Source organism: Vulpes lagopus, chromosome X, assembly GCF_018345385.1.
Source record: "Vulpes lagopus strain Blue_001 chromosome X, ASM1834538v1, whole genome shotgun sequence".
NCBI lineage: Eukaryota > Metazoa > Chordata > Mammalia > Carnivora > Canidae > Vulpes > Vulpes lagopus.
Genome location: NC_054848.1, coordinates 32,467,511 through 32,589,406, shown reverse-complemented (window position 1 = coordinate 32,589,406; position 121,896 = coordinate 32,467,511). Strand labels below are relative to the sequence as shown.

The 121,896-nt window shown below is 40.5% G+C and overlaps 1 protein-coding gene across 1 annotated transcript; it reads right to left on the bottom strand.

Annotated features, from left to right (window-relative positions):
- Window positions 1–2,523: 2,523 nt before the first annotated feature.
- Window positions 2,524–98,601, bottom strand: LANCL3 (LanC like 3). The gene is made up of 5 exons (XM_041741312.1): window positions 97,909–98,601; window positions 22,235–22,358; window positions 18,787–18,984; window positions 11,810–12,017; window positions 2,524–4,764 (listed from the first exon to the last, which is right to left on the bottom strand). The coding sequence occupies exons 1-5, from the start codon at window positions 98,479–98,481 to the stop codon at window positions 4,605–4,607; spliced, it is 1,263 nt and encodes a 420-aa protein (XP_041597246.1). The 5' UTR covers window positions 98,482–98,601; the 3' UTR covers window positions 2,524–4,604.
- Between the last annotated feature and the right edge of the window lie 23,295 nt (window positions 98,602–121,896).

The window sequence follows — 121,896 nt, the reverse complement described above, 5'->3', positions numbered from 1 at the left end:
TGTCACCTGACAACACAATGGGCCCAACTCCTGCTGTGGCTGACCTTGGGGTCAGCGCTTCTGTCCAGAGGGGAGTCTGGCCTTATTAAGCCTAGAGCTATTAGCTATGAACTAGCATGGATGGAAGAGATAAGGAGAAATCCTGCCCTCCCAGGCAAAAGGAGGTCACATGATTAAGCACACAGGAAAAAAAATAAACATCAGAATGTACTATTTAAAGACCAAAGGGAGTACAAGAAGTTGCTGAATCATGGGGAGGTTGGTAGGGGTGGGGGTGGAGATCAGAAGACCCAGGAAGCAATAAAACCCACAAGTAAGATGAGGGGTTCTTAGCAGCATGAAAAGTGCATGGGCAACTCACACTTAGATGCTGAGCTCCAGAAAGCTTTTCCCACCTGCCCCATTGGCTGCCTTTTCATTTGCTTTCCTGGCCAAGTTTATGACAAAAGAACATGGCCTTGGCAAATCTGAGGCTGGTCATTGAGATATTAATTTGGGACAGTGTTGAATAAACAACCCAGATCCCCCAAGGAAGGCCTTATATGTAATCGAGAACGTATTTCTATTGCTGCATGTCACACAGTTCTGAGGCCTGAATTCTACTGCAGACCAAACTCAACCAAATATACTTTATTTCCCAGTTCATTTTTGCCCTGCAGAGCTAGCCTGCCAGCTCCTTTTCTCACATTACTGGCACTATAAATCCTTTGTTTGCAGCAAGCAAAATAAATATTTGCATGAAAAGGAGCTCCGAGCCAAACCAGCCTATTCCTATTTATTAAGCCCCAGAACCTTCTGAGGCCCAAATACTATAGCCAGGATTGGTTCTAGAATATAAAAAACACACACTTCATTTTTGCCCATCTAGTGATCCAGACCCCAAACACTGCATCCACATAGGGAGATTCCACTTGGCTGAAATGCTTATTTGAGGTCAAACTTGAGCAGTTTTCTATGCACATAGTAGATACTTAAAATACAGGTTCCCTTTAAAACATATAAAGGACCTGCATATGACAAAACTCTCTTCTACCCATTGACAACCCTCATGACAATCCTGTGAGGTGGAGCGGGCTCTTTGTATCACTAATGTTTTTCCTTTTATTCATGTGTTTCCTGATCATGGTTATAAATCACAAGCTTACATTAGTTGCACTGAAATTATTGAGATTTACTCTCTATGGAAAAGGAAACAATTTGAGTACTACCTTGATTAAAATCTTAGTGTGTCAAAGAAAGTTAAAGTTCTGTATTGCCATGGAAGAATGCCAACTTAAAATGAACCAACAAAATGATTCAAATTATCAGAAAGTAAATACTATTATTTTAATCATGTAATCGGTTACTTGAAGAACCACAGGGGTGTATATGCTGAAAACTCTGTCAAATCTCAGTTATTAGGATACAGATGGAGAGAAAAGTATGTGTGGAAGAGAAGGTATGTAATTGTGTTCATGAAACAAATTTGCCGAATTGTAATATTCTCCAAAACTTCCCATTCTTAAAGTATATTGCAGACTCCCCATTGTGGAGAGATTCTTTCAATCTAACCACAATTTCCCTTGGGGTTTATAAGTGTTCATGCACACATAGTAACTAACATTAGAGTTATACTAGTGGTAGTGAAAATGCCCTTGTGGCTGTCACGGGGCAACCTGCCTAAGCATCTACTCCATAAAGGATGGTACTGCTTAGCAGGGAACAAATTGGTTAATTAGATAGGAAGTGACATGCCATGCTTTATACAGTAATATGTAGGGGTCTTTTCCCCACTTCTTGGAAAAACAAGATAGAAGAGGATCTTCCTAAAGCTACAATTCTACTCTTTCAGGAAAATGGAAACTTACAACATGTTGACATGCTAAACAAGCTTACCCTTGTTTCCAATTTACCAAGGTATCAGTTCATAAAGACACACTCAAGCATGGCCTTTGCTTGGATTCGACACAGGAAAAGGTTGCCTTTTCATAAGGGTCAGCACAATGTCATAGTTACCCTACTAGACCTTAAAAGGGTGGGCGAGCATGAATGAGTCCAGTCGTTCTGAAGTTCTTAGAAATAAAACTGTTATGTTAAACTAGATTATCACTTCTTAGTGCTCTAGGTTTTAGGTTTCCAGAATGAATGGTGGAAGGATCAACAAACAAACAGAAGGTACCTTCCAGGGGTACTTTTGTTCACTGCTGTACCTGGATTCTAGTCTAGAATACTAAGTAAATGTACTTGTAAAATGAAACCCTGGATTTGAATCTTCATTCTGCCCCTTCCTAGCTGTGAGACTTTGGAACAATTTATGTAAGTCACCTTGAAGGGTTGTTGGATGATGAAAAAAAGCATGTATTCCATAAAGCCCTGTATATTGGATGCTTATTACCTTCAGCCTATAGAGGCCAAAGGAAATGAATCTAAAACCAGATGCTGGGATCCCTGGGTGGCGCAGCGGTTTGGCGCCTGCCTTTGGCCCAGGGCGCGATCCTGGAGACCCGGGATCGAATCCCACATCGGGCTCCCGGTGCATGGAGCCTGCTTCTCCCTCCGCCTGTGTCTCTGCCTCTCTCTCTCTCTCTCTGTGACTATCATAAAAAAAAAAAAAAAAAAAAAGTTAAAACCAGATGCTGAAAAGCAGGGACCACTGTCATTTCAAAAGAAGACTACTCCATAGAAGGCATTTCGCCTTAAGGCTTTCTGAGAAGGCCTAGACTATTCATGGAAGAACTTTTAGAACCCAACTTTGGGAGTCATCCGAAACCTTTTATGTGGTGTTACTCCAACCTGAGTATTTTCAAAGATGAACAACTGAGGCCAAGTGTATATATTTATATATGAGGATGTGAAAATGAAACAATAAACAAAAAAGGTGCATGCTTTTCAAAATCATTTTGTCCTAGCTTGTTCTGATGAGTGCAAACATAAAGTAAAAAAATATACAAAGGTACTTCTTACCTTTTTCAGCCACAGATTCTTTGAGAATCTTATGAATGCTACAGAACCTCTTCCCAGAGAAATGAGTGTGCATACATGCACACACATGCCAGGTCACACACAGACACACACACATTTTAGGCAACAGAGTATTCCCAACTCCTCCCAGTTTATCTATAAATCAAGAAGTTAGGAACTACGAACTTAATAAGTGTTTGGGTTTACATGGAGATAGATGTAGATGTAGAATATATATGTATATATATGTATATATTCTACATCTATCACATATATACAAATATTTAATGACGATTTCAATAATTCATATATCTTGTATGGTACGCAAGTCCCTCTTCACTCTGATATATGAAATTGCCAGTGACCCCTTTATATGTTTACAACAGGGTAGAATTTAATATGGCAACTTGGCTCAGTGGGTATTGTAGAGAGTTTCTAGTGGAACCTGTGTCTTGGAGTGTAAGGTGAGCAGCCAAGGAGTTCACTCATCTCTTAATCTAACAGCATAAACTTTACCAATGTTCTTTTCACTATCACCAGGTCCCTTACTCAGCCAGGGGCTGCCTGTCCCAGGGGACACAGTGTTCCATCAAAGGCAGAAACAACATATCTTTGTAGTAGCTACCCTGATCTTTGAGATGAATGATTTTTACCATGAGTGTATTTTATAGTTCATCTAATAGCTCCATTGGGATTACATAAGCATTTCAAAATAAATTAACAATAGAGAATACATAGCTCACACTTCAAATTGAGAAAAACATTGGACAGCAATACTTGCTACAGTATTTGCTAGCCTATGAATTTTACTTTTCTAACTGAGCTTTAGGAAAGAAAAAGGAGCCAGGAAAAGAGATGTAAGGCCTAAAGAAATTCAGAATTTCAGGATTTCAACTAAGTTATGATATGTTTTGGAGCGCCTGGCTGACTCAGCAGGTAGAGTGTATGGCTGTTGATCTTGGGGTTGTGAGTTTGAGCCGCATGTTGGGCGTAGAGATTACTTAAAAATGAAAATTGTTTAAAAAAAAGGTTATGATATGTTTCCTTTAAAGTGCCCAGGGTAATGATAAAATAGAGATCCATTATGCAAATTTCTCCATTCAGTAAAAACCATAAATTTCAATAAGTAAAGACAGAGGACAACCAAGAGTTTCCTTTTTTGTCCTTTCAGCAACCTGACATTTCATCCCTCCCAGCAATTTTCAGATGGGCAATCACTTTAGTTTTTGACTGTGTTTATTTCTGAATTTAGGGGTGGAGGGCACCCACAGATGGTCAGATTCTCTTTCCAGTTGCAAGGGTACTGGCATTTTATCAACAGAGTCCACATTTCAGTTTTGTTTTATATGCCATAACTGAAAAACGTATTATTTCTCTTTCCCTTTTTCCTCTGAGCTCTAGTTTCACAATAATTCCCTGAAATTTTAAATCTCTCTGGTTTTTGGAAGAGTTGTGGTGTCTTTATTCTGCAGGTTCTCAAACTGTTCTCCCTGAAGTCTGGTATCATGTTGCCTTCCTGCCTTCTCCCTCCCTTCCTTCCTTCGGGCGGCAATGTTAAGGCTCATGGTTGTGATACCATTGAATGTGGCTTATGTGGAAACTGCCTCGGGTAGGCTCGGGAAATCTCAGGGACTTTGCAGGGCCACAGTGGGAGAGGGAACCTTCTAGACAAAGACACTGAAGAGAGGGAATTCGGCTTGATTGGGCTGCAGCAGATCGATCAGAAAGCACACCGTCCCGGAGAAGCCTTCATACAAGCTGTATATACTTTCAAGGACTCGAGAACCGGCCTTGAATTCCTCTGTAAATAAAAACTCAGCAAACCTAAGAAGAAAAAGAAAAAAAAATATGAGCAGTTTTAACATGACTCTTTCCATATTATTGGCCTAGAATTGCTTATTTCTCCTCTCTGCTAAGTTAAAGTTCTAACACCAATTTCTTTGCAAAACTGTACAATATTTTAAGAAAGCCTTTTTCTCTGTTAAAAGGAGGATCTGTTACATAATTGTGTATGTTTCACAACAAATTATGTTGACAAGCAAGTTCAACTATTGTCAGAGTTTGCAAAGCAGTTTGGTATTTTCTGTGGCTTTCATTCCTTCTGTCTGATAATTAAAACTAAAAAGAGACAGATAAATAACCATATTTTTATTTATTTTGAATAGAAGCAAGCTGATGTATGACTGTTCCTTTAGAAGAGTAAATATGCTGTTTCTGCAGCCATATCATTTCTGAGCTAGGTTTCATTTATATGTGACAGAGAGCAGAGACTGTGAAAATAAATGGGCAAGATTTTATACAATCTGTGCTTTGGGCAAACAAAGGAATAAGATGAATGGGAAAAGGCAAACAGCATTTTATAATCATGACATCAAATAGCAAATTCAGCTACAAGATAGATTATTTTTAGGACATCTGCCTTAAAAATAAATCACTAGTCTCTGGATTCTCTAAAGATCCTTTTTCTTCTACCTGTATTTGCCACAAATCCTATTCAAATTATTTATAATGAGTAACATTTGTAGTAGTTTACAGCTTTGAAAGTGCTGTGACCTGTGTTATCTCTTTACGAACCTCCTCTATTACTTTCTGTCAAAAACACAAATAATCACCAATTCAGAAGCTGGAACTCACAGGTTGGTAAGGCCTGAGAGCTGATACTGCCATAAATTTAGATTATTGGTACTATGTGTGTGTGTGGGAGGGGTCCTATGAAGAGTAATTACTTATTTGATCTTTTTAGGGCTCTTGGAATTATCAATAGTAGCTTAAAATAAGTCAGCAGGAAACATATTGCAATTCTGTTCAGCACCATTTTTCTATCAACTGTTTTCCTGAATATTTCAATGGAGTTCAAAATTTTAAACAGTAGAATGATGATGCCCCTTAAGAGTTAATTCAAAACTTTTAATTATGCAATGAAACTTCAAAGTATAGCTTCAAGGAGACAGAACCTTTACAGTACCATGGATCACTTCACAGTCTGGACTTCTTCCAGAAAAAAAGTCTTCAAATATAGAAAATAAAATACACAGGATTCCCAAGGAAATTAATTATATCAAGGCACAGCAAAAGTTTTCAAACCAAATTTATGAAGTAATAATATATGGATTTTGTATTAACACATTAAAGAACAAGAAGATATAATGGGTCTAATAACTGCAGACATTTCTAAGTAGTGATGAGAGTCAAATATATTTCATAACATCTATAACAAGAGTCGTATCTATGACTTCTACTGGCGAGAGTCACAGCTACTGCTAATTCTCCTGTGGCTTATTACTTATGTTCCAAATTGGAGGTAATGCTCCATCTCAGTTTGAGATAATACTTTTCTCAAGTAAATTCACAAACCCTAGATTAAGAAGCCCTGGTAGAGCAGAAAGAGGAAGGAATCTGGAGCTGAGATACCCAACTCTGATAATTTCATGTTAGATGACCTTTGGCAAATTTCTTAATCTGATTTTAAAATGGTGAAGTTGCAAAATTGGGTCAGATTACCTGTAAAGATTAAAGATACCATATATTAGGCTCTGAGCATATGGCAAGCATTTGATATAGGGCAAATATCATTTTTCACATAAACATAGTGAAAATGTTTGTAAAACAGAGACTACCATTCCACGATACTTTAAAAGAAACCCACAGTTAATTTTGCTTTCTCCTCTGGACCTTTCTTTCCCCCTAATCTTTGACTTATTTAGCACATTACTGAAATTATAGTCTATATAATATTTAGTATCCTCCATTTTTTGCCTAAAAATAAAATAAACATTTTTGTGCTTTTCAAAATGATTTCTAAATAAATATATAGCAATTTATAAGAGTACCAGCGATGTATGAGAGTAGCGGTTTCATTGTGTTCTGACCCATATAGTGTGTTAGCACATTAAAGTAAAAATGATTGCTCCCAAAATCTATCCAGTGATGTCAATTTCAAACTAACAAATTCATTCTTCTAAAAACTTCTGTCAAAATGGAAGTCAGATGGTAATTCTAGAGCTAAAAAGAGTACAGATACTGAGGACATTACGTATCAAAACCTATTGATTATGACAAAAATTGAACTCCGGAAAATTCATTCATCTGAGAATTTTATTATTATTATTACTATTATTATTATTATTATAAGAATGTGTAAGATATTCTAATGAAACATTTTTTAACTGTAGGAAATAACAAAAGAAAGGAAAACTAGAAAATCAAAATAAAGGCAGAAAGTTATGAATTAATAAGCAAAAGAAACACAAAAAGAATCAATAAACAAAGCCAAAAGCTAGTTCCTTGAAAGAATGACATAGACAAAATTCTGGTGTCTGGCCAAAAAGGAAAAAAAAAGCATTAGGAAAGTAAAAGGGCATATAATCACAGACATGGGAAATTTAGAATACCATGGAACTATACTGTTAAAGCTTTACATCAAACATTTGAAAATCCATATGAACTAAATGCTTTTATAGAACATATTCACTACCAAAATTAATTCAAGAAGAGGTAGAAACCCTGAATAATTAATGATGGAAGAAACTGAAAGCATTATCAACTATTTTTCTGCAACTATAATTTTCAACCGATGACCAAGTAATGTTTATTACAGGAAGGTACATATTGTTTGACATTACTGTTTTAGGACCCATCAAAATTAGGGAAGATTCCCCAGTTTGGGCCATAGCATAGTTAACTTTGAATTACAATGAAGTGGAAATTTCAGTACACTAAGGCAATGAAATGCAATGCCCCCGAAATATTCAGATATTAGCTGCACGTTTTCAGGCTCTACCTGGAAGTGAAAAATGGAAGCTGCCTGAAGGGCCCTGGACTCCAGAACCTCATAGATAAGACTCTGTAAACTAGGACTGGTCTGCCAAAAAAATATAGTGGTTGTTCTGGCACTTTTTACTAGGCTTTCTAGGGCATGACAATCTCTGATGAAACCTGTTACGAAGGTGGTATCGCATTAGTCTAAATAGAATCCAAAATGACTTTCCTTTGTAGAGAAATGTAGATTTGGGAAGTAAAGGGTCAGGCTGCAGCCAAACAGATTAGGGAGCCATGAATCAAACTACATTAACAGAATTCCTGAACAGTGAAGCTTCAAACGGAGGATGGGCATATGTTAAGTGTTTTTCCTTCAGTGCCTATGGGCAAATATCATAAAGGGTCTTTATGTTTCTTAACACTGAATATTAGCTAAACTGGCTTGGGAAGACTTTTCTGAGAAAATAGCTTTAGAGTGAAGGTCTGAATGAAGTCAGAGGGCTGGGAGATATATATAGAAAGTGAGCATTACAGATAGGGGGATACCAAAATTTCAAAGACTGTGAGGTAGGTTGTACCTGGCACCTTAAAAGAATCAAAAGGAAGCCATTGTGGTAGAAAGAACTAGGTGGAAAAGAGTAGAGGATGATCTCAGAGGTAATGGTAGGCAAGATCCTATAGCGCCTTTTGTTCAGAGGACAGACCTTGGCTTTTACTCTGAGTCATACGGGAAGCCACTGGATTATCTTGAACAGAGGAGTGTCATAATCCGACATGATACACAGCGTAAAAAGCACATTTCAAAGGTCAGGGTGAAGCAAAGAAGTATTCCAATAAAATCAGCATTACTATGGCTCATAATAACGGACATTTTTATGGAGATTCTGAACCAAGCAAGGAGGGAGAGGGGGAGGGAGAGAATATAAAAGAGGAAGGAAGTAACAAAATTATAATTATTTGCAAACATATGTGTCTATTTAGAAAATCCAATGGACTCTAATGAAAATCTAATAGAGACAGTAACAGAGTTCAGAAGGGTAGCCAGATATATCATTATAGCTATCAAAATTGTTTATAAGATACAATGCAGATGTATATGAAAGAAGTGCATGTTAGATTGCTAAAATGCAATAATATGCACATCTTAAAAAGCTTTCATAAATACCAGTAATAAATGGCCTGAAAATATAGTGCAGATTCTACTCACAAACCTGGAAACATAAAATGCCTAGGAATAAAATTAACGAGAAACATGCAAGACCTTCTTTGTAAGATCAAAACCTTACCAAATGACATTTCTGAAAACTTAAATAAAGGGAAAATATATCATGTTCCTGTATAGAAAAACAACATTCTAGGGATGTTAATGCTCACTAAACTATAAATTTATTGAAATTCCAATCAAATTGCTGCAGGATTTTTTTAAATCTGAAAGTTGATTCTAAAATATAATTGGAAAGATAAATAAGAGAAAATAGCTAAGAAAAACTAGAAAAAATAAATAATAAAATATGGCAAGTCCAGAAACAAACATGCATATTAATTGCTTATGATAAATTTGGCATTTCAAATCATTGGGGTAATTGGTCAATAGATACTACTGGAAAGTTTTGTTTCATCATTAAAAAACACAAAGATAGATATCCAGATAACACTGTTTTCAAAGGTTCTATTTTTTTTAAAGATTGTATTTATTTATTCACAGAGACAGGCAGAGACACAGGCAAAGGGAGAAGCAGGCTCCCTGCAGGGAGCCCCATGTGGGACTCCATCCCAGGACCCCAGGATCATGACCCGAGCCAAAGGCAGACCCTCAACCACTGAGCCACCCAGGTGCCCCTAAAAAAGTAAATTCTAGATTAGTCAAAGATTTGAAAGTTAAGATAGCTTTTAAATGGGTGAAAGAGGTATAAATTTATTTTTTTAGGTTAAAATAAAATTACAAAGGTACTAAAAGACAATGTAAATTAATATTTTTATAATCTTGGAGCGTGAAAGGTATTTTTAAGCATAACACAAAATCCAGAAATCTTGAAAGTTTGACAAGAAAAACACTTAAAACTTTGGTCTGGCGGGTAGCCTGGGTGGCTCAGGGGTTTAGCACCGCCTTCAGCCCAGGGTGTGATCCTGGAGCCTCGGGATCAAGTCCCATATCAGGCTCCCTGCGGGGAGCCTGTTTCTCCCTCTGCCTGTGTCTCTGCCTCTCTCTCTCTCTCTCTCTCTCTCTCTCTCTCTCTCATGAATAAATAAATAAAATCTTAAAAAAAAAAACACTTTGGTCTGGCAAAAGACTACCAGCTAAATTGAAGGACAAATGGCAAAGTAGGAAAATATTTACAGCATATATTGTAACAAAGAGTTACAAGTCTCAAGACAAGCACCACATTAGGATTAAAAATGGGCAAAAGATAAAGACAGGCTAGAAATACCCATGGGTCTAATGACTTCAATTCTAAAATTTCTGTGACAAGAATGCTTGCATGAGGGCATAGAAATGTATGTACTGGATATCTGGGACAATTTTTCTTGTTATTCGTAAAGACCACATAGGTATCAAGTATCCATTACTTAAAGACTAGTGAAATTAATCATGGTACATCTATAATGAATAACTATATAGCCATTTTAACAATGAGATAGATCTATACAAACTGAAATGAAGGTTGTCCCTTAAAAACTGTTCATTTAAAATTACAAGCTCTTAATGGCATGTATGATACTGTTATATATACATAATAGTAGGATCTTATTTATGTGCATGTATATATATATGTATATATACACACATAGTTATATATACACAGATATATGAACGTGCATCTATGCATAGAGAAATGTCTGGAATGACAGAACTCTAATTTTTAGTAATAATAATAATAATGAACACTTACATTGCAGTAATTATGTGTCAGACACTGTTCTAAATGATAGATGAAGACATTGTGCTAAGTGAAATAAGCCGTTAACAAAAAAAAAAAAAAAACACATACTGCATGATAATACTCATATGAGGTATCTACAATAGCCAAACTCATAGAGGCTGGGAATAGAATAGTGGTAGCCAGCCACTGGGGACAGAAGGGAAAATGGAAAGTTGTCGATCAATAGGTATAAAGTTTCAGCTATGCAAGGTGAATGAGTTCTAGAAATCTGCTGTACAACACTGTGCCTACAGTTAACAATATGGTATCATACTCTTAAAAATATGTTAAGAGGGAGACACCTGGGTGGCGCAGTCTGTTAAGCATCTGACTCTTGGTTTTGGCTCAGGTCATGATCTCGGGGTTGTGGGATCAAGCCCAACACTGGGCTCCATGCTCGTGTGGAGTCTGCTTGAGATTCTCTCTCCCTCTCCCTCTGCCCCCTCCTGCTCGTGCGCACTCTCTCTCTAAAATAAATGAGTAAATCTTTAAAGAAAACATGTAAAGAGGACAGATGTCATGTGAAACATTCTTACCAAAATAAAAGATAATCTCGAACTCCAATAAAAAATATATACAAAAAATTAATAGGAAAATTAGAATGTATGATTAATATAACAATAAGTCACACTCAACACTAAAAAAATTTAAAAATAAAAATAAAAGACAATCTCAATTATACATACCTTTGGCCCAGCAATTCTACTTCTAGGTCTTTATCTTTCAGATATACCCATACATGTGCAAAATGGTACATGTGCAAGGTTATTCATGATAGCATTATTCATAATGCAAAATACTGGCAAAAATGCACATATCCTTTTACATGGGACCTAGTAACTAAACTCTGGTTCATTCATACAATGTAAAACTATGCAACAATAAAAATGAGGAGTTGCTTATGTGCTGATTTAGGGTAATCATTAAGATAGCAAGGTGCTACACCACTTGTATAAAAAAAGAGGGATGAAACTTTATATATAGTACATTCGCTTGTATATATACACAGAGTATCTCCAAGTTAACTAAGAAACTGTGAACGCTGATCGTCACCTGAGAAGAGAACCCAATTGCTAGAGTACACAGCTGATGTATGTCTTTTTTCACTTTTCCAGCTATGTGACTCTTACCTGTTCAGAACATGAATTTGATTAACGTTTAGAAAAAAATACATGCAAAGATCAGCTGACCTTTGGGCTCGGTAGATGTATTTAGAGTTTCCTGTGAGCCGGTAGAGCAGCAGGAAAACATAGGCACTGCCAGCTACACCGTGGCAAATCCCTGGTCCTTTCTTTAGCAGACCTTTTTGCCATGTCAGTTCCCCACACCGGATACACGTGTCAAGGTACTGTGGTTTTTTGGAAACCAGATAAGCTTTGGCAAACAGATAGGCAATTCCTGTGGAAACATCAAAGACATCAGTGACCCCTGCAGAAAGAGCAACAAGTATAGAGTGATATAATCCATAATTCACAAATGGGTTAATATTTAATGGTGCATGCTGTGGTAAGCCTTATGCATATCTGGCTATTTGAAATGACTACGTGTTTATACAGTCTGCCCATTCCCCAGCGGAGGTTCCGAATTTGTAATGTTAAAGTGCTTATACCAATACACCTTTTCTTAAGGCAAAACTGGGAGTCCTTCCAGAAACAACAAGGATCCCAGAGGACATGGCCAAGATTTCTACTCCAGCTGTGAAGTGAGTCCTTCCCTACTCGATTGTTCCAAAGGAAGACATTTGCCTTCAAAACTCCTCCACAGAGGCAATCTCCATTACACAGGCAAGAACAGAAATAAGAGAAGCGACAGCTATTAATAAAAACAATTTCCCCCAAGTTCCAGGGGCTCCTATTCTGGGAGGAGATTAGTAACACAAGATCCTTCTCCTGCATTGTCTCCACCTCTCTCCTAAAGTGGGGAAGACTGGAATTTAGTAGGTATCTCAACTACCTTATTCATCAGAGTTATCTGTGCCTTTCATTATCTTTCGACCAGGCTATTTTACAACTCTGGGGGGACAGAAAGTACCTTGTGAACAACTGATAGTAATGCAAATAATTCCTATTCCTAGAAAACCACATGCTGTCTGGTAGAGGTTGGATTGATTTCCCTCAGCCTCTGTGGAAGCAGCCAGTTTTGCTTTTTTTTTTTTTTAAAGATTTTATTTATTTATTCATGAGAGACACAGATAGAGAGAGAGAGAGAGAGAGAGAGAGAGAGAGAGAGAGAGAGGCAGAGACACAGGTAGAGGGAGAAGCAGGCTCCATGCAGGGAGCCTGACATGGGACTTGATCCTGGGTCTCCAGGATCACGCACTGGGCTGAAGGCAGCGCTAAACTGCTGAGCCACCCAGGCTGCCCAGTTTTGCATTTTTTAAGCAAATCCTTGTCAGCATTCCTAATGGCCCATAAACATGTCAGCTCCTAGGATTTTCCTTTGAAACTAGTTGTAATACCTTTCTGGTTCCCTCGTTAATTAATGAGCTAAGTAAAATTGTTGACATATGTTTATTTTATATTTGTATGAGTCATGATTTTATTCTTTTAGAATTCATCCTCTAACACTTCCTATGATTAATACATAACAACAGACTCTCCTCAGCCAAGGCTTTCCAGTCAACTACTGACAATGGTTGCCTACAGCACACTGTCCTTCCGTTCTAGGAACAAAGTATCTCCTACAAGCTAAAAGATGATTTTAAAAGAATTGAACTTATTACACATTGATTCATTCATGTATCCATACATTTGTAAGTGGTCATTGATTACTGTATACATAGCCCTAGGCAGGGCTTGCTTCATGGGCACGTGACCTGTACAGTCTTCAAGGGCCTCCAGAAGGACCTCATGCTGGGTTTAATACTCTGCTGTTACCATCTTGAAATGAATGATCCATTTCTTAAAGAAGGCTGCATTTTCACCTTGTGCTGGGCCCCCCAAATGATGTAGCCAGCCCTGGCCTTGGGTTATACAAAACAGATGCTAAACAAAATTTTTGACCTTCAAGAAAGTACTGTCTAGAAAGAGAGAAAAATTTGTCCATGTGACTAATACATAATAGGACATGTAGTTCATGATGCTGTTGGAACATAAAATGAATGATGCTGTCAATAACACTAGAGGGATCAAAAAAGTGGAAGTTCCCTAAGGGAGAGAGTTGGGCGAGGCCTACAAGTAGGGCTTTCTTCAGGACTTTGTAGGATGCATAGGAAACTCTAGGCCCAACATGAGTCAGAGACAGAATTTCTAGGCATCAAGATCAATAAGGGCAAAGATTTGGAGGCAGGACAAACAATCCACATGAAGACCACAGGTATAGTGTTCTAACCAACAGGACAGGGAGATAAAAAGTTAGATTGGGTTCATGTTATGGATGGTTTTACAAGTCCAGTTAGGCAGCATAGACTGTGTTCTGTGGGCCATAGGGAACCAGTGGGAGGGATTTTGTTGTGGATTGGTTGGTTTTTATTTTTAATGGTGTGATTAGTATTATAGACACAATGTCCCACAGTGGTGTCAAGAGAGTACAATGGGGTAGCTATGAGCTGATCATGTTGGCAGAAAGATGGCAGAGAGGTTAATAAAAGGCTCAGAAGAGGGGTACCTGAGTGGTTCAGTGGTTGAGTGTCTGGCTTTGGCTCAAATCATGATCCAGGGGTCCTGGGATTGAGTCTTGCACCAGGCTCCCCAGTGGGAGCCTGCTTCTCCCTCTGCCTATGTCTCTGCCTCTCTCTGTATGTCTCTCATGAATACATAAATTAAACCTTTAAAAAAAAAGGGTTCAAAGGATTTGGTGGTTGTTTGAGTATCAACTGAGCATCTACTATATACCAGGTACAGCAATAGGTGCTAAGGTTTTAAAAAGCCTCTCCCTTCATGGTGTTTACAACCTAATGGAGGCATTAATTAGGTTACATGAGGGAAATAGAGCTGTCATGGAAGCACACAGGAAGGCTCCTGACCCACACCTAGAGGCAGGAAAGGCCTACTAGGGGGAGTGACACTATCTAGCCTGACTACCAAAGATGAGGAAGAAATAGCCAAGTGAACTGGGAGCCATTGGTGCTCTGCTGGATTGCTTTTACCTTACAGGCAGGTGCTACATCTCCCAGTTGCTATGAGTTGGCTGCTAAGAAAGCTCACGGCTCCCTCTTCTTGGGACATTTGCACTCAGCCAAGTGAGAGGAGATTTCAGCCAGTGACTGGCTGACACAGGGATCCCAAAGGTCAGCTCCGTGCCTCAAGATGGACCAACTCTGTGGTGTAATCTATGCCTCTCAGCTTCTACTCAGAAGCCAGGTGAAGCTGGCCTCCAGGGAGACACAAAAAGCCCTTTGTGTCTCAGCTCCTACTCTGTTCTGCTGACATCTCCTCCATTACCTACTTGAAGCTTTTCACTTCAGTAAAACCAAACCACCTGCAGTTCCCCTTCCTCCACTCTGGTTCCAAGCCTCTGAGTGACTTTTCTTGGCACAATCTTCCCAACTTTCTTGGCCAGGCCAACTCACCTGAGGTATTACTGCCCTCCAGGAAGCCTTTCCTAAACCTGGAGGGGCACCCGGAAGCCCTCTTCTGAGTCCTCATCATTCCCTTTACAAACCTTAGCACTTACAGGATATCATAGTAAAATTATGTTTCTGTGTCTGCCTTCCCTAGGATCGTGCAAACTACCCATGGACGGGAACTCTATCTTGCTCATTTTTGCTCCCCTAGTCTATGGCATGGTGTTTGACATGGCAAAGGCTCCACAAACATCTGCTGACTTTATAATGTCTCATTTCTCACCCCAGCACAGGCTGACACAGAAGCAGAGATGAGATGTGGAAGCAGGAAGGGGTGATATGGTCCACTTACTGTGCCAGGTCATTAGCCAAAGGCAGCTTAATAGCTATTGATCCTATGGTTCGGCCAGAGCAGAGGGTCTCTTCCTGCAGCCTGGATCACAGAACAGTACATGGAAGCGACCTTGAAAGACTTCTAAACCTGTTGTCTTCTAACCTGACCTACTGAAATCCACAATAAGGCTGCTTAATCTAAAAGAAAGGAATGTTGGATTTCTTTGCTTTTGATAAGAACCGTGTCATTTTTGTCACCGGAACACTAATTATCGTGCACCGATAAGAAACTTAAGTCAGCAACAATATATGTGTTTACCAAACACAACTGGAGGGAAAATTGTTACTTAAGAAATATGGCTTAAGAAGCTAAACCTGCGAAAGCACACAATCTAGCAGAGCCTCACAATAGCTAGACTTGGCACGCATAGTTTTAACATACTGGAGCAATCACCACGCAGTTCTCTTCTGCAGTCTGTAATTTCACTGAGGCATGCATTGTACGTTACACAACAAAGCTTAGTGACCAACGACACCTGCACCGGACAAGACCTCGTTCTCTATTCAAAGTCATATACCCAGAAGCCCTTGAGAAAGGATTTTAAAAAACAGCCACACCTGTGTTTCACACAGAGGAAAGGAAATGCACTGTCAGTGTTACCACAGTAATGATGTAACATAATGCAATCTAGAGTTTATTTTAGACACAGCATTTGTTTTAATGATTTTGTAAATGACTCTCATCCTGTATTTCAGAATCATTAAGGTTATGAAGAGGTCATATGCATCTGCCTGCTATACTTCATTGCATTTAGTGAGAAAAACTATATGCCACACTGCCTATTTCTAAATGTGGGTGCCTGCAGATCTCTTGGGACATATCCCTAGGGAAGGGCAAGGATCCACAGGATAAAGGGGATCTGTGGTGATAAAAAGACTGACTTTCATTTCTCCATCTCAACATACTCATTTCACAGATGAAGAAACAAAGCCATGAAAGGCACAAAGCAGTTTTCTCAAGGTCATTTAGTGGTTAGTGTTGGAGCTACAATTAGAACCCAAAGTTATTAACTTCGAGGCCAGAACTATTTCCACACTGCCTGAAAGATAACTACGGCTGTCTGTCACCTACAGAGGTGTGCTAAAGGACAGTCGATAGGAAGCAGATAGGGAGAGATAAGGTATCCTTGATGAAGGTCCACATTTGGATTATCTCTGGCAGGTTTTTATTCACAGAATCAGTCTGCTGCCCCAAACTATCTGCTCTGTTCACAAATCCATTCTCAAAAAATATTTTCCTCAAACAAGTGAAAATGATTTTTCTAAGTCATCTTTTTTTAGTATTTTGGGAGAGTTTACTGTTGCCGACTTGATGGTCTTTAACCTGTACTTATCAGATTTATAATCACTCTTATGCTGTATTTAGCATATCTCATATAAAAGGAAGACTAGTACCCTTGAGGTGGGAGTGCAGGTTGGCATAAATAATAGGCCCTATTTGGTTCTTTGTTCATTTGTGAATTGGTTTATTTTTGGTAGTTCAGGGACTACATGGGTTAAATGATTTTGCTCTGCAACCTATGTTTAATCTTACCAAGGTAGAGAACATGAATGAGATACGAGGACAAATAAAGTCCCCAAGGTGATAAATCCTATGTTATACTGTTATGGTACATGGTTTACAAAGACACAAGGAATGTGATGTACAAAGAGGATGGAAAAATTGCCCTGCAAGACACCCCCATTAATTAACTGACGGAGTCACTCATTTTAATGGATTATCTTCCCATCCTTTGCAAGGCTTTTACTAGCACATTGAGTCCCTTTAAAACACTCTGTATTTAACTTGGGATACCTCCAAAAATCAAGGATTCTGGGGGTGCTTGGGGGATATACAGAGACTATCAATGAAAATGATTAAAGGGAAATGGGATTTGGGAGTGCTGAGTATAACATGAAGAGCTATCATTTCCAGAGTGGTAAATAACTTGTTTTTCTCCAAAAAGTTCAAAGCAAGAAGAAATGGGCTCAAATTATCACCAGCAGGAATTAGGTTGGACACAATGCCCTGGCACTGGTACAAGCACACACAGGAGCCTTTGAAGTCCCTTCCTTAGGTAAAATGTGGCAGGCAGAGAAAATACGGCCAATGAGTTAAAATGTATGTTATTCTTCAACTCAAACTGTACCAAAGAAAAACTGAAATTGCAGCTGGATTATAGAACATTAATTAGATAAGGAGGGGAAAGGAAGTAATGAAAATCAGGTCGCAAACTAAAGAAGAATCGAATATATTTTAAAGCTCTGCTCATGGCACTGAAGCATAGCCTTGAAAATTAAATCCACTCCTAATCCAAAATTTTTGTTATTTTGGTATTTTATCTCTCTCCCCTGGCCAATCAACTGAAATTAATTGATTTATTTGAATTTAGCTTCTTTCAAATTGCTCCTTCTCAGAAGGCCTAATTAACAGTGTGATGGGATTAAAAAAAAAAGAAAGAAAGAAAGGAAGGAAAGAAATGATGGAGTCTGATAGAGTTTCTAGGCTCAATTCCAGAGAGTACACTGCAGATGTCTTCTCAGTTCTCTAGACTTTTTATTAGGTGATGATGGAAATCCTCATTTGAAGAAGAATTATGTAATAGTGCATCTCAAACCTTAATGTGCATATAAATCACGTGGGAATCTTGTTAACTGATTCTGATTCAGTGCATCTGGGGTAGGGCCTGATATTCTGCATCTCTAACCAGCTCCCATACAGCCCATGCCACTTGTCCAGGGACCATATTTTGAATTACCAGCCTCCAGACCTACATTGTTCAATGCAGCCACTGAGCACTTGCCCTGTGGCTAATCTGAACTGAGATGGGGTATTAACATAAAATATACACTGGCTTTCAAAGACTCTACTATGAAAAACATGTGAAACAGCTCAGGTTTTAAATTGGTTGCATGTTGAAATAATACTTGGGGCATGCTGGGTTATAAAAAATATATTATTAAGATTCATTTTACCTGTTTCTGTTTACATTTTTAATGGGGCTACTAAAAACTTGATTTTATATGTGGCTTATATTTTATTGGACAGTGCTAGTTTAATTTATATACAAATAGATATAGGTCATATATTTTTTAAACTACAGGATCATTTCTGAAGATCCTTTGCAGATCAAGACTTTTTTTTTTAGCTTAGACAAGTTTCATCTTGACTTTTGTATCTCATAAAGTAATGACATAAGGTGAAAAATACTCTCACTCCTCAGAAAAGACACCTCTCTTTGGCTAAGCCCAGTGAAAGGCAATGTTTTCAGATAATAATGTGGGTGAGACCTGGGGCGCCATGGCACCAGTGCACCAGCTCGTTCTCTCTCTCGATGGCCTCGCCGAGCTCAGGTGGCCAGTTGCAGTTCTGTTCCTGCTCCATGAGGAAGTCCACACTCTGCCATACCAGCTCCTGATCTGAGGGCTTGAGGTGCTCATGGTAAGAAAGAAGCATCTGGAGAATGGACGACAGGCCGTGAGCTGCTCCTATATCAACAAACAAAGCATAATTAGTTGACACGATTGGAAGGTCAGCTCATTTAATTTAGTGAAAAAACAATCATAGTATAAAAAATGAATGGCAATATTACTTGAAAGCAGACACAGAAATATGATAATAAAGTTGCCCAAGATCTAGACTTCTGGGGGACATATGTTAGAACAGGGATCAGTAAACTACGGCCTGCGGGTCAAATCTGACTCACTGCCTGTTTTTTGTAAATAGAGTTTTATTGAAATAGAGCCACATTCATTCAAGTGTTGTCTATAGCTGCTACAGCTATAGCTATAGACAGCAGCTTTTGTGCTACAATGGCTGAGCTGTATTTGTGACAAAGACCTTATAGCCCACAAAGCCTAAAATATTTATTATCTATCCCTTTATGGAAAAAAAATTAGCGACAACCCCTGTTTTAGGCAAAGATTTTTTTTGACTTTGTAATTTATCAATAGCTTTTACTGTTCTAGGTGCTGAAGATAGACGAATGAACAAACTAAATCCTTTCTTATGTAAAGCTAAACACTAATAATTGGTATTAATTCCTTAATCCTGCACAGTTAGCACTGTGTACTGGGCATTGTCTACACCTTGAGGATACACAGATGCATGTGACTTCGTTTATGCTCTTGAAGACCTCCCCATCCAGTATAGTGAGAAAGTCAGACTTGTAAATAAATAATCAGAATATGAAACGATAAATGCTATTATTGGAGATGTGTACCAGCAGCTAAAAGAGAACCAAGGAAGGAGTGCAAGAAGTGCTGGAGGTTCAAAACAGGTAGTATCATCTGAGCAGTCTTCCTAGGTGTTCCAGCATAGGGTACTACTAACAAAGGCCTGAGCCTGCTTTTGGAGAAGGAGCTAGCTTAACAAAGGTAAAAAAAAAAGTCAGCCTAGCCCTCTAGAAGTTTTCACTCATTCCTAATGAGTAGAGAAAGTTGACTGGTGGGTGGTGCTGGGGTCAAGATATTCTGAAAACTTCTTTAAACTCAACTCCATAATGGTTAAGCTTTATCTTTGCACTCAGGCCACAGAAATGGCCTTACAGTTTTATTCAGTCAAAAAGGATTCTTCTGGGGTGCCTGGGTAGCTCAGTTGACTAAGTGTCCGACTCTCGGTTTCGGCTCAGGTCGTGATCTCAGGGTCCTGAGATCAAGCCCTGAGATGGGCTCTGCATTCAGCAGGGAGTCTGCCTGAGATTTTCTCTCTCCTCTCCCACTGCCCCTCCCCCAACTCGCCCTCACTGTCTCTCTCAAATAAATAAAATCTTTTAAAAACCAATTCTTCCTAAAATTTAGTCATAACACTTGAAGTTACCTTTCTTTCACTGGATTTTAATTTGTTAGGTAAAAAAGCTTTCCAGGAAAATATTTATGCAGTAGATAGCAATCTGGTTTGTGCTATACATGCAAATGTCTAGAATGTTAATTTCTCTAAGAAGATGGAAAAAAATGAAAGGAATAGTTCTCTTAAGGAACTCTAGCTGACACTGCCCATGCCCTGCCCATCACCTCACCCACACTCACCATTCTGGTGCACCTCTCCTCCCCACCTTCTACCCAAGCATCTCTCATTCTGCTTGAGGCTTTCTCTAGCCACAGGGATATGCCCAGCCCACAGGTGCAGGACTAAAGTCCTTGGGAATTAACAGGTCTGGGAGCAGCCCTTGACCCATGAAGCAAGGAGTTGATGGATGAATATCCCAGCTACCTCACCATTTGGGTGGGGCAATTCTGAGGCATGTTCTAGATGGTCTTCAGGGTCCCCAGTGGAACCAAGCCTCAGCTATCCACAGTTGCTCACTATTACATCCTCTATTAACCTTTTTATCTACTCTCACTTCCTCATTCCTCTATCAACACTTTCTAGGACCATCTCCCAAATACACCATTTATACTCAAGTCTTTGTCTCAAGGTCTGATTCTAGAGAAATTCAGATAGGAACTTAAGGATTCCTTGAGAAATCTCTCAGAGAACTACTAGTCTATAAGCTCACTGCTGAAGTTGGGTACCTTCATTATGTACAGGCTCTTGGTAAATTTCTAGGGATCACAAAGATAAGTGAGCAAAAGCCCTCATCCTGAAGGTGCACAAAGCCTGGTGACGCGGCTGGACAGGCAAGCCACTAATTACAATGTGACATGATAAGAGCTCCAATAAAAGTATGGCAAGGTGACCTGACACTAACCAATTTTGCTTTAGGGTAAAACCTGAAAGATGTGAATGTTTCTCCAGAGAGGATTCAATAAACTCTTTTTTCCAAAAACACAAAGTTTCTCAGTAGCTCTGATGCTGTTTGATCAGTCTTGAAGTCTAGGTGTACATATTACAGATAGTTGAAGGGACTAAGGGAGGCCAGGCATTCTAGGCAAGAGGAACGGGCATAAAGATTTTGAAGACATGAGAGCACTTTGCTTGTAGGACATTATACAGGACAGAGTCAGAAAAGGGAGAGAGAGAAAGCTTGAGTTTGGAGAAGGGAGCAGGTGATCTCCAAAGGGCCTTACATGACTCATGCTTGGGAGTTTGGGGAGCCACTGAAAGATTAAAAAAGAAAGTAACTAATTATCACTTTACATGCCTCATATCACAAAAGTAGCCATTATGACTCAGTAGTCTGCTATTAATCCACAAATATTAAACACTTGAAAATGTTAGTGGCTTCATCCTTTTTCCCTCTGCAGAGACACCATTGGCAACCAGTGTGTAAACAGTTGGCCAACTTTTGGTGGAATTCAGCCAATGAACTCACCATCTAGAATAAGGATTTTAGTCTCTAGTGCAAGCAATCATTAAAATAGCTACCTTTCTGTTAGACTATGAGAACAAACATTAAATTGTGATTTGTAGCATCTATCAATATTTGTTTTTATTTTTTAAAAGATTTTATTTGAGAGCAAGGGTAAGTGAGAGAGAGAGAGACAGACAGAGGGAGGAAGAGAGAGAAACAGAGCATGAGTGGGGCAGGGGAGGGGGAGGGAGAGGCAGACTCCCCACTGAGCAGAGAGCCACCTGTGGGGCTTGATCCCAGGACCCCGGAATCATGAGACAAAAGCAAATGCTTAACCAACTGAGCCACCCAGGTGCCCCCAATATTTGTTCTTAAATGGCATTTTAAAGTGTTCATAGTCAAATGGTGATGACCTATATCATAAAACAAAACCTTCTAGTTTTTAGTCCATGAGGATCTTAGAGACTTTCTTCTTCCTGCAGGCCTTTGCCAACACTTACACTCACCCAAGTATTCAGTTCCATAGTAAGAATACATCAGGGGGAATGGTTTTCTCTTTTTCATGGCATACTGCTTCCCAGAGTCCAGAATCGCCTGGCAAATTGATTTGATCTGTGCTGGGGTCAGCACCTGAGGAAGGAAATCAAGAAGAATCAATCAAGAAGCAGCAGAAGTCAAATCAGGATCTTTTTTTCACGGACACTGGGTTTTCTCATTAAAGACCATCAGCATATTCCCCAGATCCTTTTCCTCTATGTAAATAAGCTTAGCCAGCAGTAACTTTTTAACAACCGATTCTCTCTTTGTTGTCAAGTTTATCCACCCTCTTCAGAAAATCTGCTGTGTTGATGGGAAATACACACTTTTATCACTGTAGGCTTTTCTAAAACGCAAAGCCCACTTTAGAGCGGTTATATCATTAATCCTTGTCAAAGGAACAAGAAATTGCACAGAAAAGAACAAAGACCAGGCCTAACTGATTATCCTTAACAAAGCTGTCACTCTCAGTGTGCCACGCAGGCCTGGCCCAGACAGTGGGCCTTCAGTTTGTGTCATTCAGGCTATGCCTGTAAAGCCACAGTTTTGGACAAGCTGCTGCATGGCAGGAACTCACTGTAGCCTTTGCATTCCCAGACCAAGACCAAAGTCCAGTAAGTACTAAAGCAATATCACTTTCAAAATCACAATGACTCTGAATAGAGAATGGCTAAAATGCAATGATGTGCAGCCTTTCACATTTTGCTCACTCTACCCACAGTCTGTTTTAGGACTATAGAGATGGAGATGTTCTCAAGCCTACAAAGCATTGTTGAGTTTATTAGGATTCTGCTCAGGTTCAAGAGGTTTTCAGCCCTTCCCCCCCACTCTGCCTCTGAGCAGATGAGATGCTCCCAGCTCCACTGAGCTCACTCCTCCTAGGTCACCATGACTCTTTGGGGGAGCATTTACCTCCTGGTGTGTTATGTCTCTGTCTCTCTCTACTAGACGATCAGTTATTGGAGGGCAAAGACTGTGGCATCTCACCTTCTTGGTATCCTCGGTTCCTAACACAGAACCTGACAGGGTCTTTGGGAGTAATTAAGTGCCAGGTTTTTACAGGCATGAGAAGCAGAGCTTTCCCTCTTTCCCTTCCTTCCTTAGTTATTTCTTAAGCCCCTACTGTATGGCAGAAAAGCTGTTCTAGATCCTGGAGGTATGACAAGGAACAAGACCTCTGTTCTTATAAAGCCAACCTTCCAAAAATACAGACCTGTACCAGAAAAGTACTAGTTAGAGTGACTATGGCCACTGCCCAACCCCCCATCTGCTCCTCCAAAAATCACCTGCAGTTCAGCCTCAGCCTGATTAAATGAATCTAAGATCAAGGAAAAGCCAATTGGCAGATGAATGGATAAAGAAGATGTGGTACATATATACAATGGAATATTATTCAGCCATCAGAAAGGACGAATACCCACCATTTGCTTCAACGTGGATGGAACTGGAGGGTATTATGCTGAGTGAAGTAAGTCAATCAGAGAAGGACAATCATCATATGGTTTCATTCATACGAGGAATATAAGAAATACTGAAAGGGATTATAAGGGAAAGGAGGGGAACTGAGTGGGAAAAATTAGAGAGACAAGCCATAAAAGACTCCTAACTCTGGGAAATGAACAAAGGGTTGTGGAAGGGGAGGTGGGTGGGGGTTGGGGTAACTGAGTGATAGGCACTGAGGAAGGCACTTGATGGGATGAGCACTGGGTGTTATACTATATGTTGGCAAATCGAACTTCAATAAAAACAAAGCAAAAAAAAAAAAAAGAAAGGAAAAGTCCATTGGATTTTGGTCTCTCTCCTAAGGCTCACACATCAAATCTTTCTGCCTGATACCTACCATTATACTCACCAATTACTTCTGAAATAAAGTACGAATGATTTTTTTTCTTTCCCGCCCTCCCCCCACCCCCCCTTTTCTTTTTTTCTTTCCTTGCAGGGTTTTGCTCCTCTGATTTACCCAACATGAAAAGGGCAAAATATAATACAGGTTTTGCTCTCCTCAAATCTAGCATTTAATTTGGGAAATTAATTACATAGAGAGGAGTCTGTTCATTAATTATTTCTGCCAATTAACACTTACTGGGCTATTATTCTAGTAAGGCCCTATACTCAGTATTATGGCGGAAATTCTACAAAACCCAGGACATATTTTTTCCCTACATGGAACTTACTATCCAGCACTGGAGATGAGATATAGCCAGTAGTCTACTATAGAGCAATTTAAGTTCCTGAGCCTAAGGGTGGAAAGAAACAGTAATGCAGAGTATATAACACAGACAAGGAAGCACTGTTTAGCTTCACTAAGACTTTACTATCCCATTTTCTATCTGGTTGCTCAGAAATAATGATGTCGTGGCTTGCAACTTCAATTTTCTTTCTATTAGCAATCTATCTTTGTCTGTTGGCTGTACTCCTTTCTGCCTAAAATTCCTGAAGGCTCTATCTTCCCAGGCATTTTCGCCATCATTTCAAGGCTCAAACTTGGGTCTTTCCAGAGCTGACCAGCAAATTTCTCCTAAATGATCTCCTGTCCTATATCCACTCAAACTGCTACCCCAAATTTTCATTTGCTATTAAAAACATCTTAAAAAAATAAAAACATCTTACACTGAGTCTTACTCTACTTTATAGCTTCCGTCCCCAGTCTCATATCAACCCCTCCTGACTGGCTTGCTCTCAGAAACCCACTAAGAACCTCGAACGGCATGGATTTAATAGGACTCTAACCTGGTCCCAGCCCACATTTTCCTGGCAATATATCTGGCTCTTCAACTGAACTTAGGTCCTGCCTGACAATACTGGTCTTGAATCCATATGACAGAAACAGTTTTTGTAGATAAGGTCATTGAATTTTCGGGGTATGTATTCATTTGAAGTACTAAAATTCTCCCTATCTTACTTCTATGCTACTACTTTGAAAATCAGTTTATTCTTTCCTCAGTTGAACATTTATTCATGTTCTCTCTCTCTCTCTCTTACTTCTATGATACTACTTTGAAAACAGTTTATTCTTTCCTCAGTTGAACATTTATTCATGTTCTCTCTCTCTCTCTCTGCGTGTGTGTTCATCTGCTTATTTTAAATGCAGGGGAAAAAATCAACTTAGATTACATGTGGTGCCCTCTTCCTTTCTTTCCACCCCTAATCCATGGGTAAATTATTCTATAACAAAACAATTCGCTTAGAATAGAGCACGAGTTTATAAAGTATTTCAAAACCTCCCCGGTCATGCATCATGTCTGGGTGGTTTCCTCTTATCTCTCAGAAACACTGCAAAAAAACAAAGAAAAACTGTGCTAGGTTGGCTGGATAAAGACCAGTTATGCATGCAGTTCTTTATCTCTGGGAACAGACAAGACCTACCCTTGGGTTTATTGATTGGCAAATAAAAGTGAAAACACTGCTTATCCAAAGTGTGCAAAGGAGGAATACTGAGGAAGAGTGTGCTCTTCCCCTCTCCCCCCACACCCGACCCAGCAAAGAGCACAGAAAGAAGACATGTGGCAGGAGGTGCTAGTCCTTTTCTCATCTATTTGCTTTCTCGGGCATCCCTCCATTTCTATGCCAGCACACAGGAATGAGCTTGTGAGCACACTCACTACCTCTAAGTAGATGGCTTCCGCGCTTCTGAGACACTGAGGCCTGGGAATGAGGTAGTTGGCATTTCCAGTGGGGGTGGAGAAAAGTGACTGGGGATGGCAGACAGGAGCTCCCTGTCCATCAGGCCTTTACCAAAACAAACCCAAATTCCCTCTACTATATTTGTAGCATCAAAGGCCTATGTGTGTGTGGATACCTTGAACGGATTTGGTTCTTTAAGTTAACTGTTTCCTACATTGAATTAAAATAAATTATGGTATCTCAAAAATACAAAGCAAGTCCGTGGTGGTTTGATTTAAACAGTTTCATTAGTTTAACTGATTCCCTTCACCAAGCCTCAAACAGAGGTGTCTGCGGTGAAATAGTTCCTATTGGGCTGGGCTCTGAGTTTGAAGATATGGGAGAACAGTAAAGCCCATGCTATGTTTCTTGGCCCTACCTGAGGGTTGTGTGGTAACTGAATCAGCTCCATGCCCCAGAGAGAGTTTCATTAAGGAAATGGATGAAATGAACCAAGCCACAGAAGGCTTCCTTCACCACAGTCTTCTTTCCCAGGCAAGTGTCTTGCCCACAGGCCCTCTGAAGTGGCAGTCTTTGCTAGCTATAGGTCAACCACTGCCAATGTGATTATGCAAAAGTCCAAAATGTCCTATGTGGTTGCCCATCTACACGGAATGCAGAAAGCCACTCCTGTATCACACCAAACACATATGTAGCAGAGTAGGAATCTGATATTAATTTGTGTTTTCCTCCAGCAATTTATTTGACCCCAATTCTTTGTCTACCACCATATGTGGTAGCATAGGCTTCTGCTCAAAGAAAAGAAACAAGCCATTTGACTCCCAGTGAACATCAAAATGACTTGATGCCCATCGACAATAGCTTTGAGGAAAGGGCTTTTGAGCTGGCAGAACCTGGGTACTTTTGAATTGAAAGCTGATATCATAAAGAATAGCCTTGAAGGACATAGAGTCAGGATAGAATTACAAGATGTTCAAGGTAGGAAGAGTTCACACAGAAAGGAAACCACGAGGTTGAAAATCAGCATGGAATCCCTGCTCTTCTTCCTACACTCCCTTGTGCCAAGCCTTAGGAGAGACCTGATAGTCCCTGGATGGGTTTGGGGATTTATAGGTAGTTAAGATGTGTGCCCCCTGCTCCTCCTGGAATTTGGGGAGATGGTAGCCTCAAAGATGTGTCTCTTGTCTCAGGGTCTGGGGCCAGTAAAAGAGAGAACACTGCATGGCACATCCCAGCAGAGAGCCAGTGACAATCCTGAGTTTCCCGTGAACACCATGGTGAAGCAGGAAAAAAATACCATCCCCAAAAGTAAATTTATTTTTAAAAATTCCCAGCACAAATAATTTCTTTTTTTAAGATTTATTTATTCCCGAGAGACACAGAGAAAGAGGGAGGCAGAGACATAGGCAGGGAGAGAAGCAGGCTCCATGCAGGGAGCCTGATGTGGAACTCGATTCCGGGACTCCAGGATCATGCCCTGGGCTGAAGGCAGGCGCTTAACCACTGAGCTGCCTAGGCGTCCCCAAATAATGTATTTTTTAAAAAGATTTTATTTTTATTTATGGAGGGGTGTGAGGGGGAGGAGCAGAAGGAGAGAGACAAGCAGACTCCAAGCTGAGCACAGAGCCAGATGCAGGGCTCAACCCCACTATCCTGAGATCATGACCTGAGCTGAAACCACGAGTTGGATGCTTAACTGAGCCACCAGATGCCCCCAAATAACTTCAAATTAAAAAATTAGGGAAACTTTTTTGTACGAAGTCAATATTCACAATTGGTTAGGCTGGGGTTTTTTTTCATTGGTTTTCTTTTTTACTTTTTATGCCTTTTGGGGGTTGTGGTTTGGTTGGAACCCACTAGGTTACAGAGAATAGTCAGGCCTTCAGAAAATCTCTGGAGTGGGTGGAGATTTACCTCAGGTGTTGAGAAGACAAAAACTCAGGGAAGCTCTTTTGAGGCAGAAGCAGCTTAAAGAGACATGACACGGCTAAAAGGACAGCTTTCAAGCAGGAAACAGATTTTGATGAATCAAACAATTCCTACTTTGTGCAAAGCCTGTGCAAGGCGCTTTGGGGGAAGATGTAATCTTAATAGACTAGTAATACCTGAACCATTTGAACAATGAAACATTCAACATTTAAATTTGAAAAGTCATGACCTATAGGGGTAAGGTGGAGGGAATAAACATTAGGGACCTAGCAGATGGGAGAGGGGTCAAAGCTAAGCTTTGAAGGACAAGTAGGAAGTAGATAAATAAAAGTAGCTGGGAGGGCAGGCATTTTAAACTAGGAGATAACAAGGAAAACTCTGCGTATTAGGGCGATGCCTCTCAAACTACAATGTGTAAATTACCTGGCGCTCTTGTTAAAATGCAGATTCTGAGCCAGCCAGTCTGGATGGGACCAGAGTTCTACATTTCTAACAAGCTCCCAGGTGATGCCGCTGCCACTGCTGCTGCTGGTCCAGGGAACACACCTGAAGTAGCAAGGGATTATGGGAACAGAGAGGCTGGTTGCAGCAGAGGATTTCTCCTGGGAAGGGTGAGAAATTAGACTGAATGAACTGTAGGAACTTCCCAAAGACATTCAAGGAAGTAAGAGGGAGCACCTGGCAAGAACACTGCACACCATAATTTAAATGATCAGAATACCGGGAGAAGAGAATCAGGTAACAATAGGAAATTCTCTTCCAATATGCTGTGTGTAGGAAAAATGTGTCCAAATTTGCAAACCCCAGCAGAGAGTTCTCTTAGCCAACATGGCCAGGTTTGTTATTTTCTTAATTAGTCTCCAAATGGGGCACGTGTGCTGGTGCAGAATGAGCAAGTCCCCCCCATCTGGTTTTCCTGATGTTCCCTGACCATTATTATGCTGGGTGATGAGGAATTGGGGGGGGGGGTGCTCTAGTTAATGATTATCTTTCAGTTCCTAAAAGCATTCAGCAAGGAATTTCAGTTATAAACATTTGGTCCCAGATACCATTTCAAAGTTGTTTCTTTTCCCTTCCCATATCAGGAAACACAAGCCCAGAAAACACTGGAAACCAGAAAAGAAAAACAGGTTTTACCCCATTCTTGCAGACTGACTGCTAGCTTTAAAGATTTACTGAAAGTAGCTGGTAACCTAGTCTGTACCAAGTGTCACTAGATGGTGTCATTGTTTTCCGCAAGACACTGAATGTATCAGAGCCTGAACTTATCTATGGAAAGGGGATCACAAGGACTTGCCCCACCTGCCTCCTCAGGTCTTGGTGAGACTATTTAAAAAAAAAAAAAAAAAGCCATTGCCAGTGTTTGGTTAAACACTGCAATCACCTGGAGAGCTTTTAAAAATCCTGATGCCCTGGCCACACCCAAACCAATTACATGAGACTCTCTGGGTGTGGGACCCAGGCATATCCAGTTTCTCCCTCCACTGCCCCATGAGTGGACACACATGATATGCTGGGTCAGATCAGAGGTCACTGAACCTCATCCAGTGTTTCTAACACAGGCACTAATGCACATATTGTAGGACAGTCATGGTGAGACCATAGAGCACAGCAGACAGTATATTGGAGGTCTGGGCTTGAGATCCAACTCTGCCACAGTGACCAGGGTTCAGTCATCAGAACTGAACTTTTCCTTAGCGTTTTTTTAGGAGGGGGAGGGGCAGAGGGAAAGGGAGAGAGAATCTTTAATTAACATATACTGTATTCCTAGTTTCAGAGACAGAATTTACTGATTCATCAGTTGCATATTACACCCAGTGCTCATTACAACATATGCCCTCCTTAACGGCCATCACTCAGTTATGCCATTCCCCCACCTCCCCTCCAGTAACCTTCAGTTTGTTCCCTAGCGTTAAGTCTCTTATGGTTAGCCTCCCTCTATCTGTGTCTTATTTTTCCCTCTCTTCCCCTATGATCATCTGTTGTTTCTTAAATTCCACATATGAGTGAAATCATATGGTATTTGTTTTTCTCTGACTTATTTAGCTTAGCATAATATCCTCTAGTTCCATCCACATTGTTGTAAATGGCAAGATTTCATTCTTTCCTGATGGCTGAGTGATATTCCATTGTATATATGTGTCACATCTTTATCCATTCATCTGTTGATGGACATCTGAGTTCTTTTCATAATTTGGCTATTGTGGACATTGCTGTTACAAACATTGGGGTGCATTTGAATCACTGTTTGTATCCTTTGGGTAAATACCTAGTAGTGCAATTGCTGGGTCATAAGGTAGCTCTGTTCTTAACTTTTTGAGGAAACTCCATACTGTTTTCCAGAGCAGCTACACCAGTTTGCATACCCACCAACAGTGTAAGACGGTTCTCCACTCAGGGAGAAAGAATCTAAAGCCGGCACCAGGCCCAGCATGGAGCCCAAAGTGGGGCTGGATCTTATGGCACTGAGATCATGACCTGAGCCAAAATCGAGAGTTGGACGTTTCACCAACTGAGGCACCCAAGCACCCCTCCTCATCTTTAACATGAAGAAGTTGGACTAAAATCCACCCACCAAGTCAGTACTTCCTAAATTTTAGTCTGCCTTAAAAATCACCTAGTGAGTTGGCTAAAACACAGCATCCTGGGCCTTACCCTCAGAGATTCTGACTCAGTAGCTATGGAATGGGGCCGGAGATCTTCTGTTTGTAACAAGCTCTTAGCTGGTGGGCATGCTTCTGGTCTGAGAACAACCCATTGAATAGCACTGTACTAAGTGACCTCTAAGACTCCTCAGGGCTCCAAACTATGGTTCTCTAAAGTGTTGGAGGATTCTGGCTCTTGAACAAAAGAAGGAGCATAGCATGATGCTTAAAAAAAAAAAAAAATAGGGACTTTGAGGTCAGACAGATCTAAGTTCCAGACTTGGCCTCACCACTTCTACCATGGTGGGTTTAGGCAAGTTACTTTTTAAAATATTTTTATTTATTTATTCATGAGAGACACAGAGAAAAAGAGAGAGGCAGAGACATAGGCTGAGGGAGAAGCAGGCTCCATGCAAGGAGCCTGATGTAGGACTTAATCCCAGATCCTGGGATCACGCTCTAGGCCAAAGGCAGATGCTCAACCGCTGAGCCACCCAGGCGTCCCTAGGCAAGTTACTTATACACCAGCATCCCCATGTATGAGGTTTTGCTTCCTGTGGTTTCAGTTACCCTTGGCCAACTGCAGTCCCAAAGAAGTGATCCTCCTTCTGATGAATCATCTGAAGTCAACAGTAGCCTATCGCTAAACCACCATGCCTGCATCATTCACCTCACTTCGCTCATCCATAGGCAACTTATCATCTCCCATCAGCACAAGAAGGGTAAGTACAGGACAATGTGATATTTTGAGAGAGACTGTATTCACATAACTTTTATTGTGCTATATTATAATTGTTCTATTTTATTTTTAGTTTTGTTATCCATCTCTTACTGTGCCTAATTTATGAATTAAACCTCATTACAGGGATCCCTGGGTGGCGCAGCGGTTTGGCGCCTGCCTTTGGCCCAGGGCGCGATCCTGGAGACCCAGGATCGAATCCCACGTCGGGCTCCCGGTGCATGGAGCCTGCTTCTCCCTCCGCCTGTGTCTCTGCCTCTCTCTCTCTCTCTCTGTGACTATCATAAATAAATAAAAATTTAAAAAAAAAAAAAAAAAAAACCTCATTACAGGTATGTATGTATGTATAGGAAGAAGCATAATATATATATAGGGTTCAGTACTATCCACGGTTTCAGGCATCCACTGGGGGGCTTAAAACATATGCCCTGTGGATAAGGGGGGCTGCTGTACTTTCTAAGCCTCAGTTTACTTATTTGTAAAAAGCAGCAACAGTAAGACCTACCCATCTCACTGCATTGCTATGAGGATTCCATGTAAAATACTTAGCACAATTCCTAGCATAATGCACACGCACAATACATGTAAGCTATAAGAGTTCAATTAGTGACTCAACTTCCACCATTCAGCACCATTGACCTTGGGGGTCTGCGCTCAGGATCTTTCTCATAATAACCCTGCTATTGCTCACCTCTCACCCCCACGGTCCACCCAAGGACCAGCTTGTGTCAGCCTTTCACTGTCCTGTTCCCCTCAAACCATGTTTCTTTGCTTCTGTACAACACTTCTCAAGTTTATATGGTTTCTAGACCAGTCTCTGTCACTAACTATGTAACTTTAGACCAATCATGTGTAACCCCTCTGGACCTCAGTTTCCTCTTCTGAAAAAACAAGGAGTTAAGCTGGTCTTTAATGTACCTCTCAGTAATAGTATTTTGTTATTTTGGGAGTCAAAACTTTATGACAACTATTTACAAATCCCTCTATACTTAATTTAGGCTCTAATTCTGGGACGTGGATGTGATGCTATGTTTCAGTGGTTTCATTTCTTACAGGCTAGGCCAAAGGTCCTTGGCACTGAGATCATAATGCATGTGTAACTTGTCCTCTATCCTAGGTGTTATCAAGACACATACTTTTATGTACTTTCTTCTTAAGTAGAAAGCTTCAAGAACTAGAAATTGTTTTGGCCTTTTGGCACTGGCTACTTGAATATCTGTAGTCATTGGCCTCCTGATGCCTCTAAAGTGAATGACTGGGTTACTAAAGCCAGATGCTTAATTGACATTTCACATCAGACCCTCCTCTAAGGCATGGCTAAATGAATGAGTCATTGCAGTGTTCTCAAACCGTGATTCAACAGACATTTTTCAAGTGCTTTCTGGGTGTACAATACTGTGCTAGAGAGTACAGAAATACAGAGATGAGTAGTTGAGTACAATCAGGTATATAGTAAATGCCTTTCCTATTTGGAAAGGCCAATTCTGATTACATATTTGTGATTTCCATCATCACTTAGCTACTCAGCATCCACTTTCCCCCTATTCCTTGGTAACTAGATTTCAATTTTATTAGGCTGACAATTGTGTTTAACTCTAAGTTATAAATAGTGAATAGCCTCAGCCCATAATGTCGATCCTTTTGTCTCTTGCCAGATACTCAGTTCTCAGCTTTCCTTGAAGGTAGGCTTGGCTACGTAGCCTTCCCCCTTTTGATCAATGGGGAAGTTTTCTGGGCATGGGCTTCTTAGAAAGTTTATTATTTCATGATAAATGGAAATAAAGTGGATAGACTTGGATGTTACTTGCCTTTCCTCTTTTTGGTACCTTGGATGCTTACATAAGGCCCGCAGCTATAGCAAACATTTTGCATCCTGAGGCAAAGCATGCATGGATCAAAGGCCAACATTCAAAGAATGATGGAGGAGAAAAAAAGATCCTGGGCTTTGTGGATATCATTGAGCATCTGTACCCCAACCAGGACTACCTATCTCCAGACTCTTGTTGCAAGAGAAAAATTATCCCCTTTTTAAAAGTTGCTGTTCAGGGGATCCCTGGGTGGCTTGGCAGTTTGGCACCTGCCTTTGGCCCGGGGCACGATCCTGGAGTCCCGGGATCGAGTCCCGCATCAGGCTCCCGGCATGGAGCCTGCTTCTCCCTCTGCCTGTGTCTCTGTCCACCCCCCTCTCTGTATGTCTATAATAAATAAATAAATAAATCTTTTTAAAAAGTTGCTGTTCATTGTTTTACTTACAGCTAAACTCACATCAACTTGGTAGCCATAAAGTGCCAATCTAACAGCATGGCTAGCATTCATTTCCCTGTAAGGCAGTTTTTGCCCACATGTACCTCTGTTTCCACAGAAACCCCTAGCTCTGCGGCTCTTTAAAGTGAGGCTGACTTCTTAAGTGGACAAATTCAAATGCAGTTTCCAGTTCTGGCAGCACTCACAAAGCTGTGATTGATTTTTCTTAAGTGCTGTCCTAGAGCCCAAAGACAAAGCCTGGGAAACAAAGTGGCACCTTTGCTGCCATTGCCCTGGGTGGTCTCCCTTCTCCTTCCACTTATCCTGCTCTAGGTCAAGGACAATGGACACTCTCCAGTCTGCCACCATGACAGTAGATCCTCAAATCCTCAAAGTTGATTTGGGAAGACAGAGAGGAAGCCCATGGGAGCCTCAGCAACAAGTGCTGTGAAGCAATTACCTTATTTTCCAGGAACCAGTGTCACCTCAACTTAAGTAATTATATTATGTACTGCCTACTTTGTCACTTTGAAGAGCTATTCATGAAAATGGCCGTAGGAGAATAATATCTGAACAATTTGTGACATTTTAAGGCTCAATAACTCTTTCACCTAGATACTTTTGACAGAACAAGCTGAAAGGGTTTCTTTTGCCAAGCTTTTTGGCGTGGACCTATAGGATTGATGGCTGCCCTGAAAGTCAGAAACGGGAGGGAAGGCAGAGTTTCTTTAAAATTGCTTAGATCTATTTTCTTCTTTTTTCCCCCAATATCTTAAAATACATTTTAGTAAATCTGTTCCTTGGGGCTAAAGGAACCAGTGAGATAGAGTGTGGGTTTGACCATGAGTGGTACCTTCTTGATGTGCAAAATGAAACCCAAAGCTGGTGGGGTGGGGGTAGGATGGAGTGAGTGACCATGGCTGAGAAATTCAGAATTTCTGGCTTTGTCATTATATAGCCCTGAGCAAGTGATCAAACCTCTCTGGCTTCATGGTTTTCATCTATATAACGACACTGCTGACCAAGAAACTTCCCATGACCTTTCTGGTTCATGATTTCTAGGATTTATAAGTATGTGTATACTTTCCTTCCTCCCTTCGTATTCAGTTAGGTATTATAGAGAACCCTCTGTGTAATCATGTCCAAAGTAGTTTTGTTATGTTGACATTATGTCTTCAGGTACCTGAAGGGAAAATGATTCTGGTTTACTGTTTTCTGGTTTCTATTCAGAAAGTTTCAGGCAGGGATCTTAGAGCTAGATTATAAAATTCAGATAGAATCACTTTCTGCATTAAATGATACATTGAAAAAGATTTGGTGTAAGCTGGGCATGAAGGTGTGAAGGGGGCAGCCGCCACCACCTCTGGTTAGGGATTAGGTGGCCATGAATGAACAAAAGTGTCACTGTGGCTAGTTTCAATTTTCATTTTATGCCCAAAGGAAGGAGAAGGAATAGAGAATCTTAGGAGCTGACTCTGTGGCTAAAGAGAGAAGAATGAAGTAAATCAACACCTTTAGTCTACTAGAGACAAGAAGGTCCCCAAATCCTCTTCATTAGATTTGAGCCTCCGTAAATGCCAAGTGGATTGCTGCCAAATGAATGGAGGCTCCTTCCTGGTCCTTAGCGAGGCTGGGGTAAGCAACTGGGATATATAGCTAGTACTAAGCAAAGCAGGATTTATAACCTTGTAAGTAACTAAGGTCCTTGTCTTATACAGGGTTTATTCTGTAAATATTTATTGAGCCCTCCTATGGCTCGCCAGAAGAACATCAGTGAACAAGAGAGACAAATCCCTGCCACCAGTGGAGATTATATCCTAGTCTGAATAAATTCATATTGTGCTCCGTATTTTATTACCCAATATGTCTTTGTCGGCCACTCTCCATTATTTGTTATTATTTTAATGCAGCTGTCTTCATAAAAAGTAAATCGTGTGCCTCATCTCATGTTGCCTGGGGAAAGCTTAACAGGAGATGAAATCTGTTCACAGGCACCAATGTTCAACTGAGGGTAATCACCAGAATCATGAAGATGGACATAGGAAAGACATTTTCAGCTGGCCAGCTGCTATAGTGTATAATTACATGAAAGAGTTGAAAAATCGAGGCTTCCCTCTGGACCAAGATTTACAGGAGGTGGGGTAAGACCAGACTCCTCATATTTTGTGAAAAGCCCCACTCAGGATGCTGGGATACAGGCACTGCTTTATGGGCTTTGCATTGCAAATCCAGCACTATTTAATATTGCAAATTGCACAGGTGGCTACAACAAAGAACTCGGCTTAATCTTATGTGGTTCATGTAGCTTTGCTGTATTTATACCTGGTCACAAACTAGACTTTCAATTACAAGCTTAATGCCAGGTACCCTCCCTATAAATTTGTTTCATTAGTTGCAACACAAAATACTACTGACCATTTAGCAAGTTTTGAATAAACAGAAGAATGCATCCCCACAATACTGAGAGAGCAGCCCCAAGTCTAATATGTAAAGTGGGTAGTTACGTTAAATATAGAATCAATTTTGAAGAGGTACTTACAAAATAAGGTCTCCCAATTACACTATCAAGGAACAACTCACGACAAAGTGTATCCAGGTGCATGCATATGAGATCTATATAAATATATAGATAGATTTAGAGTGAAAGATGTAGAATTTGGACTGCTGCTATACAATACATCAGTGTCCAAGGGAAATAAGTACCTAGGTCCACTTGTATAAGAATGTCCACAGCAGCTTTATTTGTTAAGAGTTTACTCATAAGCTTTATTCCTAAGACCTGGAAACATTGTAGATATCTATCAAGGGGAGAATGAATGAATCACTGTGGTATATTCCACTATGGAACAGTCCTCAACAATAAAAAGAGAATGAATCGCCTATACATGCAACAACATGGATGGATCTCATGAATATGTTGAACAGAAGAGTACTTGAAAAGGCAAAACAAATTACAGTGATACAGAGGAGTGGTTACTTCCCTGCGTCCTTTGTGGTGTGTGTGTGTGTGTGGGTGTGTGGTGGGGAAGGCAAGTGGTACTGACTGGGATAAAGGAACTTTCTGAGATGATGGAAATGTTCCTTTCCTTTTTTTCTTTTAAATATTTATTTATTCTGGAGAGACAGAGAAAGAGAGAGAGAGAGAGAGAGAGAGAGAGAGAGAGAGGCAGAGACATAGGCAGAGGCAGAGGGAGGAGCAGGTTCCATACAGGAAGCCCAACGTGGGACTTGATCCTGGGACTCCAGGATCACACCCTGAGCTGAAGGCAGGTGCTAAACCGCTGAGCCACCTGGGCTGCCCCAGAAATGTTCCTTTTCTTAATCTGGGTAGTGAGTATATGACTCATGGTGAAATCACTGAACTATATGATTTGTACACTTTGCTATATGTAAAACATGCTTTACTTTCTCAAAGCAAAATAAATCAGGGTACTGAACATCTGTCAAATGCTAGAAAAAATGGTTTCACTGCTCATTAATATATTTTGTCTGAATGTCAAGATCCTTTGGTTGTAAGACACTAACCTTACTAGCTGTCTTGAAGAAGGGCCTTCCTAAATCTTGTGTGAAGTCTGCCCCTTGTGGGCAAATGAATTCCATAATAAAGCACATTACCTCTGGGATGATGCAGCCCCAGGTCAAGACTTATGACTAATATACAGAGGCTGGATTTCATTTCCTCCTCCATTTTATAGTCAGGTGCTCTTATGCAGGGCATCACCCTGCTAATCACACAGGGCTGCCTGGTTCTCTGGAAGGAAGCTTGAGAGCTCCTGCAATCTAAATGCAGCCAAACCTATGAAGGGACTAATACTTGGGCCCGGAAATGTACTAGGCCCCAGGTAGTGTGACACTGGTCTCTGCCTCTTTCTTTCACTTTCCACAGACCCATTTTTTCTCTATGGTTGAAGGTGATCTCCTATCATACCATAACACATACCAGCTTCCAAGTTTTATGATGTTCTTCAAATTTAGCCACATTGCAGTATCATTAGAACCACTGAGACCCAATTTCAAATTCTTGAGAGAGAATCTGATTGGCTTGGCCTCAAGTCAGGTGCATTTACCTCAACTGCATCAACATGGGTACAAAAGTCCAGCCAGAGAGTGTTTTACAGAGAACTGGGGATATTTGGAGCTAACTGGACTTGCCCAGAAGGGTCTACTATGCTTGTATCAGGGACGTATTTAAGTTAAATTATTAGAAAATCTGATTTCCAGTGGCTTATTCAAATAAAAGGTTATTTTTCTCATACAACAAAGTCTGGAAGTATCAGCACTGCTGATACTATTTAGTGGTTTGTGATATCAGCCAGAATGTCACGATTCTCTCTTCCTTCCCCCAGTTGGCTCACAGGCACAAAATGGCTGTGGTAACTCCAGATACCATGTTTATATCCAAGGCACAAAGAGTAGAAAAGGACATCGCCAGTCATATCTATTCTCTCTCTTTCTTTAAAAATCAGGAAAGCAAAAGGTTTCCCAGAACTCCCAAGTGCACTTATACTGACATGTCATTAGCTAGTGCTCTTTGGCATAGCCACCTTGGAGAGGTGGAAAATCAAGTAATTATCTGAAAACACTGCTATGTCAAACAAGATTAAGGTTCTGTTAGTAAGGACGATGTGGAAAAAGGATATCTGGTAGGCAACAGACAGTGTCTGTCACCATAGTGAACTACAGGAATCCATATTCTCTGAAAAATTTATGTTAGCCTTTGTGATCATGTCTGGACACAGGTGATGGAAAGCATACTTAATTTTTTTTAATTCATTGCTTTCATCACACACTAAACCCTGTGTGTGTTCAATTTTGCACTCCACCACGCAGGATCCTTCAGCTAGGATTTGCATTCTATTTCAAAAGCTGTCATGGAGGTAATTGGTCAAGGCAGGTTTATCGGCTCCCAGACTCATTATCCAACCACTACACAAATGCCTCTTCTATACAGATAATACAGGATTATAGGAAGGATGATTAAAGGAGCTCTGTTTTCTCTAAATAATACTGCTATTTCAGAAGTGATGTCAAAGATAATTATTTCAATATATGTAAATGGATACTATTCCATTTTAAATCCATTCCTTAGTGTGAAACATGTGCAGGAGGTGAAGGGAGTGAGTGAGTTACCAACTGCAGGCAGTTTTCACCTTTAGAAAGAATGGGTGGGACTAGGTGGCTTTTAGGTATCACTCCATGCCTGAGATTATCCTTTCTAAATGGACTGCAATCACGGTCTCTCCGAATCACAGGGACATTTCCAAGAATTGAGCAGTTAGTGCTACTTTACAACCGGAGGATGTATTCTATGAGGAGAGAAAAATGCCATGGAAAAGGACAGAATGTACTCATCCACATGCTAAGTAGAGAAACTCAAATCTTCTAGCTGATTTTCACATATAAATTTGTGTTAAAAGACTATTATCACTGCTTTTTATGTTTAAATATTTATCATAAAGATATTTAATGGCAAAACTGAGGGGGATGTATTAATCCTGTGAGGCGGGATCTTGTTTAGATATTTGTTCATAGAACATATGTTCACATTACAGCACATTATTTATGTGAATCTTGTTCTTGTTTCAACACCTAACTTAAAAGTGTAAGGAAAAGTCACAAATTTTAGAGATCCATTTATAAACCAATAAGAAAAGGAGTTCTAAATGTCTGCAGGTGAAAATTATTAATTATCTGTCAGTCCTTGGGCAGGTCACTTTTGTAGTCTGGATCTCAGTTTTATCAATCTATGAAATGGGAGACATTAAAAGCCATTTCCTTGCTCAGAATTTCCAGGTTTCTCTTACTGCTAAAGAAGTTTATCCAGATCAGAGGTTGCTCTGGTGACATCAAGCCCTCACCTGTGTTGTCCTGAGTCTTACATCTCTTCCAGTAATTCTGTGAAGTTCCCCAGTATTCTGTTGGTAAAGTTCCCCCTTTAATTTATCTTTATTTTTGTAAATTTTTTAGTATAGAAGTCCAAAAGACTATATATGAGAATATTACAAACTTTCCCACAAACTCTGTACCTTAGTCACATTTTGTTGGCATTTTTTTCCCATTTGCTTTGTTTCTCTGGTTTTGGAGGGGGCATTTTAGAGTTAAGTTGCCTTTACCCCAAAGTACTTCAGAGTTTATTTCCTACAAATGAGGGAATTCTCTTATCCAACCATAGTATAATTATCAAAATCAGGAAATTGAACACTGATACAATGCTATTTTTTAATCTATAGTTCATATTTAAATTTTTCCAATAATCCCAATAATGCTCCCTAAAGATTTTTTTTTTCCTATTAGGATCCAATCCAGAATCACACTGCATTTAGCTGTCATGTCCTTTAGACTTCATTAATCTGGAACAGATCTCTCAGTCTTTGTCTTTCTTGACTTTGAGATTTTTAAAGAGTACGAGCAATTTATTTTATTGGCTATCCCTCAATTTGGATGTGTACAGTGTTCCTAATGATCCAATTTGAGTCATGCATTTGGTGCAGGAATATCCCAGAAATCATGTGATATTTCATCCCTATTGGTGCCCCTACTTTTAAAATTTAGCTACTTCCTTTACCCCAAAGATACAGATGTAGTGAAACAACAAGGCACTGCACCCCAATGTTCATAGCAGCAATGTCCACAAGAGCCAAGCTGTGGAATGAGGCACAATGTCCTTCAACAGATGAATGAATAAAGAAGATGTGAGATATATATATATATATATATACATACACACATATGCACAATGGAATACTACTCAGTCATCAGAAAGAATATGTACCATTTGCATCGACATTGATGGAACTGGTGAGTATTATACTGAGTGAAATAACCAGAGAAAGAGACAATTATCATATGGTTTCACTCATATGTGGAATATAAGAAATAGTGAAAGGGACCATAAGGGAAGGGGGGAAACTGAGTGGTGAAAAGTTAGAGAGGAAGACAAACCATGAAAGACTTCTAACTCTGGGAAACAAACAAAGGGTTGCAGCAGGGGAGGTAGGTGGGGGAATGGGGTGACTGGATGACAGGCACTAAGGAGGGCACTTGATGGGATGAGCACTGGGTGTTATATGTTGTCAATTGAATTTAAATAAAATTTAAAAAGAAAAAGGAAATTAAGCTACTTCCAGTTCAATTTCTATCATCTGAGATTTTTAAATTTTTTTTAAGATTTTAATTATATATTCATGAGAGACACAGAGAGAGAGGCAGAGACATAGGCAGAGGGAGAAGCAGGCTCCCTGCAGGGAGCCTGATGTAGGACTCGATCCCAGGACCCCGGGATCTCAACCGGAGCCAAGGCAGATGCTCAGATGCACTGAGCTGCCCAGGTGCCCCTATCATCTGAGATTTTTAAAGTTATGACTAATTTAAGGCCTTAGTTGCTGAAGACCCACAGGCTCTTTTAATAACAGTTGCAACAGTAAAGTGTGTCATCACTTAGGCCTGGCTACATCCCAGCTGGGAAATAGGAGTTTGGGCCAAAGACGACCAGTGATAAATACACTATGAAAGTCAGCTCAGTCAGGGGGAGGGTTGATGGGTAGGTCCAAGAAGTCAGCGTCCATGAGGTCAAAGTCTGCAAGCACCAATCAACAAGGATAGTAAGCGCTGACTGCAGGGCAGGGGTTGTGGGCTCCCTGCCCAGCTTTATAGAGCTAATGGGTGGAGCTGGCCCTGGGCCCATGGGTGTTAGTCACAGACCTCAGCGGAGTGCAGGAGTAAGGTGTTTCTGGCTATGGCAGATTCTGCGGTGCCAGCACTATCTCACATACCACAGGGTTGGCGATTTCCCCTCACTCTAGACCAGTGCTTCTCCGATCTTAATGTGTATAAGAATTCCCTGGAAGTCTTGTGCAAGTGCAGAGCCAGATTCAGTAGTCTCAGGTAAAGCCTGATATTTTGCATTTTTCACCAATCGGTCCACATGTGATGCCAGACCACACTTTGGGTTTCAAAGCCGTAGGAGAACACTGTTTGGGGCTATCGCGGCAATGGATGTGCCCACACTCCCTCACATACTTTGGAGTTGGCATTCACTGTAAAATTCCTCTCTATACCATCATCTAGAAGCTTCTTCTAATCAGCCAATTCAAAACTCACTGAATACCCTAGTAAGTCATTTAAATCCAAAAAGCGACAACAAAAAGATAAAGAGGTGACAAAGGCAAAGGAGACATATTTATCACACTGCCTAGCCAGAAACAAAGTGAAAATCTGTACACATTAAGCCATGAATAATGGCTTTCTAAAAAATAAGTTCACACAAAAATCTCATTTTGATAGCCCTGAAAACGTGCATGTCCTGAGGAAGGGTGGCTACCCCTGGCAGGGGAAGTGTTGGCTTTGCATCAATCCTCGCTTTTTCTCCAGAAAATTACAGTCTACCTACATAACAAACCTGGTGACTCAGGCTAATTTCCTTTTAGCAAGCACCTCTAAATAGGCCCGGCACAGCCTTCCCATAATACTCCCAGATGTTCTAAAACTGAGAAGGTTAGAATTGAAGTAACAAGGGCATTACTCACAGGAAACACGAACCTGCTTCTTATTAACAATTCACATTTCTGGCAAACTCTTTAAAATCAGTGTTTTTTGTTAAGGCTCTGCTTTGAAAATGCAAGAAGTGCCAGTTGGTGTTACAGCTCTGTGTCAGGTAAATTTAGGACATGGCAGCAGAAACACTATATGAAAAGCCAGTCTAGCAATGCAGCAAATTGTTTATTATACTTGCTTTCAATTAAAGGGAAAGGGACTTCATCTTCAGAAAAAAAAAAAAAAAAAAAAAAAAGATGCTGTTTTCTTCCAGCAGAGGGAGCCTGTGAAATAGCCAAAAATCAACCCTGAGCTACCAGTGGTCATTTGCTCTTATCAGAGCAAAGTGAGGGTCATTTGCCCCTCTGTCCCGGAAAAAAAAAAAACAAAAAACAGTTTATTGAAGCATGAAAGCGTGACAATGGCCTTGAAATAATGAGCCAGATTTCAGGTGTTCAATGAAATGCTTGCTTAATGAATAAACACTTTGTCTCTTTCCTCAGAGAGCCTCTGTTTTGGTGACTTCTCTTGCACGTATCAACTTTAAGGAACACCAGCTTTACATCACACACCTATCTTCTGGGAGGAACCCACTTAGTAAACTGAGTTTGATGGTGGGAGTGCAGGGCTAACTTTGGTTAAGGGCCTCCTATGGCACACGGTTTATTTTTAATCTTTACATCATCCCAGATAAAAAAGCCCCATGCCATCTTGAAAGGAGGAAACTAGTGATTTGTTTATGCTCACACACCTATAAAGTGGGAAAGGTTGGATTCTTGTTCTAAATCTTCATTCCACTGGAGTAGGATTATACATCCATATCTTTGTTATGTAACTACAGGATTTCTCATTGTGAGTGGAACATACTTCCTTGCCCTACTGATGGGCTCTGCCATGTGAACTGCTTTGGTCAAAGGAATGTTAGTGACACAGTAGAAACTTTATTTTTTAAGAGTTTATCTTTAGGGGATCCCTGGGTGGCCCAGTGGTTGAGTGCTTGCCTTCGGCCTGGGGCATGATCCTGGAGACCCAGGATCAAGTTCCACGTGGGGCTTCCTGCATGGGCCTGCTTCTCCCTCTGCCTGTGTCTCTGCCTCTCTCTCTCTCTGTGTCTCTCATGAGTGAATAAATAAAATATTTTTTTTAAAAAAAGAGTTTAAGTAATCTGTATACCCAACCTGGGGCTTGAACTCATGACCCCGAGATCAAGAGTTGCGTGCTCATCTGACTGAGCCCACCAGGTGCCCCCATAATATAAGCTTTAAACATGCTTGCATAGTTTGTCTTGTGCTGGGATACATGGAGTTAGGCTGAACCCTACCTGTGGCCTGAAGTAGAGCCACTCCACCTCCAGATGACCCGCAGACCATCAGCAAGAATAATCAATATTTGCTACCATAAACCACTGAGATTTGGGATTGTTACAAAGGGAATTGGACTAATACAACTCTGTGAATTATAACTAGCCCCAACCTGCAGATGAGAACACTGGGGCATTTAAATGGCTTATTCAAAGAGGAAAGTAATTTCCCAGGGGCACCTCTTGTAGTGTCCTCTTGATGTCTCATTGGCCAGAAATATGTAACATGGCTACCTACACTACAAATGAGACTGGAAAAGTATCTGGGATTAGTAGCCTCTACTGTGGAGGCAAGCGTCCACCATCCTGGGAGAAAGAGATAAAGGGTATTTGAATAGCCATTCAACAGTATCTGGGTGATCCCTGGGTGGCGCAGCAGTTTGGCGCCTGCCTTTGGCCCAGGGCGCGATCCTGGAGACCCGGGATCGAATCCCACATCAGGCTCCCAGTGCATGGAGCCTGCTTCTCCCTCCGCCTGTGTCTCTGCCTCTCTCTCTCTGACTATCATAAATAAATAAAAAAAAAATTAAAAAAAAAAAACAGTATCTGCCATCCCATTGTTGTCAGGCTCCAAATCCACTATCTTTATTACCCCATATTGTTTCTATCATAAGTAGGCAGAAGCTACTTAGAAGTCCCTTCAACTTGACCTGGGTGAGCTCAATACGGCAGCATGATTTAGCTTGTTCTTTTGCACTTCTGCACTTGCCTTGAGATCACCCTCCAGATAAGTGATAATCCTAGGGGAATGAGGACACACACGGAACCAACCTGAACCCACACAGAGCTACCCCATGAGTGAGGAAAAATGTTGCAAGCCACTGAGATTTAAAGGTGTTTGCTATGTATTTTTAAATAATAGCAACAGTGTTTTGAATTGTACCCAGCCTTACTTGGCTATCAACTGCAAACTCTAATGATAGAGGTGAGCTTTTTTTTTGTATATTTTTTATTGGAGTTCAATTTGCTAACATATAGTATGATACCCAGTGCTCATCCCGTCACCCAGTCACTGCAACCCCCCTCCCACCTCCCCTTCCACTACCCCTTGTTCGTTTCCCAGAGTTAGGTGTCTCTCATGTTCTGTCCCCCTCTCTGGTATTTCCCATTTTATCTCCTTTCCCGTTTATTCCCTTTCACTATTTTTTATATTCCCCAAATGAATGAGACCATATAATGTTTGTCCTTCTCCGAATGACTTACTTCACTCAGCATAAAACCCTCCAGTTCTATCCACATCGAAGCAAATGGTGGGTATTCATCATTTCTAATGGCTGGGTAATATTTTCCATTGTATACATAGACCACAGCTTCTTTATCCATTCATCTTTCGATGGACACCGAGGCTCCTTCCACAGTTTGGCTATTGTGGACATTGCTGCTATAAACATTGGGGTGCAGGTGTCTCAGTCTTTCACTGCACCTGTATCTTTGGGGTAAATCCCCAGTAGTGCAATTGCTGGGTCATAGGGTAGCTCTATTTTTAACTCTTTGAGGAACCTCCACACAGTTTTCCAGAGTGGCTGTACCAGTTCACATTCCCACCAACAGTGCAAGAGGAACGTTCCCCTTTCTCCACATTCTCTCCAACATTTGTTGTTTCCTGTCTTGTTAATTTTCACCATTCTCACTGGTGTGATGTGGGATCTCATTGTGGTTTTGATTTGTATTTCCCTGATGGCAAGTGATGCGGAGCATTTTCTCATGTGCTTGTTGGCCATGTCTATGTCTTCTTTGGTGAAATTTCTGTTCATGTCTTCTGCCCATTTCATGATTGGATTGTTTGCTTCTTTGCTGTTGAGTTTAATAAGTTCTTTATAGATCTTGGATACCAGCCCTTTATCTGATAGAGAGGTGAGCTTCAATTTTTAACTACCTGGGGTATCTCCACACAGTACTGCCTGGTAGCTGCTAAGAGGATTCCAGGAATCTTTTAGGACATTCCCCCACCTCCCCAGTGCCCTCAATTTGACTGGTATACAATAGTGTGGGTGCTCCTCCATTCAGAGGCAGGTCAAAGGGGATGCATTCTCACATGGGAGGGCCAGGAAAGCACTATATGTAGGCTGATACATTTGTTAGGGCTACCAAAAGCCCTGAGCACTGTGAGGAGGAAGCAATAGAGACAAGGTTGAGAATGACTCCTTAACCACCACCATTACCTCCACTACTGTTGCCCAACTGCTAATATCTCAATAAAGTGTGGTATGACCACTTACTCTCCCAAACTTCAGGTCATAGAATCTTTTGAGAGCCAGTTGATAAGAACAACAACAACAACAAAATTGCTAGAAATGTGCTACCCATTATATTGTGGCCACAGATGGTGCTAAATGTGTCAAATACTAGGTATACAACAACTAATAAACCTGGAACTTGTAATGATGAAAACAGTATTGTTTTCACAGTCATTTCCTATCAGAAAATAATATCCTGATGGATAAACTATTCAAACATTTAAAAAGCAATCATGAAAGCAATCATAAAAAGTAGAAGAAAACACACAGGAATTTTATATATGTTGCCAAATATACAACAGACAGTATTAGTGTTTTAAATTTTACAAACCAAGAAAGAGCAACAATCCAAAGGAAAAATAGAAAAGGACATAAGAGGGAATCTGCACATAATGGTATGCCAAAGACTTAGAACTTTGGCAAAAATTATCGTAAAGTGAGACAAATGCAAATTAAAATGAGATACTAGGTTTTAATCTAGCAGAGTGGTAAGAAATAGGGAAGTCAATTTACAACACAGGTAAGTGGTAGGGCAACAAGCACTCTCACACAGTATTGAGTGGGGAGGTAAACAGGTGCTGCCTCTTTGGAAGGCATTTCGGCAACAATGATCGAAAACTGCATCTGTGGAAACCACCTAAGAGTCCACTGACAGATAAATGGATAAAGAAGTTGTGGTATTGGGTATAGACCAGAGTACTATTCAGCCATAAAATACCCCTGAAATCCTGGGACACCTGGGTGGCTCAGTGGTTGAGCATCTGCCTTTGGCTCAGGGAATGATCCTGGGATCAAATCCTGCATCAGGCTCCCCACTGGGAGCTTCTCCCTGCTTCTCCCTCTGCCTATGTCTCTGCCTCTCTCTGTGTGTGCCTCTCATGAATAAAGAAAATCTTAAAAAAAAAAAAAGGATTTCAATCTTGCCATTTGTGACAACACGGAATAAGTCAAAGACAAATTCTGTGTGATCTCACTTACCTGTGGAATCTAAACACAAAACTCCATAGAAAAAGAGGTCAGATTTGTGGTTACCAGAGGTGGTAGGTGGGGGAGGGTGAACAGGAGGAAGGGAGTCCAAAGGTATGAACTTCCAGTCATAAGATGGGTAGGTACTAGGGATGTAATGTGCAGCATAATGATTATAGCCAACACTGCTATAGGATATATAGGACAGTTGTTAAGAGAATAAATCCTAATAGTTTTTATGACAAAGAAAATTTTTTTTTCCTTATTTTGCTTTTTCTTTTTATTGTCTCAATAGGAGATGGATGCTAACTAAACACTGTGATCATCTCACAATATACGGAAGTTGAACCATTATGCTGTATATCCTCAACTTATATGGTGATATGTGTCAATTATACCTCAATAAAATTGGAAAAAAAGTAAGATCTTGGGGAAAAATTGTCTTAGATGTCCCACATTGGGCTCCTTGCAGGGAGCCTGCTTCTCCCTCTGCCTATGTCTCTGCCTCTCTCTGTGTGTCTCTCATGAATGAATACATTCCTTTAAAAAAAAAAAAAGGCATAGTTCAGTGAAGTGTGGTACCACCCGGACAATGAAATACATCTACAAAAGGTACAACGTAGATCTGTGTGTGTTAACATGAGAAGTTCTTCAACAGACATGGTCAGATTCAAGAAGCAGGGTGCAGGACAGTGTTCGGGGCATGCTCCACTTGCATATGCACATGTGTGGACATGTCTAGAATATTCCTGGGAAGATTCACATGAAACAGGGGAAAACTGTTTACGTTTGAGGATGAGAACTGGAAGCTGGCAGTGAGAGGAAGGCTGATGTCTCATTATATATGCCACCTTGAACACTTGGGTTTGAGTGGGTGTACACCAAATGCATGCACTATTTTTTAAAATAATAGTTAATACGAATAAATAGAATTGAGCAGTCCCTAAAGGTGTACAGGAAAACAAAAAGAAAGCCTAATAGCCTCCCTATAATTCTAGAAAAATCAATGCATTTAAAAGGATAACTTTTTTTTTTAAACAATGATCTAGTGATTAGACTGTGGAAGGCTGACTTTTCAAGGACTATTGAATTTCATTCAGTAGACAAAGAATGACCTGAAAAGCAAACTAATGGCAGTTTTTCAGTCAGGAAGGAAGGTACGGTTATTTACATAACTCTGAGGACACACAAAAGATAACGTCTGCATTATCTTCATGCTCATCTTTTACTACAGAGAGGCCGAAGGGAAAAAACCCTTAAGTTAGATGACTATGGCAGGACTGGTCCAGGAGGATTCAAGTGTTTCTGAGGCACTGTGCCATTATGAAAGTTGAAAGCAATTACTTCTGTCAAATTGGAAAAAAAAACCCACAACAATCATTCTCTCTTTAAAATACAACAGAAATAAGCATGTTAGGCTTTTAAGGGGGTTAAATGTAGAGTAGCTGCACTGTACCTAGGTCAGGACAGTGTACTCAGTGCCAAAAACACAAAACAAAACCCACAAAAGGCACCTTTCAAAAAGTGCCACTGGTTGGTGTGGTTGAATGAATATTGTTACCTGTCAATCAATGAAGAGGTGTTTAGTGCATTTATGTCCCCAAAAAGCAGCTAAGGGGAAATAGTGCGGTTGGATGTGATATAGTCATGCCTTACGGGAATGTACAGTTTTGTCGTGGCGACAGAATTTGGTTTTAACTGATGCAGTACTGAAGGCAAAGCTACTGGCATTTGGAGAAAGGACAAGCTGGAGGAGGCTTCACCCAGGACTTGGAAATATAAGCTGTGCCTAAAAGGAAGAATGTCCAGGTAGGTAAAATAGCACGAGCAAACGCCCAGGGATGGACTACCAGCCAACTGAAAAAATGGACACCAGTGGAACCACAAATCATATTGTGAAAGACAGAGAGAGAACGTTTGGGTTGAACAGAAAAGCTCAGTCCACTTTGTAGCAGGCTTGGAAGCCACGAAGAAGTGTGCAATTCATGCATTACCCGGGTACTTACAAAACTGTCTTACCACATGATAACACATGATCAGGAAAGGGGGGAAGGGAAGGGTCCTGATGGTTAAATATTTGATTTAACCTAAATATTAGGTTAAAAAATGCTTCCCCCCTCAATGTATGATTTCTCAGTGCAGTATGACTCTCCAAGAGTGGGTGAGAGTTTGCAAAGAAAACATTTGATCCAAAGTCCCTCTTTTTGCATAATTTCCAAGATCACAACTCTGTTTGAGAAATGCCAGAGAGGCAATGGGGAACCTCTCCTGCTTCCAGACTAAGGAAGTAGGGCAAGGACCTGCACAAGGTCTACAAGCTGTGAGGTACAAAATGAGCTAAACTCTTGCCATGAACACCTGGGAACTCCCCTTTATGACTACACAAGTTTCTGTCTGACTGTTAATTCTTCTCCCATGTGTAAAATTCTGACACCTCTCCACCACTCTGAAAAGTGTGATCCTGGGAAATACCAACAGGAGGGCAGTACTGTGGAGGGCTCCTCAAATGAAGAGGGGATCTGAGAAGCAAGAGGTAAAACAGATGGTAAAGAGGAGAAGTTCTGGCAGTGAGGTCTTGGGAAAGACAAAGGAACAGAAAAGTCAGCCTAGGCCTCTGAACTATAAACCATCCTCAGGGGGCACTGGAGAGACTTGTAGGAGAGGAGCGGATCATACCACTTTGGCTTGAGTTGTGGGTGCTGGGCCAAGGAGATACCAGTGTAGGAGGGGGCTGGGGACAAGGGTTGAGCTTGATCCACACTAACATCACTTTTCCCTGAGTTTCCAAGTGCCTCCCCATCCCACCATGGAATCACTAAGTCACTAAGAGACTTCCAGGAAGACTGAATTCTGGACATAGGACTAGACACAGTCCCAAGTTGTCTTAACAAGTGTATATTTTCTGCAACAAATCGAAACAAATCATTTTATTGAAACTGGAGGGAAGAAAGACATAATTCTCAAGTGAGCTGAGGAAACTGGAAAAAAACAATCCCCAAATACTAATTTAAGGTGATAACACATTATTGGTATTCTCTTTATTTAGAAAGCTGCTGTTAAGGCTATATTTCAGTGAATGTGAAAATATTTGTCATGGGCTGCTATTGATCTAGCCACGCTTATTCTACCATAAAGATGCCCTTCAACCAGAATTTCCTAATTTAGCAAAGGAGTTTTGTGGAACCTAATGCCTTTAGATAAAGACTACATAATTGATCTTCAGAGTCAACCAAGTATCTTAAATTTACTTGTCAAGCAATAGCATGTGTATGTTCTACAAATGACGTGTCAAGCTCTGTCGAGAATCTCTAAGATAATAGTGCATGACCTCAAAGTATGTATAACTGGACAAGAGGCTGAGAGCTCCACAAATACCCACCAGAGCTGCAGAGACTCTGAGGAGCAAAATCATGGAGAGAAAAATACAAAGGTGCTTGTTAGTGAGATATCCAAAGCCAGCTTGGTCTAATTTAGAAAGGTTGAAATCCTGTATTAAAAGCTTTCCTTAATCTGTATTTAAAGGAGATGGGGGAGCTATTGATGTGACAGGAACAAGGCTGTGATCTGTGGGGATCAGCGCTAAGAAGTTGTGAGCTAACAATCTGCTGCCACTTCCCCAGCCCTTTGGGTCATTCCAGGAACGTACTAGAAGAGTGCATAGGATGGCAAGGGCTTCTCAGCTTTGGCAAGGATACTCCTTTACGTCAGGCATGTGGAGTTCAATGTTAAAGAATAACTAAGGATCCAAATGATGGCTCTGGGCACAAAATCTCATTTATCAGTTTCAACAGCTGTTATCACTGGTCTAAAGGTATTGGGAATATAGCTAAATTTGTCCATGTTGGCTGTGGTCTCATGGCTAGTCCTACAGTCTTGTCCTCATTTGCAAATTCTCTGTGGCACTGGAAAGTAAGACAGCTACAGGAATGCCGGGATTTCTGGTTCTGGAAGTGGGGCCACTAATAGTTAGGATCTGCATGGGCCAGGCCAGATCAATGTGTCCTAGCTTCTGAGAGACCATAGAGTCTCCGGAGCTAGTCTCCATTTCCCTAGACCTGATGGAAAGTGGGGAGGTGGAATTCACGGATTCTATCACAGGCCCAAATATCTGCCCCCTTTTCTTTTCTTTTTTTTTTTTTTTTTTGTTGTTTTGTTTTGTTTTGTTTTTTTTAGGAAGGATTCTGTCCTCTAGCGACCCAAGTGGTACCCAAATCTCCACGTGTGCCCTGTTGGTCATAGTAGTCATTCCATGTCTGAGACCCCAAGAGTCATCTGCTCTTTTGCCTTAGGCTGTCTCTGGAGACTCTCGCAGTCTGGATTTCACCTGAGCAATTACGGGACCCTAGGAAAGCAGAGTTCCAGAAAACTCCAACTGGTCAATAATGATGAGCACTACAGATATGGCAGAGTAAGAGAGCTGCAGAGAAACAGAGAAGAAACCAAGCTGTGTCACCTGAGAAGCTGCCTTTCTGGGGGCATCCCCATTTTACACCTTTTTATACGTGCTCCAGAGCTCTCTCTTTGGCTGAGTCTGGAAGGAAGAAGGGATATATTTTAGCAGAAAATGAAGAGGGAAAAGCATTCTAGATAGGAGTGACAGGGTGAGCAATGGCCAGGTGTCATGCCTTAAGTACTCTGAAGAAGAGAAATGAGGGGAGCTTGTTGATAGACTGGGATAAAAGAGAAGACTTGATGACACAGTGAGAGTCTGAGTGCAGGGAGGGGTGAATGGAGGTTCTGTTCAGCTGTCTTCCATTTCCAGGGAAACGGAATGACAGGAAATTTCCACTGAATAAGAGGAAATGGTCGGAGCATGTGACAACACAGTTGAATGCAAGAAAGTGAAGAGACCACAGTTTGCAGAGTAGCTTCTCTTTTTTTGCTTTCTTGATCAAGGGCAGATTTTGTCACTGGTAACTTGTATTTAATTAGCAAGTTTCAAAATTTAATATTAACATGTGTTGCCAAATAGAACCATATAATCTAAAGATAGCTCAACCAAATTGTAATCCCCTTTGTCAGTGCCCTTACATAAAAAAACTTTTTCAATTCAACTTTATAATTTCTTCAGTGTCTTGTTTACTATCTCTCTCCATCCTCCCTTCCTTGAGCTTCAGCTCAGTGTTGCATGAACTCTGCTAAATTTAGGAAGATCCAGTTACATCTCTAAGTAAAGGGTTTTCTGCAGACAATCCTGTCAGAATACATTCTCAAGGAGAATTTATTATGGAGTAAAAGTGGATGGGGAAAAGGGATTTTGATCAGTGGCAGAAAGGAATGTACTTCCAAGCTTCCAAGTAAGAATGTGTGCGAAACTGCTATATAAATGATAATCACGGTAATAATTATTCAGTCTTTTGGTTCCACTTCTTTTTACGCAAACGTAGGATCCCATGTACGAGACTGAATATAGGTATATAATTTAGCCCAGCATTTCTTTTCACACACTAGTCTACACAATCATCTCTTCAAACAGAAGAGTGAGGATGAAGTACTCCTAGCAAAAACCCACCTTACCTAGTAAATTCCACTGGTATAAGAATTAACAGACCGGACTGTGGCTACTGAGATCAAGAATGGGAGAGAAAGCCCCAGAGAAAGAGAAGTGGAGGTCTGGAATACAGGATCCTAAAAGTTCTCATTGCAAGGGCAAAACAAAAACATTTTTCTTTTTTGGTGTCTACAGGAGATAATGGATGTTAACTAAAGTTACTCTGGTAATCATTCCACAATACCTGTAAGTCCAGTCATTATCTGTGTGCCTTAAACTTATATAGTACTGTATTATCAATTACATCTCAGTTTAAAAAAAAAAAAAAAAAAGGAGGCCCTCTCAGCTGAAGTAGGCCAGAGACTGAGCAGACAGGCCCCATGCCTCCCATCCTACTTCTGATCAATGCAGCTATGCTTCTCTCTCCTTTCCAAATAGGGCTTCCACACATGATTCCGATTAAACAGAGGGTTCCCCAGATTAAAGATAAATGCTTTGAAATTCCTTTGTAAGACCCCTGGGCTTCAGTCAAACTCATCTAGTCACTATTCTTCATACACACTTCACCCTCCCTGCCTTAAAGTCTTTCCCTCTCCTGGGAATGCCCTTATTCCTGATTCCACCAGCTGAAGCCCTACTGTGCCATAGGGTGTTGCTGAACTACCCAAAGTAGTCTTTACCACTTAAATATACTTGTTCCCTCCAAAAAGAAGTGCAATGCTACTTGAATATTAGACTAGAATTCCTAGAATCCATAGAAGGTAGACCAGCCCCTGGTGTGGATGCTCATAAGCCCAAATTCTAGTGAGTGAGACAAAAGGGAGGTATGGTGGGAGGCTCCTAGGAGGGAGTTGCCTACTTGATAAGAAAGCAGAAGAATTCTTTGTCCTATCTCCCCCCCTCCAACCCTTTATTTCTTGTATATGAATACAGTTGAATGAGGATGTAATTCTCAGAGCTACCATCAGCCATCTTGTGACCATAAGGGGGAAAAAAAAGAGGCATACTACACATTTCCAACAACATGGACCTTGAGTATAATATGCTAAGTAAAATAAGATGGAGAAAAAGACTGTATGATCTCATTTTTAAAAAGATTTTATTTATTTACTCATGAGAGACACAGAGAGAGAGAGAGAGAGAGAGAGAGAGAGAGAGAGAGAGAGGCAGAGACACAGGCAGAGACACAGGCAGAGAGAGAAGCAGTCTCCATGCAGGGAGCCTGACGTGGGACTCGATCCCAGGTCTCCAGGATCACGCCCTGGACTGAAGGAGGTGCTAAACCGCTGAGCCACCCGGGCTGCCCTGATCTCATGTATACATAGAATATTTAACCCCTTTCCCCAAAGAACAACAAAAAGCAAAACAAAAAAAAAATCAAGCTTATAGGTACAGAGACAGAATAGTGGTCATCAGAGGTGGGGGGTGGGAAGTGGGCAAAATGGGTGAAGAATGTCAAATGTACAAACTCCCAGCTATAAAATAAGTAAGTCACAGATGTAATATACAGCACGGTGACCACAGTTAATAATAGTGTATTATTGCATACTTGAAAGTCTTGCTAATAGAGTAAATCTTAGCCATCACAAGAAAAAAAAATTGTGGCTAGGTATGATGATGGAGAGAAACTGACTTATTGTGATCATTTTGCAATATATATAAATTCAGGTCTTCATGTTCTACATCTAAAACTGAAACAATGTTGTATAGCGATACATTAAAAACAAAAAACAAAAAACGACAACAAGAGGGCTGCAGAGACACTGATCCAGAACCCCAACATCCTCGGGGATGGAATACTGGAATCAGCACTGGAGACCCCACCCCACACCCCAACTACTTCTTGTGTAAGAAAGAACCTGGCTTCTTTAATTCACTGCCAATCTGGTTCTCTGTTACAGCCAACTGCACTCCTGATACACTTCCCATCTTCCCAGGCCCCTTCCAGGGAACATTCAGAGATCTCTGCACCTGCCAACCAGACACAATTTTTCTCTCTACTTCCATCTTCTTTGTGCCTACAGTCACACCTGTTAATGCTCCTGATCACATTTGATAATTCATATTCAAATTATAGAACTTGAACTTATACAACATTATATGTCAATTTCAATGATATCTCAATAAAGCTGGAAGAATGAAAAAAATAAGGAAAAAAAAGAAAACAGTATGGAGGTTCCTCAAATAATTAAAAAAAGAACTACCGTGTGATTCAGTAATTCCAGTACTGGGTATTTACATAAAGAAAACCAAAACACTACTATGAAAAGCTAAATGCATCCCTATGTTTATTTCAGTATTATTTACAATAGCCAAGATATGGAAGCAACTGAAGTGTCCTTCGACAAACACATAAAGAAGATGTAAGACACAGTGTACCATTTCTATAATCCTTGTCACACACCACCTCTGTTAAACCTCTTTCCTTTCTGTGAACTCCTTGAGGGTAGGTGGCATGTTTCACACCCCTTGGTACCTCCAGAGTACCTAGCCCAGTGGTACTCAACAACCTTTACAGAGTAACTGAATGGCATGAATGAGGCAAGTGAATACAGGACCTAACCTTCAGGTCTGGTTTCTTCTTCCAAACAGTGATAAATAGGACACAAGCCATAACCTCAACTGGATATTTCTGCAGAGTTTCAGTCAATAAAATGTAGCCAAGAGCCCTTTCCTTAACATTGGACCCCATAACAATGTCGAGACAATAGGATTTCACTCCGATTTCTGTTGCATGAAGTCACAGATTTTTCTGAGTTACAAATTTTTTATTATCCACTTTGTTCCCTCTGGTTCTCTGAGCCAAGAAATGCTACTTAAAATAATCTAATAAGTAAATAAATTTTCCTCCAGGCAAAACCTCTTTGTCACATATATGCATCATCTGGTTAGAAAACATTATCCAGAGTCGTGGGAGTGCATAGAGAGTTCTTCCTGGAACCTGTAATGGTTGAATTGTTGCAAGGAACATTAAATTTGATTCTTATTTTGTTTTGTGATGGGCCCTGTTCTCAGGGAGGTCCCTCATGAAGAAGAAAATCTATGCTATTGGAACAGAGCAGGGGATGGGAGCCTGAATCTTGTCCACCACATGACTGCACTAAATGTGGGAGCCAAGGCTACTAAAGGAAATATTTTCCTGTCACTCAAAAAGTGGAAAATAATCTCTTTGCTGGTGACCAAACCTTAAATAGCAGCATTATTTTTGAATGGATGTTGCTGTTTAGACAGTTTAACAAGAAATGCTCCTATCAGCAGGACACTAGGTCTGTGTACTTTTTCAAAAGCAAAGACAATGGTAAAAAGACCCACAGAAAACCATCCCCAATGAAAATTTGATGAGCTGTTTCCTCTTTGTTCCCTGTCAACAGCAAGGGTGAAATGACCTGTATAGGCTGTAAGAAGAAAATGTGAAGATAAAAGCTGATAGAAGATTCATTTCCAAGGTTTAAAAAGTACCAATGAAAGATAAATTACCTGGGGTCTATTTAATACATTCCGACTTTTGACTCTACAGTGGTGATGTGTTGGACCCAGCACCCAAAGTCAGTTTACTTATTCATTCAATAGCCACTTACCAAATACCCAAGCATACTGGTTAAACCATTACCTTTGAGACCCCTTTGTGTTAATTCCAATTATAGCTTCCCTGTGTATTTGCTTTGAGAAGCTGGTGAAACCACTATCCTCTCAGAGCCCCAGAGTAATCACCTGGAAATGGAGACAGTAAAAGAAGTTATCTCATAGGGTATGCCCTCGTTCCTCAGTGTGGACCATGAACCTGCAGCATCAACACCACCTGGGAGCTTTAAGACCTAGAGAATCCTAGGCACTGCATCAGATAGAGTGAGCCAGGATCTGCATTTTAACAAGATCCCCAGGTGACTTCTACACATGTGAAAATTTGAGAAGCACTGGATACATAAGAACAAAGTCTCTGAAGAAACATCTGTTCATGTCCTCTGCCCAATTTTTAATCGGATTGTTTGTTTTTTGGGTGTTGAGTTATATCAGTCAAATGATAGATTTTGGATACTCTACTGGTTATGTCTTTTGCAAATATCATCTCCCATTCTATAGGCTTTTAGTTTTGTTGACTGTTTCCTTCACTGTCCAGAAGCTATTTTGATGTAGTCCCAATAGTTTATTTCCGCTTGTGTTTCCCTCACCTCAGGAGACCTATGTAGAAAAATGTTGCTACAGCAGATGTCGGGAGACATTTCTGCCTGTGCGCTCTTCTAGGATTTTCATGGTTTTGGGTCTTACATTTAAGTCTTTCATCCATTTTGAGTTTATTTTTGTGTATGGTATAAGAAGGTGATTCAGTTTCATTCTTTTGCAGGTAGCTAACAAGTTTTCCCAGAACCATTTGTTGAAGACTGTCTTTTTCCCATTGGATATTCTTTCCTGTTCTAAAGATTAATTAGCCATACAATTGTGTGTATTTTCTGGGTTTTCTATCCTTTCAACTGATCTTTGTGTCTATTTTTGTGCCAATACCATACTGTTTTGATTACTACAATTTTGTAATCTAACTTGAAGTCTGGAATTGTGATACCTTCAGCTTTGCTTTTCTTTTTCAAAACTGCTTTAGCTATTTAGGATTGTTCAACATCACTCATTAGGGAAATGTAAATCAAAACCACACTGAGCTATCACCTCACACCTGTCAGAATAGCTAGAATCAAAACCACAAGAAATAAGTATTCGTGAGGATGTGGAGAAAAAGGAAACCTTATACACTGTTGGTAGGAATGCAAACCGGTGCAGCCACTGTGGAAAATAGCATGGATGTTCCTCAAAAAGTTAAAAATAGAATGACCCTATGACACAGCAATTGCACTACTGGGTATTTAGTCAAAGGATACAAAAATACTGATTCAAAGGGATGCATGTACCCCCATGTTTATAGGAGTATTTGCAATAGCCAAATTATGTAAGCAGCCCAAGTGTTCATGAACTGATGAATGGATAAAGACATGATGTGTGTGTGTATATATACGTATATACACAATAGAATATTATTCATCCATAAAAATGAAATCTTGCCATTTGCAATGACATGAAGTTACAGAGTATAATGCCAAGTGAAGCCAGGGAAAGACAAATACCAGCTGATTTCACTCATATGTAGAACTGAAGAAACAAATGAGCAAAGGAAAGAGGGACAAACCAAGAAACAGACTCTTGACTATAGAGAACTGATGGTACCCAGGGGGGATGTAGGGAAGGGATGGGTGAAATAGATGATGGGGATCAGGAGGGCACTTGGTGTGATGAATACTGGGTGCTGTATGGAAGTGATGAATCACTATATTGTACACCTGAAACTAATATTACACTGTATGTTAACTATACTGGAATTATGGTAAGTTTAAACCTCTCTAAATCCCAAGCTGACTTTCCAAGAGTCCTTCTTATTGTAATTTTCTTCTTTAATCCATGTTTTCAGACAAATTTGATATATACTTAAAAACCAAAAATAAAAGAGAAAGCAGTGTCTTGAGCCCAAACTGCCTGAATCCTAGCTCTACTAGTTACCATTTCCGACTCCTTAAAACAGTACTTAACCAATTTGTGCCTCCATTTCCTAACCCATAAAATAGGGATGACAATAAAAACTCAACTAACGGGATCCCTGGGTGGCGCAGCGGTTTGGCGCCTGCCTTTGGGGCGCGATCCTGGAGACCCGGGATCGAATCCCACATCGGGCTCCTGGTGCATGGAGCCTGCTTCTCCCTCTGCCTGTGTCTCTGCCCCTCTCTCTCTCTCTCTCTCTCTCTCTCTCTCTCTGTGTGACTATCATAAATAAATAAAAATTAAAAAAAAAACTCAACTAACTGTTGAGAAGAGTAAATGAATACATAAGAAGAGCTTATAAAAGGGCATAGCACATAAGTATTCAGTAAGACTACCGTTATAGTGAGGATTAATTGAGTTGTATATGCTGAGTGCAGTAAATAAATAGAAAACACTTGGTAAATATTAGCCGCAGTGGACAAAATACTGTTGGGTGTTGTCAGGAAACAGAATTTAAAAATAGACCCTGACCAGGGTGCCCACGTGGGTGACTCAGTCGGTTAGGCATCTCTTGATCTCAGGGTTGTGAGTTCAAGCCCCACATTGGGTTTCATGCTGGGTGTGGAGTTTACTTAAAAAATAAACAGGAAAATAAATTTTCAAAAAATAGACCCTGACCTCATGACACTTAGGACCTATTGGTGCTAATCTTGCTTACACATGGTGCCCATTTAAAAAAAAAAGCCATCACAATAACAATCTTTCTGAAGCACTCATTCAATGGTAGTCAAGGCATCCATGCCACAGTCTGGATTTTATTTATTTATTTATTTATTTATTTTAAATTTTTATTTATTTATGATAGTCACAGAGAGATAGAGAGGCAGAGACACAGGCAGAGGGAGAAGCAGGCTCCATGCACCGGGAGCCCGACGTGGGATTCGATCCCGGGTCTCCAGGATCGCGCCCTGGGCCAAAGGCAGGCGCCAAACCGCTGCGCCACCCAGGGATCCCCAGTCTGGATTTTAAATGATGGATCTAAATTATAATTCATGAGCCAAACCTGAGTTAATACTGCTGTAAACACCATGAAGTGACTAATATGGTGTGGGGGAAAAGCCACATTCCTTGGCTTCCTGATTTTCAAGCAGTTCTCATACATGGCTCCCTGAGGTTTAGAAAGTGGACAGCATTCAAAAGAGCCCTATCTAGTAAACTATATGGAAACAAGTTGATTCTGCTCAACTGGGGGGAAAGGGGCTCAGTTAATTCTACACATCTATACTATTTACAAGGGTAAGGTGTGTCCTGCAATGGTTCTTAAACTTGGCTGCCTATTAGAATCATCTAGAGAGCTTTACCAAAATACTAATACCCAGGACCCACTCTCAGAGACACAGATTTAATTGCTTTGGAGTAAAGCTCCAGGCATGGGTATTATTTTTAAAGTTCCCCAAGCGATTATAATGTGCAGCCATGGTTGAGAAACACTGCTATAAAACACATTAGGCCCAAAGGTGCCCCCAGTTAGTGGAGGGAATTAGCAGAAAGTGAATAAGAATCAAGGACAAAGAGGAAGAGAAGGGAAGGATACCATAAGGGAGAGCTAATCAGCATTCTGCTTCTATGTCTTGGGATAAACCACTAGATATGTGGCTTTTTTCTCTACTAGGCCAACTAGGGTTTTTGTAAATGTGATTTAGTTCCAGGCATTCATCACAGGTCCAAGCATAAATCAGAATCCTGAATTAGCAGGAAAAAAAAGGGGACAGATCCAGAAATGTAGGACTGAGAAAATGGGGTAAGGAGGAAACCATCCAAAATAACTGCCATAAAGCTATGGTCTTTACTCAAAGCTCTGCAAGGACCATTCCCCAGACTCATTTTCTCTATCGGCCAAACAGGCAACAACCCACATGTGAGTAGAATGAGTTAAGCATATTGCAATAAATTTACTGTGACTATTCCAAGTGATGAAATAAAGCATGAATTGCAGGTATACTCAAAAGTATGGATGAATCTCAGACATAATGTTGAGAAGGCTGACACATAAGAGCACAGACTACATGATTATATTTGTCTGAAATTCAAGAATAAGCAAAACCAATCAGTGGTGAGAGAAGTCAGTAGAGCAATTCTCTTTTGGAGGAGGTACTGACTGGGAGGGGCTTGAGGGGGGCTGCTGGATGGGTGCTGGAAATGCTCTATATCCCAGTCTGGGTGGCATTCTAATGTGTGAACATATATACAACCAGTCACTGAGCTGAATACGTGAGATGGGTGTGCTTTACTGTATGCAAGGTATTTTTTATACCTGGATAAAAAATAAAAAGATGGGACACTTGGGTGGCTCAGCGGTTGAGCATCTGCCTTTGGCTCAGGGCGTGGTCCCTGAGTCCCAGGATCGAATCCCGCATCGGGCTTCCTGCATGGAGCCTGCTTCTCCCTCTGCCTGTGTCTCTGCCTCTCTCTCTGTGTCTCTCACGAATAAATAAATAAAATTTAAAAAATAAAAAATAAAAAGAAATGTATCTGCTATTATTACTAAGAACTTATTAAAGGCCTACTCTGAGCCTGGCCATGTGCTGGGTGCTAGAGACAGAGGTATACTAAATCGATAGAGCCCCTGCCCTTTTGGCATTTATACTCTAATGAAAATACACATCATGGGACATGAAGAAATAAATGTAATATGTCATCATCAGGTTGTGATTGTGATAAATGCCAAGAAGAAAGATCAAGCAGGGTAAGGGGCTGCAATGTACGTGGGGTGGGGGTGGAGGGAGAGATAGGGCATGCTATTTTGGATGGCAAGGTGAGAGGCCTTCCTGAGAGGGCAACATTCCAGCAAGTTTAAGGTATCTGGTTTCTACCCCATAGTACATTAGAGGCAGTACATGACATGAGGATGGGAATGTTGCTTGAAGGCAGACAAAATGACAGGGCAAAGAGTATCAATTGACAACAAGGGGAAGGACGCTGTAGCTATAAACTGGCAGGCCCGAGCTCACAGATGACCTGGTGTGAGGGACACATACCTTCTCACCTTATTAGCCTTTTGGACATCCCGGTGATAAAGCTCAAAACAGCCTTATTGTGTCATCCCCATTTCCTGCCCTCTTCTCCACTAGACAGTGAGTATCTTGAAGGCAGAGATTTGGTCCTGTTTGTCACTGTATCCTCAGCACCTACTACCATGAGGGGACATGGCAGGGTAGTCGATAAATATTTACTGTTTGCTTGGTTAATGATGTTGAGTCACCCCAAAAATATTACTCTAATACTACTATTTCCAGAATTCTCTGTGTGGACATGTAATAAAATTTAGACTTCAGAATGAATAATACATCAAGTTTTAACTTTAAAGATTGAGTGTTTAGGGGCGCCTGGGTGGCTCAGTTGGTTAAGGGTCCAACTCTTGATTCTGATTCAGGCCATGATCTCAGAGTTGTGAGAATGAGCCCTGCCCTCATGCTCCACTCTGGGTATGGAGCCTGCTTAAGATTCCCTCCCTCTCCCCACACCCCTTTCCCTCTCTCTAAAAATAGAATGTTTAAAACAAGACAAAAGTGTCAGCCACCTGGATCTGGAGAACTCATGGGAAACTCCTCATTTCCCAAAATTGCTAGAGAAATGAGGTGTTACTGTGCTAATCAATCTTGTCTTGACATCACCTGATCCAACCATCCATCCACCGTTCTCTCTCTCTGCCTCTCAGCCTGGAGCAGTGGTGCTCAAACTTTGGGAGCTAGTTAGAAATGCAGGTTTCTAGGCTCCATCCTCAGAGATTATGATTTACTAGGTCTAAGACACAAGAATACTAAAATATGGAATCCCTGGGTGGCGCAGCGGTTTGGCGCCTGCCTCTGACCCAGGGCACAATCCTGGAGACCCGAGATCGAATCCCACGTCGGGCTCCCGGTGCATGGAGCCTGCTTCTCCCTCTGCCTATGTCTCTGCCTCTCTCTCTCTCTGTGTGACTATCATAAAAAAATAAATAAATAAAATAAAATAATACTAAAATATTACTGAATGCTTAATAATTATAAAGGCATTGGTTCTAAATGCATTCCATGTCCTATCTCAGCTAATCCACAGAAAAATTACATGACACACTTTACAGATGAGGAAAATGAGACATAGAAGGCTCAGATAACTTGACTGGGAATACGCAAGTGAGTAAATCTGAGATTCAAACTCAGGCACTCTGGATCCAAAGCCTATGCACAGAGGCTCCTCAGCATATTGCCATCTGGTACGGATTTACATCAAGCAGGCCAGTGATGCTGGTGGTCTGCGGGCACAACTGTAGAAACACTGGCCTATAGCAGTCTTTTTCTTCAATTCCTGCATTCTCCATCTAGAACTACTATTACTTTGACCCTGTGCATTTAGGGAACTCTTATATTTCCCACATCAGAAGGGGACCACGGGCCCTACCCTTGTGGGTAAGATGATGACTAGGTCTATATCCACAAGAAGGATGGAAGAGAACACAAATCATGGTAAGATAAGTAAGTAAAGGCACCTCTCATCCCATGGCTTGGGATGGGAGACAAAAAAGAAACGGCCACAGCCATGGAGCAGATGGACAGGGGAGAGGTGCGCTGTGTGATAAGAGGTAAGAAAGCTAATTGGCATTCAGCACTCTGCTTCTCAGTCGTAGACTGAAGCAGCAGGATCATCTGGGAGATCATGTAATGATTGGGGTTCTCTGCTTGAAGCCTCTCTCTGGCTTTATGTGTGGGTTTGGTCTGGACATGGGGTAGGCTGGAAGCATTACAATTAATGCCCCCAACTGATAGGGGACAGGAACTGATAGACAAATATACCACATTCCTCACTCCTCCTAGGAGACAACTCTGGGTTGTGTTTCAACACCAGCTGTGAAAGGTTCCCATGGGATCCTGCCCCAGCTGCCCACAAGAAACCTGTTCATTATGATCATGCTTTGTTGGCTTTCTTCCCTTCTTTACCTCACTTTCTACTCCCTCACCGTGCTTCCTGGCATCGTCTCTCACGTAAACTGCTTGCTCCCAAAACCAAGTCTCAGAGTGTACTTCAGGGGAACCTGAATTCAGGCAAGGAGTACTTACAATAAATGTAGTGGCTACTGCAGATGAAGTTCTCAAATTGACAAATCTCTTAGTATGTGAGGAGGGCTGCTGCTGGCTGGAAAAGTCACTAACAGTTGGAATTTCTGCTTTTCTTGTTGAATTCTTTTTTATTCTCTCCTTCCCAGGTCTGTAGCCCGAAATGTTTAAAAATGGCCAAAAGTGGCTTCATAAAGAGTTGAGAAAAAAATGGGACTGTTTATGAGATTATACTTTTAGTAAGGGCCAAACTTTCTCTCAATGGAGACAAAAGAAGGAAAAGGAACAAGGTGAGCAATTTGGGGACACTAATTTAAAGCCTAGAACATCCCTTAGGTTCCCCCGTATGGCAGGTTACATTATCCAAAAATGTCCACAATAGCCCATCCACATGCTTTCCTAAAACCTTTGCATTCCCCTGCCGCTTGAGCCTCAGTGGCCATTGTGACTGCTCTGGATAGAAGTGACACCATATATGACTGACATCCAAGGCTAGGTCACGAAGAGCCATGTACTTCTGGCATATTCTCAGGATGCTCACTTAATCCAGCCACCACACTGTAAGAAAGCCAAAGCAGTCCCTGCAAATGCCAACGCAGAAAGGAACCAAGGCTCCCAACCCCAGATGAGCTCCCTGGAGACAACCAAGACCAACACGCCACCCCTGTGAGTGAGTCGTCTTGAAAATAGTTCCCCTAACCCCAAGGCGAGCCCTCTCAGCTGAGAACAGGAAGACAAGAAACATGCCATCTCTCCATCTCTGCTGAGATGAAACCTACCCAAATTTCAGATTTTTGAGCAAAATAAATGACTGTTATTCTGAACTACTGAGCTTCTTGAGGCAGTGTGCTAGGCAGTAGTAGGTAGCCGATACACCCAATTTCCCAAGAATGGAAAGCTAAGAGCTTTTACCAAAACCTTCTTTTGAAAGTCAGTGTATTGTCCCCTTTCTAAAGCTTGTAGTCTCAAGTGCCCTATCTCTTCCACTAGTTCTGCTAGAGCAATAGGGAAAGTTTCCCATATTGCCAACAGCAAGAGCTTTCTTGGGACTGTAAGTATTTGTTAATTGATAAATAGATACAGTGTTCCTCTTATCCCATCCAGGCTGGTTTCCTTGGAAACCTAATTTTCCACGGATTCCCTCGATTCTGTCTTGCAAACAAATTTTATTAGAGCAGAGATTGAGTCTCAGGTACTTTGGGTAAACTTAATAAATCCAAGGACCCATGTGGTCTGATCCTGAAGCAATGTCTCTTTTGGCAACTACACATCATCAGAAAGCAGCTTTCTTTTCTTGTCTTTTAAAGTACAATAAAAGAAATCTATTCATAACCTGCAGTAACACTTCCCCATTCTCCAATCCCTTTGTCCCTCACAGCTCCTTCAGAACCTTTAATACACAAATTATTTCTCTGGACCCAGAATCCACTTGGGTTCTTTTTTCCCCTCTTTTCTCTACTCATCTCCCCAAACCTTGATTTGGCCTCTAGGTCTGCAAGGAATAATTTTTTACCCACTCTAAGGAAGGTGAAAGGGACAACAAAGAGGGATTCTGAGCAGACAAATGTGGGTTTCTTTTTAGCAGGCAGGTGGTTTCTGGAAGGAGGTGGAAGGATGCTACTACCAACTTTGATTTTTTTCTCAATATATTATAAAGCATCCACTTTAGCTAATGAATACAGACAAAAAGATTAAAAAAAAAACAAGAAAGAAACTTTATGTTAATGAAAAAATGTGCTTAGAATCTATTGAGAGAGTTTAGGTTTTACATTTAACCTTAATATTAGGAAGTCTCCCCATTCTGTAGCACCAAGGAAAACCTAAAGCACATTTCTGGTAATTTAATTCAATTTTTGCTTTAAATTCAATCCCCTTTGTCAGCTCAATTACCTGATGTTTGTTTGTTCTTAGTCATCACTCTGGCTCTCCTTTTTCCTATGCTAATGTGTTTATTCATTCAAGATGAATAAAGACAATTTGATGATTTCCTGGTGAGGGTTTAGATTCTGATGAGGTGTTTACAATTAGCCATCGTTCTATATTTTAGGGTAGCTCTCAAGGATTTTCTTTTCCTTGGCCTTGGTTTCCTAAGGTCCCTTTCATCCATTATCTAGGCACCCAATAGGTCATAATTCTGAGTCAGATAAGAAATTTACCAGGTATTTGTGCAAACAGTAGAAACCTCGTTTAACAGTAATTTCAAGTGCAATAGGAAAAGTAGATCTTCTATTCTGAGTACTAAGATACTCAGGACTAGCTAAAATCAGTCATTCCTCTTCCCCACAAGCAAATTCCACATTTATTCTCGGTTTCCTGACATTTCCTCTACCCCTTAACCCAGTGGTTCTGCAAGTATGGTCACTGGATCAGGATCATCAAGCATCACTTGAGAACTTAACAAAAATGCAAATTCCCTGTCCCTATCCCAGATCTATGGAAACAGAAACTCTGCAGTAGGGGCCAGCAATGTACGTATGGACAAACCCTTCAGGTGTTTCTGATGCCTGCTGGATTATGAGAACCCCTGCCTTAGAACATAAAACTGGATCAGAATGGGGCGCCTGAGTGACTCCTTGGTTAAGCGTCTGCCTTCAGCTCAGGTTGTGATTCCAGGATCCTGGGGTTGAGCCTCGAGTTGAGCTTCCTGCTGAGCAGGGAGCCTGCCTCTCTCTCTTCCTCCCCTCCCCCCCCATGTCGTGCTCTCTCACTCTTGCTCTATCTCAAATGGATAAATAAAATCTTTAAAAAAAAACTGGATTAGAATGGTACTGTGAGCTGAAACTGAAAGGACCTAAGTTTTGTTCTATGCTCTATTAATTTACTGTGTGGCCTTCATCAAATCACCACACGTCTCTTGACCTCAGTTGTCCTATCTATACAATGAATAACTGGAGACGGAACTTCTCTTAGGTCCTTACCACTTCTTGAAAGCAACAAAGGCACTGCCTTCAAGAGCACTAGCCAAGTAGTATAATATCATGGCATATGATTCCGTTTTTTTTTTTCATGTCAGATTTTCTAAAGTTTCAGGAAAGGCTAACCCAATCTTGTCAAAAATGACTAAATACTTTAAACAGCCAGAAGCTGTATTTAAAACATTTCTGTCAAGACCAAGTCATTTGTTCAAGTTGCTAGTGAATGCTCCTTGACAGTTTATCTCCCTTAGAATTTATCATTTCTTAGCCAGAAATATTAATTCATCTGATCAGTCCAGGAATCTTGATGTGCAGTTATTTTTTATTTGTGCCAAAAATAGACTCATAATTCCCCTTCCGTTCAGAAAAATATTTTCCCTGTACAAAAGTGACTCAGCATTCATTATGACTGTTATTAAGATGCCAACTGAGGATATTCTCTTGATAGGCAGGAATGATATTTCAACACATTCTTGCAAAAATATTAAAACTTAATTTTGATAGCAAATGTTATAGAACATTTATATCCTAAGATGGTACTATGATATTCCTTTTGCAAACCTTTCATTTTTCCTGCTGATAAATTCTTTTTTTTTCTTTTTTTTTAAAGATTAATTTATTTATTTATGATAGACATAGAGAGAGAAAGAGAAAGGCAGAGACACAGGCAGAGGGAGAAGCAGGCTCCATGCCGGGAGCCCGATGCGGGACTCCAGGATCAGGCCAGGATCAGGCCCTGGGTTGAAGGCAGGGCTAAACCTCTGAGCCACCCAGGGATCCCCTCCTGCTGATAAATTCAATTCAGTATTTTGGAGCTGATCCTAAGTAGGTAGAGACACAGAATGTGGGCTGGGCACTTCCTGTTGAATTTCAACAAATGATTCATCCCATCCATTTGTCAAACTTCAGAATGTGACAAGCAAGGCTCTGATGAAATGGATAGACTTTCCAGGTGGGATGAAATCCTGACACAAGTAGTTTTGAAATTAGCTTAATCCTTCTATTACTAAGAGAGCAGGAAATGAAAAATGAGGTTTTTACCTGAAGAGTCAGTGATAACAGGTCAACTAAAGAGCTTATGTGGTCACAGCGAAAAATGGTTTCAGGATCCAGAAACAGAGAAAAACAAGGACATGTATATGGTGTGAGGGGGGAAAAGTCCTTTAATATGGCACATTTGCTTTTGAAGATAAACATTAAAAGAAGAAAATGAGACATTGCTTGCATAAATGTCATAACTGGACACACGTCAAATGGTCCACCCAGGCCACTTTTTAGTCCAAAGTAGCTAATTATGCTTAAAGACAATATAACATTTCCTAGCACTGTGCTAGGCACCGTGGGATGTGGCAAAGAGAAAAAACAGGATCAAGAGACCAGGGTCCTCACTGAGCAACTAACCAGGTTACTCTGCACACGTTGCTCCAGAGAATCAACTCACAAGGGAAAAGGCCCTTTCCAGCCCTATGCTGCATGAATCCATCATAAGAATGGCTTTGGTGAGGGCAGCCCGGGTGGCTCAGTGGTTTAGCGCCACCTTCAGCCCAGGGCCTGATCCTGGAGACCCCGATCAAGTTCCACGTCAGGCTCCCTGCATGGAGCCTGCTTCTCTCTCTCTCTCTCTATCGCTCATGAATAAATAAATAAAATCTTTTAAAAAAAAGTTCCTTACTATAAGAAAAAAAAAGAATGGCTTTGGTGAGATGAACTCACATGTCAAACAGAGAATCAAATTAGGGCATGGAAGCTCAGCTTGTTTCAAGACCCCTGGACAGGGAGTTGTCTGGGTGGGAGTATAGGAGTCTGCTGGCTCAGGTAAAGTCTCACAGGTATAAATCAGGAGATCGTGGTCTCCTTTACTCGGAACTTCTGTCACAGAGAAAGTCTACTAAAGTGTCTGGGTTCTAGCTCTTCATTCAATCAATATTTACAGAGCACTTACTATGTGTCAAACACTGTTCCAGGGGATATATCATGGAACAAAACAAAGATCTCTGTCCTTGAGGAGCTCATGTTCTTGCATGGTATGGAGAAAAGAGTTATCACAGCAGGCCTGAGACTGCCATCCTTAGAAAGGTCTGCTTCCAAGGATGGCCCTTAGCTGGCATTTGGGAACTTGGATTTCTGAACAACCACTCCCAGGACTAGTAAGAACTAGAAGACTAGCTATACCTAAACTGTTTGTGTGAATAATATAGTTTATTTGTGAACACCTGCTTCCCTTCTGGGAGGCTAGAATTTTGGTACATGCCAGGCAGAGGATGCCTACGTGATGAGCCCCCTCCATGACTAAAACCCAAGGCATTCTGTCTCTGACAGGTTTCCCTGATGGGCAACGTTTCATGTGTTGTCACAACTCCCTGCCAGGGGAATTAAGCATGTCCTTTTGGACTCCACAGGGAGGGGATCTTTGGAAGCTTGCATTCAGTTCCTCCCCACTTTACTCCAGGCCCCTTTCCTCTTGGATGATTTTGCTTTGTGTCCTTTGGCAACAATAAATCATAACCATGGTTATGGCTAGATACTGAGTCCTTTGAGTTTTCCTACTGAATCATTGATCCTGGGGTGGTCTTGAGGACCCCCAACGGGAAGGAGGAAGAAGTTCAGACTATATGCAATTAATATTATACATGACTAAATTATCTGGGATACTAGAAGTTGATTGATGCGAAGAAGAAAATATAGAGTACGGAAGGAAGACTGGGATGTTGTGGTGAAGGGATGCAGCATACTGTATTCAACAGGAAGGTCAGTATAAGTCCCACTGAAAAGGTGCCATTTGATCAAAGACCTGAAGAAGGAAAGGATATTAGCCAAAGTGATTTGTTAAGAAGAACTTTCTTTCTAGACAAGGGCACAGCTCACGCAAAGACCCTGACATGACAGTGTGCCTGTGTGCTTGAGGAACCCAAAGGAGGCTGGTGTGCCCAGAGCAGCGAGAGCCAGGGGGAGATCGGTGAGAGAGGAGGTCAGAGAAGTGAGGCCAGGAAGGGAGGTTGCCCATTATACAGGGCCTTGTAAGCCACCATGAGGGTAACAAGAAATAAAAATTAGAGTAGGATAATTAAGATGAAGTCAAAGGTGAGGTAAATACAACAAAATAGACTCACCATGGACCTTCATAGTTGGGAAGTGAGAGGTCAATTTGAATTGCTCTGAGAAGGAAAATCTCAGGTGTTGAGTCACTGTATTTCAACATAAAGGCAACAATTAGGTCCAAAACAACCATATAATAGCTTAATAATTGGGATTAATAATCACCATCAATTTTTTGCTTTTCATGTGAACAGCAAACCACAAAGGCACATCCCTGAACACCACCGAATCATTCTAGCCTCATCTTGTAGTTATATACATTAAATACCTAGCATTGGCCATATGGAGGGGCAGAGGGATAGATGGCATGATACCTGTGAGGTGAAGAGAAGTATTTGGGGTTATCGGCGGCAGCCTTGATGAGATGTGTTGAGAGAAAAGGAGATGTGGGGCTCCGGAAAACTCAACATCTGCCCTGTGCCTTCTCCAGCACACACATCTCCCCACGTTTCCCAGAAGTCTAGAACCCTGAGAGGATATAGCCACTCATGCACCAACACAGTACATTATGCTGCCTCTGACATCACACACTGTGACAGACTGCAAAGCCTGACGCCAAGCTTTTCCCTCTCTGCATCCATGCCCTATGCAATTTTACCTTGTACTTCCTCTCAGCAAGGGGTGGAGTCCAGCGGACTCTCCTTCGAAACTGGACTGGCCACGTGACTTGCTTCAGTCAACATGCAGTGGACGTGATGGAGCACTGCCTCTGAACCTAAGCCTCCAGAGGCCTTGCATGCTTATATTACCACTCTAGGGATTCAGGGACCCCTGTCGCTCCAGCCAACAGCTGGCCAGCTGAAAGGCACAGAAGTGAGGCTGTCCTCCACCGGCCAGCCGTGGCTGACCTTTCAGCTCACTGCAGATATATGAGCAAGCCCAGCCAGGATCAGCCAAGCCTGGCCCAGATCCGCAGCACCATCAGATGGACTCATGAGCAATAACGAACAAAACATCAACCACTAAGTTGTGAGATAGTTTTGTCCTGCAGTGATAACTGACATGTGTGCCCGGGATGGAGTATTCTCTGAAAAAAATTATCCAGAGGACTCCTAGCAGAAGCTCCAGGGCTCAGAGCACTGCAGAATCTCTCACAGTGGCTCTTAGGATGAAGGCAGACCTGACTACCACTTTAAAGCCAGAAGGACTTGGAGGGAGGCCACGCACTTCCAGGATGGGATGCTTAACTTCGAAACAGCCCTTACATTTTGGCTTGAGAGTCCAACAGCTGTCACACTGCTTTTCTCTCTCTTTCTGACTCACAAGGAGAAGAGCAATTGAAATGTTGGAAACAATCTCTGCTCAAGTACAACAAAGGGCAGATTCTCACATGGCTCAGGGAGGCTGGCCTTTGGCAAAGTGGGGAACAGCAGGAAGGGCACAGACGCCAGAGCAGCTGAGAAAGAACTCAGTGCCTGGATGAAGTGTGGGCAGGCTGCCCAGCGGGGAGGCTGGCAGCGTTTCAACATCATAGCCTCATTGCATGAAGCCGAGAGAATATTTTCATCCCCTAAGAACAACAGAGCTGCCCATGTTACTGTTTGCGTCTTAGGCGGCAACATGTAAGGTTAATTCAAAAATCTGATTATGTCTGTGCCCATCAACCTCAATGTTCTCTACATTCTTTTCAACTCTCCCCCCTTTTTTTGCTTTACTGATGCACAAGGTACCCCCTCTAATCAATGTACTCTGAAAAGGTCAAGATATTTCAAGTACCCCTCAAAGTCATACCAAAAATTCTCTCAAAACGAGCTGAATAAGTACAGTGAAAGGAGGCACAATGTTCCAGTGAAAATGTGGATAAAATGACATATGAACTAAGAATCGCAGTGGGGTCCTGTATTCATGCATCCATTTATTCGGTACCAAAGATGATGGAAAACAAGACAGGACATACTCCCAGCCCTCTGGAGGTTGAGTTCTTGGGTCCACCCACAAGGAGCTCTCAACTCTGGCACAGCTCAGGACCCAAAATGCCAAGTGCAGTGTTGGAAGCAGTTTCCAAGTTCTGTGCAAACACAAAAGAGGCAGTAACACTTAAGTATGTCCACAGGGCCGAGGAACCAATGTGAAGTTAGAGCCCAGAACCCCAATGTTCACGTCTCCCAGGGACCATGAATCCCAGTCATTCACTCTGAGGAATACATGGAAAAACTCTGAAATTCTACTTTGTCATATCTCTGCCACACAATCCTACCAGGACCCTGCCCATCCTTTAGACCTGGACACGAGCTATTTTACACTCCTCTGGAAGCAGGAAAAGGAATTCTCTGTAAGAACTAATCTCCTGATTCAAGAGAGATCCAAGGAAGCCCACGTATATCTTTTCCCAATTACCATCTCCTGCCAGACTCTCTATGGGATCGTGTGAAACACTTCTATTCCTCTAGATGAATGAAACAAAATTAAAAGTTGTCTTTTATCTCATTGTTCTCCTCCAAATGCTAAAATCTGCACAACACAGAAATCATCATTCCCTTTCATCCAGTGACCAGGGTACAGATAAAAATGTGTGAGTGAATTCAAAGCCAGAAAGCACAGAGAGAGGGGGTTAAACTAGGCAATCACCTTCAAAATGTTACAAAGCCAAGCTGAAAAGCCTGATCTTGACCATCCACACTAGGTTTTTAATCAAGAGATACGTCACTCTCTGTCCTCAAAATTGCATTTTTCTTCATCTTCAGAAGAAGAGTTAACTCCTAGCAACTAAATTATTTTAATAAGGTTAAATGAAAAAGAAGGGGGGGGGCAGAAAGCAGTTACCCAGCTCAACAGTGTGGAAAATCATAATCTCACACAGTTCTAATTAACTCTACTTGATGTGAAGTGTCTAAAAACCAACAGCAAACATATGGTAACATCATTGGAAAGGTATTATTTAAGAATAAATGTCCAAAAGAACGTTTTTAAATGGAACATAACACCCCCTCATTTTCACATTCCATGTTGCTTCATTCTCTATCAAAAGCCTTTATTGATTACTGCTTATCAAGAAGTGAATCTTAAAGCCTCCCAAGAGGCATTCTAATTATAATTAATAGTACGAGGTTTTCTTTCGGAATCATTAGGGATTCATTAAGCTGACAACACAAGCTGTTTAATACTTGAACTTTCTAATAAAACTACAGAATAAGGGATATCGCCATATTTATGACTTTGGAAATTTTGTTGTTGAATCTCCAAGCTACTTTGTGTGCACAATGTCCATTCCTTTCCATTTTAGCTGTAATTTGTGCCCTCAAAACCCAAGGTGTGTATGTATTTCACTCGGAAGGAATCAAATTTGGATGCTGAAAGGCTGTTTGACCTCTGCTTCTTCACTCTACCCAGCCTCCCTCTAGCATATATTCTATTTCCTAGTAAGAATATTGGATTCTGCTAAGAACAAAATTTAGTCACAGAAGGCAGAAAAATTTTACTTTAGTTACTTTAGGTATGGCATACAGTTAGTTGTCTACCCAATATCTCTGTCTTCCTAACAGAACCCCGACGGTTTTCAAGGTGACCCAGACAAATGCAAGTTTCCCTGGCTCCTCTCTGTGGCCACACAACAGTTCTGGTCAACACACAGAAGGGAAAACTTTGCTGGTGATTTTGTGGACAGATCTTGCTTCTCTGAGAAGTCCAGACAGATAGTATGGTCTTCCCTCTTCTTCCTGCCTTAAATACAGACACCGTATCTGGAACTTCCACACAGATTCTGCAAATTTCGGGTGGGAAAGGTAAAGCAGTACACCACCACTCATCGAACAAATGCCAACAGCCACTTAACTGCAGACTTCTTGGCGTGTTAAAATAATAACCCTGTCGGCTTACACCCCTGTAAGTCAGGTTTTCAATCACAGCTAAAAGCATCGCTAAACTGATACATTCAGCTAGGACAGGAATCCAGCTTTCATACTCCGATCTGAGTAGGTTTCATTGTTTGAAAAAAAAATCCCTGTTAGAATACTGTGCTTTGCTCCTTGGGAAGAGAAGCATATGAGGGCCTCACAATGAGCAACGGCTGCACACAGGCTCTAATATTATCTCCCATCACTCCTATTTTGCCCAGGACCAAAGCAGCAATGAAATGATTTTTTTTAAAGCAGTACTCACCCTCATGCACCACTGGTCACAAGTTGGGTTTGCAAGTGAAAGCTATGGCTTTCTGAGGACATTATTGAGTAGCACAGCACAGAGCCTGCATCACATGTCTCTCCTTGGAATTCGGGTGGTTTTTTTCTGACATGATGCTATGTGATCACCTTCAACATGACATTCATCACAACTCTTCCCTCGACAGCGTTTTCCGACAAGAATAAAGTTGACATTTTTATTTTATTTTTTTTAAGATTTTTAAAAATTTATTTATTCACGACAGACACAGAGAGAGAGGCAGAGACCAGGAGGAGGGAGAAGCAGGGGCCATGCTGGGAGCCCGACGCAGGACTCGATCCCGGGACTCCAGGATTGCGCCCTGGGCCAAAAGCAGGCGCTAAACTGCTGAGCCAAAGTTGACATTTCTTTTTAATTTTTTTTAAATTTTATTTATTTATGATAGTCACACACACAGAGAGAGAGAGAGAGAGGCAGAGACACAGGCAGAGGGAGAAGCAGGCTCCATGCACCAGGAGCCCGATGTGGGATTCGATCCCGGGTCTCCAGGATCGTGCCCTGGGCCAAAGACAGGCGCTAAACCGCTGCGCCACCCAGGGATCCCCAAAGTTGACATTTTTAATGACCAATGTAAAAAGATCTTAAAGAACACAGACATAAAAGGAGTGGTTTCTGATGAAAATACTGTCCACAGAGTAAGCAAAATATTCTTACTAAGTGAACAAAATGATGCGAGCAATGACTACCTTAGGTGAGCAGGCCAAGATTCCGGGTGAAGAGTTATGCCAGCACTCTACTCGCTAGTTTGAAAGAAGGGATACCCTTCTGAAAGCAGGTGGTTCAAAAGTGTTTAGCATCTTGCCACTCCAAGTGTGGTTCTTATACCAAGAATGGTGGCATGACCCAGGAGCTTCTCAGAAAATGCAGAATGTCAGGCCCCATCCTAGATCTTTAACAGGTTATCCAGGTGATTTGGCCACATTGAAGATAGAGACACACTGGTTTAAAACTTTAAGAACATTGCTAGCATGTTACTACACCAGAAATTGAGAGATGTAAATTATTCTCACCCCAGCAAATGGCAGGCATAGTCTAATATTCTGAGGGCCACAAATGTTGCCTATGGACACTGCAGGGATTTACAGCATTTGCCATGGCAGAAAGAAGAAAATTTACTCTGCCCGTGGCACCAATGATTAATATATTCAACTGGTCTAAAGACATTAACTTCTCCCTAAAAGGTCATTTATTAAGGTCTCTAAGGTTAATATATATTCTTCAAGATGACAGTGATAACAACACTTGTGGGGAACTATGCTGTGGAGATGCAAGGCACACTTTTCATAAAGATGCTTCCTCCTGTCACTTCAAACAAAGCAACACAAATGTCTCAGCAGTCTGGGATGCTATCTGGTTTATGCCACCATGCCGCTGCAAAGGAATAGCTTGGGCATCTGTGCTACTTGGTCAGACCCTAGAATGTTTCAACAGATTGTCCATGGCATTATCAAAGAGAACTGGGAGCTTATTTACACCCAAATCATGGTACCACTTGGCTTAAACAGGAAAAAGCACATTTTGCTCTTCTAAGAGTGTGAACATCTAATCTAATAAAAACCACATATCCCCTACAGCCTACATTGATTGTGCCATAGCCCTGAAAGTCAGTGATGTTCTCAACAGTGTGCCAAGGAGGGATCCCTAGGTGGCGCAGCGGTTTGGCGCCTGCCTTTGGCCTGGGGCGCGATCCTGGAGACCCAGGATCGAATCCCACATTGGGCTCCCGGTGCATGGAGCCTGCTTCTCCCTCTGCCTGTGTCTCTGCCTCTCTCTCTCTCTCTCTCTCTCTCTCTGTGACTATCATAAAATAAATAATTAAAAAAAAAAAACAGTGTGCCAAGGAAAGGAGATGAAACTGAAGTTTAGAGAACTTATTTTATATTCATGAAGAGTGATCACTGGAAGCAGGAACTTTACAAGAGAGCACCAGGATTCCTTGTGCTACATGCCAAGCTGGAAATTCTTGGAAGTAAGATTTTTGCTTCTAGCAATGTAGTAGACTAAGACAGTGGTGCCAGAACTGTGGCTCCTAGAACAGCAGTATGAGCATCACCCGGAAACTTGTTAGAAATGCAAATTCTCACATCCCACCCCACATCTACCCACTGGCGACCTGTCTTTTAACAAGCTGTGTGGGCAATTCTGCTAGAAGCTAAACTTTGAGGACCATTAAGATCAACGCTACTCAAACTATCACTGGTAAAGGACCAATTTTGTTTATTTCTAAGATAACGGGCTGATACATTGCCAGAAAATTTAAATTCCAATGCATAATACAAGTCCCATTTTTTTATTAGATCCAACTGACAAAAATTATTTGATGTAATTACTAAAAAAATTCCTAAGTGCTTGCTTACTCTCCATTACCATATTTCTATTCCTTTAGACCAGTAACAAACGTGCAGAATGGTACTAGCCTGCAAGCTGTACTTTGAGTAGCACTGGTCTAGACACTCAGAAAGGCCTTTCCTTTTAATAAAGGAACTGTAATTTTATCGATTCTAAGATGCACCTATTTTCTACATTTTAACATATCTGAGATCAGAATGCCTTTCAAAATCACTATCTGTCTGGAGGCAGCAGGACTTCGTTCTCATGGTCTGTGCATGTGCGTCAAAGTGTCCCAAATGGGGCAGCCCCAGTGGCGCAGTGGTTTAGTGCCACCTGCAGCCCAGGGTGTGATCCTGGAGACCCGGGATTGAGTCCCACGTCGGACTCCCTGCATGGAGCCCGCTTCTCCCTCTGCCTGTGTCTCTGCCTCTCAGTCTCTCTCTCTTCTCTGAATAAATAAAAAATCTTAAAAAAAATGTCCAAAATGGATATCAACTACTTGGAAAAACTGCCAGACACAAAGAACACTCTTTTGAGAAATGCTGCATCACAGTGCTTTTGATGGCACAGGAGACTATATTATGTGGAAAATCACAGACCATCAGTAACTCAAGGGGAAAGACACACTTCAGACCTGTTGAAGTGTGAATGTGAGAAAATTTTATGAATATCATAACAAATTTATTTTGCTTATATTCTCCTTTTAGGTATACACAAGAGTGATCTGTGATAAAAGTCACTGTTTAACTCTAAAAAGAGCTTTTTCAAGAAGTATAAAATCTTAAGTGATAAAAAGTATTTTAATGGACTGGTTTTTCTCATTGGTACATAAGGAAGATACATCTTACAAAGGACATAATCTTATAATTGATTAAATTCCACATATCCTTCACAAGGCTTACTCGCCAATACATAGACTCAAATACACTAATGGAAGCCCCAAGTTCCCCTAAAAAAAAAAAAAAAGTAAAACAAAACAAAAACCTTGAGCTGAAGTATATGTGATAAGCAAGGGAAGGCTGTCCTGAGGGCAAATGTTGGTAATCTCCTATATTAAGCTGGGGACCCAGGAAAAAGTCCAAAGTGGTTCCAGGCCGATGATATTCCCAAATCCCAGAGAGAGCAAACACAAGTCTCTGTAAATGAGCATCATTCTCTATTTAGGCACCACACATTAAAATCAAGCAAATATGTGTACAGGGTGAAAGGCCAAAGACCCAAGGCAACAAGCCAACATGAGTGACAATACACAGAAACAACAAACCATAAAGTTAGACTACCAAGGATTTCCAACATTTAAATTAACAGACACTGTACCCCCAACAAATGCATTAAATGCTCCAAACAAAAAAAGTAAAAATCACAAAACTTAACAAGCAATATGAAACCTTGAGAAAGGCTTACCTGGAACTAACAGGAAAGGAAAATAAAATTGACAGACATAAAACTCAATGGATAGGTTAAACAGGTGAAACAGTGCTCCAGAGGTAACTGGTAAATCGGAAGATAGATTTGCAGAGGTGACCTAGAATGTAGCACAGAGAAACAAGGAAATGACAAGTGTAAAAGAGAGGATAAGCAACAGGAAGTGATACAAAAGGTAATGTGTGTCCATTTGGATCCCAGAGGGATATAGAGCCGTGGTTCTCTACCTTGGCTGCACACTGCAATCACCTGTGGAACTATAAAACTATTGATGCCTACTTCCCACTCCAGGAGATTCTGATTTAATTGTTCTAGAGCATGGCCTGAGCTTCAGGAATTTTTAAAGCTCCCCAGATGATTCTAATGTGCAGCCAAGGTAGAGAAGCCTTACTATAAAAAATGGGGAATGTTGTGAACTCGAGTTAGTCGGTCTTCTTAGATATAAGACCAAAAGCACAAGTGACAAAGGAAAAAGGAGATAAAATTGGGCTTTATAAAAATTAACACTTTTGTGCTTCATCAATACAGTTAAAAGACAACCCATACCATGGAGAATATATTTGCTGATCCTATTTCTGATAAGGGACTTATATTCAAAATATATAAACAACTTTTACAATTCAGTAATAAACAACTCAATTAAAAGGGGGGGGGGGGAGAAGGACAGAAAAGCCATTTCTCCAAAGGTGTGCAAATGGCCGATAAGCACATGAAAAGAAGTTCAAAATCATAATCGTTGGGAAAATACATATCAAAGCCACAATTCTATACCACTTCATAATCACTTAACATGAAAAAGTTAAATAGTAACAATTGTTAATGAGACTGCAGAGAACCTAGAGCTTGCATCCATTGCTGGTGTCATGGAAAATCCTGCAGCTGCTTTGGAAAACCAGGCTGTCAGGTTCTTAAAATGTTAAAGTTACTATTTGAGCAATTTTATTCCTAGGTATATACCCAAGAGAAATGAAAATATATGTCCACAAAAAAGACCTGTACAAGAATGTTCAAAGAAGCTTTATTAACAATAGTCAGTAACTGGAAATAACTCGAATGTCCATCAACTGACAGGATAAATAAAATGTGATGTATCCATACAATGGAAAATTATTTGGCAGTAAAAAGGAATGAAGAACAGATACATGCCAGACGTGGATGGACCTTGAAAACATTTTTCTAAATGAAAGAAGCTGTTCACAAAAGGCCACATATTACTCCATTTGTATGAAATGTTCCAAATAGACAAATCCATAAAGACAAAAAAGTTGACTAGAGGTTGCCAAGGGCAGTGGAGGTAGAAAGAGAAGTTGGGTATAATGGAGGAGTGACTGCTAATTGGCTTCAAGGTTTCCTTTTGGGGTGATAAAAATCCTAAAATCGATCATGGTGATGGTTGCACAACCCTATGCACATATTAAAATCACTGAATTGTGTACTTCGTATATGTGAATAGTAGTATATGTGAATTCTATCTCAATAAAGTTAATTTAAAAATGCAGAACAGGGGGATCCCTGGGTGGCACAGCAGTTTAGCGCCTGCCTTTGGCCCAGGGCGCGATCCTGGAGACCCGGGATTGAATCCCACATCGGGCTCCTGGTGCATGGAGCCTGCTTCTCCCTCTGCCTGTGTCTCTGCCTCTCTCTCTCTCTCTCTCTCTGTGTGTGTGTGTGTGTGTGTGACTATCACAAAAAAAAAAAAATGCAGAACAGGTGATATTTGAAGGGACAACAGCTGAGAATTTTCCAGAACTGACTAAAGACAAGAATCCACAAATACAAGAAGCACCACAGACATAAGTAGGGGGATTCCAGTGAAATTTACTCCTAGACACACAATGGTGAAACTGCAGAAAGCCAAAAACACAAAAATCACTGGCAATCAAAATCCAGAGGGGACTGTGAACACATTGAAAGCATCAGAGCATTAACAAGAAAGCCAGAGCACAGAACTTCAGAACAAGGAACTACCCAGAAGGTACCCTCACATTTGGCCCAAAATCTAGAGAGAATAAAACACCGGGAAGTAAACAAATCAAAGCAGTATTGTTCTACTTTTGATTCACATTTGGACGGGAACACAGCTTGCCTGATGGAAAAGCACAGGATGCTTTAAGCTTGAAAGCTAAATGTTAAAAGTCATTTTAGCTTAAAAAGTCATAAAAAGACACAGTCGTTTTACTTAGAATCCCTAAGAGGTCACTAGCATCAGGAGGCAGAATTGGGGACTTTACCCAGCTGCAAAGGCTGACAGGGTGTTGGTTACACGTTGGTCAATACGCAAGGACAGAAATTAGAAGCAGTTGTGCCATACCAGGTACCACCTTGCTCGTTAAAAGCTCATGCGGGATGCCTGGGTGGTTCAGTGGTTGAGCATCTGCCTTCAGTTCAGGGCATGATCCTGGCATCGAGTCCCACATTGGGCTCCCCTTAGGCAGCCTGCTTCTTCCTCTGCCTGTGTCTCTGCCACTCTCTGTGTTTCTCATGAATAAAAAAATATTTTTTAAAAATTAAAAAAATAAAAAGCTCATGCTAAAATGAAGAGAAATATTAAGTCACAGAATGCCGCATAAAAATTCAGGTTCATATTTCCTTCTCATTTCTTAGATTTAATTATCTCTTCAGATATCTTTACTCACCATGAGAAGGATTTGATGAGGTATTCATTTCTTAGCTGTAGTAAAAGTATACTTACTGAAAACTGCCTTCGACTTTTCTCCTCCTGTACATATCTGGTTCATAAATATTTAATAACTGTTTGAAGGACAGTATTTTAATATGCAGTTAAACTGACAGTTTTCTACACTAAGTTATTTTCTTTACAGGAAAAGCTTAAGTCCTTCAAAACAAACCAAAAAAGGCATTCTAATGGCTGATTAAGTGTCTACAGCTGTCAATGTTTATCAAGCACGAATGTAAACTTTAAACAGAGGGAGGTAAAGGCTGGAAAACATACAGAAGGTTTTATCACCCACATGAATATAAAAGTAATAAATTATTTTTTAAAAGAAAAACAAAAAGCTTTTTAGATGTCAGGTATTACACAAGTCCAAAATTATAGTTCTCTAAAAGCTATCTTTAATTTTATCAGAGAGTCCTATGTGTCAGCACAGAAATGCCTAAGTGGATCATTTTGACCTGTCACAAGCTGGGTAAATTTCTCATTTTGTAGTGTAAAAGTGGTAGAATTTCACCATCCTTTGGCTGTCACAAAGCTGATTGTGAGTGAAAATATGACAATATTCATGACTAACCAAGTATCCTGTCCATCAAATACTTAATCCTAAGTGGCTCTGCTCTCAGAGCCATAAAAGCTACAATGCATTTAGATAAGATTTTTAAATGCTTTTAAAATGTGGGTTGCTCCTTCTTGAGCCTTGAATAAAGGGGGCTATTTACTTTCATGAAATTAAAAACATTTCATATGCATTCCTTCCTTCCTTCAGTAAGTATTAAGAATCTTCTGTTTGCCAGGAGTGTGCTTATTATTCAGCTCAGTAGTAATAAGAAGGGAGTGGAGATTAGGGACTCAGAGTTGCCCCAGGTATGCTGCAGGAAAGGTTCCCTCAGAAACGTGTAGGATGAAAACAAACAGGAAATGTGCAGTGAACAGTACATCCAAAAGGGCAGCCAGAGATGCTAAGGAAAGGGATTAAGAAAAAAGGCTAAAAAAAAAAAAAAAAAAAAAAGGCTTGTGAGAAAAATAACAAAAGAAACTCAGAAAAATAACAAATATGGTATTAGAAACTTTCTGCTAAGGATTATTTATCTCACAATTTGCCATCTGTGTTGGATCCTCACAGATCATCATCCGTGCTCATCTTGAACATCACACTACCAGTTCTTTGACCATGCTCTATCTGGGCCCTTCTCACCTCTACCTGAATGCCATCCAGACACCTCCTCTCTTTGAGTTTTCAAGCTGCTATGAGGAATCTGGGGGTGGGGTGGGGGGGCTGGTGAGCAACTAATTCAGTCCTGAATCCCCAGGGTGGATTTAGAGGTTCTGCCAACTTCCTCAAATGTTCTCTCCATGAACTGCAACAATTATCTGTCATTTGGTGAACATTTATCGGTATATAATTTTGTTTAACACTAATGGTACCACCAGCCCAGGGCAGCAGAAAGATCACAACCCTGAAGAAGAACATGAGTTCTAGACTAGATTCAGTCCCTCATCAATTGGGAGCTGTAAGCCCCATAGGTAAATTCTGATTATATCGCCTCTTTCCAACAGGTTGGTTCCTATCAAAAGTATTGTGCTCAGAAATGTTATCTTTATCTTACTTAACAACCCTGTATCCTTGGGAATGTTACTTAACCTCTCTGCAACATTTTCTATTCTGAAAATGGAAGTAGTAATATTATCTAACTTGGAGAGATATTATGAGGATTAAATGGGACAATGTATGTGAAAAGTACTGAGCAGACTTAATGTTCTATATAATTATTAGTTACTATTGGTTGCAATGACTTGGAAGCATTTTAGGATCTTGGAGCATCTTAGAGCCACTGTCATGAAAAAAAGGGTCTCTCCTGTTCTTCTTTACATAAATGGTTCAACCAGTCTTTACTGTATTGTAATCATATTTTCAATTTTAATTATTTTAACCGGGTTCCCTCCTGTCCTTCTGGGGGAGAAGCTTAAATGTGGCTCTGATCCTCATTTTCCTCAATACTTTATTAAAGAAGGCAAAATTATTTAAATTGAACCATAGGAAGATTTTAATGGTCACAAGGCTATTTGACTATTCAAACTAATAAAATATCATTATATTCTAATTTAGTATGACCTCTAAGGATATAAAGGATATGTCAAGCCATATTTTTGATGAGGAGGTATGTGTTGACAAACTTTACCTATAAATGACCACATTATTTCATTACTAGGTAATATCCCATAAATGTTCTCTTAGAGCATTTTTGAATCACTGCGCAGTAACAGCATAAATGTGTAGAACAGAATATGGAGAAGTCATAGCTAAAAAGCACAAGGTTAATTTTTTAAAAAGAGTTCTTGTGCTCTTGGTATTCATATTTCTCAAAAAATACATGTACAAAAAAATACATGTACATAGCTTAAAAAAAGAAGAGTTCCTTAAAGTAATATTGGGCTCCTATCCCCTACCCTCCACCATCCATGTTTTGTTCCTCTGAGGCAAAAACTTAAAAACATTTGTATTTTTGCTATTTACCTTCATAGTTCTTCTTATACAGCAATTTCCTGGTTTTTCCATTTTAGGTGCTATTAATCTAACATGGAAGATAAAGATTTAGTTCTCTTATCTCTCCATACATACATTCCCTTTCTCAAACACCTGAGTTATATCTTTTATCAGAACAATATGTGGAAAAAAAACAATATGTGGTTAAATACTCAGCAAAACCACGTACACCCTTCTCCTACTTTATCCCACCTCGGAGTTAATAATTTCCTTTTCTTTTTATATAGTTGCTTGGTTTTCTATCTGTAACAAACGCACACCCAAACTTTCCAACTGACCTGCAAAACTCCCCTAGGTATATCCAAACACATCAGGTAAGCCTTCTGATTTTTTTTTCCTCTTGGCAACATCCCAGCTGTAGCTCTGCCTCAGTACTTGCTGGCTGCCTTCAAGGCTGGATACACAGCTGTCATTTTGGGCTATCTTTATAATCACTCTGGAAGTCTCCAATCATTTCACCTGCTCCAGATTTTGAGATTCCCCTATTTTCCTATTTCTTGGTTCAGTCCCCCTTTACAATGGGCCTAAAAAAAAAATATATATATATATATATATATATATATATTTTTTTTTTTTTTTTTTACCATTTATAAAGTGTTCCAGATGGTGGCTGGTTTATTTGGAACCTCTGGCCTCTAAAATTCTCTTAACACATATCCTGTGAGGCTAGATTACTTCTGTCTTATGCTTTTGAAAGAAAAAAAAAATGTTTTTGAGACCTTGCAAGTTATTTTTTCCCTCCTCTCACACTTGATTATTTTGGCTGCCATAGAATTCTGGTTGATAAGTAATTTTCTCTGTGAATTTTCAGGGCCTTGTTCCATTGTCTTGGACCTTCCTAAATTGCTATTTGAAGCCCAAAGCTAATCTTTTTATGGAACCCGTTTTGCTTTTCTCCTTGGAAGTCTTTAAAATCTCTTTTTTCATCCAACATGTTGGTGGGCCCCTGAAATCTGACAACTCAAGGCTTGCACCCATGAAAAATACTGGAGTCATTTTTTTTTCCATCTTTCCCTTTCATTTACTTTGCTCTAGTTCATTGGGACTGACTACTAGACAGAGGTTGGGCTTCCTCTAATTAGTCTTTTCTCTTTTTATCAGTCTCATTTTCGTTTGGCTGAACTTTCAGGGACACTTCCTCGATTTTAATATTCGAATCCTTCTGCTGAATTATTTTTACTTCTGCCATCATATTTTTAATTCTGAAGAGTTCTTTTTCTGTCCTCTGAATCTTGCTTTCAATAACATCCTGCCTTTATTTCATCCATGTGATCGCTTTCTTCCCTGGCAATATTAATTATAGATTTGGGCACTTGGGAAGTTTTCTTCTGCTCCCAATATGAACTGTTCAATCCAAGTCTGGCTTTCCTATGTGTTGTGATTGCTGTTTTTCACATCAGATGCTTTCTTCAAATGTCTTCTGACAGGTCCTATTTGAGAGCCTCAGCCTAAAAAGCTCATTGGGAAGCCTGGGATGGGGAAGAGTGCTAGCCAGTTGGTGGTATTTACTATAGGGTGACAAGGCAGTGTAACTGCTTGGTCATTGGGAGGGAATACACATACAAATGTCAATATTTGCAATTCTTTTTTGTGGAATCTATTTGACGATCATAGGCCCCCCCTTTAATCTGCCCGCTCCTGATGGGTGTGTCTGCCAGTACTCTGAGGGTTGAGAGGCTAGGTGAGTATATATTGCAGGGGGGTGGTGAGGTGGGGGAAGGTGGTGTAAGGGGAGAAGGGGTGTGGGGGAGGGGGAAGCAGTGGGGGGGGGTAAGGTGGTGTGAGGGGGATGTCTCACCATTCAGCATGTAATGTTATTTTCAGTGAAGTACCTCATCTTTGCCCTTGAATGTGACCTGGGCTTCAAAGCCCAGAACTTCTCTAATTCAGTCGGTCAAGTGATTATCAAGGCTTCTGCCAAGATCTGAAGGGCCCATGTACAGAATCTGGGTGATCCTACCCAATCTCCTCAGATACAGATACTTTCCCTGAGTCTGTGAATTCACCCCCCAGTGTCCATGTGTTTTGCTTCTAACAACCCATGCCTGCAGCCTTCTTCCAGGGCCCAGGTTTTAGGCTACGAGAGACACACTGGACACACACCAACAGAGCAGACATAGCTGGGAAGATTACAGCCCACACCACCGGCTGTCATGACTTACTGGTCCAAGAGTATGCCTCTAGTCAGGACAGCCTCTGATGTTACTTCTGCTCCAGAGCTCCTCTACAGAGTGAGACAGAGCTGGGACTTAGCCTAAATCACACCTTTGCTTGGCTTCCTGCCCTTTGCTCTTATCCCATACCCCACCCCCCACGCCCCTGTACTGGTTTCTCCAAGAAGCACTTTCTGAAGGAAGCACTTCCACATCAATCTATAGCCCAGAGTTGGTTTTTGGAGAAGTAGCCTTAGACCATCATCTGGTTGCTTGGGTTTAGGAAAGGATCCAGATGTCCAACCATTTCATCAAACTTGAAACTAGTTCTTCTATTTTCAGACCTGACTCACACTCCTACGCCACCACCATGGGTTTTGAGAACCTCCCATTCCTGAACCTTTCTAGTGTTCTAGGAAGCTGAGGCTTCTGGAAGTTGGTGACAATTGTAGAACACTTGCCTGTACTGCTATTTTTATTCAATTCTAAGTGACACTTTAGTTACACCATCAGCTTCAAAGCATCTATTCTTCCAAACATCTTGGATATAACTCACTCTCCTTGTAGTAGTGTAAACCTTAGTAGGAAAACATGCAGAAGTCTTCCCTCACTGAAAGCCCTAGAAGTGAAAGCAGCTCTCTAGTCAGACAAACATGGGCTCAACAGCTTTACCAACTGTGTGATGATGGGCAAGTCACTGAGCCTCTGAGTCATATCAGATGTTTATCGCAGTGCCTGTCATACAGTAAAGCCCTGTCCTTTGGGTTATTTTCTGGTGGTAATAACAAGTTTGAGGTACTATCACCCTATGTCTTTACCTAGTTTCCACACTTCTGAGATGTCTGCTCAAGGTTGAGGGAATAGTCTAAGGCAGTGGTTCTACAAAAATGTCATCTCCAAATGAGCAGGAACATCTGGAAGCTGGTAACAGTGCAAAGTCTCAGGTTCTCCTGCAGACCTACAGAATCAAACTCCAGGGATGGAGCCCAGCCATCTGCATTCTAACAAGCCCTCTGAGGAATTCTAATGTATGTTCACCTGTGAGAAATATAGACCTAAAGCCAGTCTCTATATTAGAGAAAAATATAACAGACCCCCATAAAGATAAAGGCTAAGACCTAGAGCCAGTGTGGTACTGAAGACTGTAAGCAGAGCTAATGAATATACATAGCCATTCAATGATTAGGGATAGGAAGAAGTCATAATTATACTTTTATTATTAGGGCAATGTAAATATTAAGATCAAGTTATAAATGAATATAAACAGGAGTTAGGTGCTAAAGAGTAAATTGAGGATTTAAGTTTGTAGAATTGACAGTGAGCCTATACCATATAGTCTTGAAACACAAATAGAAAAGTGCATTAATGCAAGAAAAACAATTTCTGGGCCCAGAAGCTTAAGAAACACTTGAAAGAATCCGTAATTGTATTAATTCTTTTCTGAAACAAGCTACCAAATATACATGATCCAGAATATTTGGTGAGGAAAACTCATTTGATGTTGTCACTTCACCAGAGATACAACTATTGAAATTCATCTCAAATTCTGAATTAGTGCCATGCAAGCAAATGATCTTTAGAAGGAAAGAAAAAAAACTTAAGAGTAAGAGTTCCCTGAATCTGCCACTCGGATTCCGGGAGAACAGGCCAAGAAAGATTCCAACATCACTTGCATAGCAATTTCCAGTTGCTGAAGGCCCATTAGGTGATTTACTCTGAGGAGTACAAATCAGAGACACAGGAAAGCCAATTCCTAGAATAAGTCCCCAAAGAGCCTGAAATTTTCAAAGGAGGAAAGTGCAGAGGGTAGCACACATAGGTTTGTGTTTCAGAGGTGATGACCAGCCACTCAATTTGCTTTGACACACAATCTCTCTGAACTGTTCAGCTTAATTTCCTGAGTAGCATAGCAAAGGATGTTTCCCTCCAGCCCTTTATGGCCTGTGTGTGAAGATCTCAAAGCTCTGATCAGGGGCACAGCAGCTCTGAATGCCACCATGGGAAATATTAGACTGGCTGAGTGTCCAAAAAGTATACCAATATTATTTAGCCAATACAGAGTCTCGCTTCACAATACTTAAAATACTAATAATGGCTGACTCAGAGTCTTTACTCTGTACCTAACAGACCCTCTGCTACATTACATGCCCATTTTTCCATGGATTTTCATTAATACACATACAAGGTGAGTGCTGCTTGTATTGCATTCTGCAATAGAAGATGAAAATTCGGCCTCCAAGATGCTAAGAAACTTGGCTAAGGTCAACCAGCTATGGTGGTGGAGCCAGGATTCAATTCCAAAGCTATTCGACTCTGAAAGTTCTGCTCTTAGATACTATATTTTAATGCCTTCATTGAGAGTCCAATCTATTTTACCAGTTGCAATTCTCTTTGCCTCACGAGGAAAGAACATTTCAGATAGTAAGATTATGTTACAGAAAGTACACCAGGATAATACCTTTCTGGTTGAGCACTGGATCTCTTCAGCCTTAGATAACTCTAAAGTCTGTTAGGAATGTGGCTCCCACCTAAAGTCATTGTAATAAGTGGAGATTCAGCTGGTTCCCATAGTGTGTGCTTTGAGATTGGTGATGTTTTGGTTGCCATGGACACCAGATTTCAACACACCACTGAGCACGGGAAATCCATTCCATGAAAAGCAATGGAGCCAGCAGATGGGCACAGTGACAGCTAACTGCACACAGTGCTATGACCAATATTTGTTTTGCCACCTCTAATTTAGATGATGTTCTCACCCATGAAGTCTGTAAGACTGCCTCTCATCTGAGAAACAGCTTCTTTATGGGCCAGGTAGCAACACTCACACTTGAACGTGTCAAAGTCATTTATTTGTCTGGGTTGTTAAATGGGTAAAGCTATTCAGAAATGGAAATCTGATCTTATACAAAACACTTCTCTGCCATCTTTGTTCAGCTTGCTAAAAGATGGATCAAACGACTTCTTAAAAATTTAATTTGTCCAAGTGGCTAGCACCCCAAGAATAAATGAGTCTGTTAACTTGGTAGGTTTCCCTAGTAACTCAATCCATAAAGAAAATAATTAAAGATAAGTGGTACTTATATATAAATAATGCATGAAAACAATATGTTTTTCTTTGGGACAAACCAAATATCCAAGGCATCATACTTAATTAATGAATACAGGTCAGAGATCAGTAAAAGTCAATCAAGAAGAAAAACACTTGACCACACCATAGATTATTGGCCCCCTTACCAAGAGACCATCACCATGTGGAGATGTTAAAGGACCTCCCTGCCACATGGAGGAAATCTGTGCGTTGTGTAGGGGCCATCACATGACAAACATTAAATTAACCAGCAAAAATGAAAACAGTCAAGTTAATAAAAAATTAATACAATCTATAATTTTCACATTCAGAGGTCAATAAATACAGTGAAATTCCATTAAAACAATCTCTTATAAACCACTGGGAGGTTAACTTATTGGCAAAATAAATATTTCAATACATTTAAAAGAATTTTTACTGGGGATCCCTGGGTGGCGCAGCGGTTCGGCGCCTGCCTTTGGCCCAGGGCGCGATCCTGGAGACCCGGGATCGAATCCCACATCGGGCTCCCGGTGCATGGAGCCTGCTTCTCCCTCTGCCTATGTCTCTGCCTCTCTCTCTCTCTCTGTGACTATCATAAATAAACAATAAAAAAAAAAGAATTTTTACTAAGCACATTTCCCCCCCCCAACTGATTCAGTAATAAGAAAATTACAAACCATGCTCTTGCTAAATAATTACAATGCAAACAAGCTTAGGATTTAGTGGAATGTATATTAATAGATGAAAAGGTATAAATAAATTCTATCTCAGGAAATCTGCATTACTGAGGTTTGTAGAATCATTAGATCATAAAAATAAAAAGGAAACGGTCTAAGCATTTTCCATTTAAATTAATTTACAGTAGGGGCAGCACTACTTTATGTCACACAGGTGAATTTAATTAAAGTGATTCTAAAATGGGAGTGGTTCCATGAGCATCAAGATCATGTGTTCTATCTGATCTGGAAATATAATCAAGTGTCTCTTCTATTATGAACTAATTTAAAACTGCTGGAATTCAGTCTATTTGGGCCTTTAAGGAAATCCTACAAAACCCTTGTATATATAGTGCAAAATTATATTTATCAGGAAAAAAAAAAGAAACTCATGCATTCATTCACAGATGTTAACAGAGTTCTTACACCTGCAAGATGTGCCGGGCAGTGAATCTTTCCTTCAGCATTAACCACAAACTGAAGAACTAATATTCTTTGGCATTTATGGAAGAAGTCATTTTCAGCACAAAGGACAAATGATGAAAATCATGAAGTTTTGGGGGAATCTGTCAAATCTTTTGATAGGCAATCCCATAAAATTGGAAGACAAATAGTGATTTAGAGCTTTTTACACTCCAGTTTGCTCACTCCATGAGCCAGCAGCAGCAGCAGCAACATCAACTGGGAACTTGCTAGGGCTGCAGGATCTGGGGCCTTACCCCAGACCTGCTAAATCAAAACTTGCTTTTTATCAAGATCCCCAGGAGATCTGTGTGCACATTCAAGTGTGAGGAGTGCCAATTGAAAGCGCAGATTTGACAACCAGCCTCTAGGAGGCGGAATGCCATTTCTGCCACTGCCAAGCTGTGTGACCTGGAATAAGTGGCTTAACTTCTCTGTGCCTCCATTCCCTCACTGGGTACAATGGAGAGAGTAATGGTGCCTAAGTCATATGGTTGCTGGTTCTATTAAAGGACACAGAATCTGTGAAGTGCTTGCCAACAGTGTGCACAGTAAGTGATCAACTGTTGTTCATCCTTACATCCTTTGGGCAATCACAGGGTTCTGGCTCAAGAGTAACAAAGGATCTAAGCTGTAGCCCACTGATGGTCCCCACTTGCTGGTGGGTCCATAATCAGGCCATTAAGAACTGGACTCAACTTATAAAACTCCAGATTTCTAACCTGCTGTCATTTCAAGCCTAACCTGAGGGGTTTACGTATGCAGTACACAGCACGTGGCTGCTTACAAACAGAAACCACTCAAATCCAAACTAAGTGAAATCCTGCATACGTATTGTTTGGTGGGTGTTGAAGGGAACAATAAGAGGATTCATGTTCTACCCATCAGTTTGTCATATACTAAAAAGTCTGATGAAACCCAGCACTGAAAATTATATGGAAACACCAGCACTCCACAGCATCCATGGAGGGAAAGGAAATTGATGAAATCTTTTTGGAAAGCAGTTTTGATAATCTCTATCAAATGAAAGCTATCCGTGAACTTTGAATGAACAACCGAGTTTTAAAAAATTTATCCGGGCAGCCCAGGTGGCTCAGCAGTTTAGCGCCACCTTCAGCCCAGGGCGTGATCCTGGAGACCCGGGATAAGAGTTCCACGTCGGGCTCCCTGCATGGAGCCTGCTTCTCCCTTTGCCTGTGTCTCTGCCACTGTGTCTCTCATGAATAAATAAATAAAATCTTTAAAAAATAAAAAGTAAAAAATTTATCCTACATATATACATACACTTGCAACAGAAGGCAAAGATACACATATAAAAAGACCCGTATGTATATACATATTACATGAAAATATTGTATATATATGTTGTATATATGTATGTATTCTTTACAGCATTGGTTTTGACAGCAAAAAAAGAAAAAACTTGAATCACTTTAATATCAATAATGGCTAAATTGTGGCACAGCCATTAAATCAAACCAGTATGAAGAATGAGACCTCTATGCAGTCATGTGCAGAGATGTCCAAGGTACATTAAGAAAACTATAGAATATACATAATATGATAATTTCTGTAGATGGATAAAGATATATGTAGTTTATACAGAATAGTTCTAAAAAGGATAAATCATTAGCAATGATGTGTTTTAAAAAGGCCTTTTGTTATGTATCTTTCTGTATCTTCTTCTTGTTTGGTATTACCTTGTATGAGGACAGTAATGATTTTTAAGAAAAACTAGGGGGGAAAAGGATCTCAAAAAAAAAAAAATGTAACATTACACCTCCAAGAAATACAAAAAGAAAAAAAAAAAACACTAAGCCCAAAATTAACAGAAGTATTACCTTGTATGAGGACAGTAATGATTTTTAAGAAAAACTAGGGGGGAAAAGGATCTCAAAAAAAATGTAACATTACACCTCCAAGAAATACAAAAAGAAAAAAAAACACTAAGCCCAAAGTTAACAGAAAGAAAGAAAGAATAAACATTAAAGCAGAAACAAAATACAGACCAGGAACACAACAGAGAAGATCAACTATGAGTTGGTTCTTTGAAAAGATAAACAAGACAAACCTTTAGCTAGACTAAGAAAACAGATTCAAATAAAATCAGAAATGAAGAGACATTGTAAATGACACCATCCAAATACAAAGAGACTACTGTGAACAATTATACGCCAATAAATTGGACAATCTAGAAGAAATTGATGAATTCATAGAAACACACAATCTACCAGGATTGAATTATGAAGAAATAGAAAATCTGAACAGATCAATAAGGAGTAATGAGATGGAATCAGTAATCAAAAACCTCCCATCAAAGAAAGGCCAGGACCGACTGGTTTTGAAGAATTCTACCAACCAATTAAAAAGAATGTCAATCCTTCTCAAATTCTTCCAAAAAACTGAAAAGGAGGGTACACTTCCACTCATTTTATGAGGCTAGCATTACCCTGACACAAAAGCCAGATAAAGACACTACAGGCCGATATCCCTAATAAACAAAGATGCAAACATTTGCAAACCAAATTCAACAACACATTAAAGGATCATACAACTTAACCAAATGGGATTCATCCCTGGGATGTAAGAATGGTTCAATATGTGCTAATCAATAAATGTGATATAGCACATTAATATAAGACAAAAAATCCTATGATTATCTCAAGATGTGCAAAAAAAGCATTTGACAAAATTCAACACCTAATTATGATAAAAACTCTCAACAAATTGGTTATAGAAAGAATATACCTTAACATAATCAAGGCCATATAAGAGAAGCCCACAGCTAACATCATACTCAATGATAATAGGTTGAATGCTTTTCCTCCAAGATCAGGAACAAAACACAAGGGTGCTTACACTCACCATGTTTTGTCAACATAGTACTAGAAAAAATACTAAAAGACATGAAACCACAAAAGACCCTGAATAGCCAAAGCAATCCTAAGGAAGAACAACACAGTTGGAGGCATCACAATTACTGATTTTGAACCATATTACAAAGCTACAATAATCAAAACAGTAGGATACTGGCATAAAAACAGACCTATAAACCAATGAAACAGAATCAAGAGCCCAGAAATAAATCCACACATACATGTCAATTACTACCTGACATAGGAGCCAGGACTACTCAATGGAGTAAAGATGGTCTCTTTAATAAATGGTGCTGGGAAAACTGAAGAACCCACATGCAAAAAAATGAAACTGGATTCCCAACTTCTACCACTCACAAAAATTAACTCAAAATGGATTAAAGACTTAAATATAAGACCCAAAACTGTAAAACATGAAGAAAACAAAGAAAATGCTCTTTGACATTGGTCTTAGCAATGATTTTCTGGATAGAACACCAAAAGCACAAGCAACAAAAGCAAAAGCCAGTAAGTGGGATTACATCAAACTAAAAAGCTTCTGCACAGCAAAGGAAACCATGAACAAAATGAAAAAGTAACCTATGGAATAGAAGAAAATGTCTGCAAACCATATTTTGAATAAGAGGTTAACATCCAAAAATCTATAAATGACTCCATACAACAGCAAAACAACTTGATTTAAAGCTGGGCAGAGGAATTGCACAGACATTTTTCAAAGGACAGACCCATGGCCAATGGGGACATGAAAAGGTATTTAACATCATTAACCACCAGGGAAATGAAAACCAAAACCACTATGAGATCTTACCCTTGTTAGAATGGCTATCATCAGAGAGACAAGAAATAACAAGTGTTGGTGAGGATGCGGAGAAAAGGAAATCTTTGTGCATTGTTGGTGGGAATGTAAATTGATAGTCAAGAGGTTCCTCAAAAAGCTTAAAAATAGAACTACCCTACAACCCAGCAATTCCACTTCTAGGTATTTATCCAAAGGAAATGAAAACAAGATCTCAAACAGATGTATGCATCCCCACGTTCATGGCATTATTCACAATGGCCAAGGAAGTGGGAGGTCCTAAGGCCTTGCCAAGGGGTGTCAGGAAGTAGACATTTTAGTATCCACTTAACAGCCTTTTCCTTCTTTTCTCTTTCTTGTCAGAACTTGCATTCAATGATCCAGGTTAAAAATGAAGGACACTAGCCTTCCCAACCTCCCCTGAAACCAGAAGTGGCCAGTGACTAAGCACTGAACAATGAGGCAGAAGGGAAATTATTCAAAATAAAATGTTTTATATGATTTTTTTAAAAGATGCAAGACAAAAGCCTCAGGCCCTTCTTTTCTACTTCAGTTGTATGGGAACATGATGCTTGGAATGACAGTAGCCATCTTGCAATCCTCAAGAGTGGGACAACTCCTACATTGAGAACAGCAGAGAAAAAAGTTGGAGAGCTTGGTTTCTGATGACTTTCTCAAGTTGCTGGACCAATCTGGAATGGCCAAGCTCTACACCCCTTAGAAAGTAAGGTAGTAAATGTTCCCATTATTCAGATCACTTTTTATTGGACATTCTATTATTTGCAGCTAAAAGCATCCCCACACAGCTGCCAACCACCTGCTTTAGGAATGAGCCAAGGACCCAATGAACGATCTAGCTATATATATATACACACATACACACTAATTATGGCAGGAACATAGACTCCTTATATTGGGTATAATTTGCTGTATGCTGTTCAGAATCACTTTTGATTTTCTGTTGGTAGATGCAAATGGAAAGAACATCAATTTCATTAAGCAGCTACTGGGTGCCAAGCATTATACTAGGCACTTTATTTAAAGTAAGTCACCACAGCAGCTACCAGACCAGCCCCCTTTGGCTGAGGAAATAAAATCACATCTGTATTTCCTCAAATCTCATTTAAACAATTTAGCATTTCTTTTCATTACAAATGCAGACCACAAACCACCAAAGTACTTGTGACTTTGCCACCTATAGAAATCACAGCTATATTCATATCACACTGCAGTTGTTGAAGACAGCTCAAAATATCATTGACCCTCATCACTCTTTCAAAGGTACCATAATCCTTAGGCTTGCTGCAAAATCTTGTTACTTAATGTGTTAATAAAGAAACATAAGTGCAACTGCAGCACAATTTTTTTTAAATGTCTTGGTAACTGAATGTCGATATAATTGGCTTCCTTTGTAATTATAAGTGTTTGATTATATATCCCTAAAAATGCTATTCTAAAGGGTATCAAAGGCTTCAACAGATTTACAAAGGAGTCCTTGGGACAAAAGGGGCTTAGACCCCAGAAACCAGTCCCCCTTGTGACCATTCTTAATACTGTTCAATCCACTGTTCATACAGAAAATCCAGGTGATCTTTCTAAAAATTAAATAAGATGAAGACATTGCCACTTAAGCCTGAAACACGTGCAAACTCCAGACTGACCTGGCCCTGTAGAATCTGGTTTGATCCTGCTCACAGCCATCTACCTGGTCTGGAGCTCTCCCATACATCTAGCCCTAGTTCACTTTGCTCCCATTATGCTGGCAGCTTTCCATTTCTTTGAAATTTCCAAGCAGATTCCCACCTGGGGGGGGGGGGCTTCATCCTTGCTGTCTCCTCTGCCTGAAATGCCTGCTTGCTCTTAAAGCAGCCACTTCACGTTCATGCTTCAATGATGAGCCAGGACATCACCTCCACAGAGAAGTCTTCCTTGCTGATGTCTGCCAAGCAGCACCCCTCCCCTCTCCTTCCCTGCCCCCAGTTATTTCCTGTTTACTTCCTTCAGGGCACTTGTGGTAACATCATTATATTGATTTTTGTTCACTACGAACTCCTGGTATCTAGTAAGGGACCTGGCACAGGTAAAAAACCTGACAGTCATTGAACAAAGGAATAAACGACAGAATTAAGTGGATAAGGAAGCATTCATCTATTTTACAAGTGAGGAAATTGAGGCTTAGAGATGTTAAAATTATTTGTCCAAGGTCACCCCAATGGCAAAGTTACTATTTTAACTCTGGTCCCCAGGTGTCCCCTTTATCCCTCCACTATTTCTAACTTCCTTTTCCCTGCTACATTTTCACCCATCTGGAAAGCAGAATGGACCCAATACAAGTTTTTATGGTGTGATTTCATAGGACTTTAGTGCCCCATTGCTCAAGGGTATCTGCTTAACAAACCGTTAAAGCTACTTCCCTTGAGTATTTCCAGGAGAGCCAAATTGAACACAAATATATTACCTGGTTAGAGTGACTATTCCTGCCACTGTCTCTTTACCATACATAGACACACATGCACACATTTTTTTTTCTCCTCTCTGAATTTTATCAATACAATCAAATCAGATGGAAGGAAGACAAGTCAAAAAAGGGTAAACTAAGGAAGAAAAAATTATAAACCCCAAATGAAACACCTGTATATGAAGGTACATGTGAAAAGGCACTTTACACAAGCTTATGTGGACAATTCTGGCCATATGCTCCCTAGTAGCCAGCATCAAATAAGAAACATGTCAGTTATGTGACATATTCTGAAGATTAAAAAATTCAATCAATTTTCTGGAGGAGCACAACTATTCCTGTTCCTAAATAGTGAGAGAAATTTCCCTTGTGGCTCCTTATAATGAAAGAATGATAGGATACAGCAATCAGTATTCTCAACTACAACCTTATAAAAAAATATATCAAGCCAAGACACCACAGAATGGTGTCTTATAGCATATCTTAATAGACATGACTGGTATGCCAAAAACCTATGCAGCACTATACTGCCTTGCTATTCAAAGTAGGGTCCCTGAACCAGCAGCATCACCCGGGGAACTTGTTAGAAATGCAGAATCCCAGGCCCAATACCAGGCCTGCTGAATCAGTCTGTATTCTCTTGACAAGATCTGTAGGTGATTCCTATGAAGGTTCAAGTTTATCATGCACTGGGTTAAGGTTACACTCAATCTGAGGCAAAATTTTTAAGAAACTAGTATTCACTTATTCAGGCAACATATTTCCTTAGTGGTAGGAAAGAATTCCTACCAATAGGACATATTCCTACCAGTATGACACCAAAAGCACCACCGTAAAGGAAAATCTTGATAAATGAGTCACAATTAAAAATGAGTGGCATAAAAAATATTTGTAGTAATACCAAAAGAAAAGTTGAGAACCCTAAATATGTCCCAGGTACCATCTTAATGAGGGGAATATAGCAATAAAAAAACAATTCTCCACATGTATGGAGCTTATCTTCTAATTGGAACGGCAATAAACAAGTAAAATGAAACAAGAAAAGGGCACAAAGTTAGGGGACAAGGTTGCAGTTTTAAAGAGGGTGAACAGGGAAGGCTTCACTGATGAGGTAGTGACCTATACAAGGTCAGAGAGCTAGCTATAAAAATAGCTAGGGGAAGAGTATTCCAAGCAAAGGGAACAGCGAGTACAAATACCCCGAGACAATAAATGCCTGAAACAGCAAGAAGGCCAGTGTGGTTGAAGCAGAGTGAGCAAAAGTGGAAAAGGTATGCAGGGGGGCCAAATCATGTGGGGCCTTGTCGGCCATTTTAAGGACCTTAGCTTCGAGAAAGATGAGAAGCCACGGGAGAAAAGGTAATAGGGAGCCACTGTAGGATGCTGAGTGGGGAAATGGCATAATGAAGTGCTTTTAAGATTGGTTCCTAAGTGGTACATGTAATGGCTTGAGAGAATCCAGCTGAGTATATTGTACTAATCCCAGTAAATGGGGATTCATTCAGTCGACTATTTATTAGGTGCCAAAGCTGTGCCAAGTAGTGTGGGGAGGATCTAGACTAGGATAACTGAGGGAACTGCCAGAGGAAAGCGAATATAAATGACATTGGAAAGCAAGAAATCCGGGACATAATAACAGATTATTTATAGAGAAATGACAGAATTTGGCAACTCAATTTAATCAACGTTTATGGATCATCTACTGAGGGCAAAGCCATATGCTGGCTAGGATGTGGGAGTGGGAATAGTGCAGAAGATGTATTTTTCCCCCCTCATAAGGGCTTCCAGCCAGGCGTGCTTAGCCCCTGCCCTGCACCTTTCAAGCCTGAATTTCTCAGATTACTGCAGCTGAGGCTGGCACTGAGACTAGCTTATTTGCTCAGGTTGAGCTGGAGTTTTTTTTTGGGGGGGGGGGGGGCGGGGACAGGGAGCAGTGTTTAACCCTCAGAGTTTGTTCTGTCTTCTAGAAGCAGGGGTCAAAGCACCTCAAATTGTTTAGCAGAAAAAGACAGATTTGGTTTGGCAGGAGCGCAAAAGAGAGGTCTTAATAAATGTCTTTTTGGATCAGCGTTGCAGACTGGCCCTGGGCCACCATTTAGGGCAATGAGTCCTTGTGGTCTGTTTCCACCTGTATGACCTGATGAGTCTCACGCTCTTTGCCACTCCATTCTGGAGAAAAGGCTCCAAAGCACAAAAAGGGAAAGCAAAAACCAAAACCAAAACAAAACAAAACCCCACCTATTTGAAAATTGCCTACCACCAGACTTCAAGGTCTGAGGAGCAGATGCAAATATAATGCAAATGATATGTAAATACCCTGTGGCCTTCTAAAAGGTTTTCTACAACTGGAAGGGCCCTTAGGGAACTGCTAGCAGATAACAGTGACTCAAGCAGAATGAACTATTTCAAGACAACTTTGTCACACAGATCTCTGCTGCCGCGCTAGCACAGTACACAGTCTTCAGTGATTTTTTTCCTCACTTGGATCAACCTCACCTGCTATAAAAACAAAATCAAGTCTGCCTGTTATCTTAGAAGTTATCTAAGTTAATTGCACTTTTAAAACACCGTATACCCTTAATTTTTCTTCAAATGTCTCTTTCACCCAAATAAAGTCATGTTGAATGTGTCACTTCCTCCCTAGAACAATATTTGGCTCCACTGGGTTATGAATGAAAATGCCTCTTTCAGTTCTAGTTACTAAGATATTTGGAGGATTCCCCCTTCCCCCCACAGGAACTGGCACATTCTAACAGTCACATGTTGTATTCAAAGTGAATCCAGAAAAGAAAAACAACAATCCATATGTAGTTGTGAAATCCAATTCACTTCAAGGAGCTACTGGAAAGCTATTCATTAAGAAAACCTGCTCTGTCAAGTACACTGTCGTCTCGACATTTCTAACTACACGTTCTAAAATGAAAAATGCACATTCGATTACAATGGGGTAAACTTCTGTCTACATTTATGCATACAGAAGGACACTCTCATCAGATATGCATTTTTAAAAAGCCTTGAGATGAACCAAATAGCAAGCAACCAGAGTCAGTACATCAGACCCGCAGCTGGGCAGTAATTCTGGGTTACAGACCTAGGCGGGGGGGGGAGGGGTGGTTCGCAGAAGCCATTTACCACGTTAGCGATGGAAACAATGACAGCCTTACCAGCCCCCAAAACTTCCAATACTTTGCTAGCACTCTTAACATACGAGAGTGCTTCGGCTTTTTGACAGGAGGACCAAAGGAAGGGAAATCTCTTTCATTTTCAAGGAGTTCGGGTTTTTTTTCCCCCCTCACTTGAAAGGACCTCCGGGAAGCTGTTGGGCAGAGGCATCCGGGGAGACGCCACGTTGGGCGTTAAATGGGAACAAAGCGCAAAGACGCGCAATCCCAACAAACGAGAGGCTGAAAAAGAGAGGAGGGAAGACGGATGAAACCGGGAGAGAAACCTCTGGAGGCTGAGGAGATGACAGCGCCAGACAGAGTAACAAAGAGAAGAGCCGCGGGGCGCTGCTCCCGCGGCGGGAGTCCGGGGAAGGGCCGGGCAGGCGGCGAGCGCCCCCCCGCGGCCGGGGCTGCCTCTTACCTCCTGGGCGAGTTTCTGCTTGAGCACGAGCGCAGCGCACAGGTAGCCCGCGCGGCCCACGAACAGCTCGTCGGAGCCGCACTCCAGGAAAGAGACCGGCGCGCAGACGGCGCACAGCGCCCGGAACTTGCCGAGCGGCTGCACGTAGTCGGACCGGCCCAGGGCGTGGTACACGAGCGTGGCCACGGCGTACACGCCCGCGCCCCCGAGCAGGAAGGCAGCGCGGGTGTCGGCGTCCGGCTCGCCCCACTCCTCGGCGCGGGCGCACGCGTCTATGAGGCGCTTGGCCGAGCGCAGGTAGCGCTCCCGGGCCCCGGCAAAGAGCGGGCTCTGAGAGACGTGGTAGAGCATGTAGGCCACCCCGGCCACGCCGCCGTACAGCCCGCCCTGGCAGCTGCTGGCCGCGGCCGCTGCCCCCCGGGCCTCAGCGCCGCCCCCGAGCGGGGGCAGCTCCTGAAGGATGCGCTCGATGGTGGCGGTGACCAAGGGCGCCACCGCCTCCTCGCACTGGCCCGCCAGCAGGCTGCCCTGGTAGTCATCGAAGCGGTTGGCGAAGCAGCGCTTGGTGTCCATGCTGCTGCCCGTGCCCCCCACGGCCGGGCCGGGGTCCGCTTGAGAGCGCGCCCTGAAGCCCCGCGCACCACCTCTCGCTCTCGGAGGCGCTCAGCGGGCGGTCGATGCGGCGGGGATGGAGCAGGGAGGCTGAGACGGGAGGTGACAAGAGGAGGCGGGCGCGAGGAAGAAGCACGGAGCGGATTGCCAAGTGGGGCACCGGGCTGCCGCGAAGCTCCCGAGTGGCCCAGGCGGGCGCGGGGGATGCGCGTCGTCCGCCCCCCTCCGAGAGGCCGCGCCCTCGCCGAACCCGCCCCCTCCTGCGCCGCCGCAGCTCGGCCGCCTCTCCAAGGGGCCGAGGTGATCGCCGGCAGGACCCACGCGGGGCCCGCGCCACTCCTCCCGCTCCGCCCCCGGCTCCTCCCTTCTCGGCGGAAGGCCAGGGACGTGCGGGACCGATCCGGAAAGCTGAGACCCGGCACGCACACGCACACACCTGGCGGTGGAGGGGAAGACCTCGAGTCCCTAGTATACTCCAAGTGTGGCCCTCGAGTCGGCAGATCGGCATCACCTGGGAGCGTGTTAAAAACGCAGCAGCTCAGACTTCGCCCCAAACCTATCGAATCAAAATCAGCATATTTAGCAAGATCCCCAGGTGATTCACGGGCAGCTAAAGGTCGAGAAGCCACTGAACTGGGGGGGGGGGGGGGGCAGAGCGGGGGAACTAGGAGAAAACGGAGTGCCCTCCCAAAACTTGTTTTCTCATCTTGGTCACTTTGGCCTTCTCATTCTGAATGTTTCAATCCCAAAGGCTGAGGGCTTTGAGTACATCACGTCTCAAGCGTCGAATCGGTGGAAGGCCTCATACAGAAACTTTCTTGGCCTTCGTTGTCGTGTTGCTTTTCTTGGAGTATACAGAAGTAAAAATGCAAAGAACCACACCAGGTTAAGGTAAGAGGGTGGGGGCTCTGTGTTTCTCCTACTCTAGAGACCTCTCCCTCCCGTGCATGCGTAGTAAGAGCCTAGTAAAGAGGTTGATGTCATTAACTACTTAATAGAAGGGTAAATGCTGCGTGAGAATTTTAATTAGGCATTTTTACCCTTTTCTGCGTGTTCTTAGCTGCCTCTTTCCTCCCTTCCTCCCTCTGTTTCTTCTCTTCTGCTTTCCTTTCGCAGGCATTACTGAGGGTCTCCTCTGTGTCCTGGACTCTGGAAATAGATGGGTAAACAAAGCTGACACGGTCCTAGACCTCTTGGAGCTTGCAGTCCACTGGGCAAGACAGAAAATGAACAATTACACAAACAAGTTGCCTTTCTTTTGTTCAGCTGTTTTAAAATAATGCTTCCATTCCCAAAGTGTTGACCAGTGAAGGCCAAAGAGGTCACCTCTCCCAGGGGTATTTGCATTTTGATAGGGATTGTGCCAGACACAAAAGAATAAGTGACTGGTGGAAAAGTTCCTGACACTTGGTGGGGAGAGCAACTACTTCGCTTACTTGAAAGGACAGTTTTGTTTGGAGGTGGGTTTTTTTTTTCCTCAAAAGTGGTAATTGTCAATGATTTGGAGGCAGAGATTACATTGCCTGCCCCTCGGTCCTTGCTCCATGCATTCTGGAAAAGGAGCTCTGTTTGCCAGGATTACTGCCAGGACTGACACATCCACAGAGTGGGTGCTATGGCCTCCATCCTCCTCTAACGCTGCCAAAACAGGCTTATTTTTAATTATAATGATAAAAAAGCTAAGTCCACTTTTAGGCAGGGAGTTTGATGGGTTAAGGGTATCAGAGGAGCAACTGGAATGTTTAGCTTCCTCTTGGGGCTTCTTCCTCTTCCCTTGATCGGAATAAACATTAGGAGTGACTTTTGTCCCTTCAGATAAGAAGGCCTAAAATGCAAACTTTCACAGGCAGAAATGAAGCCTTATTCCACTTCATTCCTCCACACCTCCCCCTTGTCATGAATCTAGAGGCAACTCTGTTCATTTTGACTGGGATTATCCTTTTGCAAATCCCAGTGCCAGGGTAGCACCAGCAGCAATGACAGGGCCTTGTGTTCACTGACTTCAACAACAACAACAGAAAGACTTGTAAGCAAGTCTCCCAGAGAAAGAGCTCTGCCGTTTCCTAGTTGTGCCACCCCCTCTGTTGCCCCAAAATGCTGTATAGCAAGCAACCACAAAACCTTATAGACTGTAAGTTTATTGCTCATGCATCTGGGACCTTGGCTGGGCTCATTCATGTGTCTAGGGCTGGGCTAGCTGTTGCTTGGGGAGATTGGCGCAACTGGGCTCTAGTTCACTTGTCTCCCATCCTCCAGCCAACCGCAGCATGCCTGTGTGGCAAAGGCAGAGGGGCAAGAGCTCCAGTGAAAACACTCAAGACTTCTTTAGGTCTAGCCTTAGTACTGACCCATTTTTACCTGCCTTAATCTATCGGTAAATCACATGAAAAATGCAGGGTGTCTTCATGGAACTCCAAAGTATATGGCAGAGGGTGTGTGTACAGGGTGGGGAGCATTATTGGAGGCCCTACGGGTTTGGGGCTGTGATGCCAACAAGTAGAACAAAGGGTACCAGATGGACGTAAAACAGCATGGTTTGGGAAAAGCAAGAGGTTAGCAGTTTTCCGGAAGCGCTCTTAAACTCATAGGACAAATTAGCCCTTTTACCTATAAATAAATGTCTTTCCCAAAGACCCCACCACTTGGTCTGTTGCACAATCACCTGGTAAAACTTCAGCCCAGAACATCCTTCCGGTTGGAGCTAGTTCTTTAGACCATGTGAGGCCTTGTCTATAATTGCCTTTTACTTAATTCACAAGCACTATTGCTTATTTTAATATCACGACTCCACGAGAATACACTCTCCATGAGGGTAGGGCTTTTTGTTACATTTATTTGCTGATATGCACCAAGAGCGTGGAATAGTCCTATGTAGTGGGCACTTAATATTAAGTTTGTGAAATGATGAATGAATGACTATGAGAAACCATCATCGCAGAGTAACCTGGAGTATAGAATGCAGAATGAAACCTTTATTGAAAGTTTGCCCTGACTTGATTAAATCCCCACTGTTTTCTTGGATCCTTTTGCTCTTATGAATGCAAGAATATAAACGTTCTGCAGTTTCTGCCTCCTTTCTTTGTCTCTCGACAGGCTGGTGACCTGAATGCTTTACAGTGACTTCACACAATCTGTTGTTATCAACTAACCCTGTGTAGGAGATTACATTTCCCAAATATGGCCCTAACAACATCTCCTGTCCATGCGCTCCTTTACAATGTGACCCTGACTTTCCTCCCATCAGACAGTAGAGTGTGTGTCCCCTCTTCTTGACTCTGAATGGACTTATAACTGACTTATAACCAGTAGAATGTGATCGAAATTATACTGCATGGCATCCAAAGCTCAGAAAAAAAATGGTGCAGCTTCCCTGTTATATGCTGGACCACTCCTATTTGGAGACTTGAAGCACCTTGTAAGAATCTGACTATCCTGAGGCTGCCATGTTGTGAGAAAGTGCAGACAACACAAAGAGGTCACTTACAGGTGCTCGGGTTGACAGCCCACCTGACAGGATCAGCTGATAGCCATGTGAGTGAGCCACCTTGGATACACAGTCCAACTGAGCCCTCAGATGATGGAAGCTCCATGAGAACCACCATCCCAAGTCCTTCCAGAATTCCTGACCCACAATATTATGAGCAAAATGAAATAGTTTTAAGCTACTAAGTTTTAGGGTAATTTATTGTGCAGCAAAGCTATCTAGAATATCTTGCTAGCTTCCCATCATCCAATGCCATAAAGTCCCTTATAATCTATATGGCCCCTTCAACTGGGCAGCAAATAGTTGAGGAGAGGAATATTTTGGGGGAACTGTGGACAGGGATACAGGAAGTATGCAGGTACACAGAAAAATGTGTTCCAAAATAATAATTCTAGTTGGATTCTTTAGAAGTAGCAATGACCCCACAAAGAAATATGCAGCTTATACAAAATCTTGCCAAAGACTGTTATTTTGCCTTTATCTGCAAGATTTGTCCTGATCTTTACAGAATCTCTAGCAGCATTTGCTGACAAGCAGCTCCCAACACATGGTTTCTGTGATCTTGCTGAATTGCCCAGTTCCTAGTTCTTCCTCAGGATTTCCTTATTATGCAGATTATGCAAAACTATGGATGGAAAATAGTTTTAGTGGGTTCATCAAGGAAATCACATAAAAATTATGCAAAACTATCCAGGAAGAAAATATTAAAATCAAAGGGTTTCTCTGCTGCAAATCTTTGCTCTCTCAGGGTGAATCTGAAAAAAACAAAACAAAACAGTAAATTTATAACTGTCAAACCTCAACACTTAAGAGATAGTACATTTTATGGGATAAACCATCTTAAAAATACTTTCAGAAATTTTTCCGAAGTTGTGCCCTAAGGGTGCAACCTAGAAATGGTTCCATTAACTGAGTCAGAGCTATGTCTAGTCCTTATAGCACATTCTCTTTGGAAATGCCTCTGATTTTTTTTAGCTTAGTTACCTAAACCTTGGAGACCTCTCCTGCTTCTGCTCCTTTGTCCCCTATAGTCCCTCCTCAAAATAGCAGCCTGAATAATAGAAGTCAGATCCTATGTCCTGATTGATGTCAGTGTTGCACCTGTCCCTCAGAGTAAAATTCAGAGCGCATAAGATAGCCCAGAAGGCCTACTGCCATCTCGCTGTTCTTCCTTCCCTGACCTCCCCTCTTCTTCTTACCTTTGCTCCTTCACTTCCGGCTGCACTGGCTGCCTTGATACTCTTCAAACGTTGCTAGTTAGAGGCTTAACTTGGAAAGTTTTCTTTCAGTATTCTCTTCCTGGAATACTCTTCAAAAGATATACTTGCCCCCTCACCTCTCTCTCAATGTAGTCTCCCAAAACTTATTATTTAAATTACAACCCACCCCTGCCAACCATTGGTATCTCCTCACTATATATTTTTATTGATTCATGTTGTTTCTTGTCTGTCTCCTTTAACTAGAATGTAATTCCCAAAAAGACAGGAGATTCTGTCTCCGTTGCTCCCTGCTTTATGCCAAGCACCTAGATTAACACCTGGCACACAATATTTGCTCAATATATATTTATCGATGTCTGTGATACCTTTCTTAATGTCAAAAATTTCCACCAATCCTTGACTCATGGCTGTAGTTTGCTGTCCACTTTCATCAATTTCTTGATAGTGCTCCTTTGTATAAGCAGCCCTAAAAATGTACATTTTTTAAATGTACATTTTTGACATAAGATTTGATTTTCTTTCTTGCCTCTTTCTACATCCAACTTTATCCATTTTAAGCATTTTTATTTAGCCATTATATGTCAAACATGATCGCCAGTGCACAATGTAATTGCAGATTAGAAACTAGGCAAAAGAAATAAACTGTCAACCTTCACTATGTCTGAAGGAGGGACAGCCCAGTGTGATCAGTCACACCGGCCAAGAATAAGTAGTAACATACACCCTACCTTACTGTTAGAAAAATATGTGTCAGTTATCCCTTTGGGTACTATGTGTGTATGGGTGTATGACTTAAATACACTATGATAAATTATTGATGTGTGGGGCAAAATACTAAAACAGATATGCTCCTATTTTAAACTGATGAATCTATGTAAAGTCACCTTAAATTGGCAACTGAAGGGCCCCCCCGGGTGGCTTAGCGGTTTAGCCCCACCTTCAGCCCGCAGGTGTGGTCCTGGGAACCTGGATCAAGTCCCACGTCAGACACCCTACATGGAATGGAGCCTGCTTCTCCCTCTGCCTGTCTCTGTGCCTCTCTCTCTGTCTCTCTCTCTCTCTCTGTCTCTCATGAATAAATAAATAAAATCTTTTTTAAAAATTGGCAACTGAAGATGGGGGTGTTCCTTTGATTAGAATAAATTCTTCAACTTGGAAATTTTAAGTTTCCTACATGTAGTCATTTTTAAGGTCTTCTGCAATATTCAGGATTAGAAGAAGAGGAGTGACTGAGAATCCCTGTGGTGGAATAGTTCAATGGATGTCAAATAATGACCTAGTAATGAATAATGCATTAATTAATACTCTTGCTTTTTGCCTTATGATAAAACACTATATCTATTGCTCCATTGATAGTTCTCATTGTTGAAAGAAGTTCCAAAGTGAGAAACATAAGGTAGAGTTTTTCTCTGATAGAATTTCTGGACACTTACATGAACACAGAAGAGGTAGTAGTTAAGATCAGATATGTCTCAAAGAATTGTTATTGATTATGACTTTGAAATGCTCATACTTACACTTTTCCAACTGTCCTCAATATGAAATGATTTCTTAATACACCTTGGCCCAACATTCCCATGAGCTATAACAAGGAGTGACATCCAGAAAGAACTGAGGTTCCAACCCATAGTCTAAAAGGTAGAAAAATCCATTACCAGGTAACCAAAGAAAGCTAACTGCTTTAGGTTGGCAAGGATTAACAGAATCATGAAGCTGGAAAGATCCAAGAAATCATCAATTTAATCCTTTCCTTTAACAATGAGGAAACTAAAAAACAAACAAAAAAACAATGAGGAAACTGGGGCCCATTGCAGTCATACAATAGAGTCACTGAATGGTGGAAAGAAGAATGATGGGATCATATCTGTGCTTTAGAAAGATCATTTTTCTAGAAAATTGGAGGATATATTTGAGGAGTAGAAGACTTATCAGGATGGTAAGCAGAATAAACAGGAAATAAGGAGGGATGCCTGGGTGGCTCAGCTGTTGAGCACCTGCCTTTGGCCCAGGGCATGATCCCGGGATCCGGGATTGAGTTCCACCTCAGGCTCCTTGCAGGGAGCCTGCTTCTCTCTCAGCCTATGTCTCTGCATCTCTATATATATGTCTTTTGTGAATAAATAAATAAAAATCTTTAAAAAAAATAAATGAGGAAATCTGAGCTAGGTCAGTAGCAGGAAGCATCGAGAGACTTAGAAGGAATCAGGAGATATTAAGCAGGTAGGATTTATAGGGTTTGATGACTATGTGGGAGTAAGGAAGAAAAATCAAAGATTATGTCTGGTTTCTGCTCTGGACAACTGGGCCAATGGAGGTGCTATGCACCAAGTCAAACGATACAGGTAGTAGAATAGGTATGAGAAGGACAATGGATAATTTAATTTTAAAACTTTGAGTGAAACTTTCAGTCTTATTATGGGGTTATATATATGTGTGTATATATATGGTGTGTGTATGTATATGTATATATAATTTCAATTTTTATATAAGATGTAGTCCCAAAGATGTAGTCAAAATTCACTAAGTCTGATTAAAGGAGGCTGATGGAAAAAAAAAAAAAAAAAAAAAAAGGAGGCTGATGGAGGTAAGCTTTGGAAATGGGTTAATATAGTGAGAATATGGGAAAAGGCACCCAAACTTCAGAGCAAGGTCTGTTGTGCTGGTCAATCCAGCTTCATTCCCTTCTTCTATCAATAATATCTTGAGTTTCCTTTTTTTCCCTAAAGATTTTATTTATTTATTCATGGGAGACAAAGAGAGAGGCAGAGGGAGAAGCAGGCTTCCTCAGGGAGCCTAATATGGGATTTGATCCCAGGCCCCAGGATCATGCCCTGAGCTGAAGGCAGACACTCAACCACTGAGCCACCCAGGTGCCCCTTGAATTTCCTTTAAGAAACAGCCACCTCTCATTCCCATAACATGCCATTTGAAGGGAGCTAAACCATTCCCATGTCCCCAAGGGTGAGCATATATCCTAGGCCTGCCCATGAAAAAGCAATTCTGGGAGGCTAGAACCACTGGGGAAGCTGAGGTTGCTAACATAGGATTAAATTTCCAGCTCCTGGTGGCCATCCTGTGGATGCAAGGAGAAAACAGGATAAAGCCACACAGAGGAAAGCAGAGCTGAGTCATAGAATAAAAAGTGTGACCTGATGACATTTTTGGTACACCCATACCTGGGTTTACCTAAAGAACTGTTCAGTTATGGGACCCAGTACACTCCTTCTTTTGCTCAAGTAGATATCTGTCACTTACAAAAAAAAAAAAAAAAAAAGATCTGGACTAATTTGGGTTTTTGGTAAAGTAGTTTGCTGTGGGAAAGCCTGGGTGGCACAGTCAGTTAAGGGTCTGACTCTTGGTTTTTGCTCAGGTTGTGATCTTAGGGTTGTGGGGTCGAGCCCCATGGGCTCCACTCTGAGCATAGAGTCTGCTTGAGACTCTCTCTGCCCCTCCCACTGTTTGCGTGGGCTCTTTCTTTCCCTCTCCCTCTCAAATAAATAAATAAATCTTTAAAAAAATCATTTGCTGTGATTTGTTTATAGAAGCTGGGTAGGCAGGGAGAGAAGCAAGAAAAATATTTGGAAAAGTTGTAGACGTCATGTTTGAGGGGATGAGTGCGAACAAGAGCTGATTGAGAACAGCTCTTGAGCAATGAATGAGGCGAAGTGTTGAAATAAGACCTGATATCAAATTCCTGCTCCATCAAATCTAACTGTGTGACTTTGAGAAAGTTATTTAACCTCCCTTACCCTCGGTTTTTCATCTATAAATTGGTAATAATAAGAGAATCTGTCTCCTACGATGGTTAGGATAATGCCTATAAAGGATTTATCTTGATGTCTAGTTCTGAATAAATGTTAGCATTTGTCCAAAATCATTATTATTCTGCATGTAGTTGCTTCAAGAAGTGTATTCCTTCTGCCTGATTACCACCTAACCTCTTGTATCTTCCTCTTTTTCTAAGTTGATTCTCCTTAGAAAAGAGTTGGAAGGGGGTTGTTTATTTGTTTTGCTTATTCTTTCTCAATGATTCCTAAACCAAACATGTTACATTTACAAGCCTAAAGATTCCTTTTTTTTTTTTTTTTTAGTGTGACAAATTCAACTTCTAAGGTGGAAAAAGAAATGCTATGTTTTTCAGCTTTGGTATGATTGCTGGTAATAAAGATTCAGGTTGACAAATTTTGTTGCTGATGCATAAGACAGAATAAAATTAATCTTTTTCAAGGTTGTCTGGTTCTGCAGTGCTAAGAGTAGGCAGGAAAGGAAAAACATGTGATATAAAGCCATGTAGGTGAGCAGATCTGGAAAGGAGAATAAGCAGGCACTAAATGAGTGAGATGTTTGACTCAGTGGTTTTCAATCTTTTAAGTACAATGGAAGCTTTCCACAGTTTTCTCCTAAACAAACAAACAAAAAACAACCCTGCAATATGTCATTGGTTACTTTGGTTATTTGAACTGCTTCTGAAAGGCTTGACAGAGAAATTTGGTTTATTTTTGGCCAGAAGTTGTACAGCACAAACTTAGTTTAAAAAGAAAAAAATCAGTATATTCAATCTCTAATTATATTTTCTCTTTCAATTAAGATTTTCCAGAAAGTTATCAATATTATCTCTGTATTTAACATGCAGGTAAAGTGGTTTTTATACATAGTTACCTGAAATTCACACTTAGAATCTTCACATGACTGAATCTACAGGCCACTACTACTCAGTAAAATTGATTTTTATTCAGATGGTGACATTTAGCCTCTTTTTGTCAAGAGCACTATACATTTGGATTTTGAGTTTTGCATGAGATACACAAAACTGGAATTCAGATATAGAGTGCTAGTGGATTCAGAAGAGATAAGTAGGTAAGTACATATAAATGATGACTGAAAACATCCAAAAGATTGGCCTTCTATAAAGGCAGCTTGGAGATAAGTCAATGGAATAGAACATCATGACAGTCTAATAGGTTCCTGCTGCCAGATAAATGTCATGAAAAAGCAGAGATATTTATCTAGTCTCAATATTTATTTTTAAACCTGAAGTCTATTGTCTCTTATAATAGGTTAGTAATAGTAAATTCACTTACCAAATGATTAAATATAAATAAAATGAAGTCATTTAATTAGTACAAGCTCACTCTGGTTTGTGATGCAGACTAAGTATCTAGACCAAAAAACCATGTGGAGTATGAGGCTGGGATTAACATCTGGATATCTATCCTATTCTTCCTAATTAACCAAAACAGCATGAGAGCCATTGTTTTCCTATGGGTAAAAACAGAAAGAGGAGGATTTGCTTTCCTGAGAACTGCACTTTTATGTATTTTCATTATTCTGTTAAACTTCTTCCTTTTCGGGGATCCCTGGGTGGCTCAATGGTTTGGCGCCTGCCTTTGGCCCAGGGCATGATCCTGGAGTCCCAGGATCAAGTCCCACATCGGGCTCCCTGCGTAGAACCTGCTTCTCCCTCTGCCTGTGTCTCTGACTCTCTCTCTCTGTGTCTCTCATGAATAAATAAATAAAATCTTTAAAAAACAAACTTCTTCCTTTTCATAAAATATTTGGGAGAAGAAAATAATTTGAATCTTAAACTTATCCTATATTTATAAAGTTTTAAGACTTCATATAATATGCCTGCCACCTAAAGCAGGCATCTATCTGCATCCATTAGGATTTGATCTAGCTGTTTAGAAAGAAAAATATATTAAACATTAAGCATAATAATTTCACCTATTAAAAAACAAAGATATAGAAAGTGATGTCAATAAGATGCCATAATAGAAGCCCCAGGCCTTCCTTCCTCCCAGAGAAACAGATTCCACAACAATATATGAACCAATTGCCTCAGCGAAAAATCTGAAAGCCAGTTAAGAGGTTTTTGTGCCCTAGGCCAAGCATGAAACCAGTCACATTGAATGAAGTCCATAGGAACATTTGTAATAATACTCTCTTGTCATAGCCTGTCACCCTGGCACAGTACCATGCAATCTGAAACAAACTCCTAGCTTTTAACTTTAACCTAGGAAGAGAAAGAAGACTAAACTGTACACACCCAAAGTTTTAACTTTTAGGAAGCTGCCCAAGGAATTGGCATCTGTTTCACCTGTCTTGGAGCACTGATGGGAACCGGCATAGTCTAGGTGCCTGGAGGTTGCTGAGAATAAAAAAGAGCTGGGCAGCATACTAAAGCTCTGGGGTAATATTCCATTGTATACAACCACAATTCAATAGAGGTGATATAACTCAGCAGTCTCTCTTTTAGTGGGGGAAGAGAAGACTGGAACATGTCTCCAACATTCTGGATTTTCAGGGGGCTTCCTGAGGGACTGGCTTCTACCTTGCCTGTCTCAGAATGTGGATGGGCCCAGCATACGCCAGATGCTTCAATGCCACTATGAACAAAAAAGAGCTGTGTGACATGCTGCTGTTCTAGAAGGCCCGTGGCGCAGCAAAGGCTGATATAATTTGGTGGCTTCTCTCTCATGAGAGAGGAGTGGAATATGCATCTGACATTCTGACTTTTGGGAAAGCAACTTGAGGGACCAGTTTCTGTCTCACTTGTCTCAGAAAATGGACAGGAACTGGCATAATCTAGATCCCTAGGGGCTACAGAGAACAAAGAGCAGCATGTTGCTGCTTCAGAGGACCTACAGTATAGCAGGCACACAGCAGAAGGAGCAAGAGATTACAAACTCCTGAAAATAAAAAACAAAAAAAAAAAAAACCAACAAATCTCTCTAGGAATCTACATGACAAGTCCAAAGAACATACATTCACAAAAAAAGGTTTGAGAGGCCTACAGGATCTCTAGATGAAGTGATTGGTGAATGTATTTTCCTGTATGAAGTCAGTTTGTAGGAACTGGGAGAGTTGACTGTTTTTTTTCAAATGTGCAAATACCAACACAAAGTTATAAGGAACAAAAAGAAACAAGGAAAAATGACCCAATCAAAGAAACCAAATAAATCTCCAGGAACTGACCCTAAAAAAACAAAGGTATATGAATTACATGGCAAAGAATTCAAAACAACTGTTATAAATGCTCAAGGATCTCAGGAAAATTATGAATGAACAAGGTGAGAATTTCAGCAAAGAGATGGAAAATATAAAAAAGTGAACAGAAATTTTAGATCTGAAGAATGCAATAACTGAATTGAGAAGTTCCTTAGATTCAACACCAGACATGAATTAGCACTTGGAAGCACATGAATTAGCACATGGAAGAACTTGCAAACTTGAAGAAAAGTTCATTTGAGATTATCCAGTTAAATAAGTGAAAAGAAAAAGGACAGAGAAAAACAAAACCTAGAGGAATTAGGGGACATCAAAAGACCAATCTGTGCTTTATTAGGGTCTCACAAGAAGAGAGAGAAAGAAAAGGGCAGAAAGCGTTGATTTCAAGATATAATGACTGAAAACTTCACAAATCTGAGAAAGAAAATGAACTAGATTCAAGAAGCCCAACAGATACCCCCAAATAAGATGAAACTAAAGATTTCCAAACTGAGACACATTATAATGAAATTATCAAAAGGCAGAGTTTTGAAAGCAAGAGAAAAGTGGCTCATCACATACAAGGGAACCCTATAAGCAGATCAGTGGATTACTCAGCAAAAACCTTGCAGACCAAAAGGGAGTGCAATGATATATTCAAAGTGCTAGAAGAAAAAATTGCCAAACAAGAATGCCATACCCAGCAAAATATTCCATTTTGCAACACCATCATTTAAAATTAAATTTCCCAGATAAACAAAAGCTGATAAAGCTCATCACTAGAACGGCCTTACAAGAAATATTGAATGAAAAATGAAAAGATGCTAAACAGCAACACAAAAGCATAGGAAAATATAAGCTCACTGTTAAAGGTGAATATATAAACAGGTATAGAATACTTGGTGATACTAAATACTAAAATGGTGATATGTGAATCACTTTTAATTCTTGTATAGAAGTTAAAAGTGAAGTATAAAAATAACTATAAAAATATATTAATGGATATGCAATATAAAATGTAATTTTTTACATCAATAACAAAGTGTTGCAGGAGAGAAGTAAAAGTATGAAGTTGTATTTTGTTTGAAGTTGAGTTGCTATCATCTTATAGTAGATTGTTACAAGATGTTCTTTGTAAGCCCCATGGTAACCACAAAGAAAATACCTTTAGGAGGTAAAAGAACATGAGAAATGAGTCAAAGCATGCTACTACAAAAAGAAGTCAATAAAACATAAATGAAGAGAGCAAGAGGGGAAAAGAGACAAAATAACAAGGCAGAATATAATTTTTTAAAGATTTTTGTTGGGATCCCTGGGTGGCGCAGCGGTTTGGCGCCTGCCTTTGGCCCAGGGCGCGATCCTGGAGACCCGGGATCGAATCCCACATCAGGCTCCCGGTGCATGGAGCCTGCTTCTCCCTCCGCCTGTGTCTCTGCCTCTCTCTCTCTCTCTGTGACTATCATAAATAAATAAAAAAATAAAAAAAATTATTTAAAAAAAAAAGATTTTTGTTTATTTATTCATGAGAAAGAGCGAGAGAGCAGAGACATAGGCAGAGGGAGAAGCAGGCTCCATGCAAGGAGCCCAATGCAGAACTCAATCCTGGATTCTGGGATCACGCTCCAAGCCAAAGGTAGACAGATGCTCAACCACTGAGCCTCCCAGGTGTCTCAGAATATAATTTTTTTAAGTGGCAATAAGTTATTGCCTATCAATAGTTACTTTAAATATAATTGGATTAAAGTTTTCAATCAGAAAACAGAGTGGATTTTTTTTTAAGATTCAATTATATGCCTTTTACCAGACATTTTAGATTTAAGCACACATGTAGGCTGAAAATGAAAAGATGGGAAAGGATATTTCATGGAAATGGTAACCAAAAGAGATCAGGGGTGGCCATACTTCTACCAGATAACATAGACTTCAAGTAAAATACTGTCATGAAAGATTAAGAACAATATACAATGATGAAATGGCCAATTCAGGAAGATATAACAATTATATATGCATCTAAGAAGAAAGGACATAAATATATGAAGCAAACATTGACATAAATGAAGGGAGAAATTGACAGCAACACAACAATTATAGGAGATTTCAATATTTCATTTTCAATAATGGATAAAACATCCAGGCAGAGTATCAATAAGAAACACAGGACTTGGCAATGTTATGGACATAATGAACTTAACAGACATATGTAGAACATTCCACCCAACAGCAACAGAATAAACATTCTTCTCAAACACAGATGGAACAATCTCCAGGATAGATCACATGTTAGGTTACAAAACAAGTCTTAACAAATTCAAGAAAATTGAAATGATTCCAAGTATCTTTTCCAAGCACAACGGAATGAAACTAGAAATCATTAGCTCAAGGAAAACTGGAAAATTCACAAATATGTGGAAATTAACACATTCTTGAACAAACAATAGGTCAAAGAAGAAAACAAAATGTAAATTAGAGGGTATTATGAGACAAATGAAAATAAAAGTATAAAATACCAAAACTATGGGATACAACAAAAGCAGTACAAATAGGGAAACTTAGGGGCTCCTGGGTGGCTCAGCAGTTTAGTGTCTGCCTTCGGTTCAGGGTGTGATCATAGTCCTGGGATCGAGTCCCACATCAGGCTCCCTGCATGGGGCCTGCTTCTCCCTCTTCCTGTGTCTCTGCCTCTCTCTGTGTGTCTCTAATGAATGAATGAATGAATGAATGAATGAATAAATAAATAAATAAATAAATAAATAAATAAATAAATAAAATCTTTTAAAAAAACAAATAGGGAAGCTTAAAGCAAAAATCGCCCACATTAAAAAAGGTCAACCTCAAATAAAAACCCTTACTTTACAACTTTACACTTCAAGGAACTAGAAAAAGAACAAACTAAGCCCAAAGATGTCAGAAGGAAGGAAATGATAACAAAGCAGATATAAATGAAATACAGAATAGAAAAAGCAACAAAAGAGTTGGATTTTTTTTAAAGAACAACTAAATTAGCAAACTTTTAGCTAGACTAAGAACAAGTAAGGATTCAAAATCAGAAATAAGAGAGAAGACATTATAACTGATGCCATGGAAATAGAATGGATTATGAGACTACTAAGAACAAGTATATGCCAAGAAATTGGATAACCTGGAAGAAATAAATTTGTAGAAACATACAGCCTACCAAAATGGAACTATGAAGAAATACAAAATCTGAGTAGATCTACAACAAGTAAGGAGAATGAATCAGTAATCAAAAACCTGCAAACAAACAAACAAAATTCTGGGACCAGATGGCTTTATGGATGAATTTTGCCAGACATTTAAAGAACAAATGATGTCAATCTTTCTCAAACTCCAGAAACCATAAAGAGGAGAAACATATTTCCAAATTCAGTTTATGAGGCCAGCATTACCCTGAAAACAAATCCAGAAGAATACACTACCAGAGAAGAAAAATACAGGCCAATAAACATAGATACCAAAATGCTCAACAACATACTAGCAAACTGAATTCAACATCACATTAAAAGGTTATAAACCATGGCAAAGTGGGATTTCACTGGGATGCAAGGATGGTTTAACATACCCAAATCAATAAATATGATACACCATGTTAACAGAATAAAGTGTAAAAATTGCATGATTATCTTAATATATGAAGAAAAAGCACTTTACAGAATGCAGCACCCTTTCATGTTAGAAAGTACTCTTAACAAACTAGATGTAGAAGAAATTTACATCCTCAACATATTAAAGGCTATATATAAAAAGCCTGAAGCAAATTCTATATACTAAATAATGAACAATTGAAATCTTTTAAGATCAAGAATAAGGCAAGAATGCCCATTCTTGCCATTTCTATTCAACATTGTACTGAAAGTCCTAACCAAAACAGGCAAGAAAAAGAAATAAAAGGCATCCAAATCAGAAAAAAGGTAAGATTATCTCTGTTCATAAATAACATGATTTAGAACTAACAAATGAGTTCCATAAAGTTGTGGAATGAAAACAGACAAAAATTGGTTGGATTTCTATACACTAACAATGAACAATCCAAAAGGGAAATTAAGAAAACATCCCTATTTACAATAACATCAAAAGAATAAACTACTTAGGAAGAAACTTATCAAAGGAGGCAAAAGATTTGTGCACTGAAAGCTATAAAACACTGCTGAAAGAAAATTAAAGAAGACACAAATAGATGGAAACACATCCCATTTCATGGGTCAGAAGACAATTATTATTAAAATGCCCATTGTACCCAAAGTGACCTACAGATTTAATGAAATCCCTATCAAATGCCAATGGCATTTTTTACAGAAATAGAAGATAATGATCATGAAATTCGTATGGAACCACAAAGGGCCTTGAATAGCCAAAACAGTCTGGAGAAAGAAGAACAAAGCTAGAGACCTCACACATGCTGATTTCAAAATGTATCACACAAAAAACCAAAAACAAAAAAAATGTATCACGACACTAGAGTAATAAAAATAATATGATATGGCATAAAGGCAGACATAAAGGCCAATAATACATCAGAATAGAAAGTTCAGAAATAAACACATGCATATATAGTCAAATGATCTTTGTCAAGGCTGCCAAGAATACACAATGGGGAAATGATAATCTAAATGGTCTTGGGAAAACTGAATATCCACATGTAAAAGAATGAAATTTGACCCTTGTCTTGCAAAACACACAAAAATCAACTCGAAATGGATTAAGGACTTAAATATAAGCTCTGAAAGTATAGGCAAACCTAAGAGAAAAACTTTCTGACATTGGACCTGGCATTGATTTCTTGTTGTTGTTGTTTTTTTAAATATTTATTCATGAAAGACACACAGAGGCAGAGACATAGGCAGAGGGAGAAGCAATCTCTTCACAGGGAGCCCAATGTGAGACTCGATCCCAGGACTCTGGGATCATGCCCTGAGCCAAAAGCAGATGCTCAAACACTGAACCACCAGACGTCCCTGGACTTGGAAATGATTTCTTGAATATGACACCAAAAGCACGAGGAACAAAAGCTTTGGGAACTACATCAAACTAAAAAGTTTCTGCACAGCAAAGGAAACAAACAAAAAAACACAGAATGAAAAGGTGACCTATGGATTGGGAGAAAATATTTACAAACCATATATCAGATAGTGGGTTCATATTCAAAATATATAAAGAACACCTACAACTCAATAGCAAAAACAAAACAATTGTTTTAAAAATTGATTTTAAAATGAGCTAAGGGGGATCCCTGGGTGGCTCAGCGGTTTGGTGCCTGCCTTCGGCCCGGGGCGTGATCCTGCAGTCCCGAGATTGAGTCCCGCATCGGGCTCCCTGTGTGGAACCTGCTTCTCCCTCTGTCTCTCTGTCTCTCTCATTCTCTGTGTGTGTCTCTCATGAATAAATAAATAAAATCTTTTTAAAAAAATAAATAAAATTAAAATGAGCTAAGGACTCAAATAGACATCTCTTAAAAGAAGGCATACAAATAGCCAAAGGGTATATAAAAAGATGCTCAACATCACTAATAATCAAGAAGATGTAAATTAGGGATCCCTGGGTGGCGCAGCGGTTTGGCGCCTGCCTTTGGCCCAGGGCACGATCCTGGAGATCCGGGATCGAATCCCACGTCGGGCTCCCGGTGCTTGCTCCCTCTGCCTGTCTCTGCCTCTCTCTCTCTCACTGTGTGCCTATCATAAATAAATAAAAAGTTAAAAAAAAAAGTTAAAAAAAAAAGATGTAAATTAAAACCACAATGAGATGTCACCTTACACCTCTAAGGATGGCCATAATTCACACAAAAAATAACAAACATGGAGAAATTGGAGCCCTTGTACACTCCTGGTGGGAATGCAAAATGGTGCTACTGCTATGACAACCAATATTGCATTTCTCAAAAAATTAAAAATAGAACTGCCATATGATCCAGGAATCCCATTTCTGGGTATTTATCCAAAAGAATTAAATTAGGATCTCAATGAGATATTTGTACTTCTACGTTCATTGCAGCATTATTCACAATAGCCAGGAGGTAAAAGCAACTTAAATGTGCTTCCATGGATGAATGGATAAAGCAAATAGCATACGTATATACAATGGAATATTATTCAGCCATAAAAATAAATAAATCCTGTCATATGCTACAGTATCGATGAACCTTGAGGAAATTATGCTAAGTGAAATAAGTCAATCACAGAAGTACAAATACTATGTGATTCCCCTTATGTGGGGTATCTGAAGTAGTCAAACTCATTGAAGCAGAAAGTCGATTGTGACTGCCAGGAGCTCAATTGGGGAAGGGGGGGAGATGGGGAGATGTTCAATTGGTATAGTTTCAGTCAGGCAAGATGGAAGTATTCTAGGGATTTGGTATACAACATTGTGTTTATAATTAACATTATTGTACGATACACATAAAAGTTTGTTAAGAGAGTAGATTTCATGTTACATATGTCTTACCATAATAGAAAAAGCCCAGGGCATGGAGGCAGAACTGATAGGATAACATCACAGTGACACCAAGGACCTGGGCTGCTTTTGTCTTTCTACTCTACTATATTTAGTACATGGCTTCCATTTTCTGAGACACTCCACAGCTGAAGATGGCTACAGCAGTTCCAGCCACAAAGTCTAAGTTTCAGGCTTGAAGCAAGGACACGAATTGAGGGAGGGCAAAAGGTGGTTCTTCTACAGTGAGTTAGCCCTCTGAAGGTGCCCTCTTTGAAATCTCACAGAATATTTCCTCTTTCTAATTGTCCAGAACCCAGTCATATTGCCCTATCTAATTTAAGGATGACTGTAAGTCTTTCAGTTGGATATATTGCCACTCTACATAAAACTAGGGTTTTATTACTAAGGAGTAAAGGGAGAAATGATGCTATTGTAGGCTCCATATAGTCTATATGGTTATATGGTCCATATACCCATACATTACAATATATTTGTCTCTGCCAGGAGCTGTGATCCTCTGGCCTTTTTACAAGATTTCCCTGCAAATGCAGCTTACTGTGGATCAAGAGTTAGGCCATGAGAGGACATTTACATCTGTAAGATATCCTTGTCTGTAATGAACAGGCTCCAATTATCCCAGTTTTATCTCCTAGAAAAAAATCTGGCAACAGATCAATGAGGAAGAGCTGGGTGGGTGATGCATATGGAATTTGGACTAGATAGCATTCCTAGAAAAAGTGATGCTGTCATCTTAGGATTCACAGTACTGAAGGAAATGGATGATTCTTCAGACTAAAGTTTGCCGATTTGCTCAATTATTATTCTTAAAAATTGTTTTCCAAATGCTTCTGGTTCTCCTAGGAATTCCACTTGTCAGTGATCCTCTTAAAAGCCCTTCGAAGCAAACAAACTAAATGTGATCTGTGGAGGGTATTGCCAGTTGTTTTGGCTGCACACTAGTTGAATTCCATCCTCTGAGGAATTCACACTTCGTGAGTTTTAGTGAGAGACAGGGACCTAGTTTCTTCTGTAGAATTAAAAATGCTGTATTCAGATTTTCCCCAGCATTCCTTGCACTGAGAATGTGAATAACCATATTTTGCTAATCTGGTATATTTGTCGGTGCATCCAGTCTTTGAATTAAAGAGAACCACATGCAAAAATCTGCGCCTATATGATTCATCTCAGGTGGGAAGTATAGTTGTATCAAGACAGAGTTCCCAGGACAGCTGAGAGTTCTAGTAGCAGCATATAATGTCCAATACCATGGTAGTTGTAGCATGAACTTTAGTATCCACTGCACAGTGATGGTGGCAGCTGAATCTTCAATAGGCTGTTCTGTGGGGTCATTTAGGTCAATGTCCCTGGCCCTTAGTCTCTGTGTTCAGCTTTCCACCCCTCCCATAGTTTCTATGAGCTGCCCAATTTTCTGTTAATAAATCACTTTTCTGTCCAAGTCAACCAAATTACTGTTCAAATCAAGCTGTTGTTTTCAGCCTGGCATAACCTCCAATCTCTGTAAGTGTCCGGAGTTTCTATTTTCTCCTGATCTTTGTCGTTCTAACCTTTTCAATTTGAAAATAATTTCCCTCAATGGAAAAATAATAGAAACATCATAGAAGTGGAATAATTTCGGCTTTTCTTCTATCACTTGTTATGATTCATCGATTACTCCCATAATTTCCTGTATCTTTTTGCTGAGAAAATAATTTTTAAGAAAGGCTCATGTCTTCTTTTTTACATTTACGTAATGAGCCTAAATAGTCTGTTTCTTCTTAATGCCATTCTTAGGGCTTCGTGATACTCCTTATTCATATTTGGTTAATTCCCTCCATCTAGTTTTTGTCTTTTAAAAATCTTTATTGTCAAAAAAAAAATCTTTGTTGTCCAGCAAATTCTCTGTGTAACTACATTGGTTTCTTTAGATGCTTCTGTATTAGGCAGGACCCAATTCAACCTCTCTACCTGAGTTTCAACAAAAGGGAACTTACAGGCTCATAACTAAATTATCCTGACATGGCTAGAATCAGGTGCTAAAAAAGTAATTAATTTCTCTGTCTCTCTCTGTGTCCTCATGTCCCTCCCTCAACCCTACCTCCTAGGTTGGATTCATTCTTAGGCAGGCTCTTTCTTTGTGCTGATAAAATCACTGCCAGTATACAGTGGAGACAGTTTTCAGTTCTACAGGTTAACAACCCTAATAGAGTGCTTCTCTTTATTTTTTAAAGTTGTTTAAAAATAAAATTTATTATTTTTAGTTAAAATCAATTAATATATAGTGTATTATTAGTTTCAGGGGTAGAATTTAGGGATTCATCACTTACATATGACACCCAGTGCTTATCACAACAAATGTCCTCCTTAATGCTCATCACCCAGTTACCTCATCCCTCTAACCCTCCTCCCCTCCAGCAACCCAGAATTTGTTAACTATAGGAAAGAGTTCTTCTCTTTAGATTTTGACTCTCTTTGGCTTGATTTGGGTCACACACCCATTCCAGAACAAACCTGAATGGCCATACTTTGGTCATATGCTCATGTGTGGTACCAAACTACATGTTTTGGGAATGGAATAGAAGTGATTTCCCCAGTAGAAATTAGGGTGTTGATGCCAAAGCAAAGAGTTAAGGATGCTGGCCAAACAAAACATCCCAAACTCTTTAGTCTTTCACCTCCACACTTATTGCACAACTGTGGAAGAGTTTCTGTTTTTTTTTTTCTGTGAAAATTTTGAAATCTTTGCTTCCCAAATATGTATCCAGACATATCCAGGGTCTAAGTCAGGCAATTTCTAAGACAACAAGGTAATATTCCTCAGATCCCTAGTACTTTTACATTACCATCATCACCACCAAGTCTTTGTGGTTAGAATTAAATCAAAAGGAGCCTTCCCTTGTTACTCTCACTCTCCACTGACAGTTGAAATCTTCACCAGAAGTAGACAAGAATGATCAGATATTTTTTAAAGATTTTATTTATTCATGAGAGATACAGAAAGAGAGAGAGGGACAGAGGCAGAGGGAGAAGCAGGCTTCATGCAGGGAGCCGGATGTGGGACTTGATCCTCAGACCGCAGGATCATGCCCTGAGCTGAAGGCAGGTGCTCAACTGCTGAGCCACACAGGCGTCCAAAATTATCAGATATTCTATCTTTAGTAGAATGAGATTTCTGAAAGTACCTGGTGACTAAAACTCTCCTTCATTACTGAGTAAATTTTGCTATAATGTTAATTAAGCTAATTGGAAAACAGGAGAGGTAAAAACAATTCTAAACTCTCAATCTCTTCCAAGTTTTATCTATGTATTCTTTTTCACCAAAAAGGAAGCATCAATATAAATTTTAGTCCTTGTTTTGCCACACAATAGCATGTAACTTAGGCAAGTCTTTGTAACCTCTTCGTAGCTCAGGTTTTTAAAAATCTATTTCAGAAGTTGATTTAGGTCAAAGTGTGGTACAATATAATAAGATAATTTACAAATAAGAGACTCTAAAATTCTGGCTGTGTTTATTAGAATACTTTTGGTTGTAAGTGATAAAAATCAAAATCAAATAAATTTGGGCAAAAAATTCAGGCAACTTATTGGCTCACAAAACCAAGGGAAGGACAGGTAGATAGCTAGGCCTCTGGGGCAACTAGAATTATGGATTTGAGTATTTCTAGGATAGTCTCATTCTGTCTCTATCCCCATCTTTCAAACGTAGGGGAATATGGTAGCATCACTGTTCACAATGTTCACCATCAAAGGAAAACTGAAATTTATTCTATGCCTTCAATTTAATAAGTTCCTACTTACTATGCAATCAACACTATTTGAGGTGCTAAAGCTACATCAGAGAACAAAATAAAGTTCCTGCCTCTTATGGGCCTTCCAGCCCAGGGCACCGAATTTAAAGTTCTAAGGAAGAGCTTTGATGGACTCTATCTGAGTCATGGGTTCACTCCGGGGTCAGTTGGTGATGGTCATGTAGAGCTTGATAAAGAGAAGGGTTCTATTTCCAGAAATGTGGGTTCATTCAGTGGACCCTTGGAATTTACATTTTTAACAAGCCCTCCCAACCAGTTCTGATTTAGGTGATTCTTGAAAGAAGCCAAGAAACACTTTTCTCTGGCATAGAGGCACCATCATTTTTGGCATTTGCTTAGAATGTCACACCTCTATTCAGATGCTCTAATGCTAGGAGGAGATATGTTCTCCAACAACACTGTCTGGATCTTTGGCAACAAGGACTAACCATGACAATAAACAAAGTAGATTTACTAAAGAGGTAAAATAGCAGTCATCACTTTTATACAGTTGTGGACTTTTGTAAAGAGTCAGCATGAGGCAGCAACTCAGGCATGAGGAAACTTATGGAAAAATGACTTTTCTTTACCACGTATGACAAGTGACGAAAAATACTTTAGGTCTTTGGAATTTCTGCAACTGCTTGTTGGGTTTTTTTTTTCAAGCTACATGTTTAGCCAAGCCTAATTTGCATGGAAATTGGTTGAAGGTGAAGATCAATTTTATCTCTAATAAGACGACTTCTGAAATTCAGTGTACAGGTGCCTGATGAGAACATTCTAAAGCATTGCAGGTAACTGAGTTAAAGCAAACAGACTAAGGAAGGGCCTCTTCCTTATTCTGGGGACTGTCATTACTGGAAAATGATGAGAAGGGGCATTTTGCAGGCCAACCAGATTGCCAAGCTCATTTGCCTGCTGTGAGAATTTTGTATGTAAGTGGCCCAAAAGGGGCTAGCTTAAGGATGTTAGGGAAACAGAAAAGAAATTGGATAGAACTGGATTGGATGGCAAAAGAAAGAAACCTGATGAAACCTTTTATCTCCTCTTTTATTTCTAATTATGGCTTTTTGAAAAAACTGTGTCAGATTATATTTGAGTAATTTTAGTAGGCATTAATCACAAAATGGTCCAAGAGACAGATTCTGTAGTGGTATAATTGTTTTCACCATTTCTTACTTTAAAACCCTTTTAAAAAAAATAAATAAAACCCTTTTGATGATGAATTCACTTTAAAGAAAAATTCACTTGGTTATTTTTAAGTTATAAGACATTTCAATATGTATTCTCCCTGCCTGGAAAAATAATCCTTTAATAACATAGGCTTTAAGTTCTTCGACTATTCTTTTTTTTTTTTTTTCTTCGACTATTCTTAATTAATGTACATGTCTATAAAATGTATATGTATCCTATGTGGTTTGAAAAAATACAAACAACATTCATGAGCTTATAT

Excerpts from the sequence above, each read along its gene's own strand:
- LANCL3 (XM_041741312.1), bottom strand. The coding sequence starts at position 98,481 with ATGGACACCAAGCGCTGCTTCGCCAACCGCTTCGATGACTACCAGGGC. Across the intron at positions 18,985-22,234 it reads CTATGGAACTGAATACTTGG|GAGCAGCTCACGGCCTGTCG; the intron begins GTGAGTGTAAGT and ends TTGTTGATATAG. Across the intron at positions 4,765-11,809 it reads TACATCTACCGAGCCCAAAG|GTTTGCTGAGTTTTTATTTA; the intron begins GTCAGCTGATCT and ends TTTTCTTCTTAG.